Here is a 106,630-nt window from a genome sequence, read left to right as displayed (position 1 = left end):
CCTGGTGCTGGTGGGGGGTGGGGGCGTGTCCACGTTCCTGGTGCTGGTGGGGGCCGGGGCGTGTCCACGTTCCTGGTGCTGGTGGGGGATGGGGGCATGTCCAGGGTCCTGGTGCTCGTGGGGGATGGGGGCGTGTCCACGTTCCTGGTGCTGGTGGGGGGTGGGGGCGTGTCCACGTTCCTGGTGCTCAGGGATGGGGCATGTCCACGTTCCTGGTGCTGGTGGGGGATGGGGCATGTTTACGTTCCTGGTGCTGGTGGGGGAATGGGGCATGTTTACGTTCCTGGTGCTGGTGGGGGATGGGGCATGTCCACGTTCCTGGTGCTGGTGGGGGATGGGGGCGTGTCCACGTTCCTGGTGCTGGTGGGGGATGGGGGCGTGTCCACGTTCCTGGTGCTGGTGGCGGATGGGGGCGTGTCCACGGTCCTGGTGCTCGTGGGGGATGGGGGCGTGCCCACGGTCCTGGTGCTCGTGGGGGATGGGGGCGTGTCCACGGTCCCGGTGCTGGTGGCGGATGGGGGCGTGTCCACGGTCCTGGTGCTCGTGGGGGATGGGGGCGTGCCCACGGTCCTGGTGCTCGTGGGGGATGGGGGCGTGTCCACGGTCCTGGTGCTGGTGGCGGATGGGGGCGTGTCCACGGTCCTGGTGCTGGTGGCGGATGGGGGCGTGTCCACGTTCCTGGTGCTCGTGGGGGATAGGGGTGTGTCCACGGTCCTGGTGCTGGTGGCGGATGGGGCCGTGTCCACGTTCGTGGTGCTGGTGGGGGATGGGGCCGTGTCCACGTTCGTGGTGCTGGTGGGGGATGGGGCCGTGTCCACGTTCCTGGTGCTGGTGGGGGATGGGGGCATGTCCAGGGTCCTGGTGCTCGTGGGGGATGGGGGCGTGTCCACGTTCCTGGTGCTCGTGGGAGCTGGGGCGTGTCCACGTTTCTGGTGCTCGTGGGGGCTGGGGCATGTCCACGTTTCTGGTGCTCGTGGGGGCTGGGGCGTGTCCACGTTCCTGGTGCTCGTGGGGGCTGGGGCGTGTCCACGTTCCTGGTGCTGGTGGGGGGTGGGGGCGTGTCCACGTTCCTGGTGCTGGTGGGGATGGGGCCCTGGCGTCCTAACTTGATGGTCACTGCAGCCTGCGGCAAGGGGAGAGGCCAGAGTGTCACTCCTGGCTGTGCCTGTGGCTCCTCCTTGGGGGGCATTTTCAGTCAAAAATAAAAGGGTGAAGCCTATACTGGAGAGGCCCTCGCCTGTCTGGAGTGGTGCTTGTCTTTACTGGGACAACCATGTGGAGCGGTTTGCAAACTGCTCTAAGCGCGGCATCTTGTACCTGCTGCCCCTCCCTCCCGGCTGCTGTGGGATCCTTTACCCTGAATTCAGGGAAGGTGGTGGGCGTGTATGTGTGAATGTTACACAAGGACCTTTAAGGCCAAGAGAAATCAGTTTAATTTATAAATATATCCTTTAGTCCCCTCAGCTTATCTCCAAGGCGGTTACACAATTCACAATAACCACCCTGTGGGACCCGCAGGCGGCCTGGTGAGGGCTCAACACAGGGCGGAGGTTGGCTTTCAGCCTTGGTAGCTTTTCCCATCAGATGAGCCCTCACGACATAAGACATTTCAGAAAGACAGCCCATGGTCATGCATGATTGCTTTTTAGAAGGCTTGGTCCCCAAACCCCAGGTTTGGCACAAACAGCTGCCACCAGAGCACAGCCCTGCCCCTTGGTAGGCGGGGTGCTGGGTGGCTTGCCCCAGAGCTATAGAAGCTGGCCAGAGTTAGCTCAGCTCTCTCCCTACCTGCCCCGAAGCACTTATGTTTTTGACAGAATCTTGAGTGAAGAGTCAAGGGTCTCGGCTGGGCTGCACCCCACAGGCCCCTCCGGGCGTCTCCACGCGGGCCGGGCCGGCTTCCTCAGGAGGGCGCAGGCGTGGAGCCCCCTTGCTTCTCTCAGTGCTTGGCACTCCCTCCCATCAGGAGGGTCTGTGCTTGTCCTAAACCCTGTCCCTGGTTCCACTGTGGGCCGAGGCTTGGAGTCGCTCCCAGGGGAAGCGGGGGCAGTCTCCCTGCAGAGAGAGGCCTTCCCCCGCTGGAGCGCTTGCGGCCACCTGGCTCCACCCTGCACCTTCTGACAGGCGGATCCAAGGCCCTCCCCTCGGGCTGCCCTGGTACTTGAATCACCCACAGGCCGACGGGGCTGCCCAGACCCCGCCCCGCAGCCTGGACGGTCAGAGGTCGTCCTCGACGGCGCCACTGTGCTCGCTGAGGAGGTACCACTTGAGCCTGTCGGGCAGAGGCAGGGCCTTGACCTTGGCGTCCACGGGCCACGGCTGAAGGCAGAGGCGGATGCACACGCGGCACAGGTGCTTGAGGGGCGGCGGGTAGCTCTCCAGCTGCCTCAGGGAGGAGTGCAGGGCCTGGATCTTGTCCGCCAGGCTGCCCACGGGGTGGATGTCGAAGCTCTCGGGCAGCCGCAGCTTCTGGGAGCTGGTCACCATGAGGTCCAGCACGGTCTCGGCCTTGCGCAGCAGGTCCGCGTGGCTCTCGTCCTCCGCGCAGCCCGGGTGGGAGCAGAGCCTCTCGAAGACGATGTGGAAGCCGGACCAGCAGGACGCGCCGTGCAGGGAGCAGTTGTAGGCAGCTCCCGACTCCAGCAGGAAGCGCAGCAGGGGGAAGTGGAGCTTGAAGCTCTTGAGGCAGATGTGCGTGAGGGACTCGTGGGCCGGGCACTCGCTGGGGTCGGCGCCGTGGGCCAGCAGCAGCTGTGTGACTTGGAAGCAAAAGCGATTGATCAGCTGGGCCTCCTCTTTGTCGCCTCCCACCGTCTCGCCCAGCAGGAAGATGATGCAGGTGAACACTGTGTCCCCGTCTTTGGTCGTGGCCTTGACGTCCGCCCCTAGGAGAGCCAGGAGGGGGAAGAAGGTGGGAGGAGGCCTTCGGCCAGTGGAGCCGCGCCTCACGGGCCAGGGGGAGCCGCGTGGAAGGGTGGGGCTCACCTCCTTCCAGCAGGAGCCGGATGTTCTCGGTGTTGTGGACCTGCACCCCATCACTGCTGGCCAGAGCGTGGAGCAGGGCCGTCTTACCTAGAGGGGGAGAGCTGGTGAGGCGGGGAGTGGGGGCTGGACGGCCTGGGGGGGGGAGAGGAAATACCCTCAGGTCCAGATACTGAAGGCTAAAAACAACTGACCTGGGGGATTTCCCTGTGGCCTAGTGACTAGGACTCTGTGCACCCAGTGCTGGGGGTCTGGGTTTGGTCCCGGGTCAGGGAACTAGATCCCATGTGCACCAACTCAGACCCGGTGCAGCCAAATGAAAAAAAAAACACCAAAACTGGTGGCTCAGTGGTAAAGAATCCACCTCAGTGCAGGAGACACAGGTTTGATCCCTGGTCTGGAAGATCCCATATCCGAAGAGCAACTAAGACCATGCTGGAGAGGCCGGGAGCCACAGCTCCTGAGTCCACATGCTCTAGGGCCAGTGTTCCACAAGAGAAGCCTCCGAAATGGAAAGCCTGCACACCGCAACCGGAAAGTCGCCCCCACTCGCCAACTAGACAGACGTCCACATACCAACAAAGACCCGGCACAGCCAAAAACAAAACACCAAACTGACCTCTCAGCCACGGCTGAGGGTGACAAGTTTCTGGCCGTTTTCTCTCCACCGACACAAACACTGGACCAGAAGGGCCAGGAGAAGGAGGATTTTTCTGGACCCTGAAATGCTACCTGAGACCCAGCCTGGGTGGAAGGAAGCCCCATCACTCAGGAGCTGAGCACACAGGTCCAGCTCCTGCAGACGTCCTCGTGGGGCCAAGATGCACTGCCTCCCGAGCCTCTGTGAGTCAGCAGAAGACACCAGCGCGCACCAGCCATGCTCTGCCATCAGACGGGCTGCCTCCAGCCTGCCTAACGAGCCGTCACCCCCGCACGCCCGGGGTTACCTCACGAGGCAGTCTATCCTGCCCCAGCGCATCCTGCTTTTCTCCAGGAGCACCCACCATGCTTGTCGGCCGCATTGACGTCTGCTCCGAGGTCCAGGAGGCGTTGCAGGCAGGGCAGGCGCTCCGGCTCCTCGCTTGCCAGGTCCAGGGGGCTGCTCTCGTGGATCTGAGCCGAGAAAGCACAGCCAGGTTGGCCCTGGGGCCTGTGAGCGGCTCAGGGCCCCGGCCACATCCCTCCTTCAGAGCAGGGCTGGCTCTTACCCGGTCCCTCCGGTTGATGTCGGCCCCGTGGCGCACCAGCAGCTCCACCATGTCAGGCTGGTTTCGCAGGACGGCGATATGCAGTGCCGTGTAGTAGGTGACGGGGTCTGAAGGCGCAGACACAGCTCACATTAGTCCTGCCCATCAGCACATTCTCACAGGATCCCAGGACCAGCCTGGCAGCCCAGCCCCAACACTCCAACCCAAGGGCTCCTGGCACCATGAGAGGTCAGGACACAGCTGTCCTCGTCGGATGCTAGGGTGCTCGGAGTCAGGCCTAAGTTCGGGTACTGGGGAGGCATTCCAATGAACGGACAAGTACTTAATCTGGGTTTTAGTCCCTTTTGTAAAATAGGACCTAAAACAAAACTGTGGGGAGGAACACCCACAAATGCTCAAAGCTGGGTCTCCCAAGTGACTGACTACAGAATGCCTCCCCCAGCTCCTTGACCTCCCAGGAGCCCAGCAGCCTCTGAGCCTGTCCTCCAAAAGGGAGGAAAGATACGCCTGGCACGTCCTGTATCAGCACAAAAACCCCCATTTGGGAACAAGTCAGTCCCGAGTGTCTCCTGGCTGACCTTGTCTCCCGCCCCAGCCCCCCACCCAGGGCAAAACAAAGAGGGAAGGAAGATGGCTCCCTCAGCACCTCCCGGGCACACCAGCCGGACGCCAACACCGTCAGTCTGTGATTTATGCCCAGTGTCTTATCTGTTTCCCCCCTCTCCCCGTGGCTCAGAACCAGCGGCAGAAAATTACTTTCCCTTAGCTCTGGGCACAGCGCCAGCAGCCCCATTTTCGCATTAATGGAAGCAAGGACTTAACTGGGAGCTGGAGGAAAGTTTGCTAAGTCAATCGCCTGACAGGAGCAGTGACAAACCTGCTCCGAGCAGAGGCGGTTAAGGGCCTCTGGGAAACCTGCAGGCTGGGAGGCCACCCAGTGCGGGCTTCCTCGGGCATCACCCCTGAGACAGATGAGGGCAGAGCCTGGAGGCTTGACCACCCGCCCCCCCGCCCAGGCCACACCTAAGCCATCTGTCCACCCCAGCCCTCCAGGCTCCGGAGGACCTTCAAAGTTGAGGTTGGCTCCATTCCGCAGGAGCACGGCGGCTGCGCGTGTCAGCCCCAGCTCGGCCATCTTCAGCAGGGCGTTGCTCACGCCTTCCTGGTAAAATGGAGAGTGGGCTTTTCTTTCCAGCAGCTCGGTGAGAACAAGGATGCGGCTCTCCTCGCTGGTGGCATAACTGGGCCTGGGGCAGGAGAGAGGACCAGCTGAGGGTGGGACAAGCTGGCTTGGCACCCTGCGGGTAGGTGGCCTTTGGTCTCCTGCAGTCACCCCCCACTTCGCCCCCACCCCCACCCCAGGCAGGGCCCTGGCTCCATGGGGCAGAAAGTCTCTTCCGAAAAGGGTGGGAGAAAGGACCAAGCAAGATCTTTTCAATGGAGCAGACTCCTCAGGTTTGCTGAGAAAGGATTGGGGCTGTCATCAACCTCCTTCCAAGTTACCCATACAACCTGGCCCCTGGCTTGGGTACAAAGCCTCATACACCTGCGCTGTCAGCACTGAAGGGAACCCTTGCGGCCAAGGGCAAGAACCAGACACCGACTGACCCGGGGCTGCAGAAGGTGCTGCACCCCAGCTTAGGCCATCCCGCAGCCAGGGCGGTCAGCAGACCTCCCGAAGCCCGATCACACTCAGAGACGTTCGGTCCACCGAAGGCAGAGGGACCCAGAAAGCCCTTTGCTCCACAGCCCCAACCCGCCTACCCCCCTCGCCAATTCCAACCGATGCCCGAAACACACCCCCGATCCCCCTCTCCTCGGCTCTTTTCTCCGCTCCACGTAAGGCAGTATATACCACTTTAATCACTGTCAGCCTCTCCTCTCTGGGAGCACGATCACCACGAAGGCTGAGGGTTTTAGCTCGCCAATGTAGCCTCTAAACGATGCTTTCTGAACAGCCTTCCCACAGGTTCATGTATGACAGACCCGCGCCTGTCTATACCAAACGGGAAACTCGGGGCTACAGAAAGCTCATCCCGCGCCGCGTTTACCGATTACACCCTGCCCCTCTGCAACTCCAGGTAGAGGGCACAGGACAGGCAGGGCGCAGGGTGGGGCGCTGAGGCAGAGGCCCTGCCGCCACCCCGCCCCACGGCCCTCCCTGAGCGGGCCGCGGCCGCCTCCACCCATCCCCGCCCGCCCTCGGTCTCATCTGACAGATGAGGACACCGCCCGCCATATTTATGGCGACAAGGAAAGGGGTGCCGCGCCGGTCTGAGGCGGGGGAGGGCGCGAGTTACCCGTCCAGGGGCTCCTGCCGCTCGGGGTCCTGGATGCCCAAGGAGCCCAGGATAGCATCCACGAGCGGCTGGTACTCGAAGATAATCCTCCGGAAGCCATGCAGGAACGGCATGGCGGCGGCCGCACCTTCCACCGAGGCGGAGACGCCGACTGGGGTGCGTCGCGGGGCCCGCAGTCCTGACCAGGTTCGGCCACTCGCTAGGTCCAGTCCCCCGCCCCGCGCCCGGCTCGGTGCACCGCCCAACCCGGGGCTACGCGCCGGAAGTCATCCGCGCGCTTCCGGCCCGCTCAGGCCCCGGGGAAGGGACCGGGCGGCGGCGACAGCGCCCTCTGCGGGTTCGGAGGATCGCGGTGCGATTGGGTGAGCAAGCTCGGGGTGTCTTGTGGGGGCAGCCCGCAGGACTGGAGGGCGCAGACCCGCAGCCAAGTCCGATCCCAGCCCTAGGCCCGCAAACTCCTTTCCCGGCCCGACCCGGCTCCGCCTTGCTATCCCGCTCGCGGCCGCTGGGCGCCGTCCGAGCTCCGCCCATTGAGCGAGTACACACCGGGCGGATCCTTGCCCAGCTCCCAGGAAGGCTGGACCCCCGGTGCCCCCGACTTGGGTGGGAGTTGGGTCGGACCACGGTTGGGCCTGGCTTTCACCTTGTCCCCACGCTGACTGAACTACACCCACCCCGACGGGCGATGAGGACGATTCCTTAGCCCTTGCAGCCTACTGGGGCTTCTTCCACTTTCTGCCTTGATGGACTCAATGAACTTCACTTTCTTCATCTGTAAAATGGGGATAATCAAACCCACGCAAGATCTTGGGTCAAGAGCTCTGTTACTGTCAGTCGAATCTAACAGGAAGGAGCCCAAGGCTGGGGCCACTTTTCTAGGGAGTAGCGTCAGGCCTTGGGCCTCGCATTCAAACGTCCACAACCTTGAGGCCCACGGTGGAGCCCTGATGTCTTCGTGATTCTGGAAAGCCCGTCGTGCAGGGGTGCACCAGTCCCAGCCGCTCAGGTGGCAGCCTTGGTCTCCCATCGCCCCCCACCCTCCACCACGTGGGCTTGGGAGTCTCTCCCACCTGACACGTGTCAGGGACAAGTCTTGTTGAAGGAAGTGGAAAACGTTTAGAGATGAATTTAAAGACAATCCCATGTGCCTACGATTAAACATTAAAAAATGGGTAGAGTAGGGCTCCCCAATCCTGCCCCAACCCCGTCCACCAAGAAAAACCCAATCCAAAGCCTTCCAGGTCCAGCTATGGGGACCCAGCAGGGTCCAGTATGCAGCAAGGGCTGGACAATTGCTTGCTTATAATTCTTCAGTTTATAAGGTTGTTGTGCAGATCAAGGGATGAACCTTTAAAATCCCCATCAGGTCTCAGAAGATCTAATTTTGCTTCCCCCTCCATTGCCTAAAGGAGCAAGAAAAGTGGTAGGGGGATCAGCAGGGAATCTGCCTGTAATTCAGGAAACCTGGGTTCAATCCCTGGGTCGGGAAGATCCCCTGGAAGAGGAAATGACAACCCACTCCAGTATTCTTGCCTGGAGAATTCCACGGACAGAGGAGCCTGGCTGACTACAGTCCATGGGGTCACAAAAAGTTGGACACGACTAAGCGACTAACACACACACACACACATACACGCGGCAAGCTTGCCAGAAGGGGCTCCAGATTACAAAGTCCCTCATTTCCAGCACACGTCTGCCTTGGTTCTCACTCCAGGAAGAAGTATCTTCTCCTTAAGTGAAACTGGGAAATTTATTTTACTCACACAGAAGCGGAGATTTCCAGCTTGTCTTGTAAAAGCAGAAGACTGGACACTTGGGCCCAAATTCCTATCTGGCAACAAGATCCCTCTGGATGGGGCCCTTGCTCTGGTGTACCTCAGTCTCCTCAGGAGTTCCCTTGGGGGTCTGGGAATGCCTGCCCCTTTTTGAAGGATTCACACCCCACCCGTCAATTGATCCCGGGGCGCTGAATGGCACAGGCACCCCCAGGTGACCCCCGGGTTTCACAGTGATCCCGAGTCACTTGCTCCATGGCACAGGTGAGGGGCCTAAGGGGCCTGGAGAAGGCTAGAGCACGTGGTCAGTAACGACAGGCGGCCCATCTTCTAGACCATTCTATAGGGTCCAGGGCAGAACTGGGAGGGGTGGACACAGCCTGGCCCAAGGCCAGCCTCAACCCTGGCTTCATTCATTCCTTGAGACTGTGAGAACAAAGCACCAGGAACTGGGTGGCTTAAAACAACAGAAATCTGTTCTCTCTCAGTCCTGGGAGCCAGAACTCTGACCTCAAAGTGTCAGCAGGACCATGCTCCCTCTGAAGACAATAGAGAAGGTTTTTAGCATCTCTGGGCATGGCTTGTGTTGGTCTCTGCCTGGACATGGAACAACAGACTGGTTCCAAATAGGTAAAGGAGTACATCAAGGCTGTACATTGTCACCCTGCTTATTTAACTTACATGCAGAGTACATCATGAGAAATGCTGGGCTGGAGGAAGCACAAGTTGGAATCAAGATTGCTGAGAGAAATATCAATAACCTCAGATAGGCAGATGACACCACCCTTATGGCAGAAAGTGAAGAACTAAAGAGCCTCTTGATGAAAGTGAAAGAGGAGAGTGAAAAAGTTGGCTTAAAGCTCAACATTCAGAAAACTAAGATCATGGCATCAGGTCCCATAAATTCATTGCAAATAGATGGGGAAACAGTGGAAACAGTGACAGACTTTATTTTGGGGGGCTCCAGAATCACTGCAGATGGTGACTGCAGCCATGAAATTAAAAGACGCTTACTCCTTGGAAGAAAAGTTATGACCAGCCTAGACAGCATATTCAAAAGCAGAGATACTACTTTGCCAACAAAGGTCCATCTAGTCAAGGCTATGGTTTTTCCAGTGGTCATGTATGGATGTGAGAGTTGGACTATAAAGAAAGCTGAGTGCCAAAGAATTGATGCTTTTGAACTGTGGTGTTGAAGAAGACTCTTGAGAGTCCGTTGGACTGCAAGGAGATCCAACCAGTCCATCCTAAAGGAAATCAGTCCTGACTATTCATTGGAAGGACTGATGTTGAAGCTGAAACCAATACTCTGGCCACCTGATGCAAAGACCTGACTCATTGGAAAAGACCCTGATGCTGGGAAAGATTGAAGGCAGGAGGAGAAGGGGACAACAGAGGATGAGATGGTTGGATGGCATCACTGACTCAATGGACATGAATTTGAGTAAACTCCGGGAGTTGGTGATGGACAGGGAGGCCTGACGTGCTGCCGTCCATGGGTTCTCGAAGAGTTGGACATGACCGAGTGACTGGACTGAATTGATCTCTGCCTGCCTCTGTCCTCATGTGGCTTTCTTTCCTACATCTGTGTCTGTGTCCAGATCTCCCTGTCCTTTCTAAATGGCACCAGTCACTGGATTGAGGGCCCACCCTAATCCAGTATGAATTCACTTTAACTTGATTACATTTGCAAAAACCTTATTTCCAAATAAGACCACGGTCATAGGTTCCTCAGGATTAGGATTTAAAATATCTCCTTGGAGGATACACAGCCACTCCAGTGGATGACCCCAGGCATGGCCCTTCTGGACGCCAGGCCTCAGTTTCCCCTCCTGTAACTCAAAGGCCTTTGGCTCTGACAGAGTTGGAGCCAATGAAGAGATCCTTGATGTTGCCAATGGGCTCTAAAAGAACAATTGTCTAGTGATTAGAACAGTAACAATCCCAAGTTAACTTTTATTTACTGAGCCCATTCTATAGTAACGTTTGACATACTTATCTTAATATACCCTCCTGAAGGGGGTGACAGAGGATGAGATGATTGGATGGCATCACTGACTCAATGGATATGAATTTCAACAAATGCTGGGAGATAGTGAAGGACAGGGAAGCCTGGCATGCTGCAGCCCATGAGGTTTCAAAGAGTCAGATGTGACTTAGAGACTGAACAGCAATAAGTAGGTGTTGGTATTACACCCTTTTCAACAAGGAAACTGAGGCTCAGAGAGGTTTGAGTGCTTGTCCAATGTTGCACAGCTGGGCTGGGTCATTAACCCAAGTTTGGGGGTCTCTTCCATATACCTGGCCTCCAGGGGTCGGGTGCCTGCATCTCCTCTGCTTCTGGGCCTGAGAGGGTCTGGACATGCAGAAGGGAGGGGCTGACCTCTGCTCTGTCCCAGCCCCTGGGCACCACACCATGGAACAGGCCCTGTCGCCTGCCCGTCTCCCAGACTCCTATCTTTAGAAAGCTCCGTGACCCATGACCTCCTTCCCATCAGCAAGGGCAATCCTGTTTCCTCCATCTGCCTCCCATTAAGGCTCTGTCACTCAGAGCCTCTCGTTTCAGCTCTGAACCTTCTCTTTTTTTGCCTGCCTCTCACTATCCTGCCGGTCCAGCCACTTCCTGCCACCCAACTCCGGGCTTCTTAGCAGGCGGTGGGCCTGGGGCCAAGCACCCAGTGCTCAGACCCTAGCAGGGTCTGTCCCTGCCCCCTCCTCCCCAGGGAGTTTGGGAGTCACTCTGAGTACCTAACGCACAGAGGGGGATAACCTTCATATATAAAGAACTGTTGAAAATCAACAAGAAGAAAACGAAAACCCTAAGAGAAGAATGGTCAAAGGACATGCACAGCCATGTCACGAAGGATGAAAAAGGGTCAACCAAAATAAGGAGAGAAGTGTAGTCTCTCCAGCTTTTCAACACTAACAGTGAAAACAGCTGACATATGGGACTTACCACATGCTCGATTCTGCTCTACAGAAGCTCAGCAAAGTAGGTTACAGAACGGTAGGTGCTGTCTGATCCCACTTGGGAAAAAGTGTGTGTGTGTACATGTGTGCATGGGAAGGACTAATTCTTCTATTTATTTTTAAGTTTTTGGTCATGCTGCATGGCATCTGGGGTCCTTGTTCCCCAGCCAGGGATCAAACCCACAGCCCCTGCATTAGAAACACAGAATCTTAACCATTGGATCACCAGGGAAGTCCCGGGAGTAATTCTCAGTGGTCCCATACTGAGATGTTAACAGTGATTATTTCTAGGGGCCGGGATCAGGGAAACTTTGATCTTCTTTGGGCTTCTGTGATTTTCCACCTTCTTACCAAGGACTGTGTCTTACCTGAGACTCAAAATGCTAAACCAGCCAGAGGCAGGATCTGGCCCTGAGCACTCTTACTCCTGGGGTTGAAGGGAAGACCATAGAGCACCAGAGCAAGGTCTGTCCACAAAAACTTCTCTCCTCCTGGGACTCCCCTGGTGGTCCAGAAACTGGGACTCTGTGCAGGGGGCCTGGGTCCGGTCCTTAGTCGGGGAACTAGACCCCACTTGAACCAAGGGTTCACATATCGGAGCTGAAGATCGGAGATTCCACATCCTGCGACTGGGACCCAGCACAGCCAAATAAATTAATTAATTAAAAAAACTTTCTCCCAACTTCACCTAGGGACATCCTTCCCAGCACAGAGGTCACCTCCCCTGAGGCCCTCCCGAATGCCCCCGGCTCCCCTGGCCGCCCTCCCCTGGCTGCCCTCCCTAGTCCTCTGGTACCACAGGGCCCAGGTTGACTGCATGGATGATGCACTGGTACAGCGGCAGCCTCTGGTGGAGGGCGTCCTGGGCCCGTGCATCAGATTAGAAGCTCTGCACAGCTTCCCTTGTGGCTCAGCTGGTAAAGAATCGGGAGACCTGAGTTCAATCCCTGGCTTGGGAAGACCCCCTGGAGAAGGGAAAGGCTACCCACTTCAGTATTCTTGGGAAGTATTCTTGGGCTTCCCTAGTGGCTCAGCTGGTAAAGAATCCGCAGTGTGGGTTCTGGGTTCAGTCCCTGGATTGGGAAGATCCCCTGGAGAAGGGAACGACTATCCACTCCAGTATTCTGGCCTGGAGAATTCCATGGACTGTGTAGTCCTTGGGGTCTCAGAGAGTCAGACATGACTGAGCAACTTTCACTTCACTTCACATGGATGTCTCATCGACTGGTCAGAACACCCCAGGAAAGAAGCGGTAGCAATACTCCTGTGTCATAGTCGGGAGACCAAGGCCTGCAGAGAGGACTGACCAGCTCCAGGCCAGCTAGCCAGCAAGCAGCTCCCCAGGACTCGAGCCCGAGCCTGGCCCTCGGCATCTCCCTGGAAACCCACCCCCTGCCCAGCCATGGTCCCCCGCACTCCCTCCCACTCCCCTCCCCCCCCCACTCCTGCTCACCTTTTTACACGCTCACACATGTTCACGCACACTTTCACACACAGGCATCCTTACACACCCACACGTGCGTGTGACACTGCATTCACACTCGCAAGACATTCTCACATGCAAACACTTGCTGAGACACAGTCATGCACACGCATTCACATATGTGCACACACACACACTCAGGGCTGAGGCTGCAGGAGGGCCAATGTCACGGCCCCAGCCCAGCACCCCACCTTCCCGGTGCTCCCTGTTGGCAGCCAGGTCTGTCCCTTATAAGGCCCTGGAGGGGGAAATTGGTAAAACTACTCCCCTCCCCTTTTATTTCTCTCTCTTTTTTGATTTGGCAGAGTTTCCTTAAAGTAAGATACTTGGTATTAGTTAGTCACTCAGTTCAGTTCAGTTCAGTCGCTCAGTCGTGTCCGACTCTTGGCGACCCCATGAATCACAGCACGCCAGGCCTCCCTGTCCATCACCAACTCCCGGAGTTCACTCAGACTCACGTCCATCGAGTCAGTGATGCCATCCAGCCATCTCATCCTCTGTCGTCCCCTTCTCCTCCTGTGCAACTCTTTACAACCCCATGGACTGTATGTAGCCCGCCAGGCTCCTCTGTCCATGGGATTCTCCACCAGGAATACTTGAGCAGGTTGCCCTTTCCTTCTCCAGGGGATTTTCCGGACCCAGGGATTGAACCCGGGTCTCCTGCATTGCAGACAGATTCTATACCGTCTGAGCCACCACTTGGAGAACACAGCAGTCCGCACAAGGACTAGTCTCCCTCCTCTCCTTGGTGGGGCTGCCAGCCACAGGCCTGGCAGTCCCGGCAGAGAGGCGGACTGGGCAGACCCCCTCTGGTGCGGCCATGGGGCCGCCGCCGCCACCCTGGGCTTTCTCCTGTGTGCGCCCCCCACAAACTCCTGTCTCCTTTCCCCTCCCCGACACCTGACCCCACCCTGACCCCCCGCAACCCTCACAAGCGGCCCAGCCTGCTTGGCTGCAGTCCCCACGCTTAAGGGCCTGGCCCTCTGTGGGGCTCAGGGGGCAGCTGAGGGACCAGAGGACCGGGAGCAGGAGTGGCCGGAAGGATCTGGGCTGGTCCGGGGAAAGACTGCCCTGTCCCCTCCCTCGTTCTGTGTCTCTACTAGGAAGCACTCAGGAGCATTTTCAAGACTCCCCAACCCCTAGGGACATCTCTAACCCCCATCTTTTCCCCGCTTTTTCCCCACCACCCGCCCCCTCCAGGAAATCCGGCCCTGCTGGCTGCAGCCCCTGCTCCAAGGGCAGCCTCCTCCCTGACATGTCCCCACCACATTCCGCATCCAGACATTGCCAGGTGGTCCTGATGTGGGGCCTGTGAGAGCCAGTTGTGGGCTGGGCTAGCCCCTGACGAAGCTCTGAGATGGGCAGCCCAGAGCTGCAGAGGGGATGTTGAGGGACCCCTCCCCTTTCTCTGCCATCATGTGTGCCCACATCCGAGGCCTCACCTGACCCCCCAGCCTCTTCCAGAAGAGATGAGTCCTTAGGGATCAGAAGGAGAACAGGGAGAGAAGGTACCTGCAGCCTGTCTTAGCTCGGGCTGCCGCACAAAGTACCATAGGTTAGGTGGCTCCAACCATAGACATTCATTTCTCATAGTTCTGGAGGCTGAGAAGCTCAAGATCAAGACACCAGCAAGGTAGGTTTCATTCCAAGGCCGCTTCTTCCTGCTTGTAGGCGGCCGCCATCCCCTGTGGGGGATGACCTCAAGGGCACTAATCCTATTGCGGGAGTTCCACCCTCATGGCCTCATCTAAGCTAACGCCTTCCAACAGTCACACTTGCTAACGCCATCACATTGGAGGTTAGGGCATCCACGTATGAATTTGCGGGGTGGGGAATACAAACGTTCAGTCCACGCAGAGCCCCTCAGGACCCCCACCTCGAGATGGGAGGAGGTCTGGGGCCTGGGGTCTGGCCTGGCTTGTTCTCAACTTAACTGCTTCATGGGCACAAAAAATGGTGGTTTCGAGGCTCACCTAGATTCCTTCCTGCTCCAGAAGTCAGGGGTGCTACTGAGAAGGACACTGAACTTCACATGCGGGAAGCATCCCAGGCCTCCTCCGGGCACATCGTCTCCACCTAAATGCTAGTCCGTCTGTGTCTGCCTCTCTGTCCCTGGAAGGCTGCTGCTGCTGCTGCTAAGTCACTTCAGTCGTGTCCGACTTTGTGTGACCCCATAGACGGCGGCCCACCAGGCTCCCCCGTCCCTGGGATTCTCCAGGCAAGAACACTGGAGTGGGTTGCCATTTCCTTCTCCAATGCATGAAAGTGAAAAGTGAAAATGAAGTTGCTCAGTCATGTCTGACTCTTAGCGACCCCATGGATTGCAGCCTACCAGGCTCCTCCATCCATGGGATTTTCCAGGCAAGAGTACTGGAGTGGGGTGCCATTGCCTTCTCCATCCCTGGAAGGCAGGTATGTGTAATCTCAGCCGCCTTGCCCTCGATGAGCCTTGGTCTATCCCCTTGCCAAAATGGGTTGGGGAGGGTGCCCAGGAGGTCTGAGCCTGCCCTGTGCCTCGCTGATCTGTGAGCCCAGAGTCTTGATTCATCCAGACTCCCCATCTGACCCCCACTGTCACCCGCTTGGCCTCAGTTCCTGGCAGGCCGGCCCAGAGGCGGAGCTCAGGGCAAGGACCACTCAGACCCCTCCACCCCTTGCAGCTCAGCTGAGTGGGAGGCTCTGCCAAGCGAAGGCTCGGGAGGGCTCAGAGCCCTTGGGGATGGAGGGAGACAGAGTGGGGCGCAGAGCAGGGTCCTTTGTGCTCCGGGGAAGCCCCCCACCCCACCCCACTCCACCACCACGGACCCTGCTTGGCAAAGCTGACGGCAGGAAGAGTCCCGTCGGCCATCCGTCAGGGAGACAGAGAGGGCCCGTTCTAGGAGGGGAGCCGGGAAATTTGATCATTAAGAAACCCTCCTGGCTGTCTGGGGGAATTTAATTAAATTGCTGGAGAGGGCTGGGAGAGAGAGCCACATCTGGAACCAATATGTGGGCTTTGATTTTTTTTTTTTTCCCTCCTCTCTTCTCTCTCTTTCTCTCTCATTCCCTGCCTCCCTCTCCCCATCTCTGGAAAAGGGAACACAGAAAAGCCCTGGAGTGTTGGTTCCTCCGGGACACAGTTCCTGGCAGACAAAGATGGAGGGAAACCAAAGACAGTGAAACCATGGAGGAGGCACAGAGACAGAAGAGCTGGCTGAACACCGAGGCAGAGGCGGGATGAGAGAGCCAGGGCAGAAGAGGCCTGGGGGCAGCGGGGGAGTTGTTCCCTGGGATTTGGCCTCAGGGGAGTCAGCAGTGACCAGAGGTCAAGGTCTACTTCGCAGACCAAGAGAGTAGGTTCCAGAAAATCCCAGAAATCCACACGCTCAGCCAAGGGTCCCTCCTCAAGCCAGCATTTATCAAGGCCCCGCCCGGCTTGAAATGCATGGTGGGTGAATCCTCCAGAGGTGTAGGTACAGATGAGAGAGAAGTGACTTGCCTAGGGTTGCAGAGCACATGGCTGGCAGTACAGGGGTTTGATCCCAGGCTTTTCTGGGTTCTTCCCAGATGTGCTGCATGGGTCACAGTGATTGGGATTCCTTTTCTGGGCAGCTAGTGCTGGGCACAGGCTTAGGCTTTCCTGGGCAGGAGCTGACTGAGAGAGGGGGTGAGGTCAGAGGCCTTGGGGTCTATCTCTTACCCCTGTGGAGCAGGACTCTCCAGACTCCAGGCTGCAGCCCCGAGCTAGGCCAGTGTGGGTGTTCACGGGCAGGGGAATGGGTGGTCAGCTTCCCAGCTTTGACCCCAGTGGCTGAGCCATCTGACACTAACCTAGTTCCCTCTCAGCCAGATGCCTGCATGTTAGAAACCCTGCCCCTGGACTCCACCAAGCCTGCCACCCCCCACCCCCAGGCCCCAGAGTCCCCTGCCAGGGCTGGGTCTCTACTCTGGGCAGACAACCTCTGGGCTAATTCTCTTTCTCCCCTAAAACCCAATACCTCCCCACTAGCCTGCACAGCCTGGGGTCCTTTCCCGGATCCCACCTTCCCATCCCTGCCCAGGATGGCTGAAGTTCAGCCCTGAGTTCAGTATGCATCTTCATGCTTCATCTGCAGGTTGTGAGCCCACAGGGCACCCTGGTCCCCGCCATGGTCCCAGGTTCAGCCCAGAAAGGGCACAGGGAGGAGGGTGGCACCTGCTTGTGGAATGGATGCCTCATGACCTTGGTGTGTGTAGGGCAGTTGAAAATGGTCACTCAAGCCCTTGGCTGGGAGGGGAAGGCAAGGCAGAGCAAGAACAAAAAGGATGCTTGGAACAGGTATGGTTGGAGGCTGTGGGGGTCCTTCGCAAGTGCCGGGTCTCCCACCTGGCTGCCCCTAGATTCTGTCCCCTGTCACCTGCAAAGTGGAAAGTGTTAGTCACTCAGTTGTACCTGACTCTTTGCAACCCCATGGACTGTAGTCCGCCAGGCTCCTCTGTCCGTGGGATTCTCCAGGCAGGCTTCAAGAGTCAGTTTAACACAGCTTCCTTGGGGAAGCCCTCCCCGGTGCCCTCCCGCAGCCCTCTCCCCCGCGGAGCTCTAATCTGTTTACTTCTCTACTGAGATTGGCTTATTGACGTCTCTGCAGGACCGGGCTCTCTGGGTCACCACTCTATCCCCCGTGCTCCAGCCGACTCCCAGTACTGGAAGGCAATCAATGAAAATGTGTTGATAGAGGTACTAAGCCCTGCATTTGGATGCACCAGCTTGTGAGCTGAGGCTGGGTGGGAGTGGTGGGGTGGGGGCTGGGGGGAAACAGGCCTGGTCCTGCCCTCGGGCTCTGCTCTAGGCCTGTAGTTTTTGTTGGTAGTTACTAAGTCACGTCCGGTTCTTTGTGACCCCAGGGACTATAGCCAGCCAGGCTCCTCTGTCCATGGGATTTCCCAGGCAAGAATACTGGAGTGGGTTGCCATTTCTTTCTCCAGGGGATCTTCCTGACCCAGGGATGGAACCTGTGGCTCCTGCATTGGCAGGCGGATTCTTTACTGCTGAGCCACCAGGCAAGCCCGCTCTAGGTCTGGGGGTAATGGCGGTGGCGATGTGGCCGCCGTAATAAGCGGAGTGTGCTTTGGGGGGCAGGCACGGGGCACAGGTTAGGCATGACCAGCAGAGGCTTTCTGCAGCCTCGTGGTGACCCGAGGGGTACAGGTAATTCTTTTCATCCTCCCATTGGACAGATAAATAAAGGAAGATTTAGGGAAACTGGGCGGGGTGTGGGGGAGATTGGAGAGTGCCCAAGTTGGGACTGGAACTCAGCTCTGTCTGGGGTGGTTATGTCAGTTCGTCACTGCATAACCGTGGAGTCACGTCTTCTCGGAGGGCAGGGAAAGAAAGTCTCCAGGTACCTGAGGGGGGCCCCCCACCCGGTGCTGAGCGGTGGGAGGCAGCTGAGGTGGGGTGGGATGGGAAGGTGGAGGACCAGAGGCCAAATGGCTGCACTGAGAGCTGGGTGATCAGACGGGCTGGGGGTGCAGGCCACGCAGCGCAGGGGTCCAGCCGCCCTAGGGGAAGGAACGGGAAGACCAGTGGCCAGCCCCAGCAGCCAGCCTACTGGGCCGTCCACACGGCCCAGGGATTCGAAACAAACCAGGAGGGAGGCTCGGGGTCCCACTTGGAGGCCCTGACAGGGTGATGATATACAGAGTTTTAAATAAATGTATGTCCTTAGGGGCACATTGTCTGGAGAGAGAAAAAATGGCCATGCTCTTCTCCACTCCTGCCTCCCATCCCTCCCCCAACCCTGGCCAAAGAAAAAAAAAAAAAGGACAAAAAGGGGGAAAAAAAAAATCCATCGCTGCAGCTAAAAAGGAAATTGCATTAATACAGATTGTTTTATTTAAAAAACCTTGACCTCCACTTCAAAAAAAAGTCATTAGACATTCTCCTTCTCAAAGGCCGCCGAGTGATTACCGGGAGGCCGGTCCATTTCTCAATGACTTACTGTTCCTGGCTGCTTGAGGGAAATGTGTGAGGAATCGGGAGTAATTTAAGGCTCCCTGCAGAAAGGTGTGTAAATCTTCGCATGTCTAAAGAAACTTTACCAGACCACTAAGTCAGAGGAAAAGAAAACAGGAAGACCCCCCGCCCCCGCCATCCCCTTTTTTTTTTTTTTCCTGTTTCTTGCCTTTGGAACTCTGATCTCTTTGATCGTAAAAATGGTCATATTTCACCCCCAAAATATCAGCAATCAGCGAACTAAGGAAGTGGGGGCCCACGGGGAGTTTAACCACCGATTAGGCCCTTGGTTTAATTATTTAACGCCTGCCAGGATCGTACAGGCTGTGAACACACTCTCCTGGCGAGGGTTCAAGATCGAGTTATAAATAATAATAACTATTAGATCCCCAATTAAGCCGGTGAGCTGACCGCCCCAGCCCTGTCTTTCAGCCCCACCTCGTCCTCCGCCACTGCGGCCCCCGCCCCCATGCTGAGTGCGGGTGAAGGGCCTAGAACAGCTCTACTCTGCTCACCGCAGAGTAATCACAGCAAGATGTTGGCGGGCCCGCGAGGGAGCCAGGGCAGGGCCCGAGGGCTCCGGAAGCCTTTGTGGAGGCTGGGGGTGCCCTGGGCCTAGCTAGGCCCATGCCCCTCGCCCTGCATCCTTCCCTGGATTCCTGGGGAAGCCAGGGCTGGAGGGGGTGGGATGGATCGCTGGCTGGAGGGGGTGTCTTTCCCCTCCAAGACTCAGTTTGTCCGCCTATAACAGAAAGGACTTCTCCAGCAAGGCTCAACCTGGGAGTCACATGGGTCCCCAGAGCCTGAAGCCCACAGCTTGGAAGACGTCTGTGTTGGAACAGAGTGCCTGGCGCACCTGAGTTGAGTCTGTGATGCTCTAGCTGCTGAGATTAAACTGGAGCCTCTCTTGAGTGTCCCCCTGTGGCTTCGTGCTCCTCCAAAATGCCAGTATTCAGAGCGTGAGTGCACGCCCAGTGACTTGAGTCATGTCTGACTCTTTGCAACCCTACGGATCCACCAGTCCATGGGGATTCTCCAGGCAACAGTACCGGAGTAGGCTGCCATGCCCTCCTCCAGGAGACCTTCCCCACCCAGGGATCTTACGTCTCCTGCACTGGCAGGTGGGTTCTTTACCACTGGCACCACCCAGGAAGCCTTCTGGATACTGTAGGCGCTCAGTAAATCGCTGTGGAATGAGTTGTTCAGGACCATTTCCCATTGGTCCTATGAAGCCCGTGAGCCCTGCCCCAAGGGCAGCTAAGAGGGGTTGTCGCAGGTCCAGAGTGTAAGTAACCTGGGCACCACGCCGTGCCCACTGGGAGCCCTGCACACAGCAGGTTCTTAATAGGAGCCTGTCATTTGGCCCAGGACCCAGATCCAGGCCTGTCCCAGCCCTGGGCGGGTCCTCGGGTCCCCGCCAGCCAGCTGTGTCCTGGGCAGTAGCGATCCTGACCATCAGCCATTCAATCCACCATTCTCTTTCGGAATAACCCTGCGTGGAGCCCTACTGTGCATCGGGTCAGGGCCTGCATCACTTCTCCTTTCTTTTTCCGTTCAGGCTCTGCAGACACGGCGGTGTAAAGGATAGAGCAGAGGAAAGCACGCAGCCCACAGTCACACAGCAGGTCCACAGCAGACACACAGCAGGCCAGCCTCACACCCAGCCAAGTCTTCCCATTTAGGACAGGTTCTCTGTGCTCTCTTGACTTTATCAAAGCTTTTTTCTTTAAAGGCTTTATTGAATTTGTTATAAGATTGCTTCTGTTTTATGTTTTGGTTTTGGTCTTTGGGCCACGAGGCACATGGGCTCTTAGTTCCCCGACCAGGGATCAAACCTGTGCCTCCTGTATTGGAAAATGAAGTTTTAACCACTGGACCATTAGGGAAGTCTCCCAAAGCCTGTTACTACACCCATCGGTGCTGTTTATTGACTATTTTCCATTTGCCAGGCTCATGCTAGGGTTTTTACTCAACTCTTACACAAATCATTTCATCTGATTCTCACAGCAGCCCTGTGAGGTAGCTCCCATTGTCACCTCCATCTTACGGGTGAGGAAACGAAAAGACCAAGAGGTCAGGCGACCCAGTGAATGTCGTGCAGCTGGAAAATGTCTAACGCAGGGGCCACTGCATCAGAAAGATTTAAAACAAACACAGGAAAATGAAAAAGTCATGTGAAAGGAGAAGAAAAGAGAAGTTAATACACTGACTTGCCTCCTGGACAGAGAGTTGCTGTGATTATGTCTTAACATTATCTGGGATTCCTAGTAGCCAGGGCAAAAAGGGAAATGCAATGGCTTGTGCAGATCTCATTCCTTGATCTTTATTTTTTAAGGGGGGATCATACTGCTTCAAGAGAAACAAATGACTTCTTAGCCCTAATTCCTCATGGGACAACTTGTCGTGATGGTTAGAAACCTGACAAGCTTACCAGGAGACGGAGCTCAAGCTGTCCGAGTCTCCATCCCCCTCCCCTCTCAGTCATTGTGACGGTGCTACAAGACGATGTGGTTCAGTACATCTCCGGGCTTACAGGAAGGCTCGGTGAATAACAAGCCCCCTCTATCTGGAGGACATCTCTATCTTTGGACTTGCAGGTAGAGCAGAAACATTTTTCAAAGGGATATAATATTTCATCCCTTGCCAAGAACTGAGAAGCAGTCACTTCAGTGGGATTTCCTGGTGTGGAGCGTCCTTAGGAAGGAAACTGAGGCTGGGAAAAGGTTGGGTGGTGAGCTGAGGGAGGGGACCAGATGTTCTGCCCCGTTTGGACTTGGCTCCGCTTCCCAGAGGGTGGACCGGGGTCTGGGGTGAGCAGGGAGCCCCGCTGTGATAGCAACCTGACACAATATTTACAGAGCCCTGTGATCTGTCACGGTCACGCCTGGTCACATCTGAGTCACATCAGCCTGCGGTGTTTACGATTCCCCAGACGTGCAGCAGTGAGCACAGCTTGGTCCGCGAGCCTCTGTGTGCTGTCCCTGCTAAACTGTCTCCTTCAGAAGAGGCTCTTGGGTTTGTGGCTGCAGGGGCCAATCAGGTGAACAGAAGAGCTTCAGGATGCCATGTCATCCTTGGTCTCTGTTTTTCCATCTGTGAAATGGGCTTAGTCCTCCAGTGATTGACAGTCAAGCGTCTTGCAGAGGTTGTTACAGTGAAAGAAAGGCCTAATTATAGAAACAGAACCAATTCCATAAGAAAAATGAGTAGTGAATATAATCAGACATTTTGCAAATAAATACAAGTAGCCATTAAACTAATAACCTCTATGAGAAAAGAATCTGAAAAAGCAAAGACGTTTCTTTGCCGACAAAGGTCCGTCTAGCCAAAGCTCTGGTTTTTCCAGTAGTCATGTATGGATGTGAGAGTTGGACTATTAAGAAAGCTGAGCGCCGAAGAATGAATGCTTTTGAACTGTGAAGTTGGAGAAGACTCTTGAGAATCCCTTGGATTGCCAGGCGATCAAACCAGTCAATCCTCAGGGAAAATCAGTCCTGAATATTCATTGGAAAGACTGATGCTGAAGCTGAAACTCCAATGCTTTGGCCACCTGGTGGAAAGAACTGACTCATTTGAAAAGACCCAGCTGCTGGGAAAGATTGAGGGCAGGAGGAGAAGGGGACGACAAAGGATGAGATGGTTGGATGGCATCACCGACTCAATAGACATGAGTGTGAGCAAGTGGGGGGAGTTGGTGATAGACAGGGAGGCCTGGCGTGCTGCAGTCTATGGAGTTGCAAAGAGTCAGACACAACTGAATGAACTGAACTGATATGTATAACTGAATCACTTTCTACATACCTGATACTAACACAACAAGGTAAATGAATTATACTCCAATATAAAATAAAAATTGAATTAAAAAATAAATAGAGTAGCCATTAAATATTCCCATTCAGTGATTAATTCAAGCAGAGACATTACTCTGCTGACAAAGGTTCGTATTGTCAAGGCTATAGTCTTCCCAGTGGTCACGTACGGTTGTGAGAGCTGAACCTTAAAGAATGCATAACACCAAAGAATTGATGCCTTCAAACTGTGGTGGAACTGTGTGGAACTTTGAAACTCCCTTCAGCAGCAAGGAGATCAAACCTGCCAACCTTAAGGGAGATCAACCCTGACTATTCACTGGAAGGACTGATGCTGAAGCTGAAGCTCCAGTATTTTGGTCACCTGATGCAAACTGTATGGATTACAATAAACTGGAAAATTCTGAAAGAGATGGGAATACCAGACCACCTGACCTGCCTCTTGAAAAACCTATATGCAGGTCAGGAAGCAACAGTTAGAATTGGACATGGAACAACAGACTGGTTCCAAATAGGAAAAGGAGTATGTCAAGGCTGTATATTGTCACCCTGCTTATTTAACTTATATGCAGAGTACATCATGAGAAACGCTGGGCTGGAAGAAGCACAAGCTGGAATCAAGATTGCCAGGAGAAATATCAATAACCTCAGATATGCAGATGACACCACCCTTATGGCAGAAAGTGAAGAGGAACTAAAAAGCCTCTTGATGAAAGTGAGAGAGGAGAGTGAAAAAGTTGGCTTAAAACTCAACATTCAGAAAACTAAGATCATGGAATCTGGTCCCATCATTTCATGGGAAATAGATGGAGAAACAGTGGAAACAGTGTCAGACTTTATTTTGGGGGGCTCCAAAATCACTGCAGACGGTGATTGCAGCCATGAAATTAAACGACACTTACTCCTTGGAAGGAAAGTTATGACCAACCTAGATAGAATATTCAAAAGTAGAGACATTACTTTGCCAACAAAAGTCCGTCTAGTCAAGGCTATCGTTTTCCAGTGGTCATGTATGGATATGAAAGTTGGACTGTGAAGAAAGCTGAGCACCGAAGAATTGATGCTTTTGAACTGTGGTGTTGGAGAAGACTCTTGAGAGTCCCTTGGACTGCAAGGAGATCCAACCAGTCCATTCTGAAGGAGATCAGTCCTGGGTGTTCTTTGGAAGGAATGATGCTACAGCTGAAACTCCAATACTTTGGCCACCTCACGCGAAGAGTTGACTCATTGGAAAAGACTCTGATGCTGGGAGGGACTGGGGGCAGGAGGAGAAGGGGACGACAGAGGATGAGATGGCTGGATGGCATCACTGACTCGATGGACAAGAGTTTGGGTGAACTCTGGAAGTTGGTGATGGATAGGGAGGCCTGGCGTGCTGCGATTCATGGGGTCGCAAAGAGTCAGACATGACTGGGCGACTGAAAAACAACAACAACATGCATACTAAAAGAAGAAAATGTCTTTTAAACTGTAAGTTGTTACTATTATTTTATTTATGTATGGCTGTGCTCGGGCTTTCTCTAGATGCAGCGAGCAGGGGCTCCTCTACAGTTGCGGTGCCCAGACTTCTCATTGCGGTGCTTCTCTTGTTGCAGAGCCTGGGCTCTAGGGTGTGGGCTTCAGTAGTTGTGGCCCACGGGCTTCGTTGCCCCACAGCATGTGGAATCTTCTCGAACCAGGGGTGGAACCCATGCCCCTTGAACTGGCAGACAGGTTCTTAACCACTGGACCACCAGGCAAGTCCAAGTTATTATTATTATTATCATCCTTCTTCCTGGTCTGTCAGCGGTATGATGAGAGGAGGAGTTGGGCAGGAACTCACAGGCATTCACGATGGGATCCAGAGAAGATTCAAGGGCCTGTTCTCCATGCCCAGCAGAGGTCACGGGAGCAACAAGGAAACGAGTACAGGCTATCCAGTGGCTTCCTGAAGTTCCTGATCTGCAGCATCAAGAAGCTGGAAGTAACAACATTGCTGATGTGCACCAGATCTAAGTCTGCTGAGAGTGTCCACAGTGTTTCCTTAACAGCTACAAAGCTGTCTTGGAAGAGCAGCCGGCCATCAGAGTCACCCATCCCAAGAAGAGGCTGTGCGGCAAAGAAAGTGAATAGACAGCTCTTGGACACATTTTATTCACATTAAATAAAACCGTAAAGAGTTGTGCCATCAGTAGAGAAAATAACTAAAGTGGTGCATGCTCTTCAGGGGTAGAAACTGATACAAGCTTTTTGGAGGCTATGAAGCAATATTACCAAAAGTCTGAAATCTTTGGCCAGTATCTGTGACTCAGCGCCTTAGCTGTCCATTTGCTGCTGTAACAAATGATCACAAATCTAGTGTTTTAAAAGAATACAAAGGCATTATGTTAAACTTTTCAGAGAATAGGTGTTGTTGTTGTTCAGTCGCTACTCTCTGCATCGGACTCTTTATGACCTCATGGGCTGCAGCACGCCAGACTCCTCTGTCCTCCAGCATCTTCAGGAGTTTGCTCAAATCCACGTCCATTAAGTCAGTGATGCCATCTAACCGTCACATCCTCTGCCACTCCCTTCTCCTTTTGCCTTCAATCTTTCTCAGAGAACAGAAGTGCTGGGCTAAAACCAACGTCCTGTAGGGCTGCATTTCCTTCTGGAGGCTCCAGGGAAGAATCTATTTTCTTGCCTTTCCCAATGTCTAGAGGCTGTCTGTGTTTCTTAGTCAGTGGCTGCCTTCTTCCACCTTCAAAGCCAGCACTTCCCAGCCAAGTTTCTCGCATTGCATCACTCCAGCAATGACTCTCCTGCCTCTCTCTTCCACTTTAAAGGACCCATTCAGATGATCTAAAACATTCTCCCTGTTTTAAGGTCACTTGATAGGAAAACTTAATTCCATCTGCTATTTTAATTTTGCCTTGCCATATGCACAGTTTCCAGGGATTATCATGTCAATATCTTTGGGAGGTTATTATCTGCCTACCACATCCAGATATCCTGTTTCTAGGTATTTACGATCAAGAAAGTAACTATGGATGTATAGTAATAGGGACTGATGTACAGCAATAGGGAATAACATATCACTAGGTTTTCAATAAAAATAATAGTGGACAAGACTAATGACATAATGTACAAGCTATTAGAAAGCACAACATAATTTGACTTTTGTAATGTATTTAACTATTCTCTCCATCGATCTAGAATATAGATAAAAGCTAGAAGGATATACTCTTTATTTTCAGCTCATGCCTTTTTCTTGTCTTATAGCTTCTTCTATATTTCTATAGCTTCTATATTTCTATATTCTTCTATAGCTTATTCAATACTGAATAAATAGGAAGATTATCATCAATCTCTTTCATTAAACCAACTTTATATATATATATACATATATATATGTATATATATATATGTATATAAAATCTATCGTGTCTCAGAAATCTCTAGGAGTGGGATATATGTGCTTTTAGCATCACCGATGGATGTGAGTTTGAGTGAACTCCGGGAGTTGGTGATGGACAGGGAGGCCTGGCGTGCTGCAATTCATGGGGTCACAAAGAGTCGGACACGACTGAGCAACTGAACTGAACTGAACTGATTGTCTTAATTTTATTCGTGTATTCTAAAATCTGCAATAAGCATGTCACTTCTGTAATAAGAGAAGTTAACTTTTTTTAAAGCATGCAAGCTTTCAAGACTGGGGCAAATATGCATTTTTACTCATGCTCAGACTCGGAAGCCAGTCTCGAACAGAGGTGCCAACCGAGGATCAGCTTCTCGCCGCAGAGCAGGGGCTCTCTCTGCTCCCTCCTCTTCCTCCCCTTCCGCACTGCTTAGATCAGGGCCTGCTTCAATAACCACTCGCTGAACAGAGACGTTCCAAACTGGGATCTTATTCTCCCTTCATTGCCCACTCTGGGTTAGCATCACAGGATTTATCTAAATCACCATGGAAGTCATTTATCTTTTAGCTGTATCCCTTTTGGGTAATGAGTTCCATCCTTCCCAGGTTAACTGGAGTTTCCTGGGGTGCATTCCAGACTGCCTCAGGCCTGGAGCTCTTGCTCAAGTGCTGAGCTATAGAATAGCAGTCAATGCCACTTGCCCTACTCTGCCATCCTTGTACTGCCCCAGCCACCAGCCCTAGGACTGGCCAGGGGAATTAGCAACAACATGAAGAATGCCAAATTCACAAGAATCCCTTCAAATCGGTCCCTTTATCATACAGATGACAGATCACATTCAGGGAGGACCAGCAAGTGACCTCTGCAAGGCCACACAGCTAGTAAATGGCAGTGCACAGATTCAGACTGGTGTCCCCTTAGCCCTAAAGCTTGAGTTTGCCATCACTGCCTTCCATGACTTCTTGGAATAAATGTTTTTATTTTTTTATCTTTTAAAAAAGTATTATTTATTTATCTTTTCGGCTGCGCTGGGTCTTTTCTGCTGCACGTTTTCTCTCCTTGCGGCGAGCAGGGGCCGCTCTTCACTGAGTGCGCCGGCTTCTCCTTGCGGTGGTGGTACGTGAGCTTAGTGGCCGCGTGGCATGTGGCATCTTCCAGGACCAGGGATGGAACCTGTGTCGCTTGTATTGGCAAGTGGAATCTTAACCAGTGGACTTCCAGGGTTGTCCCCTAAAAATGGTAACTGTTAACACTGATTGATTGCTCCCCAGGTATCAGGTGCCCCACACATATCAACCTACTGAATCCCCCTAAGAGTCCATTTTACAGATGCGGCAACTGAGAGGCAAGTATTAATAGACTGCCAACCCACTCCAGTGTTCTTGCCTGGAGAATCCCGTGGACAGAGAAGCCTGGTAGGCTGCAGTCCATGGGGTCACACAGAGTCGGACACGACTGAAGCAACTTGGCAGCAGCAGCAAGGCTCACAGCGGGGAGATGCAAGGTCTGCATTTGAACCCGGATGATGCTCAGGCCCTTTCCAGCTCTGCAGGCTGACGCTGACAGTGTCCTGTGTTCTAGGCCATACGCCCAGGATTGCACTCTGATGGAATGCCCATAGAGCCCAAGCAGTTGGTGCAGCATTAAGCCCCTTCTACAAGGGAGGACTTCCCTAGTGGCTCAGACAGGTAAAGCGTCTGCCTACAGTGTGGGAGACCTGGGTTCGATCCCTGGGTCAGGAAGATCCCCTGGAGAAGGAAATGGCAACCCACTCCAGTACTCTTGCTTGGAAAATCCCATGGACGGAGGAGCCTGGTAGGCTACAGTCCACAGGATCACAAAGAGTCAGACACGACTGAGTGACTTCACTTCACTTCACTTCACAAGGGGGGGAGGGCTCAGAGAGGGGAGGGACATGTCTGAGGTCACACAGCAGTGCATGGTGGACTGGGCCTGGCACCTGGTCTCCTACACCAATGCTGCTCTGAACGCTGTGCTTTTCCCGGGATAAGTGCTCCTTACCCTTCGGTTGCTGGGTGCTCCAGCAGGGGCCGGGGGTGAAGCGGGGGGAGGTTCTTCCAGGCAGTTCCTAGAATCCAGTCACTGCCCCACCCTGCTCAGTCCCTCAGAAAGTCGTTCAACCACTCACATGTGGGCAGCGCTGGGGACCCCTGGAGCCCCTGGATCTCTTTCTCATTGGACACTCGTTGGGCAACTTTCCAAAGAAGAATTTGCTGTCCAATGGTTAAGACTCTGTACTTTCAGTGCTGGGGGTGGGGGTTCTACCCCTGGGAAGGGAACCAAGATCCCACGTGCTTTGCGGCATGACCGATAAAACAAATTAAAAAAAAGAAGAACCTCATCTCTCATCATTTCCAGGTCCTCAACCTACCCTCGCATGTGCTCTTATGGGTGGCTGTGGGTCATGTGGGGGACACCTGGCCTCATCTTGGGGGTGATGCCTTTCTGGGAAAAATCCTGGCTCATGCAGAACCTGGCTGCCCGTCTACAGGTTTTCAGGGGTGTGTGCAGGCTGGGTTTCCTTTGCAGCAGCCCAGAAAGGATTTTCTGAAGGTCTTCTCCTGGGGGCTTATTTTTCTTGCTCAAACGTTATGGCTCTGCAGTGGTGGAGGGGACAATGGAAGGCCAGGCCTCCAAGAGCAGTTTTGGGGAAAGACCAGCAGCATCTGGATGGCTTACAGTCTCGCTTCACCACCGGGGGCATCTTCTCTGTGCTTTCCTTGCAAAACAAAAACAAGAGCAGAGACCCAGGCAGGCCTCTCTCTCACTCTCTGTCACCCATCTGTCAGTCTGGCTGTCGTCTGGCTATCTATCCATCTTCCGTGTGTAAACTAGGAATTCTGGGGAGGGGGGCAGGGGAGGAACCTCCTTCCTCTTGCTTTGGTTTTCCTTGGGGAGGGCCTGGACTATCCCCGAGGTGGGCTAGGGGGATGGTACACCCCCAGAGGCTTGATGATGTACTGCCTTCTGGGGCAGAGACCCTGGCGCGAGGTGGTATGAACCAGGCGGACCGAGGACTCTCCTCCGTCTGGGCAGGGACGGCAGCATTAGGGCGCATGGGGGTAAAGGTGGGTTGGGAGGTTTCAGATCTTCCGTGGAATCCGTCTCCCCCAGAGTCGCTCCCCCAGTCCCCTGCGGAGGAATTTGTAAATGGAAGCGGGGCTGCTAATCCCTCCACTGTCACCTCTCCAGACACTTGTTGGGGGATAAAAAAAAAAAAAAAAAAAAGACAGACACATACCCAAACACTGAACTTTCCCATTCCTCCAAATGCGGGTGGGGACGCTGAAAGAAGGACACCACTATCTTCTCCCCCCTCCCCGCCCCCAGCCTCCAGCCGGCCTGGCGCGGGACCCCCTCCCTCCCGCAGTCGGAGCGGTGGGGGCGGGCGAGGCGAGGAGAAGGGGGAGGAGGAGAGGCAGGGGGCGAGGTCTGCTTCAAGAAGGGGCGTGTGGCCGGAGGAGCTCGCGTCGGAGCAACTTGGGAGCGAGCGAGTCGGCAGAGAAGGGGAGGGAAGAAAGTTGGTTTCCCCCGACGTCAGCGCCGGGCGGGCCGCGGAGCCAAGAGGCGGCCGGGAGCGGGGCCGAGCGCGGGGCGGCCGGGGCGCGCTCGCTCCGACCCGCGCCTGCCACCCGCGCCTCGGACCCGCGCCCACCACCGCCGCCGGCGACCCCGGGGCGGCCCGCGGGCATGGACAGCGCGGCCGGCCCCGCCTTCGCCCCGGACAAGCCGGCGCTAGGCCCGGGGCCGCCGCCGCCGCCGCCCGCGCTGGGGCCGGGCGACTGCGCCCAGGCGCGCAAGAACTTCACGGTCAGCCACCTCCTGGACCTGGAGGAGGTGGCGGCGGCCGGGCGGCTGGCGGCGCGCCCCGCGCCCAGGGCCGAGGCGCGGGAGGGCGCGGCGCGCGAGCCGTCCGGGGGCAGCAGCGGCAGCGAGGCGGCGCCGCAGGACGGTGAGTGCGCGGGGCCGGGGCCGGGGATGCGGGGCCAGAGGCTCGTGGGCCCGAAGGGGCGAGCGCGGGACCGGCGACGGAAGCGGGGACTCTGGCTCTGCCGGAGCCCGGCCTGGGAAGGAGAAGTCGCGGCGGGACCTCCGGGGGTGCGGGCGCTGGGCGCCGCCTCCCGAGCGGCTGGCGTGGCCCCCGCCGCCGCCGCCGCCGCCGCCGCCCTCCCTGAGGTTGTATGTCCGCGATGGACGGGACGGGAGCTGTCGGCTGTGGGAGGCCAGATCCACCTCCAGTCGTTGGGAGAACAGGGCGCTGTGCTGCCCTGTGCCCTGCCCCGGGTGGTACCCCTTGATCCCCCCACTCCCAAACAGCCTGGGAGAAGTGGGTGCGATTATTGCTGGGGAAACTGAGGCTTCCGAGTGGGGCGAAGAGACCTAGTCGCACAGCTGGGTCTCCAACTCTGCCCCGCTCTCTTCCAGGACACCCTGCTAGGCTTTTCTAAGAAGGGTGCCCTGGCTAGGGTATCGATGCTGCCCTCCCCCTCCAGTTTGCCCCCGCTTCTAGCAGCTCCCTAGGGGGAGCGGCCCAGCCCTGAAAAGCCAGCTAGGCCTCTCTTACCCTGCCGAGGTTAAAGGTCATCAGGAAGGGGCTTTAAAAACAAACAACCCACCCAAGTGGCTTTTTTTTGTGTGTGTGTGTCAAAAAGTCACAGAGGACTGCAGGGTCTTGAGCCCTTGGTAAGAAGGGGGGAGTGGCTGGAAGAGGAGAAGATGAAGATAAAGCAAAGATCCTGGCCGGGGAGAGTTTGCTGGAGAGAGGGGGAGGGCTGGAGTCCACATAGCTCACCCCTGGCCCTGGAAAGGAGTGTGGGGGTCCTCTGAGACCACTCCTGGCTCTCCTAGCTCTGGGGAGCCGGCAGACCTGCTGGAGACTCTAGGCCCATTAAGAGTCACCCACTTGACTCCAGAAGCATTCCCACCTGTCCCTGGGGTCCTCAACTTCCTGCACCAGCCTCCGGGGTCTGCAAGGAGCCCAGGGTGGCTGCGTACCCCACTTTTCAGATGAGAGAAGGTGCAGGAAAAGGTGAGGTGTCATCAGCCTTGTCGGAAGCCTTGTCCAGGAGCCTGGGTGTACCGGAGAGGTACGGCCGACACACACCTGACTGTCATGGTGCGTCTCAGACATGTCATGCCATGCCCGCCTGGCGCCAGCCGCATGCCATGGCCTCCAAGTCCTTCCCAGTGGTGTCCATCCACCTCTCGCCAGCCCCTCTGGCCTCTGTTCACCCACCCAGGGGATCAGGAATCAGGCTGACCCCCTCCTGGGAGCTGGGGTTTCCCTGGTGGAAGGATGGATGGTGTCTGGTTTGGGCCAAGAGAAAAGTGGAGTGCCCTTTCCTGGTGTCGGGTGGGTCCTGCCGGCTGGTTGTTTGTGGCCGTCGGGTCTCCTGCTGGCTCTGAGCCAGCTTCCCAGCAGGGCAGAGGGGAGGTCTCCGAGTTTCCCCTGAGGCATGGGGGACCCCTGGGGGCTGGGGACAGAAAGAGGAGCAAATTGAAGAAAGGCAGGAAAGGAAAAGGAAGGAGTACAGGTGGGGTGGAGAGAGAAGGAAGGAGGCCAGGCGGGCTTTGTCCTCAAGTCCTGGCCGTGGCCGTGGGGACGGACAGGAGATGGCCCTGCTTCTCCTGCTCACAGCCTAAAAGGGCTCCAAGTGGGGGGCTTTTCTGGGGGAGTCCCAGAATAGCTGGGGTCACAAGTGCTCGGCCAGGGCCCCTGGCAGTCCCCAAGCCCCCAGGCCTTCCCAGCAACCCCCCGGGATCGCGTCTCCCCCACTGAGGGCCCGGGAGCCCTTTCTCTTCTGCACACGGGGAATTCCCAGGCACTGGGGACAGAGGACCCCCGTGTGTGGGCTCTGGTGGGACAGGGCCGAGGGCAGTGGCCAGTCTGCCCCCCAGAGGTGGACATCTCCTTCCATCACTGTGAGGGACTGGGGGCCCCAGGCAGAATCAGGGCCAGGCTCAAGAAGCCCCCACCCTCTAGACCTCAGCTCCATCCTCCCGGCCCTCGGCCCTTGGGGACATTTTCTCCAGACCTCAACAGACAAACGGAAGCCCAATGTGGACACTACAGAGAGTTCCTGAAGCTCAAAAACCTAGCTTAAAGAATTCTCTGTTTGAGATTGCGTCTTTCCTAGCTCACTTTTGGTGTTAAAAGGCACTTTCTTTTATGAAACAGGGATAATGTCTGGAGATGGGTTTATTTTAATGTCCTTACTTGGCAAAATTAAAAGGAGGTAACCCTATACTCATTCCTTAGACTGAAAACAAATCTCTAGGCCATGAAACCCAAATGTTTTATGTCGAGTCAAGCAGCTCCCCAAGGCCAATTGGGTGCATTCCAGTGGTGCCCGCTGCCAGGAGGCAGGGGGGCAGAGCTGGGGGTGTTCTGGGGCAGCCCCCAGGCCTAGGAGAGAGAATCCCTTGGCTTGCTCAGGGGTCCGGGCCCCCGAGCAGGAAGGTGGATAGAGAGACTGGCACCCTGCCCTGCTCCCCTACTTCCTCTTTCTAGCAGGTGCCCCCTCCTACTGCGGCTGGATTCCCAACTCATGGAGTCTCCAAAGGTGGAGGAGAAGGGACCTTTCGTCCCCATCCTCATGAGCCCAGCCTGCGTCACTGGGCCCCTTTAATAAGCGGGCAGCCAAACCTCAGGGTGCTGGGACTCTGGTCCCCAGGCCAGCATCTGTGGGCCCTAGGCTGAGGTTTCATCCTCCAGTTCTGGCCCCTCGCTGAGGATTTGGACACGCTTGGAAGTAGGTTTTTCTTGTGGCTTCTGGAGCTGTTTCCAGATCCAAAGGCAGCGACTGAAACCGAATAGAGGTGCGTGCATGCTCAGTCGCTTAGTTGGGTCTGACTCTCTTCAGACCCATGGACTATAGCCCGCCAGGCTCCTCTGTCCACAGGATTCTCCAGACAAGGATACTGGAGCAGGTTGCCATTTCCTCTTCCAGGGGATCTTCCCCACCCAGGGATCGAACCTGCATCTCCTACATTGTCAGGCGAATTCTTCACCACTGTGCCGCCTGGGAAGCCCGTAAAGAGATGGGGTGACCCTTATTAGAAAAATAAAGGTTAATGGGGAAACCAATGAGTTAGAAAATTGATGTATTTTCAACCTGTCTGGTTAGCAGTCTCAAAAATTTTTGAATAGATTTTTCAGTCTTTCGTTTCACAAAGTCATCAGTACATCTAGCCTATTCTTGCCAATGATTTCCCTGGACCAGGCTCCCCGCTGGAACTGACCAGGAAGGCTGTGGCTTCGCCGGTGACTCAGAGCAAACCAGGGTCTCGGGTTCCTCCCAAGTCAAACGCTGAGGTCTGGGCCGGGGCGCCAAGCTATGCCAAGCACGTTAGGAAAATAAACTCTCGTTTGCTGCCTTCGCAGTGACTTACAACAAAAGAAACCACATTAATAACTGAGATTTTCCTTAAAACATTCCCTCCTGTGGGCAGGGCGGAATCAGGAATGCGGATGCACTGAAAATAAACGAAACCCCTGGAGCCAGGCAGGGATGAAGCCCACAACCCAGCGAGGCTGCCTGGCCCCACTGGGGCCGCGACCTGTTTAGGAAAAATGCCCGAACCCAGTGGGTTCCCTTCTCAGAGATTCAAGTGGGGCCCTTGGAGCCTGAGGGCACAGGCTGAGCTGGGGTGGGCTGGGGCCCTGGGCCGGGGGTTTGGGCTACCCCCACGGAGCTGTTCTCTGAGTCACCTCTGTTGATGGGCAGAAGGAAGCCACGGGCACGGCTGGCTTGGGTGGCATGTCCCTCTCCCCTTTGCCAGTGGTGGCAGGCAAGGCCAAGTATCTGAGCGGGAGGCCTGAAGGGACCACTGAGTTTGAGAGATGGGCCAGCTGGCCTTTCATTTTTGGATTTTTCTAGTAAACCATCTACCATCGTTTACCGTTTCAGTCGTTTTGAAGCGTCAAGTTGGACGGCGTGAAGTTCATTCGCATCCTTGTACCATCATCCCCACCGTCTAGCTCCTAAACGTTTTCCGTCTTCCCCAGCTGAAACTTTGCCCCCCATTGAGCACTAACTCCCCATCCCTCCTCCCCCAGCCCTTGGCAACCACTAAGTTCTGTCTATGAATTAGACAACCCTTGGGACCTCATAGATGTGGAATCGTACAGTGCCTGTCCTTTCGTTGCCTGGCTTATTGCACTTAGCATGACGTTCTCACGATGTGTACGTCATGTAGCAGGTGTTAGAATTTCCTTCCTTTTTAAGGTTGAGCAGTATCCCACCGTGTTGCAAATAGTTCACATTTGATTTCCCCGTATCCCCATTGGTGGACACTCGGGTTGCTTCTGCCGTCGGGCGATTGTGAATGATCCTTCTGGGAACACGGGTGTGGCCCCTGCTTTCAGTTCTTTGAGGGGCCAGGAGTGGAATTCTATGTTGAGTTTTTTGAGAACCGCCGTACTGTTTTCCACATCTGACTTTTTAGCCAGCCTCCCTCTAACTGGCTCTGAAAGGTGGCAGCGGCAGCCTCTGGGGCCGTGGAGAAGGGAGATGGGGGTGGTACCAGGTGCCAGCTTGCGAGACAGGGGCAGGGCTGGTAGGCGATAAAGACAAAAGTGTTTCTTCAGAACCGACCTTTTAAAGACAAGCCTGCTTTGCTTCCTCCCCTTCCTTCCTTTCCCTCCATCCATTTCCTCTGGGGGGCACGGGTGGGGAGACAGCGATCCACTGTGAATGAGCCCGGGAAGAGGGCGGTCGGGACACCCGGGTCCAGCTCCTGGCTTTGGCTCGCCTCTCCGTGTGTGACCTCCAGGCCCCAACCTGAAGGATGGGAAGCAGCACGCAGGTGTCTGTGGGGCACCTCCTGTCTCTCCTCCATGATTCGATCTGGGCTGAGAAATTGCCCTGGGATGGGCCCATTTCCCCAGGGAGGTGGCGTCTCTGAGGCCTGGGTCCTGGCTGAGCCTGGACCCCCCAGACAGGTGAGAGCCTCCCTCAGCACATGCCCAGGAGCAGGGAGACAGGAGTGATGAGAGCTGAGGAACCAGGTGTAGGAACCAGGCGTAGAGCTGAGAGCCCAGGGCATTCAGTCTGAGAATGGCTGGACACCTGGTAGGAGGGGCCAGTGATCTGCATCTCGGGCTTTTTGTCAGCAGGGAGGACTCTGGCTAGTTCGTGCACTGCCCATGGTTCCAGGGTGGTCTTGCTGCTCTATTTGATAGATCATCTGAGTGGAGCTTGCAAGCCTGGCATGGGGGCCTGGGACCACCGGACACTCCCACAAGGGTCCTTCCCTGTGAACAGAAGCTCAACAGGGCAGGAGCTTCCACTGTTCCCTTCCAGAAGACTCCAGAAAAGTGACTTTGCAGCAGTGATAATCCCTGCTGGCCCCCTTGAGGCCCAGGAAGCTCCCTGAGGCTCAGTGTTGCTGTCTGTGAAATGGGGATGGTGGACAGTGATGTCCCTTATAGGGTGTGGAAGACCATGCCCGGAGCATAGTAGGTGCTCAATAAAGGGCCTCCTTTACAGCTCATGGCGATGCTCACTATGAGCCAGGCTGGGCTAGTGGTTGCCATTCCTATTATGGGGGCAACCCAGAGAGGCAAAGTAACCTGCCTGAGGTCTCCTGGCTGGGGAGGTGGGGGGGCTTTGTTTTGTCCAGGCCTCTCTCTCCTGCACAGCGAGTGTTTGGGCTGGAGGGGTGGGGCAGGGGAAGCCCTACCTGGTTGCTGGGGAGACTGAGGCTTGTTTGAGGATCAAAGCGGTCAGGGAGGTCCTGAGGTCTGGCACGGAGTGGGGCACTGGGATGACCCTCAGCCGTGTTAGGTTTCTAAGTGCATAGAGGCAGGGAGGAAGGGTTCCCAGTGTCTTGTCCTGGGCAGGGATGTGAGGTCGGCCTGAACAAGGCAAAACTTGGGAGGCCTTCCTGGTGTGCCAGATCCAAAGGGCAGGGGCTAATCTCAGGTGGGAGTGAAACTTGGGACTGATTTAAGGCGCCAGTGCTGCCCTGAACACATCCTACAAACAGAGCTTCGGCGTTGGAACCTGACCAGGGTGGTACCCTGGGGCCAGAGGCCGTGGGAGTGGAGGGGAAGGCAGGTGCCTTTGATGGTACGTGGTGAGGGTGACCGGTTACTGTTTGCTGGCCAGGGCACCCCCGTGCTTCACCCTTCATTGTCTTCACACCAACCAGAAGTGGGTCCTTTTATTATACCCATTTTATGGAGAGAGAAACAGGCTCAGAGAAGCTGAGTGGTTGCCAAGGTCACACAAATGAATATGGGATTCCAGCCCAGGCCTGTCCCCAAACCCCTGCCCTCCACTGCTGGCCAAAGCCACTCCTGGAGCCCCCAGAATGCTGGGTGCTCTGACCAGGGATGTCCACTCCCAGGCTGGCGTAGGCTGTGTTCAGGGGACCACGAGGCAGCCAGGGGAGGGGTCTTCTCCACATTCTCAGCAGTGTGACCTGGGTCCTGGGGTTGGGGCTGGGGGTGAGGTGGGTCAGGCCTGGCAGCATGGGGACTGTCTGGCTTGTAGCGGGGAGGGGTGGCTTGGAAGATGTAAGAGTGAGTGGAAGTCCTGCCCGGAAACATCCAGAATGGCCTCATGGACAGGGGAGAGCTGTGGAGGGTCCCTGACTGAGGACCATCAGTAGGACTTCTTTTCTTGTCTACCGCCTGCTCCCATATTCACTCATTCACTCACTCACTCACTGCATTCAGCAATTGTTTTCCGATCACCCACTATGTGTTTCGCCTTGAGCTCCTACCAGCTGCTTAGACTTTCAGATCTCAAGCCCCGGTGAGAATTTCCAGGCACTTCGAAGAACTGGCATAGAGTGGGGCAGTTTTAGAAGTTGCCAAGAGGGGCTTCCCTGGCCATCCAGGGGTTACGACTCCATGCTTCCACGGCAGGGAGCGCGAGTTCAGTCCCCAGATGGGATGCCAGGTGGCATGGCCAAAAAATTAAAGATAAACTGAAACGCATTTTTAAGTGGCCAAGAAAAGCCATTTACTGACAACAACTGTCATCTTGTTGCCCCCATCCTTTTATCCAAGCGAGCACCTCTCAGCATCTTCATCTCAGAGTCGAGAATGGTCCTTAAAACAGACTTACTTAACCAGAAAGCTTGCAAGTTGCCCCTGTTTTCCTCATTTTGCGGTGGGTCGGTGATAACTCTGGCTGGCGTTTGGGAGCCACATGGTGGCTTTCCCAGACACGGACACAGGGACACACACCATCCGCCCCAACACACACGACCACCACACACACACCTGCTCACTCACTCCCACACACATACGCTCTCTCTCTCTCACACACACACACTTGCACCCACACCCACCTTCACACCCCTGTCCCGAAGGCTCCAGCCTGGCCCAGATGATCAGGTCCAGGCTCTTGACAGCCAGGGTGGCCGCAGGCCGCTGGTGGACAGACCAGCAGCCAGATTGCAGCCAGATCGCAGCCAGATTGCGCCTGGACAGGGCCAGGGGTTAAGTGCTTTTTGCGAGGTGGTGAGTAGAAAGGCACCGTGGGAGCTTCCTGTTTAGACAGAGTTGGGAAAAGTGGTCTCGGCAGGCGCCCATGCTGAGCAGACGCAGGGAGATGGGGGTGCCCGGCAGCCCCCAGGGGCAAGGGGGCAGGGTGTTCCCCGCCCAGAGGGAGCCGAGCTGCTGCTAGCGAGAGGCCATGCCTCCCCAGGAGCCAGGGAATCTCCAGGTGTCCTGGGAATGAAGGTCACTGAATACGTGACCCTGATGCTCGGGCTGGGCCCCCCCACCCTGCCAGCCAGGCCCCTCGCCCCGTGTCCCTTCCACATGTGGGAAGCTGCTTGCTCCCAGCCCGGCTCCGAGGGGCCCCCGTGATGACAGGACGCCATCCACCTGGGGCCCTTTACGGCTCATGATATTTTTTATTGCGTCCTAAAAGTGAAGCCAGCTCTGGAAGACATTACTTTGGGTCCCTCTTTGTGATCCTTTCCGCTTTCTTGTGCTTGGGAGGTGCAGCCAGGGCATGGGCAGTGGGGACCTTGGAAGGATGCTGGGGCGATGAGTTGCAGAGGAGTCGAGAAGCTGGGACCTGGCGGCCTGAGGATGGGTGGTAGGGGATGCTGGGGGCATTGTGGTCTTTAGAGAAGGTTCCGGGTTGGGGGGAGGTCAGGGCAGTGAGAGCGGGATGCCCAGGGGCTACAAGACCTGGAAGCTTCCCCAAAGGCTTTTCCACCCAGAGCTGAGATGACGAGGCAAGGGCGTGTCACCTGTGCTGTGGCTGCCCTGGAGGCAGGAGGAGGAGGACTAAGAGTCAGGAACCAGGACCTGCCCAGCCTTACAGCTTGGGACACTCCCTGACTCTGTGTGCCTCAGTGTCCCCTGGTGAGGGAGTCGGACCTTCTGTTTGTCAACACCTGGGCCCAGGAATCACTGCATTCGAATCACCCTGGGAGCAGGTGAAATGCATGTTCCCATGTGTCGGCCTATGGAAGGAAACCCTCTGGAGCCTGGACCTGGGCCTCTGCGTTTGGCACAGTCCCAGTCATTTTGGGGGCTACCCAGGTGGCTCGATGATAAAGAATCTGCCTGCCAATGCGGGAGACTTGGGTTCTGTTCCTGGGTCAGGAAGAACCCCTGGAGGAGGGCATGGCAACCCACTGCAGGATTCTTGCCTCGGGAATCCCATGGACAGAGGAGCCTGGCAGGGCTATAGTCCATGGAGTCGCAAAGAGTCGGACACGACTGAGCGACTAAACAAGGCTAGTCATTTTTATAGGCATCACAGCGTGTGCACCGCTGTGCTCTCGGAAGCTCTTTCCAGGGTTAACTCTGCCCCTCTGTCGTCCTCCTGTTTGCCTGCAGGGATAATGGTCCTCTCGTGAGAGGATGGAGAGGCCCACTGGAGCCGCCAGGGAAGACTGGCATCGTTTGGAAGCATCTAGAAGGGGCCAGTATGTGTGTGGGGGGCGGTGTTTGCTGCTCTAAGGCCCAGCCCAGCCTCCGCCTCCCCAGAGACCTGACTGCACTGGAAGCCGCACAGCTGGGTCTAGGGGAGCACAATCACTGTTGAGCACCTCCCAGCACTCAGCGGGCACCCACTGGGTGCCAGCCCAAGGCTCCCAAAGAGCTGGACTGAAGGGGGCGTTCCCACGCGGAAGATCTTGTCTCTTCCCCTCGAGCATCCTGACTCCCTCTCGCTGCCAGGGTGACGGGGTCGGGGGTGGGGGTCAGAAGCCTGAGCTGGGGGGTCTCTATCACTTGTCACTGGAAAAGCCCCCTCCCATTGTCTGGCCTGTCTGGCCTGCTCCTCCCTGTCCCCCCACCCTCTCTGCCCCTCACAACGCTGCAGGCTTTCCTCAGCAGGGTCCGCAGGGTAGGGCATCCATGCCCCCAGGACGGTGACCACCACCCCTGAGGGTTTTGTCCACTGGTCCCCAATCCCGCCTCCCTCCCTGCCTGTCCTTCCACCACCCCCCCCACCCCCCACCACCAGCCTCCCCCTCCCAGCTGCCCCTGTTGCCGCGGGCGCAGCCGTTTACATGCCAGAGATGGCGTTATTAAAAATGACATTTAACCAGAGCTAGAATTACCACGCGGATGGCTGCAAACCTCGGAATCAAAGCAGGAGCCGCCGGGCGCGCCTGGCAGGGGCCTCGCGGCCTCCTCTTGCCGCCAGAGCTCTGCGCGGGCCTCCCATATAAAACCCCCGCAGAACTCCGAGGTCTTGAAAGCCCGTGCACCTCCTTTCATTAGACTAACAAATAACATGTAACAGAAAACATCTGTGAACAGCAGCCCCTAATGCTCTCAAGATGGTGCCTCAGGCGGCCGGTCCAGCCAGCGGGCAGCCGGCATCGTCCAGGGCTCAGGCCCTGGCCGCCCCCCACCCCAGGTGGGCAAGGGCCCTTGGGAGTCCCTGGCACCCCTCCCCTTCCCTCCTGGGCCTCCCCTCCGGGACCCTGTGGACCTGGGGTCCTCCTTCTCTGCCTTCTCATCCTCCTCCAACCCAGTCTTCAGGCCTCTCCTCTTGCAGAAGAGAACCAGTAATCCAGGGGTCTCTTTGCAAGGGGATAGTTTCTGGACAGGGCATCTCAGCCGTCCACTCAAGGGCCGGGGCTGGGGCTTGGCCAGCTGTGTGACCTTGGCAAGTGTCATCTTCTCTCTGAGCGTGTTTGTCAAGGGGAGGAGAATCGTGCCCCTTGCGGGGTGGTTTTAAGGGTTTAGGGAAGTGATGGAAGTAGAGTAGCTGATCACGTGAGAAGGTCATATGGGGGGTCTGCCGTTCTCAAGACGGCTGGGGAAATTGAGGCTCTGAGCGGTTGCGTGACTCACCCAAGGGCCCACGGCGGGCGGAGGAGCCGAGGTTTGGAGCCTCAGAGTCTGCATCTTTTTTCATGACCCCATGAAGCATGAACTGAGGATGTAGTAAGTGAGGGGGATGTTCAGACCTGGATCTGCCGTGCCCCTTGCCCTCGGGAATGCCTGGTCTGTGCGGATGGCAGAGGATGGACTCACCTTTGAGAGAGTACAGCCCAGCCCTGCCCTCCCTGAGGCCAGCACCCCTCCACGCCCCCCACCTCTAACCCCGTGGGCTTTGAAGCAAGAGATGCCTCAAGATGCAAGGTCCTCCCCGCGTGGCTGGACACGTGGCTGCCTCCCCCAGGACCTGAAGCACGGTTCTCACAACTCAAATCAGGTGGCGGGGGTGTGCATCTCAGATGAGGGAGGAAAGGCCAGGAAAACGTCCCAGAAATGGGAGAAAAGAGAAATTGGCCCTTTGTTCCCTATTTCCCTTGTGATGAGGCTACAGAAAACAGGTCTTTCCACCTTCCCCTGCTGCTGCTGCTGCTAAGTCGCTTCAGTTGTGTCCAACTCTGTGCGAGCCCAGAGACGGCAGCCCACCAGGCTCCCCCATCCCTGGGATTCTCCAGGCAAGAACACTGGAGTGGGTTGCCATTTCCTTCTCCAATGCATGAAAGTGAAAAGTGAAAGTGAAGTCCCTCAGTCGTGTCCGACTCTGAGCGACCCCATGGACTGCGGCCCACCAGGCTCCTCCATCCATGGAGTTTTCCAGGCAAGAGTACTGGAGTGGGGTGCCATTGCCTTCTCCAACCTTCCCCTAAAAGACTATATATGAAACTCCATCCCTCCCAGTCCCCTTCCAAGCGATGCCTTGCTATTTGGTTCCCAGAACACTGGATGTAATTCATTAATTCACTTACTCATTCAACTGAACTGAACTGATTCATTCATTCATTGCGTGCACACACCTGTTGTTTGAGGCATCACTGGACAGATGAGTCGTTCAGTCACTCAGTCGTGTCCGATTCTTTGCAACCCCATGTACCTCAGCACACCAGGCTTCCCTGTCCATCACCAACTCCCAGAACTTGCTCAAACTCATGTCCATCGAGTCAGTGATGCCATCCAACCATCTCATCCTCTGGCGTCCCCTTCTCCTCCTGCCCTCAATCTTTCCCCAGCATCAGGATCTTTTCCAATGAGTCAGTTCTTCACATTAGGAGGCAAAAGTATTGGAATTTCAGCTTCAGCATCTGTCCTTCCAATGAATATTCAGGAATGATCTCCTTTAAGATGGACTGGTTGGATCTCCTTGCAGTCCAAGGGACTCTCAAGAGCCTTCTCCAACACCACAGTTCAAAAGCATCAATTCTGATGCTCAGCCTTCTTTATGGTCCAGCTCTCACATCCGTACTGGGAGAACCATAGCTTTGACTATGCGGACCTTTGTCAGCAAAGTGCTGTCTCTGCTTTTTAACTCACTGTCTAGGTTGATCATGCTTGTCCCTAACCAGCGAGTGGAGCAGAGTCAGGAGCACCCTGATGCCCAGTTCTTTACCTCTGTCTGGGCCCGAGCTCAGGACTTCACAAGCTGCCTCATGCTGAGTTCTCTCAGCAGCCTTATTAGGCAGGTGCGGTATTATCCCTGGTGGCTCAGACCTTAAAGAATCTGCCTGCCATACGGGAGGCCTAGGTTCAATCCCTGAGTTGGGAAGATCCCCTGGAGATGGGAACAGCTACCTACTCCAGTATTCTTGCCTGGAGAATCCCGTGGACACAGGAGCCTGGTGGGCTACAGTCCATGGCGTCACAAAGGGTCTGAGCGACTTTCACTATAGATGAGGAAACTGAGGCTCAGAAGGGCCAAGTGACTTGCCCAAGGTCACCCAGGAAATACACTGTGGTCCCCAGAGCCCAGGTTCAACGCTGACCACTCTGTGCTGAGCCCTCAGATGGCCCAAGAGCCACAGTGTCCTCTTTTTAAATATTTGTTTTTGGCTGCACTGGGTCTTCGTTGCTGCTCGGGCTTTTCTCGAGTTGCGGTGCTCGGGCTTCTCATTGCGGTGACTTCTCTCTGTGCAGAGCACAGGCTCTAGGGCTGCCAGGTTTCAGTGGTTGCAGCACATGGGCTCAGTAGTTGAGTTTTGCGGGCTCTAGAGCACAGTCTCGATAGTTGCGGTGTTCAGGTCTTCATTGCTCTGCAGCATGTGGGATCTTCCCAACTCAGGGATCGAACCCGTGTCTCCTTTCTTGGCAGGCGGATTCTTTACCGCTGAGCCCCCAGGGAAGCCCCGTAGTGTCCTCTTGCTAGAATCAGCATAGCCCCTGCCAGGGAGGGACTGTCCCTCTGGTTCCCTCGGTTCTTACCCCAAAGCTCCACAGTGGCTAAGATACTGCTTTTCCGGGGACACATCCCTGTGCAGAGTCTGACCCATACTGCCAGGACAGAGGGCTTCTGGGCTATGCTGTGATGTGGGAGTTGGGGGCGGCTTGGGAGGGCCCCCAGCCTTTGGGAATCTCGAGTTTCTGAGAGACATCATGTTCTAATTGGAAGGCCAGCCTCTCCTGCCGAGCCGGCTGCCCTGCCACCAAACCCCCAAGCGAGGAGAGTGTCAGAGCTCAAAGTGGGAAATTGCTGGAGACAAGAAGTAAAAATGAACTACTCTGGTTTCACGGGGAGGGAAAAAAGAAAAGGCCAAGATCTAATGCGGCTGAAAGTGGGGTCGTCGTTTAAAGGAATCTATTGCCGTTGCAGTGGATTCAAGCTGGGGGCAGATCAGAGCTCCAAGGGGAGGAAATGGGGAAGGCTTCCCTCCAGCCTCCCTTCCAGAAATATTTCTTGAGCATCTACTACTCCGTGCTAGTCTGAGGGTTGGATCCTGGGGTCCCATCAAGAAACAAAGAGGTGTGATCTCTGCTATAAAGGAGATGAGAACAGATAGTGGGGTCACCTACCTGGTCTGGAGGTTCAGGGAAGGCGTTCTGGAGGAAGTGGATTCTCAGAAGGGCTCTACAGGATGAGTGAAGTTAACCAGAAGAAGTTGGGAAGGGTGCTCCACATGGAAGGAACAGCAGATACAGAGGACTCCATGTTTCCAATGCAGGGTTCACAAGTTCGGTCCCTGGTCGGGGAACTAAGATTCCACATGTTGTTCAGCACACCAGAAGAGAGAGAGAGGGGCTTTTCCAGGAGCAGAGGAAGTGGGAGGGAGTCCCACTGAGAGGACCAATGAGCAAGGCCTGCTTCAAGATTGGCAGTTTTTGTGTTAGGAGGGGTGGGAATGCTTTCTGTGCCCCTTGTGGGTACTGGGGGTGCGCAGAGCACCCTGGTATGTCTCCTGTCATCTGGGAAGTGAATGGCTAACTTGGGAACACCTCTTGTGTCCTGGCTGCCCGGAGCCTCGTGGGCACCCCATCTCCAAAGGAGCAGACCACAAGCGCTGTCTGTCTGCCCCAGCACACCTTCTCTCTGAGATCCAAGAACCCGTGTCAGGAAAGGGTGGGTCCAGGAGCCATGCAGAACCCGAGGCAGGGTGTCCCCCTGCCCAGAGTGGGGCTCGCCACTCCATCAGTGGGGCAACTGCACCTGTCACAGACCCAACACCAGGGCTTCAGGGATGGCAGTTTCCTTGACAAGATGAGGAAGGTAGGCCCAGGCTGACTGCAAACCCTGCCTCCCAGGAGGAGTGGAGGGAGTATGGGGTGCTTGTGGCTGAGTCGGGGGCTGGATGACTGGGGTGCGCTGAGTGGCCTTGGAGTGTGTTCCCCTTCATCATCACTGAGACCCCGACAGTCAGGACCATTTATTGCACACCTGCTCTGTGCTCAGCCCTCTGTGTAAATCTCATTAATTTCTCCCAGATCCTCCAGGAGGTAGGCAGTCTTATGGCTCCATTTCCCAGAGGAGGAAGCGGAGACCCAGAAAGATGGGCTGTGTATGGAGGCCATGGGGGCTCCAGGCCTTGGACCCTTGTCTTCGTGGTGTTCCCCACCCCTGCTGGCCTGGAGCCCCTGGGCTGTGCTGACTCCGACCTCACCCAGCCTTTCTTGGCTTGTTTAAAAAGGGATGGATGAGAGTGGTGAGAGCGCCGGGCAGAGGATTGCCAGAAAGAAATCAGAACTGCTCCTTGACCCAGGCAGGCAGGCGGCCAGGATCCTGGGACAGGGACTGCCTGCTCCTGTTGTTCATATGCAGCTTGACAATGACCCAGGCATAGAAGCAGAGAGCTGGCCCCGATATCCCAGGGAGTCCCCCACCTTCTCAAGCAGGGCATGCTGCCTGGCTTAGCTGTGGGACTCCAGCTCCAACCTCACCCTTGTTTCCCGGATGATCTTGGAAAAGGGCCTCATTTCTCTGAGCCTCAAATTCCTCATCTGCAAAATGGGCACAATGCCGGTACCTGGGGCCTGGGCTGTTCAGTGGAGTTGATGAAGTCAAGCAGGCAGGGGTTCACCTCTGGTCTCCAGGAGGCGTGCAGTAAACATCTCTCTGTTTTCTTTCTCATGCTCCCTGACACTTGGGAAGAAGCAGATACCCAGTTTAGGACTGTCAAACCCCCTTTTAAAGATGGAAAAACCAAGGCGGGAGAAGTTTCCCAAGACCCCGCAGGAAGAGGAGTCGAGATCAGGAATAGAGTTCTGGGTCCCAGGAGCTGCTGGCTCTTTAATGATGCTTTCTAAAAAGGAGTCAAGTTATCCAATGCACACCCAGGACCATGAGCCCTCTGCCTCTGCCCAGCTCTGCCCAGTGACCTGGGGTCCCCTCTCTAGGAGGATGGGGCTTTGCTGCAGACCCAGGCTGGCATTCCCCCGTGCAGAAAGAGCAGCTTGCTTTCTTTTCCATGGTATAAATTGTAACCATGTATAATTTCATGACAAATACCGTCTATAAAACACAACTATTTTTATAATGTGGCATTTGAGGTTAAAAATGCAAATTAGAGATTAATTGCAACTTCTAGAGGGTCGCTGGATAAGATGGCTTGGGGAGGAAAACTGAGATACTCAGATACGCTCCTTCAGGAATTACAGATGGGTTCTCACCACACATCTAGAACTTGCATGTGTGCGTGCACACACCCACACCCACCCACACACACACACTTGCACTCAGCTGATCTCTGGCTTGAGCTAAGCTGGTTTAGACATGGTGTTTGGAATGCTGAGAAAGCTGATCTTGATGCTGGCTCCTTTTTCTGCCCAGGGCTCTGATGTCTAACCGTCCATCAGAAGCAGGTTATGTGATGATCAAGCAGCCCTGAGATTTGCGGAGGCGGATGGCAGGGGGGAAACGCACAGAGCTTGGGGCGCCAAGAAGAGAAGCAAATGCAGCGGGTTAACCTCCATCGGGTGCCAGCTCTTAGCTTCTCCCTAAACCCTCCCCTTCCTCCACCCCCTAAAACAAAAACCAGATGGAAATCTAAGTGAACAGTGGGTCTGCGGACAGGGCAGACAGCGTGGGATGGAGCCCTGATCAGCGGGGAGGGAGACAAGCCGGAAGAGCCCCATTCCATTGAGGCCACGGGTGGGACGTGTCCCCTGTGGCACCCAGGGGCCAGATTGGAGCCCCCCGCGGAAGAATGTGGGCCTCTGGAGAGTTCAGTTCAAGGAAACTTCTTGGGGACTGTGGCGAATGTTTTTGCTGCTTACTTCCAACTGGAACAGCAGAGCTTGGGAAAGGGGGCTGCCCTCTGCAATGCACACTTTCTTCTTCCCACCTTCTCCTGGGTTCTGGCAGGAGGGCAGCAGCTCCAGGGGGTCAGCAGTATGCCAGAGGCCTCCTAATGCACCCAAGGGCCCTAGGGAGAGGAGGGCCAGAGTGGGGCCAGCGAGTCCGACTGACCCCAGTTGACTTCCTGGGCCTGGGGCTTACCCTTTCCTAGCCTCAGTTTCTTCATCTGTCAAGTGGGAATAAGGGCGAGTGAATGGTGAGGGTCCAGAGACAGGAAGCCTTGCACGTAGTCCTGGCACATGGCCAGCTGCTGCTGTCACCTTTGCCGCCATTGCTATTATTAGCAACTCGCAGGCGGTCCCGGAGACAGCGTGGGTGTGGGGACCCAGCCACACCCCGGGCAGCTGCTGGTCCCCAGGGTCCCTCGTCTCCCCAGCATGAGCATGGGAATTGTCTAACCCAAACTAGCTCCATATAAGGCGATGGCTCCCTTGCTGCTCCACCCCTAGCCCCACCCTGGGGTGGACAGTGTGGGTGGGGCTTGTTTATTCCCCTCATCTTCTGGCAAGTTTGGGGTGAGATGGAGTGGGGAGCGTGCAGGCAGTGTGACCACCCTTCTCTCAGCAGCGGCTGTGTCCATCCTGGGGAACTCAGCACTCCCCTCCCTCCCCCATCTTGGGCACACAGGGGCCGGGGCAGGAGCAGCTCTGGGGAGGGGCTTCCATCTCTGGCATGGAGACCTCTGAGTATGGCCTGCATTGTTCCCCTTCTCCTCCAGTTGGGCCCATGCCTGCCGCACCATCTTTAATGTCCCTTCTTTGGCCGAAGTCACTCCACCGGGAGCCTTTGCCGGGACCCCCTTCATAGCAGTTAACGCATCATCTCCCTAAAGGGGCCCGCACTAACCCCAGAGTGTATAAGCTCACCCCTCATCTTTAGAGAAGCTATCAGAGGCTCCTCTACTCAGCATGTATTTCTTGAGCCTGTATTTTGTGCGGGCACCATAGAGATCGCCCATCGCCCCTAGGAGCTTCTAGGTAACAGGAGACAGTCAATTAACTGATAATGGCACAGTGTGCCTGTGTGTGTATGTGTGTGTGTGTGTGTGTGTGTGTGTGCGCGCGCGCGCGCGCTCAGTCGCTTCAATCGTGTCCGATTTTGTGATCCCATGGACTCTAGCCCACCAAGCTTCTCTGTCTGTGGGCTTTCCCATCAAGAATACTGGAGTGGGTTGCCATTACCTTCTCCAGGGGATCTTCTTGACCCAGGGATCGAACCTAAGTCTCCTGCGTTGGCAGGCGGATGGATTCTACAGATCATTAATTGCTAGGTCGGTAATGCGACTAAGTTGAGAAGCACAGAGCATCTGGGGCTCAGAAACAAGTCACCATCCCGACTGCACAGCCAGCCCAGAGCCCTCTCATTCTCGCGTCCCCACTGCCCAAGGCTGTGGCTAACGGGAGCCCCTCTGAACACATCCCAAATTAATCGGGAGAGGGAACCACGAACAGCCAACAAGGCAGGAGAGGGACTGGGAGCAGAGGAGAGAGTATTCTTTTTTTTTTTTTTTTTTTTATTCTTCCAATTTTATTTTATTTTTAAACTTTACATAATTGTATTAGTTTTGCCAAATATCAAAATGAATCCGCCACAGGTATACATGTGTTCCCCATCCCGAACCCTCCTCCCTCCTCCCTCCCCATACCATCCCTCTGGGCCGTCCCAGTGCACCAGCCCCAAGCATCCAGCATCATGCATCGAACCTGGACTGGCAACTCGTTTCCTACATGATATTTTACATGTTTCATTGCCATTCTCCCAAATCTTCCCACCCTCTCCCTCTCCCACAGAGTCCATAAGACTGTTGTATACATCAGTGTCTCTTTTGCTGTCTCGTACACCGGGTTATTGTTACCATCTTTCTAAATTCCATATATGTGCGTTAGTATACTGTATTTATGTTTTTCCTTCTGGCTTACTTCACTCTGTATAATAGGCTCCAGTTTCATCCACCTCATTAGAACTGATTCAAATGTATTCTTTTTAGGAGAGAGTATTCTAAACGCAGGTCCACAAGTCCCTCGGTGCAGTACTCACTGCAGACTTGGGGGTGGGGGTTCCCCTAGTATGTGTGTGAGGGGCACTCTACTAGTTCTGCCAGTGTCCAGGTGGGGTTTGGGCAGCATGCTAGTCGGGATTGGCACCTACAACGGATAGAAAACTGGCCCCAAGTGGCTTTGAAAAGCTAAGATAATGTGCAAAACTGAAACATCCAGGGTGGAACTTCAGGCACGACTCGATCCCCGGCTTAAACAATGGAGCAGCCAGAGTCTGTCTGAATCTTGCTGCCACATCGGGTCCCTGCCCAACTCTGAGCCAATCACAGCGGCCGCAGAGGAGCTGCGTGCTGATTGGCCAAAGCTGGACTGTGGGGGGTGGGACTTCAACCGAACCCCTTGGACCGGGAATGCAGGGAGCTTGCCTCCAAAGCGATGCTTCTGGACACAGCAGAGCGCACATTCACAAGGTAGAGTTCACGAAACAGCGCTAGCCCTGCTTCATGGGCTTCACATGTATTACCCACGAGAGTCTTGCTGGGCCCCCTTACGTATCAGTGTCCCCCTCCCATACCATCAATCACTCCGGGTCAAATAGACTTCATCCACACACAGCCAAGGGTGAGGTGGACTTTGGGTGTCCAGCTGACATGCAGTCATTGCGCGGTCCACATGTCATTAACCATTTGTTACTTGCCCTTCTGCTCGTATTTTGGAGGCAATAAGAAACTGTATTTCAGGTGTCCCAAAGATCAGATTTTGAAAAGCACCTGGACCTCAGGCATTGTGAGCCTAAAGGCTAAACTGAGATGGGCTGTGACCCATTCATTCATTTATCCATCCAGTGTTTCCTGAGCACCTACCTTGTGGGCACCGCTATCAACACAGAGAACCCTGGAGAGGGACAGATGGAAACACTGGTGTAGTCCAAGCGAGTTTAGGCCGTGCTACTGAAGCATCTGGGGAGGCAGACGAGCCTTTCTGAGTAGTGACAGGAGAATTCCTACAGGAAGTGGTGCCTAAGCTGAGAGGTGAAGACTAGATCGGGCTTCGTGGGGAAAGTATTCCAGCCAGAGAGAACAGCATACGCGAAGACAGGAAGTGACAGAGTGAGGCTGGTGGGATGTTTGTGGTGGGACAGGGGCTCCTAAGTATGGATTCTAGACTTTGGTCCTGTGCGTTGGCTCTTCTCCAGGTCAGGACTAGGGTGAGGGGAGTGAGGTATAGAGGATGCAAACTGTAAGGAGGTGCTATTGGGCTCGTGTAAGTTCCAGGGGGTTGGGGGTAGGATGTATCTGAGATGGCACCTCCCTCCCTTTGGTTCCCTCCCTGGTAGGGCCAGCTTAGAAAGAGGTCCCTGCTCATCAGGAGGTTTGGAATTCATCTTCACAATCAGCTACCCTTCCTCCACCTGGGGCTCCCTCCCCTCCTCTCTGAAAAAAAAAAAACAAAACTCCACCGTACTGATTTTTTGAGTAGGGGGCCTTGGTGGGTCTGGTGGGAGGAGGGGGGAAGCTGGGCAGAATGCTAATGAAATCAGAGGTGCCCAGGTGGGGGCCAGGCCCTGGTTAGGGAAGAATCAAACACATACACCCAGCCTGCTGCAGGCTCTTTTCCATATTTGATTGGTGCTGACTGAGGGACAGCCCCCTGCCGTGCAGCCCCCTGCAGAGGGGGATAGAGGGAGGGGGGTGGGGTAGAATGACGGGGGCAGGTTGCTTCTTCAGTCCTGGAGCCTGAGACGTGGGCTGCATTCAGCCTTCAGAGATGCTTCATGGAAGGGAAAGGGCGAAGAGGGGCCCCTGGTTTGGCTGGGAGCTTGGTCTATACAACCCACCCCTCTGGATAGGTGACCCATACAGAGGGCTGACCAAGTGCTTGTCAGCCACAGAGACACTTGTGGGTCCTGTGTCTTGACCACTTTCCAGGCATCATCCCATGGAATCCTCACCACAATCATGAGTGGCATGCTATGCCAAGTTGCTTCAGTTGTGTCCTACTCTGTGACCCCATGGACTGTAGCCTGCCAGGCTCCTCTGCCCATGGGGATTCTCCAGGCAAGAATACTGGAGTGGGTTGCCATGCCCTCCTCCAGGGGATCTTCCTGATCCAGGGATCGAACCTGTGTCTCCTGTGGCTCCTGCAATGCAGGTGGATTCTTTACCACTGAGCCACTGGGGAAGCCCAGTGACATGCTATACAGACAGGGAAACTGAGCACAGAGCAGTGCAATGACCTGCCAGGGTCACAGAACCAGCAGCCTGACTCGCTCCCCTACCCTTTCTTTTTCCCTAGTTTTTGGCCACACCTTGTGGCATCAGTTTAGTTCAGTCGCTCAGTCATGTCCGACTCTTTGCAACCTCATGGACTGCAGCACGTCAGGCCTCCCTGTCCATCACCAACTCCCGGAGTTTACTCAGACTCATGTCCATTGAGTCGGTGGTGCTATCCAACCATCTCACCCTCTGTCATCCCCTTCTCCTCCTGCCCTCAGTCTTTCCCAGCATCAGGGTCTTTTCAAATGAGTCAGCTCTTCGCATCAGGTGGCCAAAGTATTGGAGTTTCAGCTTCAACATCAGTCCTTCCAATGAACATTCAGGACTGATGTCCTTTAGGATGGACTGGTTGGATCTCCTTGCAGTCCAAGGGACTCTCAAGAGTCTTCTCCAACACTGCAGTTCAAAAGGATCAATTCTTCCGTGCTCAGCTTTCTTTATAGTCCAACTCTCACATCCGTACATGACTACTGGAAAAACCATAGCCTTGTGGCATGCGGGATCTTATTTCCCCAAGCAGGGATCGAGCCCCCGCCCTCTGCAGTGGAAACATGGTGTCTTAACCACTTGACCACTGAGAAAGTCCCTTGCAGCCCACTTTGGTCACTGTCCCTGAGTCCATGCAGTCATGATAAGACCCCACAGGGGATGGCTACTCCTATTTATCCACCTGAGATGTGGGGAGCAGAAAGGTAGCAGGCCCAGGCAGTAAGAGCGAGTAGACACACTCTAGCTCAGATCCCAGTTGGGCAAGCTCAGGCAGGAACACCAACCCTCTGTGCCTGTTTCTCCTGTAAAGCAAGGTAGTGCTAGCACCTGCTGTGCACTGTTACTGAGTGTGGATGAAAAAGGCTTTGAGGGCTTCCCAGGTGGCACTAGTGGTAAAGAACCTGCCTGCCAATGCAGGAGACGTAAGAGATGCAAGTTCTATCCCTGGGTCAGGAAGATCCCCCGTAGGAGGGCATGGCAACCCACTCCATATTCTTGCCTGTAGAATCCCATGGAGAGAGGAGCCTGGTGGGCTACAGTTCATGGGGTCGCAGAGAGTCTGACATGACTGAGCAACTAACACCTGAGGACTGGAAGGGTCTCATGGTGTGAAAGGAGGTTGTCTGACCCAGGCTCCATGGTGTGGTCACTGAGCATGAGCTGTCCATCTCAGCATCTGTCCCTCTGTCTGGAGCTTCCTCCCCACTCCCTAAACATGTGCAATACACATCCATCTCACCTTTCCTCCAAGAAGCACATCAATGTCAGGACAAGGTCTATTTGATGCTGAAGGAGAAAGGCCAGGAAGGCTCCCTAGGCTCACATTTCTTCTGCTCTTTCTACTTCTCTTCAGTCCCTGGTGGCTGAAGATGGTTAAGAATCAGCCTGCAATGCAGGAGACCCGGGTTCAACCCCTCAGTCGGGAAGATGCTCTGGAGAAGGGAATGGCAACCTACTCCAGTATTCTTGCCAGGAGAATTCCATGGACAGAGGAGCCTGGCAGGCACTGTCCATGGGATCACAAAGAGTCAGACAGGACTGAGCAACTAACCCTTCAGTTATACTACATCCAAAGAGGCACCTGGAGCTCATAGCCTAGTAGGGGGTGAGATAGAGGACCGTATTTGCTAGTATGAGGAGGCTGAAGCAGACATGTGCACAAGGGGTTCTGTGGAGCAGGGTTTTTCAAGTGGGGTCTTGTAGGATGAGTAGGAGCCCACTGTTAACCAGTTCTTGCCATACCACCTGTGTGACTTTGAGCCTAGCATCCCTATCTCATTTATAGAATGAAATGGCAAGCCCCCACTCTGCTGAGACTTCCCATAAATTATGAATAAGGAGGGTCTCAGAGAAAAGAGCTGAAGTATACATGAGGCCAGGAATGCTCCATACTGTTGGTTTTTAAGAGGCCCCTGGCTTAGTGGTACTGGTCCCATGGCACAAGGAGACACTCCTGTACCCCTTTGCACACTCCCATCTCTTCTCCAAAGACCTCCTCTTTGAAGCTTTCCTGCCATCTCCACCCCCAGCTCTTCTCTGAGCCCCCAAAGCACTCACTTCCTAAGTCATAAGCTGCCGGCGCTGGTCTGAATCCTGACACTGCTCCAGCTCACTGGACGACCTTAGGCAAGTCCTCCTTTTCCCTGAGCCTTGCATCCTCATCTGTAAAAGAGGAGTAAATGCTTATCTCCCAGGGTGGTGCATTTGGCATGGTGCCCTGCACACAGGAATCTCTCCTCGCATGTGCACAGGATCCATCGTTATTTCCCGTTCTCCCTCCCTGTACCTGTACTGTGCTTGGTTACCTGAGATAGCACCTATGACAATCCTGGAGGGAGATGTCCATCTGGCACATGAAGAAACTCATTTTGGGTAAGTGGCTTGCAGCTGGGACTTGACTCTAGGCCAGTCTAATAGCCAGTGATCATGCACTTGGCATTGTCAGTGGTTCCAACCCTGACTACACAGCTGCATGACCTAGAGAGCTGTCAGTGAGTTCCATGTCCAGACCCCACCCAAAACCTGTTGAGTCAGACTCTCCAGTCTGGAGGGGTGGGGCTTGGCATTCTTTTTTTTTTTTTTTTTCCAGTTCAGTTCAGTTTAGTTACTCTTTGTGACCCCATGGACTGTAGCATGCCAGGCTTCCCTGTCCATCACCAACTCCCAGAACTTGCTCAAACTCATGTCCATCGAGTTGGTGATGCCACCCAACCATCTCATCCTCTGTCATCCCCTTCTCCTCCTGCCCTTAATCTTTTACAGCATCAGGATCTTTCTCAATGAGTCAGTCCCTTGTATCAGGTGGCCAGAGTACTGGCGCTTCAGCTTCAGCATCAGTTCTTTCAATGAATATTCAGGACTGATTTCCTTTAGTATTTTTAAAAAATATTTACTTATTTATTTGACTGCCCCAGGTCTTAGTTTCAGCATGCAAGATCTTCAGTCTTTCATTCCCGTCTTCAGGATTACTTTAGGTGCAGCATGCAGAATCCAGTTTCCTGGCCAGGGCCCCTGCATTGGGAGTACGAGTCTCAGCCACCGGACCACCAGGGAAGTCCCATTCTTTTTTCAGAACACTCCACCTCTGCCACCCCCAACCCAGCTTGGACTAAGGACCCCAGTTCCCCCTTTCTGCCTCCATAATTACTCCCCATTTTCTGGGGGGGCTGCTAGTCACTATGACGCCTGGTTTGCAGATCAAAAACAGGTTGTGCAGCATGCTGCCAGCTCTGACAAAAGACGCCTGCACATGGATAAAGATGGGAGGAAATAGGCAAAGCCGAGACCACTTCCCTTAGATGGGCTGGAAATCGCAGTGGTGTAGCTAGTGCTGGCTCACGAGAACCAACTGTTAAATTTCCAGAATTTTGGAAGCTGGTTGTCAAATACAGATGCTCACAAAAGTTAAATTATATAAACTTACAATTATACACGTTACTTTTAAAACTGGGCTTTCCTGGTGACTCAGATGGTAGAGAATCTGCCTGCAATGTGGGAGACCTGGGTTCGATCCCTGGGTTGGGAAGATCCCCTGGAGGAGGACATGGCCACCCACTCCAGTATTCCTGCCTGGAGAATCCCCATGGACAGAGGAGCCTGATGGGCTACAGTCCATGGGGTCACAAAGGGTCAGACATGACTGAGTGACTAAGCACAGCACAGCACATATTTAAAATAAAGGCAATATATACTCAAAACTTACCTCTAGTAATTTTACTACATTTTACTGTTATCTAGGTATGTTCTTGGGATTATTTATATCTAGTTAGTGGAAATACTATATACTGGTGTGTCTCCACACAATTTTACCCTAATTGATGTCACATTATAGCTAGAAATTGGCTGTTGTAGAAGTATCTATCCTCCAGAAATTGGAAAACACTATAAATTAAGGGTCCCCTTTCCCAGAGAGCCAGTTGTTAAAATATTTACCAGCATACCATAGGCTATATTTTAATTTTTTATTTTCCCTTTTAAGTAGATTTTAATTTTTAAGAGGAATTTCAAGTTCACAGAAAAATTGAGCAGGAAGTACAGAGAGTCCCCACATAGCCTTTGCCCCCATCATATGTACACACCCTCCCCACTATCAACATCCCCCACCAGAAAGTGAAAGTTGCTCAGTTGTGTCCAACTCTTTGTCGCCCCATGGCCTGCAGTTCCCTAGGCCAGAATACTGGTGGGTAGCCTTTCTCTTCTCCAGGGGATCTTCCCAACATAGGGATCGAACCCAGGTCTCCCACATTGCAGGCGGATTCTTTACCAGCTGAGCCACAAGGAAAGCCCAAGATCTTCCCCATCCAGGAATCAAACCAGGGTCTCCTGCATTGCAAGTGGATTCTTTACCAACCGAGCTATCAGGGAAGCCCTCCACTCCCCCTCCCCTGCCCCCAGCCAGAGTGGTATGTTTGTTATAGTCCATGAGCCTAAATTGACACGTATAGGGGGCAAGGAAGTCCATTGGTCTTGGACAAATATATAATGACAGATAGTCACCGTTATAGTATCACGCAAAATAGTTTCATTGCCCTAAAAATCCACTCTGCTCTGCCTATTCATCCCTCCCCTTTCTCCTGCCCCCAACTCCTGGCAACCTCTTATCATTTCACTCTCTGCATAGTTTTGCTTTTTCCAGAATGTCGTGTAGTTTCCAGAATCATACAATATAGAGCCTTTGGAGACTGGCTTCTTTTACTTAGTAATATACATTTAAACTTCCTGGTGACTCAGAGAAATTGGCTTCCCTGGTGGCTCAGAGGGTAAAAGCGTCTGCCTACAATGCAGGAGACCGGGGTTTGATCCCTGGGTTGGGAAGATCCCCTGGAGAAGGCAGTGGTAACCCACTCCAGTATTCTTACCTGAAGAATTTCTTGCCTGGAGAATTCCATGGACAGAGGAGCCTGGCAGGCTACAGTCCATGGGGTTGCAAACAGGACTGAGTAACTAACACTTTCATTCATGCATTTAAACTTCTCTCATGTCTTCTCTTAGCTTTATAGTTCTTTTTTTTTTTTTAATTGTTGGATATTATTCCGTCATCTGGATGGACCACTGCTTACTTATCCATTCACATATTGAGGCCAAGTAGCTGCTTCCAAGTTTGGGCAATTATGAATGAAGCCGCTGTAAACACCTATGTGTAGCTTCTTGTGTGGATATAAGTTTTCGGCTCCTTTAGGTAAATACCAAGAAGTATGCTTTCTGGGTTGTATGGGAACAGTTGGTTTCGTTTTGTAAGAAACCGCCAAACTCTTTTCTCCAGTGAACGTATCATTTTGCATTCCCACCAGCAACGAACACGAGCTCCCGTTTGTCTGCATCCTCGGCAGCGCTGAATATTGCCAGTGTTCTCGATCTGGGCTGTGTTAGTGGATGTGTGATGGTGTCTCACTGCTGGTCTCACTTGCATTTTCCCTAATGACATGATGTAGAACATCTTTTCATATGCTTATTTGCCATCTGTGTATCTGCTTTGGTGAGGTGTCCATTAAGATCTCTGGCCATTTTTTTAATTGGGCTGTTTATAATTTAATTTTATTAAAAAAATTTCTCACAGTAGATAATCTTAAAAAAAAACAAAAACACGTGTTCTTGGGGCAAAATCTAGTAGTATTTCTATGCAGGAGGTAGGATATTGTCCCTATTTTTTTCCTTCTGTTTTTATTGAGATATAGTTGACATACGGCCCTGTATAAGTTTAAGGTGTACAGCATAATGATTTGACTTACCTACATCATGAAATGATTAATGCAATAAGTTTAATGAACACTAATCATCTCATATAGATGAAAAATTAGAGAAATGGAAAAATATCTTTGGGGGGATGAGAACTCAGAATTTACTCTCTCGGTTTTCGTATATAACACACAGTGAGTGAGTGAGTGAAAGTCGCTCAGTTGTGTCTGACTCTTTGTGACCCCATGGACTATACAGTCCATGGAATTCTCCAGGCCAGAACACTGGAGTGGGTAGCCTTTCCCTTCTCCAGGGGAGCTTCCTGACCCAGGAATCCAGGTCTTCCGCATTGTAGGTGGATTCTTTACCAGGGGAGCCACAAGGGAAGCCCAAGAATAGTGTAGAGGGTAGCCTATCCCTTCTCAAGCAGATCTTCCCGACCCAGGAATTGAACAGGGGTCTTCTGCATTGTAGGCGGATTGTTAAGTATGTTTATCCTGTTGTACATTACATCCCCTCTTGCTCCTACTTTTTAAGTGTTTAGAAGTTTAGATAATTCTTCCTGCACCACCAGGGCCCTGGACGAGGGTTTGTCTCCTGGCAACACTGGAGTGCTATGCATTAATTTCCTTAAAAAGGCAGAACTAATGTGTGTGCTCAGTCGCTTCAAGTGTGTGTTAGTTAATCTGTCATAGTCACCTCTTTGCGATCCCATGGACTGCAGCCCGCCAGGCTGCTCTATCTATGGGATTTTCCAGGCAAGAATACTGGAGCGGGTTGCCATTTCCTTCTCCAGGAGATCTTCCCGACCCAGGGATTGAACCTGTGCCTCCTGCATTGCAGGCGGATTCTTTACTGCTGAGCCACCGGGGAAGCCCCAGAACTAACATAGCTCTCTCAAATGGACTTTCGTGACCTGTGTGCAACTTCCCAGGGTGAACGTGTCAGGGGCAAGGGTGGTGAGATGGTGGCACACCTGACCATGCTCCCTGTATCCCTTGAGGTGGAAAGAGCCCTGAGCAGGGAGCAAAACCCATATCCCCTCCCTGGCCCTGTCCAGAACTCTCTCTTCAAACCCAGGCTCAGGACTGGCAATTATTTGCCTCCTTGTCAGAATCCCCTTCCCAGGACTTCGCTGGTGATCCACTGGATAAGACTCCATGCTCCCAATGCAGTGGGCTTGGGTTCGAGCCCTGGTCAGGGAACTAGGTCCCACATGCCACAACTAAGAGTGTGTATGTCTCAATTAAAGATTCTGAAAACCACAACTAAGACCCGGTGCAGCCAAATAAATAAATAAATCTTAGGAAAAAACCAGAATCCCCTTCCTGAGCACGTGGCGAACAAAACTAATCAATCATTGCTCCTCCAAACAAAACTAATCAATCATTGCTCCTCAGAATCCTCCTTAACACAGAGTTCCAACCAGCTGTTACCAGACTGTTACTCTGAGTGACCGGGGTGTGGGTGGTCCGGGGAGGATAACACCGAGATCCAGCCCTGGTCTGAGTGCTCCCTGAGGCCCTTTGCAATTCTGACTCTCTGTACCGGATGCTTCCTGGGAGGAGGTGAGCACAAACTCACCTGTGCCCAGCTAAAACCTTCCCAACAGGGGGCAGTATGTCTCAGTGGTTAGGAGCACATGAGCTGGAGTCTGGTACATCAGGGTGTGAGTGAGTCCCAGTTCTTCTGCTAATAGACTGTGTGACCTTAGAGAAGTTACTAGACCTCTCAGATCCTGTGTCTTCCTCTGTAAGATGGGTTGATGCTACCTGCTTCCTAAGGTTGCAGATGTGAGGGTCCCACAAAGTCACCATGTAAAGAGGGTGCCCAGAGGGCTCCACGGAAGGCAGCCCCTTTTAGATCATATGGTGTCAGCACGTGGCCGAGCAAAGGCCTTGTGGCCGGGTCAAGCCTTTGCCTGGAAGTTCAGCGTCTCGTGGGCCTCGTGGAGATGATGAGTGAAAATCACTCAGGTGCGTCTGACTTTTTGTGACCACATGGACTATACAGTCCCTGGAATTCTCCAGGCCGGAATACTGGAGTGGGTAGCCTTTCGCTTCTCCAGGGGTATCTTCCCAACCCAGGGATCGAACCTAGGTCTCCTGCATTGCAGGCTGGTTCTTGGCCATCTGAGCCACCAGGGAAGCCCTCGTGGAGATTAAGGCTGCTCTGCAAGTTCCCAGGACTCCCTCGCTCACCGCCAGCCCTGGAGTGTGGACAGAGTGCCTGCAGTCAGCACCCGTTCCAGAAGTTTCTGACTCTGGGGGAGTGAGGGGTAAAGGAAGGCTAGGAGATCAAGTTCTGTGACCAGGAATTGCCACAAGCCCTCTCAAGGAGCAAAAGAAGCTGCCTTTGCAGGGAGAAAGGATGCAGAAGCAACGGAGGCCTTGTAGAATCCGCTTCCTCCGGATTCAGTCACTTGCCCCAGGTCCCACTTGAGCAGTGTGCTTCATTGGTTTGCTTTTCACACATCAGAGCCAGTGTCCGTTAGTCCTGGCCAGTGCCTGGCCTTCACCCCCTGTCCCCCAAGCCTGCCAGGGAAGGGGCCCGTCTCACCACGATGGAGGGGAGGGAATCAGAGCTGAGAGCCCGTTCAGGGCCCCTAGTTTGCTTGACCTTCCCCTTCCTGTACCATGCTGGTCTTCCCCAGACCCCCACCTCTTTTGAGGGGGAGGGCAAGGGGGTGTCCCACGAGCCAGGAACCTCTACTGTGGGACTTGGCTGAAAAATAAAAAAAGACTCCTTTCCCCGTTGGTTTTCAGTGCCCGGGCATGTCCACAGAGACCATTACAGAGCTGATTACCCTCCCTCAGCCTGGGAACTTTTAAAGTGTGGTTTTGTTCGAAACCCTAGAATTTCTGACAGCCAGAGTTAATAAGCACCCCCCCACCCCCACCCCGAGTGAATTCAGAGGGTATGAATGGGAAAGTTTTGAGCATAACCCTTTTGCTGTTGTATAAGCATTTCAGAAAAAGGCTCTTCTTCCAGTTTAAGGCTGAGTGTGGCACTTTGCCATGGCCTCCTTTTCTTATAAAGTCCCCTTGGAGAAGGAGGATATTAAACTTAACCTGGACACAACACAGTACTTGCCAATGCAATTTGCAAGCACACATGCTTAGCCCTTAGGGCTAAAGGCCATGGTTAAAATAAGCAAAGAAAGAAAGAAAACGAGAAAGACAAAAACCCACCTCCACTCACCCACCCACTTTAGCCCACTCAGACCTATAACCCTGAGGGGACTGTTAGGGGGACTGTTTGTAAAGATCATAGCCCCCTTTAGAAGCAGAACACCTCTTATAGCCATGAATGATTTTTTTTTTTTTAAAGGAGCTTCTACAACTGAGCAGTTCTCTTAGCAAGTGAGGCCTTGGAGTGTGCCCTCCAAGTGCAGGGTTTGGTGTGCGGTGCGATGGGGAATAAGCAGCCACCCGAATTCCTGGGAGTCCCCTGGGAGCCTCACTGCCCCCAGGTGCTTGGGTCAGAGGACCTGTCAGATAAGGGACCAGGGATGCGGGTGAGAACCTGCTCTCACCCGAGAAAGGCAGGGGAGGGGCGCCCCAGATGAAGGCACGTGTTGCTGCCAACTTCGGGAGACCTCCGGTCCCAGGGATGTGGATCTGCCTGGGGGCTGGAGTCCAACAGTCCAGCTCTGCGATTGCCTTCTCCCTGCGTGATCTTGGGCCAGTGACCTCTGAGCCTCAGTTTCCCGGCCTGTGAAATGGGAAGCGGCGTTGGTAGCAGCGTACCTGTCGCATAAGATTGTTATGAGGAGATATGCCGGGCCCGGTCCACCCCGGAGCCCGCGACACGCCCCCGGACAAGCAGGAACTACCTCTGTTGCTAACTGAATTTGTTTTCCCAGGATGGGGAAGGCCAATGCTAGCTCCGACGCGGGACCCAGCGGAGGCTGGGGGAAGGGTGGGTGGGGACTGAGGCGTCGGAGCAGCGGGGAAGACAGGCTGCCGGAAGGGGGAAGGGAGGGTGGGCGCTGCGCCCCCCGCCCCCAGCCGCGCCCGCCGCGCGCCCACCCCTCCGACCGCGCCCACCCTCCCGCGCGGGCGGCCGCCTCGCTCTCGCGCTGAGCGGCTTGGCGGCGGCGGGCGCGGGCCGCGCGGGGCTGGGCGCGCCGATCTATTAACGTCTGTGTGTCTGGGCCGCGGGTCTGCGGCGAGGCAGGCGCCAGGGGCTCGCCTGGAACCAGATGTGCCCCGGCGCCGCTCTGGCCGCCACCGGCGCGGCGGGCTCGCACGCACGGGCTGGCGCGCACATGGCGGGGAGGGACGGGCGGCGGCGGGCGCGCCCGGGCGGGCACCCCCTGGGTTCAGGGGCCGACCCCAGACCCGCGGGGGCGGAAAAGCGACCTTCCCTCCCCACCCTGCCCCACCCCGGTCCCCGCCTGCCGGCCAGCGCCCCGCCCGGATGGGCCAGTGGCCCCGGGATGCTGGGCTCCCGCGGGTGGGGTCCCCCGAGGGAAGGCTCCCACTCGGAAGGCCCAGCCCTTCCACGCCCCCTACGAGGGCCAGGGGACTCTTCCCGCCTCGCCCCCCTCCCGAAGTTTGTTTTCTTAAGTTTGTGCGTAAGATTTTTTTAAAGTTCTGAGTCAGAGCTTCCCCTAAGACGAAGAGTTTGGGCCGTGCCGAGAAATGCCAAAATAGGGGGAGGCGGGCAGGAAATAGGGCAAAGGAAATGTAGGGATTGGAGGCTTTTTGACGCATGGATTCGGACGGGGGGCTCTTAACCCACGGGGCGGGTGAGGGTTGTGAAATACAAGGATTTCACTGAGGCCTCTCCCAGTTTGGCCCGGTGGCTGGTCAGCCGCTTGCCCCACCCCCAGGCCGCGGCAGCCTCGGGGTGCTCTGCTGTGCCCTCCGGGCCTTCTCGGGGGTCCTGTGAAGTGAGCCACAGAGCTGAGCCATCAGAGCTCCCAGTTGTCGGTGCTTGGGCTCCCAGGCCCCCCACCCACCCGCAGCGACCGTTCCCAGCAGGGGAGGTTAGGAAGATGGAGGCAGGGGGGAGATGGTTTGGTACCGCTAGATGGAGGCGGAATGGAGAGCAGAGAGAAGGCAAAAGGGCAGGGCGGTGCTGTCAGGCTGGGCCAGCCCAGCCTTGCCGCAGAGGAGGGGGCCTCACGCAGGGCCTTTGGCTGGAGGCGGGGGGTGGCGGTCCCCTCGGTTTACACCCCCACCCCCCGTGCTTCCTAGAAGAGTGTCTCATAGAAAACCTTTGAAGATATGTGGAAAGACTGGATTTTCCCAGCCATGCCAGGCTTCCTTGTTCTGGAAGTGAGGAGCTAGGATGCTGAGTTGGGGGAAGGAGGTGTCAGTCCCCTTAACATTAAAACACTGAAAGAGGACTCGCCTGCGTGGTCCCCAGGGGCTCAGGGTGGAGCAGGCAGAGCCCCGGGCAGTCAGAGCTCTCTGGCCATTTGTCACATTGCTGTGGGAACCAGCATGTGCCCTCTTCAGGAGGAAACAGGCCCAGAGATGCACAGCGACAAGCTCAAGGTCACAGGGCTGTGAAGTGTAAGAGTTGGGATCCCAATCCAGGCTGCTGGGCTTTGGAAACTTTGGGACTGAGATCAAGTCTCCTTTGCATTTGGGGGCCCAAGGGAGAGGGAGGGTGGTGGCCCCAGTTGGAGAGGGGATTGGAATCACCAGCCCCCGGCCCCTTCAGTCCAGTCCAGCCACCCCTTCCCGTCCAAGCAGGCTCAGCAGATGGGGCTCCAACCCAAGCACCTCTTTACTGCCTCTCCTACAGGCAGATGATGCCCATGGTCCTCTGGCCTTGAGCGCCATACTTAAGCTTTCTCTTTGGGAGGGGATTTCTCTGGCACATATTCTGGCCCTTAATTAAAAAAAAAAAAATAAGTGGGACTTCTCTGGCAGTTAAGATACTGTGCTTCCACTGCAAAGGGGGAGAAGGTTCAATCCCTGGTTGGGGAACGAAGATCCCACATGCTGTGCAGTGTGGCCAAAACGTAAAAAAAAATAAAAATAAATAAAACCCAGTAAATTTGTTTCTGCAGATAGGAGGGTCTCAGTGGTTAAAAAAAAAAAAAAAATCCACCTGCCAATGCAGGAGACACGGGAGATGGGGGCTCAATCCCTGGGGTCAGGAAGATCCCCTGGAGAAGGAAATGGCAACCCACTCCAGTATTGTTGCCTGAAAAATCCCGAGGACAGAGGAGCCTGGGGGGCTACAGTCCATGGGGTCGAAAAAGAGTTGGACACGACTGGGCGTGCACACACATAGGAGGGTCGGGGGAGTCAGGAAGCCTGACACGGTTTACCCGATCTACAGTGCACAGAAGTCATCAAGTGTTTGGGTGGACAGAGAACTGGGACTACCTCCCCATTGGGACCCAAGTTCCGTTCATTAGATCAGACATGTGTTTGCTCCATATTTATTGAACACCTACTATGTGCCAGGTGCTGATGATAAAGACTTCTCAGGCGCATTCAGGGCAGCCTCCCAGTGGGAGGGCACTAGCTCTTGGGAGGAAAGTAAGTGTCCGACATGCTGTTGTTTAGGAGCAAGATTTAGGGCTCCCACCCCTAATCCTCTGAAAGTCTCCACTTGACAGATGCAAACATGAGGTTTGGAGAGGTTAAGGAATTTGCCAGCAGGTGGCATGGCTAACATATGGCAAGTCTGGGAATCAAACCTAGACCCAGCTGACTCCAAATAAATACACCAATGGTTAATGTGATTCAGCACTTACTATGTCCCAGACACTGTCTTAAGAACTTTACATATGGTAACTCTTTTAATCCCCACAAAAACTCTTGTTAGGGATATGTGTTCAGTTGTGTCCAATTCTTTGCAGGCCCCTGGCATAGCCTGCCAGACTCCTCTGCCGGTAGAATTTTCCAGGCCAGAATACCGGAGTGGGGTATTTCCTCACTCCAGGGGATTTTCCTGACCCAAAGGTTGAACCCGCATCTCTTGCATCTTCTGTATTGGCAGGCGGATTCTTTACCCCTAGTGCCAGGAAGCCTTATTGGAATACATTATCTCCATTTTCTAGATGGGAAAACAGAAGCAACAGGAAAAGGGTAACTTGGGACTTCCCTGGGGATGGATGGGAATGTCCCTTTTTAATGAGCTTCCCAGGGAGTCTCGAAGCAGAACGTCAGTGGACACTTCATGAGAAATCTGGAAGATCTGGTATCAGCCCCTCCCCTGGGGGCCACCAGGGTGGACAGGGGGCAGGGCAGCCTCCAAGCATCATGGCGGAGGCTTTGGAAAAGCTGCCTTCAAATGTTAGCAAGGTGGCCCTGAGGAAGGGTCAGGTGCGCTGTCCCTCGCTCGAAGCGTAAACTCGGGGACCCACAGAGAGAGGGACTATGGCTCACTACCATAGAGAAATTTCCAGAGTCGGTGTTGACTGTCATCCCAGGGTGTGACTAGGACCAGTTACAGATGTCACAGGGACTTCCCTGGTGGCCCAGTGGCTAAGACCCCACAATCTCAATGCAGGGGGCCTGGGTTCAATCCCTGGTCGGAGAACCAGATCCCACATGCTGCAGCTAAGACTCAGCGTAGCCAAATAAATATTTTTTTAAAAAAAAAGAAAGGATGTCACAGATGGCCCTGTCCTCAGGCTCTGAGTCCACCTTGCCGATGAGGCTGGTGGGAGCCAGGACGCATAGCAGGGTCATCAGCTCTGAGGGCACCAGGGCCCATGAGCCTGGTGTGTGGGTGTGGGCAGAACACACAGATTTGCTCGAGTAGAGCTAAGCCACAGGAAATTGGAGTGGTCTCTGCACCCGGCCCCCTCGCTGTGACTCCCAGCAGGTTGCAAGCTTCAAGAGGCTGGGAGCTCTTAAGTGGCAGAAGAAACCCACACTGGGTCCTGGGCAGCAACTTCAGCCTGGTCTGGAAATGGCTATGAGGGCAGCTTCCCCTGCCACGTGCCAGCCATTCTGGGGACAAACAGACCAGACGTAAGCCTCCGCTTCATCACTGCTTGGCTGTGTGACCTGGGTCGGCTACCTCTCCCGCCTGACCCTCACGTCTGTGATGGAGAACAAGGCTTACTAACAGCGCCGTCTGCACTGGCGAAGGCAGGGCTTTGTAACACAGTGCCAGGCACACAATAAAAGTTCAGTAAGTGGAAGCCAAAAAAGAAAGTGGAGGCGGGGGCGGCCCTGTCCTCGCCACCAGCAGAAACACTCGAGACAGCCTGGAGCTTCTCTGAGCCGAGCCTCAAACTCACATTTTCCAGCATGCCTGGAACTCACAGATGGGTCATAAAAACCTGCAGCGATGCTTTAAAGGTCAGCCTCTCTGGGAGTACAACATTGCCCCAGAGCTGGGGTCAGAGGAGGTCCCGCCAACCTTGGAAGAGGGGCAGATGGGCACTGCCTTTGTCTCAGCTGCTATCTCTGTTGGGGGGGTGGTGGTCTGTGCAGGGGACCCCAAGGTGAAACAGGGACAAAGGGTCAGTTTCTTCTAGAGCACTGCTGCTGCTGCTGCTAAGTCGCTTCAGTCGTGCCCGACTCTATGCGACCCCAAAGACGGCAGCCCACCAGGCTCCCCTGTCCCTGGGATTCTCCAGGCAAGACCACTGGAGTGGGTTGCCATTGCCTTCTCCAATGCATGAAAGTGAAAAGTGAAAGTGAAGTCGCTCAGTTGTGTCCGTCTCTTAGCGACCCCATGGACTGCAGCCTACCAGGCTCCTCCGCCCATGGGATTTTCCAGGCAAGAGGACTGGAGAGGGTTGCCATTGCCTTCTCCCTTCTAGAGCACAGAAGCTGATTTTCCATTAAGCTGACTTTATTTTTTTTTAATGTTTTAAATTAATTAACTTATTATTTTTGGTTGCCCTGGTTCTGCATTGCTATGCGGGCTTTCTCTAGTTGGACTTCCCTGGTGGCTCAGACGGTAATCTGCCCGCAATGTGGGAGACCCAGGTTCCATCCCTGGGTGGGGAAGATCTCCTGGAGACAGGAATGGCTATCCACTCCAGTATGCTTGCCTGGAGAATTCCACGGACAGAGGAGTCTGGTGGGCTACAGTCCATAGGGTCACAAAGAGTCAGACACGACTGGGTGACTAACACACAACACGCAACTAGTTGAGGCAAGAAGGGGCTACTCCTCATTGTTGCTCTTGGCTTGCTCGTTGCGGTGGCTTCTCTCGTGGAGCACAGGCTCTAGAGCATGTGGGCTCAGCAGTTGTGACTTAGTTGCCCTGAGGCATGTGGGATCTTCCTAGACGAGGGATCAAACTCGTGCCCCCTGCATTGGCAGGCAGAATCTTACCCACTGCGCCACCAGCGAAGTCCTCAAGCCGACTCTTTAGCATAGGGTCTGTGAACACAATTCAGAAAGTCTATGAACCATGCCCCCTCCCCAAAGGTATGTGCAAAACTTCTGTGTGCACCTGTGTTTTTCTGGGGAAAGTGGAAGTGTTAGTCGCTCAATCATGTCTGACTCTTTGTGACCCCATGGACTGTACCCCGCCAGGCTCATCTGTCCATGAAGTCCTCCAGGCACGAATACTGGAGTGGGTAGCCATTCCCTTCTCCAGAGGATCTTCCCAACCCAGGGATTGAATCTGCATTGCAGGCAGATTCTTTACCATCTGAGCCAGCAGGGAAGGGTCCATAGAATTCCTTAGATTCCTCCAAGGGTTCATGATTGACCTAGGGGAAGAACCAGTGAGTCAGGGTCTCGGTTTCATTTTGAAAAAGTACTAGTGAAGGTGGTGGGCATGTGTGTAGCCCACTGCGTTGAGCATGTTCTCGGGAAAGCCCTGGACTATTCCACGTTCTCTGTGCCGCCTTGAGAGGGAGGTATATCTCTTCCTGTCCCACTGCACAGATGGTGAGACGGAGCACCCAAGAGGGGAGCTCTCTTGACTAAGAACCCACAGGGTTATGTTTTCCTCCGTCTCCAATGCTCGGCGGCGGAGGTAGCCATTGGCTCTCTGGCGGGGCTGCTGGTTTGCCCCGCCCCCTGCCAACCACGCCCTGTTGCTGGGTCAAGGATGCGCATCTGCACCCGCTCCCCAGGGAACCCAGAAGCAGAGAGGAGCAAGGAGGAAAATGCATATCCTCAGGGGTGGACATCAGTGGACAGGACTTGGGGTGTTACCGCCTTGCTGAAAGCCCTTTGGCTAAGTCACCGTGCCCCCCGCCACGTGCCTCAGTTTCCCCATGGGCAACGTGAGGGACTTTGACAGATAATCTGTAAGGTTCCTTCAAGTCTGAGTCCTGAGAAGACAAACGTTACAGACTTGAGATCCCAGAACTGTTTGCAGCTTTGTTTCGGAATCAAGTTACACAGAGTCGGACTGCCTCTGCGCCTGGCCCCCAGCCTTCGCCCTGACTCCCAGCAGGTGCTGGCCCTGGGCTTCAAGAGGCCCGGGAACTAGAGCTGGGAGAGAAAACCCCACACTGAGCCCCGAGCAGCAACTTCACCCTGGTCTGGAAATGGTTAATGAGCTTTCCTCCAGATACCAGCCCCTTATTAAAATGTAGGTTTTACAATAAATCTGGCATTTAGCCACCAACCTTAGATTAAAACCAGACGGAACAGACGCTAACCTCCTTCTCAGATCAAATTTTGAGCAAAGGGCTGCTCTTCCTCGTGATGGACTCCCTAACCCTCAATCCCCTATGCACCCCCATTCCAACCGTGTGCCCCCAATTTATGGAGCTCTGTTTGGGGATCTCGAAAGCAGAGAAGGCTGGGCTGACCACAGATGTGAATTTCTGGTTCCTGGGGCCCTGCGATGGGAGGTGATCAGGCCCCAGACCCAGAGGTTTTAGGGACACCAGGGGAAGCTCCGGGGACCCAGAGCCTTTGAGATTGCCAGCTATGTCTGGCTTCTGACCTCCCACCCTTCTCTGTGCCTGAGAATAGGATGCAAATGCTCTCTGTCTGGTAGCTTCATCCCTTCTCCCCACTTGGGTCCAGTGATCCCATTTGTCAAAGTGCCCTGGGACTCTGAAGATGTTTTGGTCCCACCTGTCTGCCTCCAGCAGCCCCCACACAAAGACATTCTATCCGGAGAACCCCAGCTTGTGGCTGCCGTCTCTCTAAGCATTTCTGACCCAGTGGCTTTGGGGCTTCCCAGGCAGGATTGAGCCCGCGCCCCACTTGCTATCACTTTGCTTCCCTGGCTCCCCACCCCCCAAGCATACAGGGGTCTTCTTTCCTTGCTATCCTCAGCCAATCCCAGTATTTCTCTCTGCCTCCTTCCCTTTTTCTGTGTTCTTGTTGAACAACTTTTTGAAACATAATTCACATACCATACAACTCACCCATTTAAAGCATACAATCCAGTGATTTTTAATCTATTCAGTTGTGCAGCCATCACCACAATCGATTGAGAACATTTTCATCACCCAGCAAGCAACCCTGCACACTTTAGTTCTCACCCCACCCCAATCCCCACCTCCACCAGCCTCCCCCAACACCCTGGCAAACACTAATCTACTTCCTGTCTCTATAGATTTGCCTATTTGGAGCAGTTCATATGAGTGGAATCTTACATTATATGCCTTTCTGTCAGTGTCACCATCTTCTTCCATTCAACATAATGGGGCTAGTCGTAAAGAATCCACCTGCCAATACAGGAGATGCAAGAGATACAAGTTTGATCCCTGGGTCAAGAAGATCCCCTGGAGTAGGAAATGGCAACCTGCTCCAGTATTCTTGCCTGGAAAATCCCATGGAGAGAGGAGCCTGGCGGGCTACAGTCCATGGGTTTGCAAAGAGTGGGACATGATGAGCTACTGAGCGCACACAGAGAATGTTTTCAACGGTTATTCGTTTGTGGCATGGGTCAGTGCTTCATCCCTTTTGACAGTCGAATAACATTCCATTGTATGGATATTGGTGTACACGTCAGTTGATGGGCATTTGGGGTTGTTCCCACTTTTGGGGCTATAATGAGTAATACTGCTATGAACATTCATTCATATCCAAGTTTTTGTGTGGACATATGTTTTCATTTCTCTTGCGTATATAACTGAGAGTGGAATCACTGGGTCATATGCTAACTCTATTTTTAACATTTTGAGGAACTGCCAGGCTGTTTTCCACAGCGGCTGCATCACTTTGCATTCCTATCAGCAGTGGCTGGAAGTTCTGATTTCACTGCCTTCTTGCCACCACTTGTTACTGTGTCTTTTGATTCTAGCCGTCCTAGTGGGCATGAAGTGCTATCTCATTGTGAATTTTGCTTTGCTTCTCCATCTGTTTCCCTGATGGTTAATGATGTTGAGCAGGTTTTCATGTGCTTATTGGTCATTTGTATATCTTACTTGAAGAAATGGCTATTCAGATCATTAGTTCATTTTTATTTATTTTTGTAAAATATTTCTGTATTTTTCTGGCTGCACCAGTCTTAGGTGTGGCATGCGGACTCTTGGTTGCAGCGTGTGGGATCTAGTTCCTTGGCCGGGGGTGGAGCCTGGGCCCCCTGAATTGGGAGCGTGAAGTCTTAGCCACCGGACCACCAGGGAAGTCCCTATTTGCTCATTTTTAAATTGAATTGTGTGTCTTTTTGTTGTTGAGTTACAAGAGTTTTTAACATCTTCTAAATATAGGTCTCTTGCCAAATATATGATTTGTAAGTAATTTTCCTATCCTGTGAGTTGCCTTTTAACTCTTGATGATGTTCACAAAATTTTTGATTTGAAGAGGTCTGATTTCTCTCTTGTCCTTTAATTCCTTGTGCTTTTGGTGTCATATCTAAGAAACCATTGTCTGACCCTTTTGAGGGTGAAGGGAAGTGGCTTTGGAACTTGACACTTCTTATCCTTTTTTGGAACGAGTCCTTCCCTCATTTATATAATCATTCAGAAATATTTCTGAAACCAAACTACTTGCCTGGTGCTGGAGATACAGCAGTGACAAGGCAAACCACCCCCTGTCTTCCTAGAGCTTACAATGAAATGAAAGAGACAGGCATGAAGCAAGTAACCAAAGGAAGAATGACTTAATTACAGATGTGCAGGAGAGAGAGAGGGCCCAGAAGCCTGTACCAAGGAGATGTGTCTGGTCTGGGGGCTGAAAAAGACCCCAACGACAGGGCATCTAGTCTGAGATTAAAGGCAGGGATGCATTCGCCAGGCAAAAGGGGTGCAGGGCTCCAGACAGAGGGAACAGCATGTGCAAAGGGCCTGAGGTGACAGAAGTTCATGCTGTCCAGTAAGGCAAGTTCCCCCGGCACACCGGCCCCGCCACTAGGGCTTCTTGGGGCATCCAGTGGCCTGATGGAAGTGTGTGCAGCATGCCATGTCCTGAGTGCCTGTGCAGAAGAGCTTCTAGACTCTAGGGAGACCCAGATGCACTGCACCTGCCTCCAGAACTCTGCTGATGTTTCAGAAGGACATGCGGGCCTCCCCAGCCTCCTCCAGGGTCAGCCCAAGCCTGGCTGAGCCCTCCTCGTAGACACACTGGTTACTGTGCAGGCTGGGAAGGCCTAGGGGTGCAGCAGTCCTGGACGGGGGTGGCCCATGACCCCTGGCTTCTTATATGCTGTCTGAGGCCTGTGAGGCCATGGGGACATGGATAGGTCTCCAGGGCACCTCTCTGCCCTCTTGGGTGCCAGTGTGTCTTCCTTCCTCACCTTCCTTCCTGCAATACTTTCTCCTTCTCCAGACTGGTAGGTATAAAAGTGGATCAGCTGCTTGGGTTTTTGTTCAGAATTATTGAGATGAAACATCCTCGGAGGGGTGGCTGGGCAGTGGTTGTTGGTGGCTGACTCCCCAGCCCACCGCCCCAAGCCCCTGCCCCCTGCCCTGTGACACGTGCTGTCATGACTCAGCCCTGGCCAGGCCTCTGTAGCTCCGCGAGGAGGATCCTGGACCCTGGAGACAGCCCAGGACAGGAGCAGACTCTGAAGTCTTCCCACACATTTTCAGTGCCTCCTCATTCATTCGTTTATCTCTTCATTCATTCATTCATTCACTTAACACTCAACAAATATTTGTGCAGAGTTTGCCTTGGACTTCCCTGCTGGCTCAGACGGTAAAAAATCTGCAATGCGGGAGACCCAGGTTCAATCCCTGGGTCATCAAGATCCTCTGGAGAAGGAAATGGCTACCCACTCTAGTATTCTTGACTGGAGAATTCCGTGGACAGAGTAGCCTGGTGGGCTACAGTTGACGGGGGTCACAAAAAGTCACACAACTGAGCGATTAACACTTCCTACCTTGGACCAGGCCCTGTGATGGGTCCCAGGGAGTCAGAAAACAGTTAAGTTCCAGTCCCTGCCAGACAAACGACCCTACATTTACCCTACAGCGTGACAGAGCTGTGATGGGGGGCTGTGTGTGTGTCTGGGATGGCTTCCTGGAGGAGGTGGCATTCTGCTGAGAACTGAAGGTGAGCAGGGAGGCAGAGAGAAGTGGCAAGTCCAGGAACGGAATGGGCAGGAGTCCACAAGGGAGAGGATGTGCCTGTCCAATGTAAATGCTGGCCTCCGGGAGACCACTAACCTGGGACAACATCTCTGAAACCACTGAGGCGCCCTGTCCTGGCGCTGCCCACCTGGGGGACCTGGGGGTCCCATCCAGTAGATAGAACCAGAAAGCTCTCAAGAGGATGGCCCCATACCTCTGTCAAGTTCATGGTCAGTTTGCCCAGGGCTGGGCTGGGAACTGGGGCTACCTCCTCCCTCCCTTCTCTCTGCCAAGCAGCTACCAGGGGTGTAGTAAGAAAAAGAATGGGTCTGGGATTTGCAGAGGGAAAGCCCTCACTTGCTATGTGACCCTGGGTAGGTCCCAGCCCCTCTCTGGGCCCCCCTTCCGTCTTCTCTGTGAAGCAGTGACATCCCCCCCCAACTCTCGAGGTTGCTGGGGGCCTCCAGGGAGTGATGCTGGAAAGTTCGCCTCCGTGATCTCACCACCTGCTCCCACTTGTGCCTTAGCTTTGGTCCCTGCGTGTCCTGGACAGAGGCTGACCGGTCCAAGCGTGAAAGTGGCTCTTGGCTCCTTGCTTGAGATTCTGGGGGTGGGGTGGGGCTGGCCTCCTGGGGAAGCCCCCGGAAGCCCAGGTGCCCTTCTCCAGAGGGCTCCAGGGTCCACGCTTCTTCTCCTCCCTCCTGCCCATCCTTCCTTTCTTCCTTCCAATATGAGTGCCGCATACAGTGCCAGGCCCGACCCTGGCTCTGCCCTCTCAGGCATCATAAGCTGGCACCCCCCTGGCCCTTCTCAAAGCTACCCTGCCCTACATGCCCCTCCCAGCTACCCCTGGCCTGTGTGCCGGGGACTCCAGCACAGACCCCAGCTTTAGAGATGCTCCGGTTGCCTTCAGCCCCCTCTTCTTGGCTGACCATTCACGCTAAGCCCCTGGACAGACTCCCCCGCCTCCCAGGATCCCTCTACAAGAGGACCTGGGGGTACTCATTGGGCCGGCTGCCTATGCCAAGGTGGTAAGAAGCCTGGGCTCTGGACCAATGTGCAGATTTAAGTCCCTGCCCCAGCCTTTACTGGCCATGTGGCTTTGACAGGTTGTTTAACCCCGTGCCTCAGTTTCCCCTTCTGTAAAAATCAGGCTAAGAGCACCCAGGTCGGATACTCATGAGGGTTCAGTGAAGTGGTTCCTGTTACCTCCATTTCTCAGGGGGATTCCTGAGGCTGGGGTGGAATAAAGGCTTCGCCTGTGGCCACTGTGCTGATGAGCCAGCGCCAACCTGCGGCCCTAAACCAGGACCCGGGCCTCCTTAACCACCTCTGCTCCCTGTTACTTCTTATCTGATGAGGCGTGATTCTCTCCCAAGGCTCTCCTGCTGGCCCTGGAGTCAGGGATGCTGCCTGGAAGGCACATAAGGCTACAGATTCCAGAATTCCTGTCTGAGCCCCACTCCTAGGGGGTCTTTCAAAGGAACCCAGCTCTCTCCCAAGAAACCTGGGTGTTAGGGGGCACAGCCTCCATGCACCCCCCCACCTCCACTTCCTTCCCCAGCCTCTTCTGGCTGTAAGTATTTCTGCAGCCTCAAAACTCCTTTGACCAAGGCCCAGTGTTAATTTGTTAAATCCACATCGAGGTCCTGGGGACCCGTTGTTTATTTTTGTGAACGTGTTGGCAGAGATCACATTTGGGGTGGGGGAGACCGCTTATTCGGTCGGAATAAATGCTAATTAATAAAAGTTATTTATTTGGGTTGGAGCTCGCTGTGGCCCCAGGGTCAGGCACAAACTGACTATTTGAAGCAAAAACAAACAGAGAGTGTCTCTCAACAGCTTGAGAAAGGCAGAAACGAAGAGGCCGGGTTTATTTGTCTTAGGAAGAATTTGCAGTTAATTCCCTCCAGACTATTTAGACCCTTAAATTAAATGGAATAAGAAAAACCATGGGTGCAGGGGAAGGAGCCAGGAACACTTGATCATTTGGCCGAGAGCAGAGTTTTTAAATGTCTTTGGCCTGAAGTCAGCCAAGTAAATGGTATGTGTGAAATAATTTAATGGCAGAGAACAGTGCAGCAGTCACTTTTTCTCACTGTAATGTAGTAAGAGAGAGAGCGTGGCTGCCTCTGCTATCTGAGTCCGTTTATCTTTCCCCGGACTCAGCCCCTCACGGTAGCCCCTAAAGAGCCCAGGTAAATGGAGGTGGTTTCAGGCTTTATTTTCAATCCCAGAACTTTTACTGAACAAAAGGAAACTTTGGGCACAGCCTTTTTGGGACAGACCTGGCCCCAGTGCTCGCTGGCCCGAGGCTTCAAGAGTATTTATTTATTTTCCAAATGCTTGAAGCTCAAGCGTGGAACCCCCAGAGGACACACGCCCACCACATCCACTTCTCAGGGGGCGATTCAGGAACTCGTGGTAACGAACATCCGGCGCATCCACTGGGAAGCAAAGTGCAGCCTGAGAGTGAGCCCTGGCTGAGGCCAAAGCTGTGGGTTCAAGTCCTGGGTCACCTCCAAGACACCTCCTAAATCTTCCACATCCTCAATGGCCTCTTCTCAGCCTCTGCCCGCAGTTGGGACTGGAAGCAGCTTTCTGCTAGGGGCTGGGCTGAAGAAGAAAGATCCTTGTTTTTTTGGGGGGGTGGGGGGTGGAAGCGGGTTGCATACAGTCAAGAATGTTAAGGGCAGGAACTTCCCTGGAGGCCCAGCGATTAAGACTCTGCGCTTCCAATGCAGGGGGCGCAGGTTCGATACCTGGTCTGAGAATGAAGATCCCACATGTTGTGCAGCACAGCCAAAAAAAAATGTTAAATGCAGCGAGCATTTATGGAGCAATGACTGTGCTCTTGGCATTCAGTTAAACTCAGCTTCTGCAGGAACTTTGTGTGACCCTGGGCAAGCCACGGTCCTGCAGGACTCCCAGAGGTGAGGTCTTCCCCCCTCAAGGATGTCCCCCCAAGGATGGAGTCTTGGGGACATTTACACAGCAGTGAGATGACACGATCCATGAGGTCTCCCAGAGCTGGGACTGAGAGTGTGATCCCCCGCTGCCCCGCCCCATACCTGGCATCACCTTCCCTGGGAACCAGCAGAATGAGGGAAGACGACCCAGCAGACAAACTCATACTCCAGGCTGCCTGAGTCTCCCCACAGGCACGTCCCAGCTGCGTGATCTTGGGTCAACCTTTCAGAGCCTCAGTTTCCCAGTGTGTGAAATGGGATAACACCTCGTAGGGCAGATGCTGGGATCCAGTGGATGGGAGTGTGTGCAACACTGGACGCTGTTCGTGCCCAGACCCACTTTGGTTGAGCGCATTCCATCACAGCTGCCCTGACGGAGAGAAGTGAGTCCAGCCCAGCTGGGGTGAGGGGTGTGAGAGTCGGGTTGCTGGAGCTGGGGGTGTAAATCCCTTGCCTGAGAGTTTCGGCTCCAAGGCTCCAGCAGTTTAGCCAAAGAGCAGAGTTGTTTCTTCCGGCACCCCCTTGGCAGGGGCCAAGGCTGCAAAATGGTTTTCATTTCAACACCCTCCGTTTTGAATTGCTCAGAAATTTCCCGAAAAAGTCTCCTTTTTTGGCTGAAAGGCCTCCTGCGTTGGGTTTGTGCCCAAGCAGCATTGCCTAAAGGGGGGGGCGGAAATCGGCTCGCAATGGCTGGTGTTCCAGAAGCTTCCATCCACTCTCTGGGGTCTTGATCACACAGGTTTTCAGCGCTCGACCCTTGATATTTCGGTGTAAGGTTTCTTCCCGCTTGAGGGGGTGAGGGGCGGGGGTGGAGAGACATTCACAGCCACCAGACATTCTCATCCATCTTCACCTTTTCTGGGAGGAAAGGGGTGAGGAGTGAAGATTGAAGCGGGTCCAGGAGTCGAAGCCAGCTCGCTCCGTGTTCCCTGCCACCGCCTACCCCATTCCCACATGTGTCCTGTGTTTTTAGTACTTTCCAAAGGGGAAAGTACTGGACTTCAATTCCTGGTCCTCCCTCCAAACCAGGGCCTCTCCCTCAGCGCTGTGCACACGGTGAGCCAAAGAATTCCCTGATCCAGGGTCTGTTCTGGGCACTGAAGCATACTTAGCAGCAGCCCCGGTCTCTACCTCCGTCCCAGGAGCTCCATCCGCCTCTCAGTCCTGACCTTCAAAATTGTCTCCAGACATTGCCAGATGTCCCCTGGAGGCTAAATTGCCCTCAATTGAGAACCACCGGTCCAAACCCAGTAAGGCCATCTTTTCCCGGGAAACCCTGCCTGATTCCTGCTTGACGACTCCCCTGCCCCCACCTCCGACCCATGCAACCATTACTGGACTCATGGAACAGTTTGCCCTCCAATCCAATCAGCTGGTTGCTCAAGAGTCAGTAAACTCTGCGAACGTGGGAGCGTTCAAAAGCCAGGATTGAATGGTATCTGTGGCCGGGCCTGGAATGTTCTAGATGCTCAGCTGAGCAACTCAGCATCGTGTGAAGAATGTAGGATGTGATCAAACCAGTCAATCCTAAAGGCAATCAATCCTGAATATTCACTGGAGGGACCGATACTGAAGCTGAAGTTCCAGTACCTCGGCCACCTGATGCGAAAAGCTGACTCATTGGAAAAGACCCTGATGGTGAGAAAGATTGAGGGCAGGAGGAGAAGGGGACGACAGAGGGCCAGATGGTTGGATGGCATCACGGACTTGATGGACGTGAATTTGAGCAAGCTCCTGGAGATGGTGAAGCCTGGCATGCTGCAGTCCATGGGGTCGCAGAATCGGACATGAATGAGCAATTGAGCAGCAACATAAAGGGAATGTGTAACTGGGGAAGCAAAAATACAGGGTGTGTCCCCAAATCCAAAAGGTTATCCACACCCTCTGCTGACCCAGCTGGGAGCAGAACTGGCCTTCCCATCCACTGCTGCTGGGAACCCTGGAGGGGGTCCTTGGCTCTAGCTAGCTTTTTACTCATTGGCCCAACAATCCCAATTCTAGGAATCTGTCCCAAATATTCACTGGAAAAAATAGAATATCATGTTAGCATGAGGTTATTCACTGTGGTATTCTTCTGAGTTGCAAAAGATGGGAAACACACCACCTGCCAATCGATAGGGCTCTGGTTCTAGTTAAATAAACCACAGTTTAGGGATTTCCCTGGTGGTCGAGTGGCGAAGACTCTGCCCTCCTGATGCAGAGGGGGCCTGGGTTCCATTCTGGGTCAGGTAACTAGATCCCGCGTGCCACAATGGAAAGATTCCGCAGAGCCAAATAAGTAAATAAATATTTTTAAAAACCTAGTACATTTGCACAACTGAGTGGCACAGAGCCACATGCAGGGCTGTCTGAACTGGGTGGCAAAATCCCTGGGATGTGTTGCTCAGTGGGATCAAAGAGAGGGGCACAGCAGTCCACAGTCTGCTAGCTTCCAATAGAAGAGCAGGAGAAAATACGAGAAAAAAAACTGCAAAAAGCAGTGCGGAAAGGATAAAGCAAAGACGAATTTTACAATGGTTCTGACAGGTGGAAGGTGGGACAGGGAACGTGGTAAAGTCGCTCAAAGTCAACCACTAAAAGGAATGAAATAGGGTCATTTGTAGAGTCATGCTTATAAATTATTTTTAAATCACACATAATTTTGTAAAGCTTGGGGAGCAGAGTCGGGAACTTTTTGTCCCTTTCTGTGTTGTTTGAATCTGTTACTGTGACAACAGGTGATGGTTACTGTTCCTGTGACAACTGTTTTGGTTCTTTGCGATCCCATGAAATAGTCCATGGGGTTCTGCAGGCCAGAATACTGGAGTGGGTAGCTGTTCTCTTCTCCAGGGGATCTTCCCAACCCAGGGATTGACTCCACGTCTCCTGCATTGCAGGCAGATTCTTTACCAGCTGAGCCACCAGGGAAGAAGGGAACAAAAGGGAAAATACAGATCAGTTCATATGATGCAAATAAAGAAGGCTGGTTTGCTGGCCCGGGTTGGAGCGGTCTCAGGAGTATAGTAAATAGGAAGAGGAACGTTGCAGCACCAGTGTGTTCAGCGTGATCTCATACTTGTAAGCTTTTTAAATTTTACTTTGTTGGAGTATAATTGCTTTGCAAAATTGTATTAGTTTCTGCTGTACAATGAAGTGAATCAGCTATAAGTATACATATATCCCCTCCCTCTTGGACCTCCTCCTCCCCAGCCACCCCCTATTCCACCCCTCTAGGTCATCACAGAGTACCGAGCTGAGTTTCCTGTGCTTTATAGCAGGTTCCCACTAGATATCTATTTTATGCATGGTAGTGTATATATGCGGAGATGGCAAAGGCACCCCACTCCAGTACTCTCGCTTGGAAAATCCCATGGACGGAGGATCTTGGTAGGCTGCAGTCCCTGGGGTCGCTAAGAGTCAGACACGACTGAGCGACTTCACTTTCACTTTTCACTTTCATGCATTGGAGAAGGAAATGGCAACCCACCCCAGTATTCTTGCCTGGAGAATCCCAGGGATGGGTGAGCCTGGTGGGCTGCCGTCTATGGGGTCGCATAGAGCCGGACACGACTGAAGTGACTTAGCAGCAGTGGCCCCTGGAGGAGAGCGTGGTAACCCACTCCAGTATTCTTGCCTGGAGAATCCCCAGGAACAGAGGAGCCTGGTGAGCTACAGTCCACGGGGTCGCAAAGGGTCGGACACGACTGGGCAACGAAACACAGCACAGCACAGTCTACATGTGTCCGTCCTGATCTCCCCGTCCCTCCCAGCCTTCCTTCCTGCCCTGGAAATATGTTCATCTGTAACACTTTTCTAGATTCCACATATATGCATTAATATATATTTGTTTTTCTCTTTCTGACTTATACAGCCCATCTGACCAACTCTAGGTCCACCCACGTCTCTGCAAATGACCCTATTTCGTTCTGTGACATGTGTACCCTAATATTCATTGCAGCACTATTTACAATGGCCAGGACATGGAAAGAACCTAAATGCTCATGACGAATGGAGAAAGAAGACGCACATGAACACAATGGGATATTACTCAGTCACGAAAAGGGGTGAAGTAGGGTCATTTGTAGAGTCATGCTTGTAAGTTATTTTAAATGCACATCTGTAATTTTGTAAAGCTTGGGGAGTAGAGTCAAGAGAAGGGCGTCATTACTTTTCCTTTGTCCTTTTCTGTGTTGTCTGAATCTTTTACTGTGACACTGATGTTACTTGGTTATTAGAATATACTTTTTTTAACATGAAATCTCCAGATTCTTTAATTTGATGAAGTATCCTTTTTTTTTTTTTCAAGTATAGTTGATTTACAATGTGTTAATTTCTGGTGTACAGCAAGGTGATTCAGTTATACCTTCTTCTTCATATTCTTTTCCCATTATGCTTAATTATAGGATGTTGAATATTGTTCCCTGTGCTATATAGTAGAACCTTGTTGCTTATCCATAAAATACACATTTTTAATAAGAAAATAAGATACATAAGCAAGTACTGAACCAGACAGGGTTGGTTCTAAGTGTCCAGTGAATGCAATGGAGGAGAGAGCATTCCCTGTGCACTCAGGAGATCAGGGAGGGCTTCCTGGAGGAGTGAGCAGTGAGCTGGGCCCTTCAGGATGAAGGGTCAGCAGTTTAACCCCTGGGTAAAATTGAAATGTGGAAACAGTAACTGAACTCCCCCCTCCTCCGTAGATGGGGCATGAGGAGGTGAATAGCACCTGCCTGGGTTTTTGTGAACATCCAATGGTCTGTGTGTTAAAAAGCCTACCTGCATGCAGTGGACCCTCAGAACTGTGACTTTCACTGTGCCTTTTTATATATTAATGTGATTCAACAACAAATACCCATGGTGGTTGACCATACCCCAGAGTTTGAGCCAGCTTCTGAGGACACGTAGATGCCTCTGGCCCTCCCTGATCAGGTCTGTTGTCCCTCACGGCAGCAGGTGCCTGTCCCCTGGCTCCCCAGGAGGGGGACCTGGCTGCTCTGGTTCACCTTTATATCCCCAGGGCCCTAGCCCTGTGCCTGCCACGTCGTGTGCTCAGTAAGTGTGTTGTAGAATAAATGGATGGATGGATAAAGAAATTAACAAAGGAGTGAATTAAAGGGTCCTAATCTCAGGGCTGGACCATCCACCCGCAGTGGGAAGACACAGGTTAAAGCGCTCAGCGCACGTTGCCTGAGTCGTGACCATGTGGGCGCCTGCGGGCGCAGGGGCGGCCCGGCCTGGCCTTGAGCTGACCCTTGGGTCCCTCTGCAGGTGAGTGTCCCAGCCCCGGGCGCAGCAGCGCCGCCAAGCGGAAGAAGAAGCAGCGGCGAAACCGCACCACGTTCAACAGCAGCCAGCTGCAGGCTCTGGAGCGCGTGTTCGAGCGCACGCACTACCCCGACGCCTTCGTGCGGGAGGAGCTGGCCCGGCGGGTCAACCTCAGCGAGGCGCGCGTCCAGGTGAGCGCTGCGAGTCCGTGGGCTCCTCTCAGGAGCGTGTACAGCCACCATGCACTCAGGGTTAAGGAATTGCCAAGGTGTGCGGGGGCGTCTGAGGCCAGGAGGGCTGAGGGTCCGATCCAAGCCCTGCCACTGGCCAGCTGTGTGAGCTTCAGCAAGTTACTTAACCCCTCTGTGCCATAGGTGGTGGTGGGGGTGTAGTCGCTAACTCGTGTCTGACTCTTGCGACTACATGCACTGCAGCCCACCAGGCTCCTCTGTCCATGGGATTCTCCAGGCAAGAGTACTGGAGTGGGTTTCCATTTCCTTCTCCAGGGGATTTTCCCGACCCAGGAATCAAAACCAACTGGGGTCTCCTGCTCTGCAGGCAGATGAGCTATAAGGGAAGCCCACAGGGTGGCTTCCCTGTAAAATGAGGATCGCGTGGGTCTATTTTATAGCCTTCTTATGAGAAAAGAATTATTTTTGTGGCTTAGCTCAGTGTCTGGCACAGAGGGTTTTGATAAATAAAAGTCGTTTTAAAGTGTCCAGGGCTTTCTCCGTGCCAGCTCTGAGCAGAGTGCCCAGCGTACAGCTCTCTTCGTTACAACCTTCCAGCAGCTAAATGTTCATCGGTTCATGCCTTCATTCCTCCACTGGCACAGTCTCCAACACACACTGACCCAGCGGCAGGCACTATATCACCCCCATTTTACATATGAGAAAACTGAGGCTCAGGGAAATGAGGCCGCCAGTGTAGGGTGGGTGACAGAGCAGGTACACAGTGGGTCCAAAAGGACTTGGGTCCCCCTGGCAGCCCACTCATGGCTCCTTCCCACACCCAGGTCTGGTTTCAGAACCGCCGGGCCAAGTTCCGCAGAAACGAGCGGGCCATGCTGGCCAACCGCTCGGCCTCGCTGCTCAAGTCCTACAGTCAGGAGGCCGCCATCGAGCAGCCGGTGGCTCCCCGGCCCACCACCCTGAGCCCGGACTATCTCTCCTGGACAGCCTCGTCCCCCTACAGGTGAGAGTGGGAACTGCTTCCGGTCAGGGTTGGCGGGCGGGCAGCAGTCTGGAGACCCCCATGGGGTGTTTTAGGATCCAGATTCCTTCGAGGCTCTGGAGAGAACTGTGAAAGGGGCCCAGGCCCTCCGTGGACTGGGGGTGTGTGGGCAGGCGTGTGACTGTGTGCATGGGGGAGGTTGTAAGAATGTGTGTGTGTATGTTTGTGTGTGCGCGTGCGCGCACGCACGTATATTTGTAAATGTGTGGACTGGCAAGAAGATGAGAGTAGGGAGTGGAGAAACCCTGTCACCCTGAGGGAGCTGAACAGCTGCCAATTTCTGGGACGTCCCTGGTGGTCCAGTGGCTAAGTCTCTGCACTCTCAATCCCGGGGGCCTGGGTTCCATCCCTGGTCAGGGAACTAGATCCCACAGGGATCTAGATCAGGGAACTAGATCTTCAGCAGAACTTTAACAGCCACAACTAAAAGAGCCCACATGCCACAACAAAGACCCAGCGCAGCCAAATAAATTACTAAATAAATTTTTTTTTAAATAAAAAAGAAAGAAAACCTGCAGCTTTCTAGGCTGGCGCGAGCACCTCCGCACCTCTTGTTGGTCATCCTGGAGGGAGGCCGGGAGGGCCCCCGAGGATGGTTCCCAGTCCTGGGGACCTGGCTGGGACCTGGAGGCGAGGGCTGGGGCAGTTTTGTCCTGGTCAAAGCCAGGAAAAGGTGGCAGGGCAGGGCGGGAGAGGGAGGGGGTGCTGGGGAGTTGGGGTTTTGCACCCCACAGCTCCCAGGGGTGCTGTCCACCCCTTAGGCTGTGTGAGCAGCTCTGTGGGAGCCCTGGTCTCAGGAGATCCAGTGGGTCAGCTTGTGGGATCTGAGTCCTGGAAATGTCCACGCTAGACCCACAGCCCTCCCACCCCCTCCCTGCCCTCTCCTTACCTGGGGCAGGAGAACCATCAAGAGGTGTCCTTCCATACAGGTGTGCGTTCATCCCACCCCCACCCTGCTGTGTGTTAGGCACCCGGTGGGCGCTGGGGGGTGAACAGGATGCAGGAAGTTCCTGGTCCAGCGAGGAATGACCCCAAACCTGCAGGGGCGGCTCCAGGTCCCAGTGCCGACCGTGGGCCCTTCTGCCTCTGCCCTAAATCTTGCGGCCGCAGGTCACCTCCAGCCCCAGGGGAAGGCTGCCTGCGAGCTGAGGAGGGGAGGCAGGAGGACCAGAGGCTGGGGTCCTTGGATGGACAGCCAGGGTGGTCAGCTCCGGGCAGCACCGACATGTCCTTGTGTCTTCTGTCGCCCCCAGCACGGTGCCGCCCTACAGCCCTGGAGGCTCAGGCCCCGCGACCCCGGGGGTCAGCATGGCCAACAGTATCGCCAGTCTCCGTCTCAAGGCCAAGGAGTTCAGCCTGCATCACAGCCAGGTGCCCACCGTGAACTGACAGCCGGCTCCGCCAGGATCCCAGTGCCTCCCTGGTCTAACGACAACAGAAAAGAGGGCAGACACGCAGGAAAGTGACCTTCTCCTGCCCCCTGTCTCCAGGACAGGCTGGGTGGGCTCTCCTGGCTGGCCCTTCTCTGCAGCCCAGACTCCTGGGCCCAAGAGGCTGCTGAGATGCCTGGAGCCTGGCTCAGCCCCTCATCTACGGCCGCTGGAGACTTCGGCCCCTGATCCTTGGAGGGTTTGGGCCAGAAGGTGGAATAGCAGCTCACCGAGGACCTCACTTACTTGGTGTATGAAAGCCAAAAAGCTGTTGTCTGTAAGAAATAAAAAAAGAAGAAATTGTTTAAGCCCCCAAAGGTTGCGGGGGGGTTGCGGACAGGACAGCAAACCAATGAGGGGCCGTTCTGGGGGGGCCAGCTGCCCTTGTCTGTGTCCCTCGTTCTGAAAAAGTCCTTTATCACCGTGCAGACCCCAGGGGCGGGGAGTGGGGTTGGAGGACAGAGACCTTCCCTGGAGCCCCTACACCCAGGTGTTTGGGAGAAACCCTGCTGTGTGACTCTGGGCAGGATCCCAGCCCTCTCTGGGCAGGGGGTGTCTCCCCTACCCTATGGCAGGGGAAGCACAGGTGTGGGGGGCAGGGGCTGGAATTAAAGCCCTTGCTGCTGGACATGCAGGAGGTGTGGGTGCCCCTGGGCCTTTGGCTGTGGAGGGGCCTGGGCGAATGGCTCAGACAGTGGGGGTGCAGAGAGGAGGCCCCAGGTGGGCTTACAGGACAGAGTGGTTCTGGTGGTCTAACAGTCAAGACCACCAGAGCCCTTCTTCCAAGTTCTCCAGCCTGCCCTTTTGCAGATGGTCACTGGGGGTGACAGAGGACCTGTGTGCCACCAGCCACTCAGGAGTCTGCAGAAAATTGTGCAGTGAGGGGAGTGGTCTGAAGCCAGCCCTTTCCACCTGGCCCCAGGCCACCCCTCCTGATGGGCATAGCCTCCAGAGAGGTTAAGAGATCATTTCTGCAACCAGCCCCCAGGAAGTGAGACACAACACTTCCCAGGGGAATTCCCTGGGGGTCCAGGGGTTAGAGCTTCCCAGGTGGCTCTAGCGGTAGGTTCCCACCTGGCAATGCAAGAGACATAAGAGACATGGGTTCGATCCCTGGGTGGGGAAGGTCCCCTGGAAGCGGGCATAGCAACCCACTCCACTGTTCTAAGAGTAGGACACGACTGAAGCGACTTAGCATGCATGCCCGCCAGTGGTTAGAACTAAGTGCTTTCACTGCTGTCTCCCAGGTTCAGTCCCTGATTGGGGAACTAGATCCTACCAAGCCATGTGACATGGCCAAAAATAGAAAAACAAAGAACACACTTCCCGACCCCTAGACGGCCCAGAGGTGCTCAGCCTCTCATCACACCACTGGACTCCATGGATGGACCCCACTCCTCCAGTCTTCCCTGCCCATATGGTATCAAAACACCTCCAAAGGGCCAGCATCCTCGCCACAGGCTGCATCTTCTAGGTGACCCTGAACAGGTCAAAGCCACGTGGCAATCCTAACATAAGAAACGGTCTCTGTTTTTGTTTTACAAGGTGTGACCGTCCCCGAGTGAGGTGAGGACCTTCCCCATCTCCCAAGTCACCCCCAGAGAGTCTTCCCCATCTTCCACTGGGAATTCCACCATGAAAACACAGTTCCTGTGGGGTGGGTGTCACCCTCTTCAGATGTGCCAACGGCCCCCGGGACCATCGCCGTGTACCTGTGATGGCAGGTTCAGGCTCTGGTCAGTTGGTAGGGGGCACCAATAAACGGAGGGAGGCACTGGCTCCAGCTGAAGGCATGGGGAGGGCCATTCTGCTGATGTCTGCAGCTGGCTCTGCCCAGCTGACTACAGGGGCCAGAACAAGAAGAGACCAGTGCCCTGATCATGTGTGTGTGATGGGGGACAGGGATGGGGGGTGAGGGGGGGACAGTCAGAGCTGTGTCTTCTTGCTCAGTTTGGCCTCTGCCTTAGGCAAGTGATTTCTGGGTCTCCATTTGCCATTCATTCACTGAACAAATATTGTAAAACTCTTGATGTGTGCAGGGCCCTGAGCAGAAAGCAGAGAACTGACATGGGGTGCCTAGCTACAGAGGCCATCTCAATCACAGGGAGCTCCAAGTCTCGTCTAAGGCATCCAGGCAGGCTTCCTGGAGGAGGTGTCCTGGAAAGATGAAGAGGGGAGGGAGAACAGTGTTTCTGGCTAGGGGAACAGCATGTGTAAAGGCCCTGCGGTAGGCCAGAAGCTGTCTCTTTGGGCCAGAGGGGGACAGTTCTGGGTCTGGATCTCATGCAGGATGAAGATGGACAGAAGCAGGGACCAGTTCACGTGGGGTTTGTGTGGCCAGATCTGAAGTGCGGATCCTGGCAGTGAGGCATCATGGAGGGAGGTTGCTTGGTAGAGGGATCCCCCCCTCCCCACCTTGGACTCTGTGTGGAGGCAGAGACACCCCTGCAGAGGCTGTCCACGCAGGAGGGCAGCAGCCTGGACCAGATGAGGACAGAGTGGGAAATTCAGGAGGCGTCCTGGACCCAGCAGAGACAGAGGCTGATGACTAGCTGTTGGACTAGGGGGAGGCCAGGGGGCCAGGATGTGGTTTAAACACATGGATGTGTCCAGGAGGAAGAGCCCCTGGAAGCAGGACTCACCTGGTAGAGGTGGCGGGAAGAAGCCAGCTGCCTTCTTCTGCCACCTGCTGGCCACTGAAGGGCTCGTCAGTGCCCTTCCATCCGACGAGCACTGGGGCCATCCTAGTCTGAGTGAGGTCTCCTCACATGCAGCTTACCGCACCCCCACCCCCCGCCCCCGCCCTGGGGATTTGCACCAGCCAAGGGCCAGCGCACAGGGTCCAGAGCTGCGCCCTCATGGACAGCCAGGAAAAGTGGCCTCTTTCCTCCCAGAAGCGCTGGACTGGTCATGAGCAAGTGGATGAGCCTGCCCAGGTCCCGGGCAGCGCTCCGGAGTTCAGACAGAGGCACGTCTGGTCTTTCTATTTTCAGTCCAAAGGGAGCGGCCGTGAAGCGTTGCCAGGTTGGGGCTGCCTGCAGCAGAGATGGACCCCCACTGGGTGGGGGGCTTCTAGCCACTGGGTGGGGGGCTCCCGCTAGGGCCTGGAAAGGCGGGTCCCGAGACCAGGTTCAGAGAGAGGCGTGGGCCTGGTTCCCACAGAGGCGCTGGCCCTGCCCTCAGGCCGCAAGGATGTCAATGTCACTTCCTCCCCAGCACTCTAGAAAAAACAAACCGGCTTAATCGTTTACACATGCAGCTCTGGGGAGCTGAGGGAGGGAGCACGGGGCCCTCCTTGTGAAAGAAAATACACTCCAACATTGCTGTCGCTATTGTGGCCCTAATTACAGGGCTTGCGTGGGCAGCCCCCTGGGCACCATCCAGGGATATAATTTTTCCATGAGGATAAGGTACCCGAGGCCTCCGTCCCAGGCCGGGAGACTTTGGAATCCTCCTCCCTCCGCCTCCCCTTTGCCCATCTGGCCAAGCAGGCTTGGGACAGGGCATGGCGTGCCTGGGCTTCTGTTTCTGTTTGAAAGAAGGGAACTTGAGAGAAAGAGGGAGAGACGGAAGGAAAGGCAGTCTCTGGCTCTTCTTGCCAAACCCAAAACCTGAGAAATAAAGACCGGAGTTTTCCCTTAGGCGAGGCACCTCTCCAGGCCTCAGTTTCCCCCTCTGTAAAATGGGGGGTGACGACAGAAGCCACCTCACAGGGTTGTTGGCACGGTTACCTTCCATCAAGTGCTTCGGTGTTTTTGGTGGAAAAATACAGAGCGAGGGGTGGAGTTTGAGAAAGTCAACATACTCCCCGTTCTGCAGTAAAATTGGCTTTCCCTGCCCAGAGAGTCTGGCTCTCCCCTTTGCCCCTTCCAAGCACACACTTCGTGGGCACAGCTGGGGCGGGGCGGTGCCTGTACCAAAGCAACACGGTACCCCACGCCCTCCCCCACCCCCGCTTCTGCACTTTTGCCGCTGGCCCCTGGAGGGCGCTGTGGGGAGCGCTGTGTCTGTTCTGCCAGACACAGAGCTGGGAGAAGCAGGGCTCTCTCCCACACAGATCGCCAGAGCTGGCCCAGGCTCCTGACCCGAAGATAAAGTAACAGGCAAGTCCCAGATCACCAGCCGGGGCCCCTGTATAAACATCAACACAAGCATTTTGGAAAATGTACCAACAGCCTCAAAAACGCTTGCATACTTTGACCCAGTAATTCCTTCTCTAAGCCCTACTTCAAAAAGTAATCCAAAATAAGGGGGAGGGGGCCCGGGGGTGGGGGGTAGCAACGTGTGCCAAGATGTTTGTCATACATTTTCGAACATGCAATGTAAAAAGTCTAGGAAGACCCAAACCGGAATGTAAATACTTTATAATGGCTCACAATCCACTTATCTCCATGTTTTCTGTAATGAGATTAATAACCTCACAGGGAAACAAAACAAGCAGGCCAATGTGATCGTCCCAGCTATATAAGTAGCTCTTTGAAGTAGGAGGAAAAAAGTGCTTTCTTCCCTTTTGTGTCCCTTTCATGGTGCTTCAGTTCAGAGATGGACTTGTCTTTTCAGCAACTATTGATGAGTAGCCCCCATCTGAAGCTACACCACTCCTGTTAGCCCACTGGGAGTCCTCCAGGTCTTGAAGCTTGTGATTATCAAGAATTCCCTTCTCTATTGAAAGTGCTGGGAAGAGTGTATTGAGAGCTTCTTAACATTTAGCTCACATCTTAGAAGTGGCAATGGATTGAACTTGGGATATGAGGGGTCAGGAGTGGGCACCTTGAACTCAGAAGGTGCCCTTGAAAAAGTAGTGTGGATGGCATAATTCTAGGATGGCCCCATGATTCCCACCGCAGGCAGACACACTTTTTGTCATGCCCTCTCCTTGGGTAGGGGTAGAATCTCTGACTTTATGTGATTAAGGTCCCTACTCAGTTGACTTTGATCAAAAGAGAGATTGTCCTGGGTGGGCTTGGCCTAATCAGGTAAGCCCTTTAAAAGACAGTTCAGGTCTTCCCTGGAAGAAGAGATTCAGAGCAGAGAGGGAGGCTCCCTCTAGCCTTGAGAAACAAACAAGAAACCAATCCTGCTGACATCTGAACGAGCTCAGAAGAGGACACTGAACTCCAGATGAGACCTCAGCTGGGGACTCCTTGACTGCAGCCTGTGAGACCCTGAGCAGATGACCCAGTTAAGCTGTGCCCAGGCTCCTGACCTATAGAAACTGTAAGATCATAAATGGCTGTTGCTTTCTTTTTTTTTTCTTTTTGCTGTGCCACACAGCTTGTGGGATCTCAGTTCCCCAACCAGGAGACCAGGGATTGAACCTGTGCCCCCTGCATTGGGAGCAGAATCCTAACCACTAGAACTCCAGGGAAGGCTCTGGATGTTGTTTTCAGCTGCTGTGTTTGTGGCAACTAGTTACCCAACATCAAAAGCTAGAGCAGATGGAGACAGAGTCTGGACGTCCACTTGAGCTCAGCTTCTCTCTCTACCCATGGCACACCCAAAGGACCCCAGACCCAGGACACAGACCTGAAGCCTCTGCTCAAACTATCTGCCATCTTAGCACCTTCTGAGCCATTCTGCATAAACTGACAGATTAACTGCCCTAAAAGACAGCCTTGAGCATGTCCCTCTCCTGCCTAAAGCCTCCTGGGGTCCCCCAGGACCCTCCCAACAAGGTCCCATTACCCAGATCAGGTGTTGAGGTCCTGGCATCCAGCCCTGCTCTCCATGTCCAGCCTTAAACCCCTCTTGTTCCTACTCCAGATTCTTCAGACAATCCCGACAACTCAGCCCTTCTCCCCACAGTGCCCCCCTCCTCCCACACTCCCCCTGCAGCAACATCCTGCCCACCCAGTCCTCCTCCTCCAGTGAAAATGTATTCCCTGGAGGGTTACAATATAGTGCAGTTTTTTTTTTAAAAGCAAGTTAAGGGACTTCCCTGGAGGCTCAGTGGTGGAGAGTCCACCTGCCAATGCAGGAGACACAGGTTTGACCCCTGGTCGGGGAAGATCCCACATGCTGCAGAGCAACCAAGCCCATGTGCCACAACCACTGAGCCTGCGCTCCAGAGCCGGGGGCCCACAGCTGCTGAGCCCGAGTGCCCTAGACTCGGGCTCCGCAACGAGAGAAGCCACTGCAACGAGAAGCCCATTCACTCCAACTGGAGAGTGACTCTCGCTTGCCACAACTAGAGAAAAGTCCACCCAGCAATGAAGACCCAGCACAGCCAAAAATAAATAATTTTTTTTTTAAAAAGCAAGTTAAACTCTAGACGGCACGCCCATCCGCATGTCTGGGGAGATGTGTGTAGTATGAAACAGAATAATCCAATGTTGTAATTTTATATTCAGAAAATGGAAAGGACAGCCTTATTATTTTCATAATTCAAATTTTAAAAAAATGAAGCCACTCAACATCTTCTTGGTGGGCACAGAGATCAAGAGGAGCAACCACTGTCTCTTGGGTGGCCGCAGCAGGATCTCCGGGAAAGGGAGGTAATATATAAAGTATAAATATTATGTGTTTAATATGCATAAAATATATGCATATTACATATTTTACATACAGTTTGTATGTTTATTTAATAAGCATAGTTTAAAAATCTGGAAAGTCATAGCGTGAACCGTTGTTTTCTCAGGGAGGTGGATTGTGGGTGGTCTCTATGCACACTTGTGCATTTCCCTACTTGGGTACTAAAAACTGACAAAACTCTTTTTAGAACCCTATTCAAATTGGAACCATCTTTTTGGAGAACAATATATACACGCCTTAAAAACAGGCATGCCTTTTGGCCCAGTAATTTTACTTCTAGTGACATACCTGAAAACAATAGATTGGCCCAGAGATTTATGTTCGAAGGTGCCCACGAAAGCACTGCTTATGCTGATGCAGCTTAGAAAATCAATTATCCAACAATAAGGGCAGATAAATAAATGATGAGGGTATCCGGGATGATGGAAGGCCAGGGAGCTGTTAAAATTCATGGTATGGACCATCGAAAGCCCTGGGAGGAAGTGCAGATGTATTATTAAGGAAAATCTCAAACGATGACCAAAGGTTCAGGTTTTGAGCCCCTGAGCACAGATGTCATCACATCTGTGACACATTGATGACATCTCTCCTATGCCAAACACCCTCAATCCACATGTTTCTGTTGTGGAATTCCATCTGGGATAAAGCCAGTTCTGAATCCCTGTGTCTATACTGTGTGTACACACACACACACACACACACACATATTCATTTTACACATCGTTCATTAACAGACACGCCCTAGAAGCCAGGTGCTCTTACAAAAACTGGGGACACAGGCGCACAGGGAACGACGCAGATCCAAATTTATGTTCCCCCAAAGTGCACATTCTAGAGGGAGAGGTGGACAGGGAAGGAGGAAGGTGCTGCGGGGGCTTGCCAGCCCCCTCTGAGTGGAAAGAAGCCATCAGAGGCACACACAAGCTTCTGGCCCCAGAAGCCAGTGGCCTCCTGGGACACGCACAGAAGTCCCGGGAGCCCTTAATGCTGTGGGGATTGGGCTCCACCTCCCAAGGGGGACCCCAGGGTCTGTTCCTGCCTCCAGGGCTGAAAACCAGCCCCTTTGTCCTCTCATCCTGGCCTGTTCCTCCAAGTCCCTCACATACCAGGGTTCAGTTCAGTCGCTCAGTCGTGTCCGACTCTTTGTGACCCCATGAATTGCAGCACCCCAGGCCTCCCTGTCCATCACCAACTCCCGGAGTTCACTCAGACTCATGTCCATTGAGTCAGTGATGCCATCCAGCCATCTCATCCTCTGTCGTCCCCTTCTCCTCCTGCCCCCAATCCCTCCCAGCATCTTTTCCAGGGTCTTTTCCCAGGGTCTTTTCCAATGAGTCAACTCTTCGCACGAAGTGGCCAAAGTACTGGAGTTTCAGCTTTAGCATCAGTCCTTCCAATGAACACCCAGGGCTGACCTCCTTCAGAATGGACTGGTTGGATCTCCTTGCAGTCCAAGGGACTCTCAAGAGTCTTCTCCAACACCACAGTTCAGAAGCATCAATTCTTCGGCGCTCAGCTTTCTTCACAGTCCAACTCTCACATCCATACATGACCTCTGGAAAAACCATAGCCTTGACTAGAGTACCACGTATCAAATACCACATACTCTTGAAGGCTAGAGCCATGAAATCCATTAAATGAGGGAGCCCCAGCGGTTCCCCCAAGGGGCCTCCTAGAAGACTGGGGAGTCCAGTTGGGGCCCACCAGCCATCACCTGGCGTGGGCTTTCTCAGAATGGGTGTGTCCTGGGACTGGGGGGTGGGGGAAAGGTTCTACCACATTAAACCATATTGGCAACATTTTGAGGCAACGGCCTCAACTCGCAGCCCAAGGGCCCTGTGATCCTGGGGTCTGTGTGACATCCCGGCCCTGCTCGGGGCCTTCACCTGATTCAGAGTCGAAGAGAGGATTCCCCCCCAGACACCAAGCCCCAACCAGGGGCAGCCCTGTTTCTCCAGGCGCGGACTGTGCCCTAAAGTCCTTGCCTGCACCCTGGGCCGTGGTTCCAGAGCCCCCAGGCTCCACACAGCCCCACCCTCCGCAAGGCTTCTGCTTTGCTCCACCAGCCCCGCCCCCCTCCCAGGGTCAGGAGGAAGGTGGGGGTCTCACATGCAGGTGGAGTACGGGAGGGTGAGAGGGAAGTCAGAGGAACTCAGGCTGGGGCCTGAGGGCAACTGGCGCTGGTGCCCAGAATGGCCTGGGGCAGGGTGGGGGTGGGGCTGAGCACTGGTCAGCAGACCCCCACCTGCTTCACCTGTCTCACCCGCTGCTGCCCAGGAGATGGACACAGGCTTTCGTGCACTTGGGTGTGCGGGCACAGGGGCAGCTGCTGTTGGGAGGTTGCCCGCAGCCCTTCCCCAGTCCTGGAGGGTTGGGTCTGTTCTGGAAAAATCACCTGGCTCCTGCCAGCTGCCCCTGGACAGCACCCTGGGGCGGCCCCTCCATGCTGCTGGGCTGCATGCGCCTCTTTTCTGGCCCCCCCACCCCAGCTCCTGGAGGAGCGGTAGGGCACCATTTGTGCCAGCTGGGGATCAAGGGCCACTGCCCAGCTGTCAACCTCATTTCACTGCCCTCTCTCTCTATACGCCTTCTCCGAGACCCTCTTAGGACACAAACCCAGATCCCCAAGCCCACGCCGGCCTGTCCCCAGCTTGACCCGGAACCCCACAACAAGGCTCCAAAGCTTCGAAGGAGCCCCGCTGCCGCTCACGCCTTTAACCTCCTTCCCCTCCTCATCCACAGCTCCTCCCCTCCAAGCCCTACTGTTTATCAAAACCCCATCATTCTCCCTTCCCTCCCACCCTCCCTTCCACACATCCTCTCCACTTCCCAGACACTGACCTCAGAGGGCTGAGCTCTGCCCGTCTTTGTATCTCAATCTCCTCAGCCTGATTGGACAACCCCCCCCCCCCCCGCCAAAAAAAAAACAAACCCAGCCTGACTTACCCCCATCACAGGTGAGTTGCCACCTCCTCCAGGAAGCCCCTCCCCAGCAGGGATTAGAGGCCCTCCTGGGGCTCCCACTGCTCAGCCCCCCACTAGGGCACTGAGCGCTCGGAGTTGTCACTGTCTGATATCCTGCTGTCCCCTCAGCCCCACTGTCGCGGCTCAGCGACTGAGGGGCCAGGCCACGAGGGGCTGCAGCCCCCGCAGCTCCGAGGGGCAGCCCCCCTCACCTATTTCCAGGGTCACGCGCTCCTCGTGAGTGTCGGATGCCCTCCTCCCTCGGGCCTCATCTGGGTACTTTGCCTTCTCAGCCCCTTTCCCCAGAAGGGAAAATACTACAATACAAGCGCACACACCGGGTCCACGCCTCTGTTCTACCCCAGCTCAGGGATGCTGGACAAGTCGCGGTTCCTTTCAGAGGCTTTCCTCATCAAAAAGCAGAAATACCTCCCTCCTGGGATGCGTTTAAGCTTCAAGTGGGAAAAAAAAGTTATGAACACCACTCCCAGCCCCTGCTTAGCAGACAGCAGGCACTGCATATGGGACCGTGCCTTCCTGTTTCCCAGATGTACAGTGGCAGCCCTTGAAGGGACGGTCCAGTGATTCGGATTCCATGCTTTCAATGCAGGGAACACAGGTTTAATCCCTGGTCGGGACCTAAGATCCCACATGCTGTGGTACAGCTAAGCCCATGCACTTTAACGAAGACGCCACGCAGCTGATGATAATAATAATAATATAAATATTTGGGGGCTTCCCTGATAGCTCAGTTGGTAAAGGATCTGCCTGCAATGCAGGAGACCCCGGTTCGATTCCTGGGTCGGGAAGATCCGCTGGAGAAGGGATAGGCTACCCACTCCAGTATTCTGGCCTAGAGAATTCCATGGACTGTATAGTCCATGGGGTGGCAAGAGTCGGACTCCACTGAGCGACTTTCACTTTTTCCCTTTTCCTGAAGAGGCTCATTTCACCACCAAGGGGCAGTGTTACCCACTGGCAGCTCCCAGTGCGGCCGGAAGCGGGCCTAACTCAGAATTCTTGTGAGGCCTGGGATCCCCAGGGAGGCCCGCCTCCCTGCCGCACCCTACTAGGCAAGCCTCCGGGGCAGAAGTTCAGGGGCTGCAGGGTGGTGAGAGGGGGCGTCCCCAGATCCTAAAAGAAAGGAGCAGTGCTGGGAGTGGGGGTGGGGGTGGTTGTGGAAAGTGAGGCTGGAGGGTGCAATGGTTAGAGCCAATTTGGGAGCCAGACACAAGCTGGGTTCAGAGCTGATCCCACACTGCAGGGAGTCCACTCTGAGCTTTGGTTTCCTCCTCTGCCAAAATGCTGGCTGAGTGACCCTCCTCCTTGCCCGTGGCAGGAGGTGGAGAGGGTGTCTCCCAGGAGTCTGCTTGCATTCTGCGTGGTGTAACGCCCTAGTCTGGGCGTGTTTGTGTGTTTGCCCCAGACACAAACCCACAAAAGTGTCCAGGGAGCCAGATCCTTGGCCAGCCTGGACAGCAGTGGACGGCCAGGAAGCAGCAGCCAAGGAGCTGAGCTGGTCAGACACTTCATCAGTGACTGAACCCACACAGTCTAAGACCAAAAGTCCAGGGGCACATCAGTGGTTTTCAAACCTCACAAATACGGAAGGAGCCAGAACATTTCTTCTAGAGGTTGGTCCTTCAAAGCCCATCATTCTTGATTGACAGCGCTTTGGAGCAACTAAAGCCTCAGGAAGAGAAGGCCAGCCTTCCTGGTGGGCCCTCCCAATCAGCACCTATGCCAAGGAGAGAAACGTACAGCCAAGGAATGTGGCCGGAACACAGGGAAGTGTCAGCACAGCACGAAGGCACACAGATCAGATCAGATCAGTCGTGTCCGACTCTTTGCCCCACCCCCAACCACTCAACTCCCATCCTGAGGGAAATTCACACCCTGCCTGTCCCGGGCCCTTCGGGAGAGAGAACTGGCAATGGTGCCCAGACCCCACCATCACTGGGACTCTCAAGGGAGCTTTCCAAAAATGCAGATGCCCAGGCTCCCCTCTCGACCAGCTGAACCAGAATCTCTGCGGTGGAAGTGAGAAGTCCTCATTTATTACATCCCTGGATTCAGAAGGTCGTTAGGTTCCAAAACTGGAATTGAGTCTCTGTTTGCTTTTCCCAGCATTGGGGAGGAAGAGGGAGGGAGGGAGGGAGGGAGTTTTTTACAGTGGAAGAATTTTCTATCGATCGTGACGGTCCGTCTCTAAACAGTTCCAAATCAGCCGCTTCACCCAGGAATCCAAGGGACACACGGGGAAACACACACAGGCCCCCTGGGCCCAAGATCACGTGCTCAGCCAGTTGCCAGGAACCTGGCCCCAGGGCCTGTCACAATCTCAAAGGGCCATCGGTCCCCCAGGTTCAGCCCCACTGGCTCGTGGCCAGCGGTCTGGCGGCCGAGGTGGCGTCCACGGCTGGTCACAGGTGGCGGGCTGCCTCCCAGACAATCTGCAGGGCCATGGAGGCGCAGGGGAGCTGGGCCAGGGTGTAGGCCAGGGAGCGGGTGGGCGCCCGCAGTTTCCCCAGGTATGCCACGGTGTGTACCATACGGCCCAGGAAGAAGACCAGGAAGTGCATCCGGGCGACGAAGGGGTTCGGTCCGAGGAAAGAGTAGACAAAGCCCAGGAACAGGAAGGGGTAGATGGTCTCCATGTCGTTCCGGTGGGCTCTGAGAAGGCAAAGGGGTGCAGTCAGCCAGGTGTAAGCTTTGAGAATGTCCTGGGTGCTGGGACCCTCTGCCCTCAAAGGCCCTGCGCCTCCGGGGATCATCTCTGGCAACCAGACTGACGTCCATCGCGGCCGGGCAAAGAGGTAACCCAGAGGCAGAGGGGGCCGTGACTCCAAGCTGGTGCCTGCGAACAGCTCAGGAAGCGAAGCCCTGTTAATGGCCTGGGAGCCACGAAGGGCTGCCGCTTGGGTTCTGCTACCAAGCCCCAGGGCCCGCCAGGACCCAGCACCTGCCATGGTCTCCCCCATCCTCCCTTCTGGCCTTGGACACCAGCAAGGAAAAGTGGGGCTCAGTGGGGTTGCGTGAAAGCTGGGGCAGGGCCTAGGTCTGCCTCCAGCCCCTGATCATTTTTTTTTTTCAATTTTGGCTGTACCACGTGGCTTATGGGATCTCAGTTCCCTGACCAGGAATTGAACCCAGGACACAGTGGTGAAAGTGCTGAATCCTAACCCCTAGACTACCAGGGAACTCCCCAGCCCATGCTGGGTACCTCCCCAAGGCAGGGCTTTTCTGAGGCCGCTTCCTTCTGAATGCAGGTTCCTGGACCCTCCCCAGTAGGACGGGCTAAGAGCACACGTCTGACATCCACGCCTGGCTCTGTCTTCTTCTGCCCCTAAGTCTAAGCAAACCCTTCCTCCTCTCAGGGATTCAGGAATAACAGTAACAACTTCCACTCACGGAGCCAGCCAATCGCTGGGCAGTAGTGATGCTGTTTCCTCTGTGCTACCCTGCTTCTTTCTTTCTTTAAAATGATCAAGTGTGTGTATATGTGCGGTGATGGGAGTGAGCGTGGGGGTGGCTGTGTATAACCCGGCCAAAAAAATGACCAACAAAGAAAACTCATCCACTTCTGCTAAGAGTTGGTTTACATTTTCCATGACTCCTGCTAATGGGCAGCTTCCTCTGCGGAGGGAGGTCGAGTCCCATAAATTAGAGACTGAGCAAGAGACCGAAGCCAGAGATGGCATGTTGGAGGCCAGATAAACAGGAACACAGTGCCCGAGCCATAACCTCCCCTGAGGAAAGGCCACATGTGTGAGGCATGGAGATGCTGCTGGAAGCGAAGCCCCTTCTTCAAGCCTTTCAGCGGGAAGGTTTCACCAAGGTTGCACCAGCAAGCCAGGCCCAGCCCAACAGCCCCTAAGTGGGGACCTGCTGTGGTCCTGCTCTTTCGTCCCACTCTTGCAAGGAGAGTCTCAGCCAAGGGCTATGGTATGTGGATGCTCGGAATTGGGCAGGGTGGGAAAGAGCAGCACTCTGCAACCCAGGGCTACAGGGGTCTCTGCACCCACTAGGGTGGGTGTGGTCAGGGAAAGAGACATTTTGGTAAAGCCTGAAAAATGAGGGGCCATCTGTGCAGGAATGAACTCTCCAGGGAGAAGGATGGGCATGTGCAAAGGCCCTGAGGTGGGAATGGTCAGAGTGTGTTCAAGGCTTAGTAAGTGAGCATTCCACACGTGTCTGGAATGCGGTCATAAGAGGGAGTGAGGCAGGATCAAGATAAGTGGGGGAGAAAGCCCTCAGGAAGCAGGGTAAAGGGTCTGGAATTCAATCTGGATGTACAAAAGCTCCCATAAACCCATCAGGGCCTGGATCTTTCTTAGGTCAAACTTGGGACACAGCAGTTGGAGTCTCTGTCCCCATATCCTGGACCAAACAAGAGTCTTCCTCCTCCTTATCTCACAGAGCCCGACCTTGGAATCCAGCCCCAGGGAGCACAAGTCTATAGCAGGGCCGGTCTCACCAGCTGGGGGAAATACTGCTGGATGCCCAGGTGAAAGAAGCCGGCTGGGTCTTGGCTTCAGGGACAAAGTGGGAGGGAAACTGAGGATGGGGGCCACTCCAGTTCCTTAATCAATCGAGCAAGTCCCTTATGTTATCTGGGAAGAGGCAGCAACTGTGGCTCTAAAATCATCCCATGCTATGGAGAAAGAGCTGTGTAACAGCAACCTCCCTACACACACCTCAGAGAACCTATTTCATGTGAAGTCTGTATGTCCCAGAATATGGTCTGCCTCCCACAGGTGACTCACGAAATGGTGCCAGCCAGGAGTATTTTTGTCATCCTGGACGTTTCTGGGAAAGTTTCAGGAAAAGCATAACTAGCATGTGATACCCATTCATTCAGACACTTCTCCTTAAAAGAGGTATTTACACTTTAAGAGTGAGTCACTTCTCAGAAAGCTGTTGAGAGGATCCTTGGCCAAACCCCAAGCACAGGTGAGAAAACAAAATCAGGGGACACAGGGTGGGGAGGAGGCATAAGGATGGGAGGAGCGGCCCCACCTCTTGGCCCCCGCATTCGGGACTAGAGGATTCAGGGGGTCACCTTTGAGGGAGCAGAGGCGTCTGGGAGCTGATAAAGCCCCTCAGCTCTGACCTTCAGCCCCTGGGGTCCCCAGTCTCCCATCCTCCTCCCTCTGGTACAATGAATACCACAGCAGGGCCCTGGCAAAGCCACAAGTGGTAAGGATGGAGGAGACGTGGGGAAATCAGCTGGATGAGGCAAGGTAACTCACGCCCTCCTCCCACCTCAGGATCTGAGCAGAGAGACATGGAGAGAGTCACGTACCAGACAGATGCTTGGGCAAAAACGTGTCATTCCAATAATAACCACTTTTTTTAAGGTGAAGGTCGCTCAAAGCAGTTTCCTGCTTTGGACTTGCATGGCCTCCTGCAGCATCAGGCCGGCCCCTTCCCCTCACCAGACATCGCAACACTAGCTGTACTTTACTGCATCAGGTGACAGGGGTGGGGAGAGGGCCCTATCCCCCTCTCCGCCCTGCCCCGCCCCTCCTGGGCAGGGACGGCAGCTGGCAGCCAGCCAGCCAGCTCTCTCCTTTTATGTCAGGCCCGCTCTCTATCCACACAGATGATTTCTTAGAAGTCAGGTTTGATACAAGGTAAAGACTGCTTAGTTTTAAAGGCAGGTATAAAATAGAGTTAAACTGCATTCTTGCAAGGAGGGCAGAGCCCATATCTGACAGCCTGGGCTCAATGGCAGCTTAGCCATCATGAGCGATGTGGCCTTGGCAGACCAGCTTCCTCCTCTATAGCTACTACAGTGGGTTGCCATGCCCTCCTCCAGGAGATCTTCCCAACCCAGGGATCCAACCCAGGTCTCCCACACTGCAGGTGGATTCTTTACCATCTGAGCCACCAGGGAAGCCCAAGAATACTGGAGTGGGTAGCCTGTCCCTTCTCCAGGGGATCTTCCTGACCCAGGGATCGAACCCAGGTCTCCTGCATTGCAGGCAGCTTCTCTACTATCTGAGCCACCAGGGAAGCTCAAGAATACTGGAGTGGGTAGCCTATCCCTTCTCCAGGGGATCTTCCTGACCCAGGGATCGAACCCAGGTCTCCTGCATTGCAGGCAGCTTCTCTACTATCTGAGCCACCAGGGAAGCTCAAGAATACTGGAGTGGGTAGCCTATCCCTTCTGCAGGGGGAGCTTCCCGACCCAGGAAACAAACTGGACTCTCCTGCATTGCTGGTGGATTCTTTACCAGCTCAGCTACCAGGAAAACTGGAGAAACTTAATAGGGAATCACTAAAAGGATGAGCCTGGGTTTCAAAACTTTCCTTGAAATCTGTTTTCCGACTTCCCCCAGAGTGGGGTTCACGTTTGGGCTCCAGCCTACACTCACCCACAAGGCAGATCTGTGCTCTAAGAACCAGGGCCTAAGTGTTTTCCTGTTTGTGTAGAAGGTGGCCCTGGCTGCACTAAAACCCTGGTCTAATATTTAACCCACATTTGCTTCCAGGGCATCTCCCATCAGGTTCCAGCCAGTTCTCCAGTAGCAGATGGCAGGATGTGTGGTTCTCTGTACCCTTGAGGTTTCATGATGCTTTGTGAAGTCAGGAGGAGGAGCCCTGGGGGCCCAGGAGCCCCTGGGTCTGGCATAGTAAGTCTCAGTAAATACCAGTCCATGGAAGGTCCCCAATAAACACTCACAGAATTATAAAAAGCATTATTAGATAAGAGGTGCTCAAAAAGTGCTGAACTGACTTTCAGCCATTTGAGCATTCGAAAAGTAGACAATAGGGGCTTCTCTGGTGGCTCAAGTGGTAAAGAATCTACCCGCAATGCAAGAGACACGAGTTTGTTCCCTGGGCCAGGAAGATCCCCTGGAGAAGGAAATGGCAACCTACTCCAGTATTCTTGCCTGGGAAATCCAATGGACAGAGGAGCCTGGTGGGCTACAGTCAGACATGACTTAGTGACTAAACAACAACTGTAGATAAATTAAATTGTGTGTGTGTGGGGGGGGGGGGTAGGGGGTTGGCGGTGTCTTGGCACCAGGCAGGTGTGTGGTCTCTCCCTGGCATGGTTACAGCCAGTAGAAATAAAGCACTCCAGAACCTGTGTAACTACTCCTGTGCCACAAGTAAGCTTGGCTACGCAGAACTCTCACACCCTGGGAGAAGACAAACACTCCTCTGGGTGGATGTTCTGAGCTGGCTCGGGGTATACACAGTCTTGGCAGCCTGCTGTCCCTGCTACTAATCACTCCCTCCCCCATAACCAGGTGGCGTGAGGGTCACATATGGATTATCGTGATGGGTCAGGCTTTTGTTCACCGAAGTACAACTAGTGCTTAGCACAGTACGTAATACTTAGGAAGTGAAGTGAAAGTCTCTCAGTCGTGTCTAACTCATTGTGACCCCATGGACTATACAGCCCATGGAATTCTCCAGGCCAGAATACTGGAGTGGGTAGCCTTTCCCTTCTCCAGGGGGTCTTCCCAACCCAGAGCTCCAACTCAGGTCTCCCAAATTGTGGGCAGATTCTGTACCAGCTGAGCTACCAAGGAAGCCCCCGACGCTTAGGAAGTGCTCATTAAATGTGGAATGAACAAACAGATGGACGGAACTCATATGAAGGACTGTATCTATAGTTACGTTGTTGTTGTCACTAAGTTGTATCCAACTCTTTTATCCAACTCTTCTGCGACCCAGCGGACTGCAGCCCCTCCAGGGTCCTCAGTCCGTGGGATTTTCCAGGCAAGAATACTGGAGTGGGTTGCCATTTCCTTCTCCAGGGGATCTTCCCAGCCCAGGGACTGAACTCATGTCTCCTGCATTGCAGGTGGATTCTTTACCACTGAGCCACCAGGGAAGCCCGTAGTTACATTAGAAAGGGTGAAATAGCAATGAATCTCACTTTCTATATTATGCATTTCTGTAACTTAAAAAAAAACGCAAGTACACGTGTCATTTTCAATGGCCAAGAAAAGTGTAAGGAAAAACCCCACTGACTTTCTTTCAGTAAAAGAATCTCTACTATTTTTACTGCTTTGTCCCACCCATTTCTGCCTGTGACTCATGGGAACGTGATAAGAACCATGTGAGGGTTTGTCTCCGTCTCCCTCCTGTCTAAGCTGCCCATCCTTCCCATCCCCATTCCACTCCACTGACAATCCCCATCCCTGGGGAGGGCCTCCTCCTGGTTCTCCAGCCTGTTGGTGTAAAACAGCAGAGGAAACTGCCAAAATACCCACTGAGACCAGCGATGTGAAATTAACACCTGATGGAATTTTACACAGCCCCTTTCTTTTCTTGGCTGCACCATGAGGCTGGTGGGATCTCAGCTCCCTGACCAGGAATTGAACCCAGCCCACAGCAGTGAAACCACTAAGTCCTAACCATTAGACCACCAGGGAACTCCCTACACAGCTCTTTTTTAAGAATCACTTTTTGAGTAGTATCTACTGACATGGAAAGTGTTCATGAAGTAACATTATCTGAAAAAACGCAGAACCCCAAATTAGGTGTACAGTGCATACCTTATGCTATGGAAAATACTTAGACAGATGGCAAAGAGGAGATAGAAGAACATGTCAACAATGACTGGAATCGTGAGTGGTTTTCCCCCTTATCCTCTACACGTTTTCACTATTCCCAAACTACAATGAATAGTTCTGATCTCTGTAAGAAAAAACTATTTTGGATTGACTGGGGAAAGCTAAGCCTACGAAAAGATGTTCATCTTCACTAGGAAATGCAGAGTAAAGGGGCTTCCCTGGTGGTCCTGTGGTTAGCCACAACTAGAGAAAGCCCACGAGCAGCAACAAAGACCCAGCGCAGCCAAAAAAGAAAGGCAGGGAGAAAAAAACGCAACGTAAAAGTGAAAGGGGACGTGCATTTTCACCCATCACGTTGACAGGGATCCAGCCAAAGATGGATCCACTGAGTTGGCAGCAGCATAGAGACACATGTCACACACCAGTGGTGGGAGTGGATTTAGGTACCATTAGACAGTATTTCTTACCATTTGATTGCATCCTGCAGGTCTGTTCACATGTACACACTAAGGCAAAGGAAAGAAGTTTGGATGCGCTCTGTTCATAACAGAGAAAGACTTAGCCTAAATGCCATCAGAGGGGAAGAGGTTGGATCAACTACAGACCATCCATTCAACAGAGAAATGGCATAAATACTATGGCACCGATGTAATGAACGAAGCCCCTATATAGGCTGATATGAAACAATTTCTGTTGTTACATTAAAAAAAACCCACCGTATAAATAAATGGGTAAAGGGTGACCCTTTGGGGATACAGAGGAAAAAGCACAGCATGTGTGTTGTAAATGCAGGAGAAGTTTCTCCAAGAAGATGCATAAGACACCAGTAACACCATGAGTCCCTGGAGAGCAGATTCTTCAGGTCAGAGCTTACACACAGACTGAATGAATTCGCACTGAATAACCTTTTCTAACTCTGCCATCCTGAGCCATGAGGACGTACTACAATACTTTCCCTAACTTTTCTTTTCTTAACTAATACTTAACTAGAAATGAAATCAATGAATAAATGAAGACTGTTTAAGAGGATTCAGAAGGCAGAAGATCTTGGCCCCTGGGTATCCTCCAAGCGCCCCATGTTCAGAAGAGGGTCTGAAAGGGCAGGCTGTGATCTCGCCAAGTGCCAAGGGTACTTGCCTGAGGCAGCGTTCCACATCTGGGTCGTTCCGGCAATACTGGAGGCCTCCATGTCTCTGAGCATCCTCGGGGTTGGCAAAAGCCTGGAATACATCAGCTGAGAATTACTGTTCATGAGATGGACGGCCCAGTGGACTAGGTCTGTGGCGATGCAGTCACATACATGTCCATTCAGCAGTGTCCGTGAGCTCCTACTGTGTGCTGAGCGCTGGCGACTCATCATGAACAAGGCTGCTATGAACTAAATGCTCGTGTCGCTGCAGATTTCCTGTGTTAAAACCTAACTCCTGGTGTGATGGTGTTGAGAGGTGAGGCCTTTGGGAGGTGATGAGTTCACGAGGGTGGAGCTCTCTTGAATGAGATCAACATTCATAAAAGAGACTCCAGAGAGCTCCCTTAGCCCTTTGCGGTGTGAGGACACAGCGAAAAGACCACCATCTATGAATCAGGAAGTGGGCCCTCACCAGACACTGAACCTGCCGGTGCCCTGACCTTGGACTTTCCAGTCTCTAAAACTGTGAGAAATAAACTTTTGTTGTTGCTAGGCCACCCAGTCTCTGGTATTTTTTTATATAGCAGCGTGAAAAGAGTGAGAAAAAGGCTCCCTCATCCCTGTTCTTGGGAAGCTCACGGTGTAATGAGGGATTTGCCAATGAACCAGAAAAGATCAGGTGGTCAGAGTAAGGAAAAAGAAGACAGGGTTAGCTTTGAGAATGTTCATGGGAGATCTGGCCAAGTTTGGGAATCAGAGAAGGCTTCTCTGAGGCAGTGACAGTAAAGCTGAGACTTGAAGGATGCAGCAACATTAACCAGAAAATGGGAGGTTATAGAAACAGCATTCAAGGCATCAGGAACAGCATGTGCAAAGGCCCTGGGGTCAGAAGAAGAACATGTGTGAAGGATAAAAAACCAGCATGGCTGGAGCAGTGACAAGCAAGGGACAGAGTTCCGAGATCAAGTTGTAGGGGTCCTAGTGGCATCCTAAAAATTAGGCTTTGAACTGACAGCAGTGAAAGAGACTCCACAGGCCCCATTGAGAAACCCAGCCCCACGGGAACCAACTGCAGGTATCTGAACTTCCCTGGGTCTCAGCTTCCTCGTCTGTGAACTCCAGATCACACTGAGATCACCTACCACACGAACAGCAAGGAAGGTAAGTGGAGATGCCATGGCACGATGCCTGGCACCAGGAGGGAGCTTGAGGAATTGTCACTGCAAAGCAGGGACCCGAAGTTACACTCAGGTCGTTGAAGTCCACGCCTCTCGCTCCTGCTGCACCGTTGCCTGCACGCATGCAGCCAGCCCGCCCCACCAGCCCCTCAGCAGACTCGAATCTCTGCAGCGTGCCTTCTGCATCGCTCATCCAGTGACGGGCCCTGCTGCTTCCAGTATCTGTCCCCACCATGTTAGTCACTCAGTCGTGTCCAACACTTTGCAGCTCCACGGACTGCAGCCCACCAGGCTCCTCTGTCCATGGGATTTCCCAGGCAAGAATACTGGAGTGGGTTGCCATTCCCTTCTCCAGGGGATCTTCGTGACCCAGGGATCAAACCCAGGTCTCCTGCATTGCCAGCAGATTCTTTACCATCTGACCCAGCAGGGGAGCCCCTAGTTTGTCCCCAAGTGCTTGCTTTTTTTCTCCCCATCCTGTCCGATGGGTCTGGCCCTCTTCACCCTGGAGATGAATGCAGTGTCTGTCATGATCAAGAGCCCCCCCAACAGGAATTCCTCTTTGCTGGCCCTTAAGTCACAGAATCACTGATTCTGATGGCCCTGCATGCAGTCTGTGGGCCTGTGACACCTTTCACGGGGTCTTGGCATTCAGTGGGCACCTGTCCTAGGTGCCCACAGTCCACGAGGCTGCTCACCCCTGAAGACAGCATGGATACACGTTGGCCAGGCCAGGAGCCACGGCAGTGCAGGCATTGGAAGCAGAAGCACTGCCTCCAGCAGGGACCAGGGAGCAGGGTGGGCAGGCCTTGGGATGTACTGCCCTCCAGGAGACCTAGGTCCGGTCATGTTAATTCCAATTGTTAATAAGTAATGAAGACTAACAATGGTGGGGGCATTTGCTCAGTGCCAGGTGCTGAACTCTCCTGGTACTGTGTGACTACCCTGAAGTTTACAAATGAGGAAATCAAGCTCTCAGACTTGCCCACGGTCCCCAGGCTAATGGGTGGAGGAGCCAGAGCATCCCCGAGTCACCTCCCCACGGGGTAGTTCCCCCAGCTCCTCCCTGGCTACCTGAACACAGGGAGCAGGAATGAGAGGGAAATTCACAGGGTTGGGAGAACCCGGGAACAGCCCAGAATGGAGGTTTCCTTCTGCCACACCCTACTGACCCGACAGAAAGGCACCCCAACAGGTTTGACTCTTCCTTCCCTAATCCACGTGAAAAGAAAGCTCTGTGTGCAGCATGGCCCTGGGATAATGCCATCCCCTCATGGCAGGGTGTGGGCTCCGGAGCTGGGCACCTGGATCCAAACCCTGCCATCACAGGCAACGTCATCGGTCAGAGCCCACGTTTCTGGTGTGGGTCAGAAGTTGAATACCGCCCCCTCCTCCCCACCAGGATGGGGATTAACGCTCACTCCAAGAAGGACCCAGTTAGTCTGTGAGAAAGACTCCGTGAGGCTTTCCCAGCGTATGGGGTGGGTACAGGGCAGGGAGAGGTCAGGATGACCAGTGTGTCTCTCTCTGCTCCAGGAGTTTCTTCACCTGGGAAGCTGACCTGCCTTGTGTCCCGTCTGTACCTCTTGAGACTCGGGGCTGAGCAAGACCACCCCCTCTCCACCGTCCACCTTCAGGACGATGTCCGATCCAGCCTCGACTTGCCTTTGAGCTGGGCAAAGGGGCAGGGCCGGGGACATCTCTCTGAAATATCTGGTGGATAATCAACTATCCCTCGCGGCGCTCAGGATGGCTGGCGAACTTGGCCGGAAGGTTTCCGCGGGCTCTGGCCTCCCGCCCAGTGGCTCCTCGAGCCCCGCCTCACCCCACACCCGCTCAGATCTTGGCGTCAATCTTTATTGTTGTTTTGGCTCCGGGACTCAGATCGGTGGGGGAAATTCCTCTCGAACTCCGGGGGACCCTGGCCCGAGATCCGCCGTGCGAAGGCTGCGGTGGGTTTGGGAGCGACCTCGCCGGGGGCCAGTCGGGAATTTCCACTGAAAGGTTTCTCGGGGCTCCTGTTGGGTCGGTTTCCATCCCACCCATATATCAGCTCTCTGGTGCGGGAAACCGCCGGGTCAGAGGGAGGCTGAGCCCCCCTGCAAACTCAAGTGGGACTTGGGAATCTGGCTGTGCCGAGAACTTACCTGGGACACAGCAAGCGGGTAAAACGCTTTTAAAACACCAGGCCGATGCTCGCTTAGGCGGCGCCAATACTGAGACGGGCGCGCTACCAAGGTGAGCACGGCCCCTGCGCAAGGAGAACGTGCAAATTCGAATGAAAACAAAACAACCAGGGGACCAGGACGTGCGGGCCACAGAGGAGCCATCCCACAGGGCTGGGAGGGGCAGGTCGTTCCCAGCCCGCTCCCGCACACTCCGGGGGCCGGGTCCCCGACTCCAGCCTTCCCGGCGGCTGCGGGAGACGTGAGCGCACGCACGCAGGACTGGGGGTCCCCGAGAGAAGCACCTACCTTCTTCCGCAGCCTCACTTGGCCGGTGATGACGGCCACCACGTACATTTTGATGACCAGCAGCGCGCTGCAGAGCAGGAAGGCGGGGAGCACCTGGCCGTTCATCAGCTCCAGGCCGGAGGGCGGCATCTCGGTGGCGGCGGCGGCGGCGGCGGCGGCGGCGGCGGCTAGGGAAAGAGAGCTCGGGCGCGTGTGTCTCCTGGAGCAAGGAGGGGAGGGGAGAGGAGAGCGCAGGGAGGCTTGTCTGTACTCTGCACCCGCCCACTCCCAGCCAAAGGCTCTTGGGTTTTGGAAGAAGCAGTCACCGTGGGGGGTTTGTGGGTGAGGGGTGTCCCTACTGGGCCTCTAGCCCCGCCCCACCCCTCCAGGGCAAATCCTTAAACGCTTTCTAGTCTGTTTCCTCCATCTAGGAATTGGAGGGTTGTGTGGCCCTTCCTGCCTGCCAGGGGGTGCAACAAAGCCAGGAGCGTGCCCTGACCTCCACGGGGTGGTAAATTCACTAACCCGGGCTTCCCTGAGGGTCACGGCAGGGAGTGGGCTTGAGATCCGAACTCTCTGCTCCCACGTTCAGCCTGGACACTTGAACCACAGCCTAAGGACACTAATATGACTTTGTTGAATAGTGTGCCCCTCCCCACCTCTCCCCACTCCCAATGATGTCCAATCTCCATCCTCAGAGCGGGTGTGTATGTTAGAGAACATGGCCAAGGGGCTTTGCAGGGAGTAAGATAAGGTCCTAAAATGGGGAGATTTTCCTGGATTCTCCATGAATCCAGTTGAATCAGAAGAGTCCTCCTGTGCTTCCCTGGTGGCTCAGTGGTAAAGAATCCACCTGCCAATGCAAGAGACACGGGTTGGATCCCTCATTCAGGAAGATCCCACATGCTGTGGAGCGACTAAGCCCATGCCCCACAACTACTGAGCCTGTGCTCCAGAGCCTGTGCTCCCCAAGAAGAGAAGCCCACACACTGCAACTAGAGAGGAGCCCCAGCTCGAGAAAAGCCTGCTCAACAGTGAAGACTCAGCACAGCCAAAAATGAAAATAAATCAATAAAAAGAAGTGTCCTCCTAAAAGAGAGGCCATAGAATTAGGGGAGAAAGCTGTGAAGACAGAAGCAGAGGTCAGAGGAGAGAAGATACTCCACTGCTAGCCTCAAAGGTGAAGGGAAGACGAGCCAGAGAACGCAGCCTCTAGGAGCTGGACAAGACTGGGAGAAAAAGTCTCCCCCGGAGCTTCTAGAAGGAACCAGCCTTGTGGATACCGTAACTGTAGCCTACCGAGATTGATTTTGGGCCTTTGGCCTCCAGACTGTGAGATAACACATGTGTGTTGTTTTATGCCACTAAATTTCAGGTAATTTATCACAGGAGCCATAGGAAACTAGCGTACTCTTCTACTGTCTTCTAGTATCATTTTAGTTTTCCAGGAAATTCCCAGGCAAACAGTTTGATTGTTCATTACAGGAACTTCTCAAAAGATCCGTCAGCTCTTCAGTGATGATCAACAGATTGTGAGCCCTTTGAATTTCTTGCTTCAAAATCCTCACCCAGCTGTGTCCTCCCCTCCCCATAGCCCCCTCCCCAGGTGTGCGGTGGGACCTTGGCAAAGGCAGTGATCTTGTCACTGTAGTTTTACCAATGTGGCTTGCTTTGCTAGGGGGCTTCTCGATGACTCAGCAGGTGAAGAATCTGCCTGCAGTGCAGGAGACACAGCAGACTTGGGTTTGATCCCTGGATCGGGAAGATCCCTGGAGGAGGAAATGGCAACACACTCCAATATTCTTGCCTGAAAAATACCATGGACAGAAGAGCCCTGCGGGCTACATAGTCCATTGCATCACAAAGAGTTGGACATGCCTAAGCACCAGCATGAGACCCTGGGGAAGTGCGGAAGATGGAAAAGTTAGTTTCTGGCGCCCATTCTGACCTTGGACCTGCCCGGAAGGACAGCAGTGTCAGTCTGGTTACCCTAAAACTGGGTTCCCCCTTGGTGGGTGTTGAGTCAAAAGACATACTGAGCCAAAGATCAGGAGAAGGAAGGAGTTACTTCTTGCAGCAAGTAAGAAGAACACTGGGTATCTTTCTGCAATCAGTGTCTCCCCAGCAGCACAACTGGGGAAGTTTTAAGCTGAGGGTATATGCGTATTCATAGAGTGACTTGAGCAGAGGACAATTCATCAGAGAATCATGGCAAAGGTTGACAGAGTCCAAGCTTTGAAAGTGAAAGTGAAGTTGCTCAGCCGTGTCCAACTCTTTGTGACCCCATGGACTGTAGCCTACCAGGCTCCTCCATCCATGGGATTTTCCAGGCAAGAATACTGGAGTGGGTTGCCATTTCCTTCTCCAGGAGATCTTCCCGACCCAGAGTTTGAACCCAGGTCTTGAGCATTGTAGGCAGACACTTTACCGTCTGAGCCACCAGGGAAGTCCAAGCTTTCAGTTCAGTTCAGTTCAGTCGCTCAGTCGTGTCCAACTCTTTGTGACCCCATGAATTGCAGCACGCCAGGCCTCCCTGTCCATCACCAACTCCCGGAGTTTACCCAAACTCATATCCATTGAGTCGGTGATGCCATCCAGCCATCTCATCCTCTGTCATCCCCTTCTCCTCTGCCCCCAATCCCTCCCAGCATCAGAGTCTTTTCCAATGAGTCAACTCTTCACTTGAGGTGGCCAAAGTATTGGAGTTTCAGCTTCAGTATCAGTCCTTTCAATGAACACCCAGGACTGATCTCCTGTAGAATGGACTGGTTGGATC

At 54.1% G+C, this 106,630-nt stretch overlaps 4 protein-coding genes across 6 annotated transcripts; 1 reads left to right on the top strand and 3 right to left on the bottom strand.

Moving 5' to 3' along the window:
- Positions 1-1,409: 1,409 nt before the first annotated feature.
- On the bottom strand, positions 1,410-6,744 carry ASB6 (ankyrin repeat and SOCS box containing 6). Of its 2 annotated transcripts, none has more exons than XM_086324556.1 (6): positions 6,491-6,744; positions 5,256-5,437; positions 4,191-4,297; positions 3,987-4,095; positions 2,986-3,072; positions 1,410-2,885 (listed from the first exon to the last, which is right to left on the bottom strand). In XM_086324556.1, the coding sequence occupies exons 1-6, from the start codon at positions 6,601-6,603 to the stop codon at positions 2,218-2,220; spliced, it is 1,266 nt and encodes a 421-aa protein (XP_086180682.1). In that variant the 5' UTR covers positions 6,604-6,744; the 3' UTR covers positions 1,410-2,217. The 2 variants fall into 2 exon arrangements, with proteins under 2 accessions (XP_086180682.1, XP_086180683.1); XM_086324557.1 differs by having other exon boundaries at positions 1,410-2,759.
- Positions 6,745-29,359: 22,615 nt separating this feature from the next.
- On the top strand, positions 29,360-81,365 carry PRRX2 (paired related homeobox 2). Its single transcript, XM_086324553.1, has 4 exons — positions 29,360-29,851; positions 78,403-78,590; positions 79,415-79,593; positions 80,886-81,365. The coding sequence occupies exons 1-4, from the start codon at positions 29,590-29,592 to the stop codon at positions 81,019-81,021; spliced, it is 765 nt and encodes a 254-aa protein (XP_086180679.1). The 5' UTR covers positions 29,360-29,589; the 3' UTR covers positions 81,022-81,365.
- A 2,788-nt stretch (positions 81,366-84,153) lies between these two features.
- On the bottom strand, positions 84,154-85,268 carry LOC147362418 (uncharacterized). The gene has a single exon (XM_086324552.1). The coding sequence runs from the start codon at positions 85,215-85,217 to the stop codon at positions 84,264-84,266; it is 954 nt and encodes a 317-aa protein (XP_086180678.1). The 5' UTR covers positions 85,218-85,268; the 3' UTR covers positions 84,154-84,263.
- A 7,319-nt stretch (positions 85,269-92,587) lies between these two features.
- PTGES (prostaglandin E synthase) lies at positions 92,588-104,464 on the bottom strand. 2 transcript variants are annotated; one of them, XM_086324548.1, is made up of 4 exons: positions 104,380-104,464; positions 103,876-104,074; positions 100,232-100,314; positions 92,588-93,230 (listed from the first exon to the last, which is right to left on the bottom strand). In XM_086324548.1, exons 2-4 carry the CDS (start codon positions 104,002-104,004, stop codon positions 92,981-92,983), a joined length of 462 nt encoding a protein of 153 aa, XP_086180674.1. In that variant the 5' UTR covers positions 104,005-104,074; positions 104,380-104,464; the 3' UTR covers positions 92,588-92,980. The 2 variants fall into 2 exon arrangements, with proteins under 2 accessions (XP_086180674.1, XP_086180675.1); XM_086324549.1 differs by lacking the exon at positions 104,380-104,464 and having other exon boundaries at positions 103,876-104,209.
- Positions 104,465-106,630: the final 2,166 nt, after the last annotated feature.

The sequence above is a fragment of the Bos grunniens genome, chromosome 11, assembly GCF_055505025.1.
Source record: "Bos grunniens cultivar Pamir isolate PY7600 chromosome 11, Bosgru_T2T1.0, whole genome shotgun sequence".
NCBI lineage: Eukaryota > Metazoa > Chordata > Mammalia > Artiodactyla > Bovidae > Bos > Bos grunniens.
Note: the sequence above shows the minus strand (reverse complement) of the source record. Positions and strands in the feature narration are given on the sequence as shown.

Bases quoted from the DNA above. Each gene is read 5' to 3' on its own strand.
- ASB6 (XM_086324556.1), bottom strand. From the start codon at position 6,603: ATGCCGTTCCTGCATGGCTTCCGGAGGATTATCTTCGAGTACCAGCCG. The intron at 4,298-5,255 runs GTCCTCCGGAGC...CTGCGCCTTCAG, and splicing joins AGCCAACCTCAACTTTGAAG to ACCCCGTCACCTACTACACG. The intron at 4,096-4,190 runs GTAAGAGCCAGC...TTCTCGGCTCAG, and splicing joins ACATCAACCGGAGGGACCGG to ATCCACGAGAGCAGCCCCCT.
- PRRX2 (XM_086324553.1), top strand. From the start codon at position 29,590: ATGGACAGCGCGGCCGGCCCCGCCTTCGCCCCGGACAAGCCGGCGCTA. The intron at 29,852-78,402 runs GTGAGTGCGCGG...GTCCCTCTGCAG, and splicing joins CGAGGCGGCGCCGCAGGACG to GTGAGTGTCCCAGCCCCGGG. The intron at 78,591-79,414 runs GTGAGCGCTGCG...TCCCACACCCAG, and splicing joins TCAGCGAGGCGCGCGTCCAG to GTCTGGTTTCAGAACCGCCG.
- LOC147362418 (XM_086324552.1), bottom strand. From the start codon at position 85,217: ATGCTTGTGTTGATGTTTATACAGGGGCCCCGGCTGGTGATCTGGGAC.
- PTGES (XM_086324548.1), bottom strand. From the start codon at position 104,004: ATGCCGCCCTCCGGCCTGGAGCTGATGAACGGCCAGGTGCTCCCCGCC. The intron at 100,315-103,875 runs GTAGGTGCTTCT...GATGTATTCCAG, and splicing joins AAGTGAGGCTGCGGAAGAAG to GCTTTTGCCAACCCCGAGGA. The intron at 93,231-100,231 runs GCAAGTACCCTT...TTGCCTTCTCAG, and splicing joins GATGTGGAACGCTGCCTCAG to AGCCCACCGGAACGACATGG.